General features: G+C 43.9%; 1 protein-coding gene across 2 annotated transcripts; it reads left to right on the forward strand.

Moving 5' to 3' along the window:
• The first annotated feature begins 52,426 nt into the window (after window positions 1-52,426).
• Window positions 52,427-121,599, forward strand: LOC106573924 (paralemmin-1). Of its 2 annotated transcripts, XM_014149386.2 has the most exons (9): window positions 52,427-52,855; window positions 83,088-83,133; window positions 89,264-89,344; window positions 103,683-103,804; window positions 104,968-105,076; window positions 110,303-110,324; window positions 110,454-110,531; window positions 110,977-111,054; window positions 118,573-121,599. In XM_014149386.2, the coding sequence occupies exons 1-9, from the start codon at window positions 52,851-52,853 to the stop codon at window positions 119,175-119,177; spliced, it is 1,146 nt and encodes a 381-aa protein (XP_014004861.1). In that variant the 5' UTR covers window positions 52,427-52,850; the 3' UTR covers window positions 119,178-121,599. The 2 variants fall into 2 exon arrangements, with proteins under 2 accessions (XP_014004861.1, XP_014004862.1); XM_014149387.2 differs by lacking the exon at window positions 110,977-111,054.
• The last annotated feature ends 297 nt before the right edge of the window (window positions 121,600-121,896 follow it).

Genomic DNA, 121,896 nt, shown 5'->3' on the forward strand with positions numbered 1-121,896 from the left:
CTGTCCTATTGTTGCTCTGATCAGTGTTCTGCCCTACTGTTGCTCTGCTCAGTGTTCTGCCCTACTGTTGCTCTGATCAGTGTTCTGCTCAGTGTTCTGTCCTACTGTTGCTCTGCTCAGTGTTCTGTCCTACTGTTGCTCTGGTCAGTGTTCTGCCCTACTGTTGCTCTGATCAGTGTTCTGTCCTACAGTTGCTCTGCTCAGTGTTCTGTCCTAGTGTTGCTCTGATCAGTGTTCTGCCCTACTGTTGCTCTGATCAGTGTTCTGTCCTACTGTTGCTCTGATCAGTGTTCTCTTCTACTGTTGCTCTGATCAGTGTTCTGCCCTACTGTTGCTCTGATCAGTGTTCTGCCCTACTGTTGCTCTGCTCAGTGTTGTGTCATACTGTTGCTCTGCTCAGTGTTCTGCCCTGCTGTTGCGGTGATCAGTGTTCTGTTCTACTGTTGCTTTGATCAGTTTTCTGTCCTATTGTTGCTCTGATCAGTGTTCTGCCCTACTGTTGCTCCGATCAGTGTTCTGCCCTAAAGTTGCTCTGATCAGTGTTCTGTTCTACTGTTGCTCTGATCAGTGTTCTGCCCTACCTTTGCTCTGATCAGTGTTCTTCCCTACTGTTGCTCTGATCAGTGTTCTGTCCTACTGTTGCTCTGATCAATGTTCTGTTCTACTGTTGCTCTGCTCAGTGTTCTGTTCTACTGTTGCTCTGATCAGTGTTCTGCACTACTGTTGCTCTGATCAGTGTTCTGCCCTACTGTTGCTCTGCTCAGTGTTGTGTCATACTGTTGCTCTGCTCAGTGTTCTGCCCTGCTGTTGCGGTGATCAGTGTTCTGTTCTACTGTTACTTTGATCAGTTTTCTGTCCTACTGTTGCTCTGATCAGTGTTCTCCCCTACTGTTGCTCTGCTCAGTGTTCTGTTCTACTGTTGCTCTGCTCAGTGTTCTGTTCTACTGTTGCTCTGAACAGTGTTCTGCCCTATATTTGCTCTGATCAGTGTTCTGCCCTCCTATTGCTCTGCTCATTGGTATGTCGTACTGTTGCTCTGATCAGTGTTCTGTCCTACTGTTGCTCTGATCAGTGTTCTGTCATACTGTTGCTCTGCTCAGTGTTCTGCCCTGCTGTTGCGGTGATCAGTGTTCTCTTCTACAGTTGCTCTGCTCAGTGTTCTGTCCTACTGTTGCTCTGACCGGTGTTCTGTCCTACTGTTGCTCTGATCAGTGTTCTGTCCGACTGTTGCTCTGCTCATTGTTCTGTCCTACTGTTGCTCTGGTCAGTGTTCTGCCCTACTGTTGCTCTGATCATTGTTCTCTCCAACTGTTGCTCTGCTCAGTGTTCTGCCCTACTGTTGCTCTGTTCAGTGTTCTGCCCAACTGTTGCTCTGTTCATTGTTCTGTTCAACTGTTGCTCTGATCAGTGTTCTGCCCTACCTTTGCTCTGATCAGTGTTCTGCCCTACTGTTGCTCTGATCAGTGTTCTGTCCTACTGTTGCTCTGATCAGTGTTCTGTTCTACTGTTGCTCTGCTCAGTGTTCTGTTCTACTGTTGCTCTGATCAGTGTTCTGCCCTACTGTTGCTCTGATCAGTGTTCTGCCCTACTGTTGCTCTGCTCAGTGTTGTGTCATACTGTTGCTCTGCTCAGTGTTCTGCGCTGCTGTTGCGGTGATCAGTGTTCTGTTCTACTGTTACTTTGATCAGTTTTCTGTCCTACTGTTGCTCTGATCAGTGTTCTGCCCTACTGTTGCTCCGATCAGTGTTCTGCCCTACTGTTGCTCTGCTCAGTGTTCTGTTCTACTGTTGCTCTGCTCAGTGTTCTGTTCTACTGTTGCTCTGAACAGTGTTCTGCCCTATTGTTGCTCTGATCAGTGTTCTGCCCTCCTATTGCTCTGCTCATTGGTATGTCCTACTGTTGCTCTGATCAGTGTTCTGTCCTACTGTTGCTCTGATCAGTGTTCTGTCATACTGTTGCTCTGCTCAGTGTTCTGCCCTGCTGTTGCGGTGATCAGTGTTCTCTTCTACAGTTGCTCTGCTCAGTGTTCTGTCCTACTGTTGCTCTGATCGGTGTTCTGTCCTACTGTTGCTCTGATCAGTGTTCTGTCCGACTGTTGCTCTGCTCAGTGTTCTGTCCTACTGTTGCTCTGCTCAGTTTTCTGTTCTACTGTTGCTCTACTCAGTGTTCTGTTCTACTGTTGCTCTGCACTGTGTACTGTCCTACTGTTGCTCTGATCAGTGTTCTGTCCTGCTGTTGCTCTGATCAGTGTTCTGTCCTACTGTTGCTCTGATCAGTGGTCTGCCCTACTGTTGCTCTGCTCATTGTTCTGTCCTACTGTAGCTTGGATCAGTGTTCTGTCCTACTGTTGCTCTGATCAGTGTTTTGCCCTTCTGTTGCTCTGATCAGTGTTCTGCCCTACTGATGCTCTGCTCATTGTTCTGTCCAACTGTTGCTCTGATCAGTGATCTGACCTACTGTTGCTCTGTTCAGTGTTCTGCCCAACTGTTGCTCTGTTCATTGTTCTGTTCAACTGTTGCTCTGGTCAGTGTTCTGCCCTACTGTTGCTCTGATCATTGTTCTCTCCAACTGTTGCTCTGCTCAGTGTTCTGCCCTACTGTTGCTCTGTTCAGTGTTCTGCCCAACTGTTGCTCTGTTCATTGTTCTGTTCAACTGTTGCTCTGATCAGTGTTCTGCCCTACCTTTGCTCTGATCAGTGTTCTGCCCTACTGTTGCTCTGATCAGTGTTCTGTCCTACTGTTGCTCTGATCAGTGTTCTGTTCTACTGTTGCTCTGCTCAGTGTTCTGTTCTACTGTTGCTCTGATCAGTGTTCTGCCCTACTGTTGCTCTGATCAGTGTTCTGCCCTACTGTTGCTCTGCTCAGTGTTGTGTCATACTGTTGCTCTGCTCAGTGTTCTGCGCTGCTGTTGCGGTGATCAGTGTTCTGTTCTACTGTTACTTTGATCAGTTTTCTGTCCTACTGTTGCTCTGATCAGTGTTCTGCCCTACTGTTGCTCCGATCAGTGTTCTGCCCTACTGTTGCTCTGCTCAGTGTTCTGTTCTACTGTTGCTCTGCTCAGTGTTCTGTTCTACTGTTGCTCTGAACAGTGTTCTGCCCTATTGTTGCTCTGATCAGTGTTCTGCCCTCCTATTGCTCTGCTCATTGGTATGTCCTACTGTTGCTCTGATCAGTGTTCTGTCCTACTGTTGCTCTGATCAGTGTTCTGTCATACTGTTGCTCTGCTCAGTGTTCTGCCCTGCTGTTGCGGTGATCAGTGTTCTCTTCTACAGTTGCTCTGCTCAGTGTTCTGTCCTACTGTTGCTCTGATCGGTGTTCTGTCCTACTGTTGCTCTGATCAGTGTTCTGTCCGACTGTTGCTCTGCTCAGTGTTCTGTCCTACTGTTGCTCTGCTCAGTTTTCTGTTCTACTGTTGCTCTACTCAGTGTTCTGTTCTACTGTTGCTCTGCACTGTGTACTGTCCTACTGTTGCTCTGATCAGTGTTCTGTCCTGCTGTTGCTCTGATCAGTGTTCTGTCCTACTGTTGCTCTGATCAGTGGTCTGCCCTACTGTTGCTCTGCTCATTGTTCTGTCCTACTGTAGCTTGGATCAGTGTTCTGTCCTACTGTTGCTCTGATCAGTGTTTTGCCCTTCTGTTGCTCTGATCAGTGTTCTGCCCTACTGATGCTCTGCTCATTGTTCTGTCCAACTGTTGCTCTGATCAGTGATCTGACCTACTGTTGCTCTGATCAGTGTTCTGCCCTACTGTTGCTCTGATCAGTGTTCTGCCCTACTGTTGCTCTGCTCATTGTTCTGTCCAACTGTTGCTCTGCTCAGTGTTCTTCCCTACTGTTGCTCTGTTCAGTGTTCTGCCCAACTGTTGCTCTGCTCATTGTTCTGTTCAACTGTTGCTCTGCTCAGTGTTCAGCCCTACTGTTGCTCTGCTCAGTGTTATGTCCTACTGTTGCTCTGCTCAGTGTTCTGCCATACTGTTGCTCTGCTCATTGTTCTGTCCTACTGTAGCTTTTATCAGTGTTCTGTCCTACTGTTGCTCTGATCAGTGTTCTGCCCTTCTGTTGCTCTGATCAGTGTTCTGCCCTACTGTTGCTCTGATCAGTGTTCTGCCCAACTGTTGCTCTGATAAGTGTTGTGTCATACTGTTGCTCTGCTCAGTGTTCTGCCCTGATGTTGCGGTGATCAGTGTTCTGTTCTACTGTTGCTTTGATCAGTGTTCTGTCCTACTGTTGCTCTGCTCAGTGTTCTGTTTTACTGTTGCTCTGCTCAGTGTTCTGTTCTACTGTTGCTCTGAACATTGTTCTGCCGTATTGTTGCTCTGATCAGTGTTCTGCCCTCCTGTTGCTCTGATCAGTGTTCTGCCCTACTGTTGCTCTGTTCAGTGTTCTGCCCAACTGTTGCTCTGCTCATTGTTCTGTCCAAATGTTGCTCTGATCAGTGTTCTGCCCTACTGTTGCTCTGATCAGTGTTCTGCAATACTTTTGCTCTGATCAGTGTTCTGTTCTACTGTTGTTCTGCTCAGTGTTCTGCAATACTGTTGCTCTGATCAGTGTTCTGCCCAACTGTTCCTCTGATCAGTGTTCTGTTCTAATGTTACTCTGATCAGTGTTCTGCCCTACTGTTGTTCTGCTCAGTGTTCTGTCCTACTGTTGCTCTGATCGGTGTTCTGCCCTACTGTTGCTCTGATCAGTGTTCTGTCCAACTGTTGCTCTGCTCAGTGTTCTGCCCTACTGTTGCTCTGCTCATTGTTCTGTCCTACTGTTGCTCTGATCAGTGTTCTGCCCTTCATTTGCTCTGATCAGTGTTCTGCCCTACTGTTGCTCTGATCAGTGTTCTGCCCTACTGTTGATTTGATCAGTTTTCTGCCCTACTGTTGCTCTGCTCAGTGTTCTGCCCTACTGTTGCTCTGCTCAGTGTTCTGCTCAGTGTTCTGTCCTACTGTTGCTCTGCTCAGTGTTCTGTCCTACTGTTGCTCTGGTCAGTGTTCTGCCCTACTGTTGCTTTGATCAGTGTTCTGTCCTACTGTTGCTCTGCTCAGTGTTCTGCCCTAATGTTGCTCTGCTCAGTGTTGTGTCATACTGTTGCTCTGCTCAGTGTTCTGCCCTGCTGTTGCGGTGATCAGTGTTCTCTTCTACTGTTGCTCTGCTCAGTGTTCTGTCCTACTGTTGCTCTGGTCAGTGTTCTGCCCTACTGTTGCTCTGATCATTGTTCTGTCCAACTGTTGCTCTGCTCAGTGTTCTGCCCTACTGTTGCTCTGTTCAGTGTTCTGCCCAACTGTTGCTCTGCTCATTGTTCTGTCCAACTGTTGCTCTGCTCAGTGTTCTGCCCTACTGTTGCTCTGTTCAGTGTTCTGCCCAACTGTTGCTCTGCTCAGTGTTCTGTTTTACTGTTGCTCTGCTCAGTGTTCTGTTCTACTGTTGCTCTGAACATTGTTCTGCCCTATTGTTGCTCTGATCAGTGTTCTGTTCGAATGTTGCTCTGAACATTGTTCTGCCCTATTGTTGCTCTGATCAGTGTTCTGCCCTCCTGTTGCTCTGCTGATTGGTATGTCCTACTGTTGCTCTGATCAGTGTTCTGCCCTACTGTTGCTCTGTTCAGTGTTCTGCCCAACTGTTGCTCTGCTCATTGTTCTGTCCAAATGTTGCTCTGATCAGTGTTCTGCCCTGCTGTTGCGGTGATCAGTGTTCTGTTCTACTGTTGCTTTGATCAGTTTTCTGTCCTATTGTTGCTCTGATCAGTGTTCTGCCATACTGTTGCTCCGATCATTGTTCTGCCCTACTGTTGCTCTGATCAGTGTTCTGTTCTACTGTTGCTCTGCTCAGTGTTCTGTTCTACTGTTGCTCTGAACAGTGTTCTGCCCTATTGTTGCTCTGATCAGTGTTCTGCCCTCCTGTTGCTCTGCTCATTGGTCTGTCCTAATGTTGCTCTGATCAGTGTTCTGTCCTACTGTTGCTCTGATCAGTGTTCTGTCCTACTGTTGCTCTGATCAGTGTTGTGTCATACTGTTGCTCTGCTCAGTGTTCTGCCCTGATGTTGCGGTGATCAGTGTTCTCTTCTACTGTTGCTCTGCTCATTGTTCTGTCCTACTGTTGCTCTGGTCAGTGTTCTGCCCTACTGTTGCTCTGATCATTGTTCTGTCCAACTGTTGCTCTGCTCAGTGTTCTGCCCTACTGTTGCTCTGTTCAGTGTTCTGCCCAACTGTTGCTCTGTTCATTGTTCTGTTCAACTGTTGCTCTGATCAGTGTTCTGCCCTACCTTTGCTCTGATCAGTGTTCTGCCCTACTGTTGCTCTGATCAGTGTTCTGTCCTACTGTTGCTCTGATCAGTGTTCTGTTCTACTGTTGCTCTGCTCAGTGTTCTGTTCTACTGTTGCTCTGATCAGTGTTCTGCCCTACTGTTGCTCTGATCAGTGTTCTGCCCTACTGTTGCTCTGCTCAGTGTTGTGTCATACTGTTGCTCTGCTCAGTGTTCTGCCCTGCTGTTGCGGTGATCAGTGTTCTGTTCTACTGTTACTTTGATCAGTTTTCTGTCCTACTGTTGCTCTGATCAGTGTTCTGCCCTACTGTTGCTCCGATCAGTGTTCTGCCCTACTGTTGCTCTGCTCAGTGTTCTGTTCTACTGTTGCTCTGCTCAGTGTTCTGTTCTACTGTTGCTCTGAACAGTGTTCTGCCCTATTGTTGCTCTGATCAGTGTTCTGCCCTCCTATTGCTCTGCTCATTGGTATGTCCTACTGTTGCTCTGATCAGTGTTCTGTCCTACTGTTGCTCTGATCAGTGTTCTGTCATACTGTTGCTCTGCTCAGTGTTCTGCCCTGCTGTTGCGGTGATCAGTGTTCTCTTCTACAGTTGCTCTGCTCAGTGTTCTGTCCTACTGTTGCTCTGGTCAGTGTTCTGCCCTACTGTTGCTCTGATCAGTGTTCTGTCCGACTGTTGCTCTGATCAGTGTTCTGTCCTACTGTTGCTCTGCTCAGTTTTCTGTTCTACTGTTGCTCTACTCAGTGTTCTGTTCTACTGTTGCACTGCTCTGTGTTCTGTCCTACTGTTGCTCTGATCAGTGTTCTGTCCTGCTGTTGCTCTGATCAGTGTTCTGTCCTACTGTTGCTCTGATCAGTGTTGTGTCATACTGTTCCTCTGCTCAGTGTTCTGCCCTGCTGTTGCGGTGATCAGTGTTCTCTTCTACTGTTGCTCTGATCAGTGTTCTGTCCTACTGTTGCTCTGCTCAGTGTTCTGTCCTACTGTTGCTCTGGTCAGTGTTCTGCCCTACTGTTGCTCTGATCAGTGTTCTGTCCTACTGTTGCTTTGATCAGTGTTCTGTCCTACTGTTGTTCTGCTCAGTTTTCTGTCCAAATGTTGCTCTGATCAGTGTTCTACCCTACTGTTTCTCTGATCAGTGATCTGTCCTACTGTTGCTGTGCTCAGTGTTCTGTCCTACTGTTGCTCTGATCAGTGTTCTGTCCTACTGTTGCTCTGCTCAGTGTTCTGTCCTACTGTTGCTCTGGTCAGTGTTCTGCCCTACTGTTGCTCTGATCAGTGTTCTGTTCTACTGTTGTTCTGCTCAGTGTTCTGTACTACTGTTGCTTGGAACAGTGTTCTGTCCTACTGTTGCTCTGATCAGTGATCTCCCCTGCTGTTGCTCTGCTCAGTGTTCTGTCCTACTGTTGCTCTGATCGGTGTTCTGCCCTACTGTTGCTCTGATCAGTGTTCTGTCCAACTGTTGCTCTGCTCAGTTGTCTGCCCTACTGTTGCTCTGCTCATTGTTCTGTCCTACTGTAGCTTGGATCAGTGTTCTGTCCTACTGTTGCTCTGATCAGTGTTTTGCCCTTCTGTTGCTCTGATCAGTGTTCTGCCCTACTGTTGCTCTGCTCATTGTTCTGTCCAACTGTTGCTCTGCTCAGTGTTCTGCCCTACTGTTGCTCTGTTCAGTGTTCTGCCCAACTGTTGCTCTGCTCATTGTTCTGTTCAACTGTTGCTCTGATCAGTGTTCTGCCCTACCTTTGCTCTGATCAGTGTTCTGCCCTACTGTTGCTCTGCTCAGTGTTCAGCCCTACTGTTGCTCTGCTCAGTGTTCTGTCCTACTGTTGCTCTGCTCAGTGTTCTGCCATACTGTTGCTCTGCTCATTGTTCTGTCCTACTGTAGCTTTGATCAGTGTTCTGTCCTACTGTTGCTCTGATCAGTGTTCTGCCTTTCTGTTGCTCTGATCAGTGTTCTGTCCTACTGTTGCTCTGATCAGTGTTCTGTCCTACTGTTGCTCTGATCAGTGTTCTGCCCTACTGTTGCTCTGATCAGTGTCCTGTCCTACTGTTGCTCTGATCAGTGTTCTGCCCTACTGTTGCTCTGATCAGTGTTCTGCCCTACTGTTGCTCTGCTCAGTGTTGTGTCATACTGTTGCTCTGCTCAGTGTTCTGCCCTGATGTTGCGGTGATCAGTGTTCTGCTCTACTGTTGCTTTGATCAGTTTTCTGTCCTACTGTTGCTCTGATCAGTGTTCTGCCCTACTATTGCCCCTATCAGTGTTCTGCCCTACTGTTGCTCTGCTCAGTGTTCTGTTTTACTGTTGCTCTGCTCAGTGTTCTGTTCTACTGTTGCTCTGAACATTGTTCTGCCCTATTGTTGCTCTCATCAGTGTTCTGCCCTCCTATTGCTCTGCTCATTGGTATGTCCTACTGTTTCTCTGATCAGTGTTCTGCCCTACTGTTGCTCTGTTCAGTGTTCTGCCCAACTGTTGCTCTGCTCATTGTTCTGTCCAAATGTTGCTCTGATCAGTGTTCTGCCCTACTGTTGCTCTGATCAGTGTTCTGTCCTACTGTTGCTCTGATCAGTGTTCTGCCCTACTGTTGCTCTGATCAGTGTTCTGTTCTACTGTTGCTATGATCGGTGTTCTGTTCTAATGTTGCTCTGATCAGTGTTCTGCAATACTGTTGCTCTGATCAGTGTTCTGCCCAACTGTTCCTCTGATCAGTGTTCTGTTCTAATGTTACTCTGATCAGTGTTCTGCACTACTGTTGCTCTGATCAGTATTCTGTTCTACTGTTGTTCTGCTCAGTGTTCTGTACTACTGTTGCTTGGTTCAGTGTTCTGTCATACTGTTGCTCTGCTCAGTGTTCTGTCCTACTGTTGCTCTGATCAGTGTTCTGCCCTACTGTTGCTCTGATCAGTGTTCTGTCCAACTGTTGCTCTGCTCAGTGTTCTGCCCTACTGTTGCTCTGCTCATTGTTCTGTCCTACTGTTGCTCTGATCAGTGTTCTGCCCTTCATTTGCTCTGATCAGTGTTCTGCCCTACTGTTGCTCTGATCAGTGTTCTGCCCTACTGTTGATTTGATCAGTTTTCTGCCCTACTGTTGCTCTGCTCAGTGTTCTGCCCTACTGTTGCTCTGCTCAGTGTTCTGCTCAGTGTTCTGTCCTACTGTTGCTCTGATCAGTGTTCTGCCCTACTGTTGCTCTGCTCAGTGTTCTGTCCTACTGTTGCTCTGGTCAGTGTTCTGCCCTACTGTTGCTTTGATCAGTGTTCTGTCCTACTGTTGCTCTGCTCAGTGTTCTGTCCTACTGTTGCTCTGATCAGTGTTCTGCCCTACTGTTGCTCTGCTCAGTGTTGTGTCATACTGTTGCTCTGATCAGTGTTCTGCCCTGCTGTTGCGGTGATCAGTGTTCTGTTCTACTGTTGCTCTGCTCAGTGTTCTGTCCTACTGTTGCTCTGGTCAGTGTTCTGCCCTACTGTTGCTCTGATCATTGTTCTGTCCAACTGTTGCTCTGCTCAGTGTTCTGCCCTACTGTTTCTCTGTTCAGTGTTCTGCCCAACTGTTGCTCTGCTCATTGTTCTGTCCAACTGTTGCTCTGCTCAGTGTTCTGCCCTACTTTTGCTCTGTTCAGTGTTCTGCCCAACTGTTGCTCTGCTCAGTGTTCTGTTTTACTGTTGCTCTGCTCAGTGTTCTGTTCTACTGTTGCTCTGAACATTGTTCTGCCCTATTGTTGCTCTGATCAGTGTTCTGCCCTCCTGTTGCTCTGCTCATTGGTATGTCCTACTGTTGCTCTGATCAGTGTTCTGCCCTACTGTTGCTCTGTTCAGTGTTCTGCCCAACTGTTGCTCTGCTCATTGTTCTGTCCAAATGTTGCTCTGATCAGTGTTCTGCCATACTGTTGCTCTGATCAGTGTTCTGTTCTACTGTTGCGCTGATCAGTGTTCTGTTCTACTGTTGCTCTGCTCAGTGTTCTGTCCTACTGTTGCGCTGATCAGTGTTCTGTTCTACTGTTGCTCTGATCGGTGTTCTGTTCTAATGTTGCTCTGATCAGTGTTCTGCAATACTGTTGCTCTGATCAGTGTTCTGCCCAACTGTTCCTCTGATCAGTGTTCTGTTCTAATGTTACTCTGATCAGTGTTCTGCCATACTGTTGCTCTGATCAGTGTTCTGTTCTACTGTTGTTCTGCTCAGTGTTCTGTACTACTGTTGCTTGGTTCAGTGTTCTGTCCTACTGTTGCTCTGCTCAGTGTTCTGTCCTACTGTTGCTCTGATCGGTGTTCTGCCCTACTGTTGCTCTGATCAGTGTTCTGCCCTACTGTTGCTCTGCTCATTGTTCTGTCCTACTGTTGCTCTGATCAGTGTTCTGCCCTTCATTTGCTCTGATCAGTGTTCTGCCCTACTGTTGCTCTGATCAGTGTTCTGCCCTACTGTTGATCTGATCAGTTTTCTGCCCTACTGTTGCTCTGCTCAGTGTTCTGCCCTACTGTTGCTCTGCTCAGTGTTCTGCTCAGTGTTCTGTCCTACTGTTGCTCTGCTCAGTGTTCTGTCCTACTGTTGCTCTGGTCAGTGTTCTGCCCTACTGTTGCTTTGATCAGTGTTCTGTCCTACTGTTGCTCTGCTCAGTGTTCTGTCCTACTGTTGCTCTGATCAGTGTTCTGCCCTACTGTTGCTCTGCTCAGTGTTGTGTCATACTGTTGCTCTGCTCAGTGTTCTGCCCTGCTGTTGCGGTGATCAGTGTTCTCTTCTACTGTTGCTCTGCTCAGTGTTCTGTCCTACTGTTGCTCTGGTCAGTGTTCTGCCCTACTGTTGCTCTGATCATTGTTCTGTCCAACTGTTGCTCTGCTCATTGTTCTGTCCAACTGTTGCTCGAATCAGTGTTCTGCCCTACTGTTGCTCTGTTCAGTGTTCTGCCCAACTGTTGCTCTGCTCATTGTTCTGTTCAACTGTTGCTCTGATCAGTGTTCTGCCCTACCTTTGCTCTGATCAGTGTTCTGCCCTACTTTTGCTCTGCTCAGTGTTCTGCCCTACTGTTGCTCTGCTCAGTGTTCTGTCCTACTGTTGCTCTGCTCAGTGTTCTGCCGTACTGTTGCTCTGCTCATTGTTCTGTCCTACTGTAGCTTGGATCAGTGTTCTGTCTTACTGTTGCTCTGATCAGTGTTCTGCCCTACTGTTGCTCTGATCAGTGTTCTGTCCTACTGTTGCTCTGATCAGTGTTCTGTTCTACTGTTGCTCTGCTCAGTGTTCTGTTCTACTGTTGCTCTGATCAGTGTTCTGCCCTACTGTTGCTCTGATCAGTGTTCTGTCCAACTGTTGCTCTGCTCAGTGTTCTGCCCTAGTGTTGCTCTGATCATTGTTCTGTCCAACTGTTGCTCTGCTCAGTGTTCTGCCCTACTGTTGCTCTGTTCAGTGTTCTGCCCAACTGTTGCTCTGCTCATTGTTCTGTTCAACTGTTCCTCTGATCAGTGTTCTGCCATACCTTTGCTCTGATCAGTGTTCTGCCCTACTGTTGCTCTGCTCAGTGTTCTGCCCTACTGTTGCTCTGCTCAGTGTTCTGTCCTACTGTTGCTCTGCTCAGTGTTCTGCCGTACTGTTGCTCTGCTCATTGTTCTGTCCTACTGTAGCTTGGATCAGTGTTCTGTCTTACTGTTGCTCTGATCAGTGTTCTGCCCTACTGTGGCTCTGATCAGTGTTCTGTCCTACTGTTGCTCTGATCAGTGTTCTGTTCTACTGTTGCTCTGCTCAGTGTTCTGTTCTACTGTTGCTCTGATCAGCGTTCTGCCCTACTGTTGCTCTGATCAGTGTTCTGCCCTACTGTTGCTCTGCTCAGTGTTGTGTCATACTGTTGCTCTGCTCAGTGTTCTGCCCTGCTGTTGCGGTGATCAGTGTTCTGTTCTACTGTTACTTTGATCAGTTTTCTGTCCTCCTGTTGCTCTGATCAGTGTTCTGACCTACTGGTGCTCCGATCAGTGTTCTGTCCTACTGTTGCTCTGCTCAGTGTTCTGTTCTACTGTTGCTCTGCTCAGTGTTCTGTCCTACTGTTGCTCTGCTCAGTGTTCTACCATACTGTTGCTCTGCTCATTGTTCTGTCCTACTGTAGCTTGGATCAGTGTTCTGTCCTACTGTTGCTCTGATCAGTGTTCTGCCCTTCTGTTGCTCTGATCAGTGTTCTGCCATACTGTTGCTCTGATCAGTGTTCTGTCCTACTGTTGCTCTGCTCAGTGTTCTGTCCTACTGTTGCTCTAGTCAGTGTTCTGCCCTACTGTTGCTCTGATCAGTGTTCTGTCCTACTGTTGCTCTGCTCAGTGTTCTGTCCTACTGTTGATCTGATCAGTGTTCTGCCCTTCTGTTGCTCTGATCAGTGTTCTGTCCTACTGTTGCTCTGATCAGTGTTCTGTTCTACTGTTGCTCTACTCAGTGTTCTGTTCTACTGTTGCTCTGCTCTGTATTCTGTCCTACTGTTGCTCTGATCAGTGTTCTGTCCTGCTGTTGTTCTGATCAGTGTTCTGTCCTACTGTTTCTCTGCTCATTGTTCTGTCCTACTGTAGCTTGGATCAGTGTTCTGTCCTACTGTTGCTCTGATCAGTGTTCTGCCCTTCTGTTGCTCTGATCAGTGTTCTGCCCTACTGTTGCTCTGATCAGTGTTCTGCCCTACTGTTGATCTGATCAGTGTTCTGCCCTACTGTTGCTCTGCTCAGTGTTCTGCCCTACTGTTGCTCTGCTCAGTGTTCTGCTCAGTGTTCTGTCCTACTGTTGCTCTGCTCAGTGTTCTGTCCTACTGTTGCTCTGGTCAGTGTTCTGCCCTACTGTTGCTCTAATCAGTGTTCTGTCCTACTGTTGCTCTGCTCAGTGTTCTGTCCTAGTGTTGCTCTGATCAGTGTTCTGCCCTACTGTTGCTCTGATCAGTGTTCTGTCCTACTGTTGCTCTGATCAGTGTTCTGTTCTACAGTTGCTCTGCTCAGTGTTCTGTTCTACTGTTGCTCTGATCAGTGTTCTGCCCTACTGTTGCTCTGATCAGTGTTCTGCCCTACTGTTGCTCTGCTCAGTGTTGTGTCATACTGTTGCTCTGCTCAGTGTTCTGCCCTGCTGTTGCGGTGATCAGTGTTCTGTTCTACTGTTGCTTTGATCTGTTTTCTGTCCTACTGTTGCTCTGATCAGTGTTCTGCCCTACTGTTGCTCCGATCAGTGTTCTGCCCTACTGTTGCTCTGATCAGTGTTCTGTTCTACTGTTGCTCTGCTCAGTGTTCTGTTCTACTGTTGCTCTGAACAGTGTTCTGCCCTATTGTTGCTCTGATCCGTGTTCTGTCCTACTGTTGCTCTGATCAGTGTTGTGTCCTACTGTTACTCTGATCAGTGTTGTGTCATACTGTTGCTCTGCTCAGTGTTCTGCCCTGCTGTTGCGGTGATCAGTGTTCTCTTCTACTGTTGCTCTGCTCAGTGTTCTGCCCTACTGTTGCTCTGATCATTGTTCTGTCCAACTGTTGCTCTGCTCAGTGTTCTTCCCTACTGTTGCTCTGTTCAGTGTTCTGCCCAACTGTTGCTCTGCTCATTGTTCTGTTCAACTGTTGCTCTGATCAGTGTTCTGCCATACCTTTGCTCTGATCAGTGTTCTGCCCTACTGTTGCTCTGCTCAGTGTTCTGTTCTACTGTTGCTCTGCTCAGTGTTCTGTCCTACTGTTGCTCTGCTCAGTGTTCTACCATACTGTTGCTCTGCTCATTGTTCTGTCCTACTGTAGCTTGGATCAGTGTTCTGTCCTACTGTTGCTCTGATCAGTGTTCTGCCCTTCTGTTGCTCTGATCAGTGTTCTGCCATACTGTTGCTCTGATCAGTGTTCTGTCCTACCGTTGCTCTGCTCAGTGTTCTGTCCTACTGTTGCTCTAGTCAGTGTTCTGCCCTACTGTTGCTCTGATCAGTGTTCTGTCCTACTGTTACTCTGCTCAGTGTTCTGTCCTACTGTTGCTCTGATCAGTGTTCTGCCCTTCTGTTGCTCTGATCAGTGTTCTGTCCTACTGTTGCTCTGATCAGTGTTCTGTTCTACTGTTGCTCTACTCAGTGTTCTGTTCTACTGTTGCTCTGCTCTGTATTCTGTCCTACTGTTGCTCTGATCAGTGTTCTGTCCTGCTTTTGCTCTGATCAGTGTTCTGTCCTACTGTTGCTCTGATCAGTGTTGTGTCATACTGTTGCTCTGCTCAGTGTTCTGCCCTGCTGTTGCGGTGATCAGTGTTCTGTCCTACTGTTTTTCTGCTCAGTTTTCTCTCCAAATGTTGCTCTGATCAGTGTTCTGCCCTACTGTTTCTCTAATCAGTGTTCTATCCTACTGTTCCTCTGATCAGTGTTCTGTTCTAATGTTACTCTGATCAGTGTTCTGTCCTACTGTTGCTCTAATCAGTGTTCTGTTCTACTGTTGCTCTGATCAGTGTTCTGGCCAACTGTTCCTCTGCTCAGTGTTTGTTCCTACTGTTGCTCTGGTCAGTGTTCTGCCCTACTGTTAATCTGATCAGTGTTCTGTTCTATTGTTGTTCTGCTCAGTGTTCTGTACTACTGTTGCTTGGTTCAGTGTTCTGTCCTACTGTTTCTCTGCTCATTGTTCTGTCCTACTGTAGCTTGGATCAGTGTTCTGTCCTACTGTTGCTCTGATCAGTGTTCTGCCCTTCTGTTGCTCTGATCAGTGTTCTGCCCTACTGTTGCTCTGATCAGTGTTCTGCCCTACTGTTGATCTGATCAGTGTTCTGCCCTACTGTTGCTCTGCTCAGTGTTCTGCCCTACTGTTGCTCTGCTCAGTGTTCTGCTCAGTGTTCTGTCCTACTGTTGCTCTGCTCAGTGTTCTGTCCTACTGTTGCTCTGGTCAGTGTTCTGCCCTACTGTTGCTCTGATCAGTGTTCTGTCCTACTGTTGCTCTGATCAGTGTTCTGTTCTACAGTTGCTCTGCTCAGTGTTCTGTTCTACTGTTGCTCTGATCAGTGTTCTGCCCTACAGTTGCTCTGATCAGTGTTCTGCCCTACTGTTGCTCTGCTCAGTGTTGTGTCATACTGTTGCTCTGCTCAGTGTTCTGCCCTGCTGTTGCGGTGATCAGTGTTCTGTTCTACTGTTGCTTTGATCTGTTTTCTGTCCTACTGTTGCTCTGATCAGTGTTCTGCCCTACTGTTGCTCCGATCAGTGTTCTGCCCTACTGTTGCTCTGATCAGTGTTCTGTTCTACTGTTGCTCTGCTCAGTGTTCTTTTCTACTGTTGCTCTGAACAGTGTTCTGCCCTATTGTTGCTCTGATCCGTGTTCTGTCCTACTGTTGCTCTGATCAGTGTTGTGTCCTACTGTTGCTCTGATCAGTGTTGTGTCATACTGTTGCTCTGCTCAGTGTTCTGCCCTGCTGTTGCGGTGATCAGTGTTCTCTTCTACTGTTGCTCTGCTCAGTGTTCTGTCCTACTGTTGCTCTGGTCAGTGTTCTGCCCTACTGTTGCTCTGATCATTGTTCTGTCCAACTGTTGCTCTGCTCAGTGTTCTGCCCTACTGTTGCTCTGTTCAGTGTTCTGCCCAACTGTTGCTCTGCTCATTGTTCTGTTCAACTGTTGCTCTGATCAGTGTTCTGCCCTACCTTTGCTCTGATCAGTGTTCTGCCCTACTGTTGCTCTGCTCAGTGTTCTGCCCTACTGTTGCTCTGCTCAGTGTTCTGTCCTACTGTTGCTCTGCTCAGTGTTCTGCCGTACTGTTGCTCTGCTCATTGTTCTGTCCTACTGTAGCTTGGATCAGTGTTCTGTCTTACTGTTGCTCTGATCAGTGTTCTGCCCTACTGTGGCTCTGATCAGTGTTCTGTCCTACTGTTGCTCTGATCAGTGTTCTGTTCTACTGTTGCTCTGCTCAGTGTTCTGTTCTACTGTTGCACTGATCAGTGTTCTGCCCTACTGTTGCTCTGATCAGTGTTCTGCCCTACTGTTGCTCTGCTCAGTGTTGTGTCATACTGTTGCTCTGCTCAGTGTTCTGCCCTGCTGTTGCGGTGATCAGTGTTCTGTTCTACTGTTACTTTGATCAGTTTTCTGTCCTACTGTTGCTCTGATCAGTGTTCTGCCCTACTGTTGCTCTGCTCAGTGTTCTGTCCTACTGTTGCTCTGCTCAGTGTTCTACCATACTGTTGCCCTACTCAGTGTTCTGTTCTACTGTTGCTCTGCTCAGTGTTCTGTCCTACTGTTGCTCTGCTCAGTGTTCTACCATACTGTTGCTCTGCTCAGTGTTCTACCATACTGTTGCTCTGCTCAGTGTTCTGTCCTACTGTTGCTCTGCTCAGTGTTCTACCATACTGTTGCTCTGCTCATTGTTCTGTCCTACTGTAGCTTGGATCAGTGTTCTGTCCTACTGTTGCTCTGATCAGTGTTCTGCCCTTCTGTTGCTCTGATCAGTGTTCTGCCATACTGTTGCTCTGATCAGTGTTCTGTCCTACTGTTGCTCTGCTCAGTGTTCTGTCCTACTGTTGCTCTAGTCAGTGTTCTGCCCTACTGTTGCTCTGATCAGTGTTCTGTCCTACTGTTGCTCTGCTCAGTGTTCTGTCCTACTGTTGCTCTGATCAGTGTTCTGCCCTTCTGTTGCTCTGATCAGTGTTCTGTCCTACTGTTGCTCTGATCAGTGTTCTGTTCTACTGTTGCTCTACTCAGTGTTCTGTTCTACTGTTGCTCTGCTCTGTGTTCTGTCCTACTGTTGCTCTGATCAGTGTTCTGTCCTGCTGTTGCTCTGATCAGTGTTCTGTCCTACTGTTGCTCTGATCAGTGTTGTGTCATACTGTTGCTCTGCTCAGTGTTCTGCCCTGCTGTTGCGGTGATCAGTGTTCTGTTCTACTGTTGCTCTGATCAGTGTTCTGTCCTACTGTTGCTCTGTTCAGTGTTCTGTCCTACTGTTGCTCTGGTCAGTGTTCTGCCCTACTGTTGCTCTGATCAGTGTTCTGCCCTTCTGTTGCTCTGATCAGTGTTCTGCCATACTGTTGCTCTGATCAGTGTTCTGTCCTACTGTTGCTCTGCTCAGTGTTCTGTCCTACTGTTGCTCTAGTCAGTGTTCTGCCCTACTGTTGCTCTGATCAGTGTTCTGTCCTACTGTTGCTCTGCTCAGTGTTCTGTCCTACTGTTGCTCTGATCAGTGTTCTGCCCTTCTGTTGCTCTGATCAGTGTTCTGTCCTACTGTTGCTCTGATCAGTGTTCTGTTCTACTGTTGCTCTACTCAGTGTTCTGTTCTACTGTTGCTCTGCTCTGTGTTCTGTCCTACTGTTGCTCTGATCAGTGTTCTGTCCTGCTGTTGCTCTGATCAGTGTTCTGTCCTACTGTTGCTCTGATCAGTGTTGTGTCATACTGTTGCTCTGCTCAGTGTTCTGCCCTGCTGTTGCGGTGATCAGTGTTCTGTTCTACTGTTGCTCTGATCAGTGTTCTGTCCTACTGTTGCTCTGTTCAGTGTTCTGTCCTACTGTTGCTCTGGTCAGTGTTCTGCCCTACTGTTGCTCTGATCAGTGTTCTGTCCTACTGTTGCTTTGATCAGTGTTCTGTCCTACTGTTGTTCTGCTCAGTTTTCTCTCCAAACGTTGCTCTGATCAGTGTTCTGCCCTACTGTTTCTCTGATCAGTGTTCTATCCTACTGTTCCTCTGATCAGTGTTCTGTTCTAATGTTAAACTGATCAGTGTTCTGTCCTACTGTTGCTCTGATCAGTGTTCTGTTCTACTGTTGCTCTGATCAGTGTTCTGGCCAACTGTTCCTCTGCTCAGTGTTTGTTCCTACTGTTGCTCTGGTCAGTGTTCTGTCCTACTGTTAATCTGATCAGTGTTCTGTTCTATTGTTGTTCTGCTCAGTGTTCTGTACTACTGTTGCTTGGTTCAGTGTTCTGTCCTACTGTTTCTCTGCTCATTGTTCTGTCCTACTGTTGCTCTGATCAGTGTTCTGTCCTACTGTTGCTCTGCTCAGTGTTCTGTCCTAGTGTTGCTCTGATCAGTGTTCTGCCCTACTGTTGCTCTGATCAGTGTTCTGTCCTACTGTTGCTCTGATCAGTGTTCTGTCCTACTGTTGCTCTGATCAGTGTTCTGTTCTACTGTTGCTCTGCTCAGTGTTCTGTTCTACTGTTGCACTGATCAGTGTTCTGCCCTACTGTTGCTCTGATCAGTGTTCTGCCCTACTGTTGCTCTGCTCAGTGTTGTGTCATACTGTTGCTCTGCTCAGTGTTCTGCCCTGCTGTTGCGGTGATCAGTGTTCTGTTCTACTGTTACTTTGATCAGTTTTCTGTCCTACTGTTGCTCTGATCAGTGTTCTGCCCTACTGTTGCTCTGCTCAGTGTTCTGTCCTACTGTTGCTCTGCTCAGTGTTCTACCATACTGTTGCCCTACTTAGTGTTCTGTTCTACTATTGCTCTGCTCAGTGTTCTGTCCTACTGTTGCTCTGCTCAGTGTTCTACCATACTGTTGCTCTGCTCAGTGTTCTACCATACTGTTGCTCTGCTCAGTGTTCTGTCCTACTGTTGCTCTGCTCAGTGTTCTACCATACTGTTGCTCTGCTCATTGTTCTGTCCTACTGTAGCTTGGATCAGTGTTCTGTCCTACTGTTGCTCTGATCAGTGTTCTGCCCTTCTGTTGCTCTGATCAGTGTTCTGCCATACTGTTGCTCTGATCAGTGTTCTGTCCTACTGTTGCTCTGCTCAGTGTTCTGTCCTACTGTTGCTCTAGTCAGTGTTCTGCCCTACTGTTGCTCTGATCAGTGTTCTGTCCTACTGTTGCTCTGCTCAGTGTTCTGTCCTACTGTTGCTCTGATCAGTGTTCTGCCCTTCTGTTGCTCTGATCAGTGTTCTGTCCTACTGTTGCTCTGATCAGTGTTCTGTTCTACTGTTGCTCTACTCAGTGTTCTGTTCTACTGTTGCTCTGCTCTGTGTTCTGTCCTACTGTTGCTCTGATCAGTGTTCTGTCCTGCTGTTGCTCTGATCAGTGTTCTGTCCTACTGTTGCTCTGATCAGTGTTGTGTCATACTGTTGCTCTGCTCAGTGTTCTGCCCTGCTGTTGCGGTGATCAGTGTTCTGTTCTACTGTTGCTCTGATCAGTGTTCTGTCCTACTGTTGCTCTGTTCAGTGTTCTGTCCTACTGTTGCTCTGGTCAGTGTTCTGCCCTACTGTTGCTCTGATCAGTGTTCTGTCCTACTGTTGCTTTGATCAGTGTTCTGTCCTACTTTTGTTCTGCTCAGTTTTCTCTCCAAATGTTGCTCTGATCAGTGTTCTGCCCTACTGTTTCTCTGATCAGTGTTCTATCCTACTGTTCCTCTGATCAGTGTTCTGTTCTAATGTTAAACTGATCAGTGTTCTGTCCTACTGTTGCTCTGATCAGTGTTCTGTTCTACTGTTGCTCTGATCAGTGTTTTGGCCAACTGTTCCTCTGCTCAGTGTTTGTTCCTACTGTTGCTCTGGTCAGTGTTCTGCCCTACTGTTAATCTGATCAGTGTTCTGTTCTATTGTTGTTCTGCTCAGTGTTCTGTACTACTGTTGCTTGGTTCAGTGTTCTGTCCTACTGTTTCTCTGCTCATTGTTCTGTCCTACTGTAGCTTGGATCAGTGTTCTGTCCTACTGTTGCTCTGATCAGTGTTCTGCCCTTCTGTTGCTCTGATCAGTGTTCTGCCCTACTGTTGCTCTGATCAGTGTTCTGCCCTACTGTTGATCTGATCAGTGTTCTGCCCTACTGTTGCTCTGCTCAGTGTTCTGCCCTACTGTTGCTCTGCTCAGTGTTCTGCTCAGTGTTCTGTCCTACTGTTGCTCTGCTCAGTGTTCTGTTCTACTGTTGCTCTGATCAGTGTTCTGCCCTACTGTTGCTCTGATCAGTGTTCTGTCCTACTGTTGCTCTGCTCAGTGTTCTGTCCTAGTGTTGCTCTGATCAGTGTTCTGCCCTACTGTTGCTCTGATCAGTGTTCTGTCCTACTGTTGCTCTGATCAGTGTTCTGTTCTACAGTTGCTCTGCTCAGTGTTCTGTTCTACTGTTGCTCTGATCAGTGTTCTGTCCTACTGTTGCTCTGATCAGTGTTCTGCCCTACAGTTGCTCTGATCAGTGTTCTGCCCTACTGTTGCTCTGCTCAGTGTTGTGTCATACTGTTGCTCTGCTCAGTGTTCTGCCCTGCTGTTGCGGTGATCAGTGTTCTGTTCTACTGTTGCTTTGATCTGTTTTCTGTCCTACTGTTGCTCTGATCAGTGTTCTGCCCTACTGTTGCTCCGATCAGTGTTCTGCCCTACTGTTGCTCTGATCAGTGTTCTGTTCTACTGTTGCTCTGCTCAGTGTTCTGTTCTACTGTTGCTCTGAACAGTGTTCTGCCCTATTGTTGCTCTGATCCGTGTTCTGTCCTACTGTTGCTCTGATCAGTGTTGTGTCCTACTGTTGCTCTGATCAGTGTTGTGTCATACTGTTGCTCTGCTCAGTGTTCTGCCCTGCTGTTGCGGTGATCAGTGTTCTCTTCTACTGTTGCTCTGCTCAGTGTTCTGTCCTACTGTTGCTCTGGTCAGTGTTCTGCCCTACTGTTGCCCTGATCATTGTTCTGTCCAACTGTTGCTCTGCTCAGTGTTCTGCCCTACTGTTGCTCTGTTCAGTGTTCTGCCCAACTGTTGCTCTGCTCATTGTTCTGTTCAACTGTTGCTCTGATCAGTGTTCTGCCCTACCTTTGCTCTGATCAGTGTTCTGCCCTACTGTTGCTCTGCTCAGTGTTCTGCCCTACTGTTGCTCTGCTCAGTGTTCTGTCCTACTGTTGCTCTGCTCATTGTTCTGTCCTACTGTAGCTTGGATCAGTGTTCTGTCTTACTGTTGCTCTGATCAGTGTTCTGCCCTACTGTGGCTCTGATCAGTGTTCTGTCCTACTGTTGCTCTGATCAGTGTTCTGTTCTACTGTTGCTCTGCTCAGTGTTCTGTTCTACTGTTGCACTGATCAGTGTTCTGCCCTACTGTTGCTCTGATCAGTGTTCTGCCCTACTGTTGCTCTGCTCAGTGTTGTGTCATACTGTTGCTCTGCTCAGTGTTCTGCCCTGCTGTTGCGGTGATCAGTGTTCTGTTCTACTGTTACTTTGATCAGTTTTCTGTCCTACTGTTGCTCTGATCAGTGTTCTGCCCTACTGTTGCTCTGCTCAGTGTTATGTCCTACTGTTGCTCTGCTCAGTGTTCTACCATACTGTTGCTCTGCTCATTGTTCTGTCCTACTGTAGCTTGGATCAGTGTTCTGTCCTACTGTTCCTCTGATCAGTGTTCTGCCCTTCTGTTGCTCTGGTCAGTGTTCTGCCCTACTGTTGCTCTGATCAGTGTTCTGTCCTACTGTTGCTCTGCTCAGTGTTCTGTCCTACTGTTGCTCTGATCAGTGTTCTGCCCTTCTGTTGCTCTGATCAGTGTTCTGTCCTACTGTTGTTCTGATCAGTGTTCTGTTCTACTGTTGCTCTGCTCTGTGTTCTGTCCTACTGTTGCTCTGATCAGTGTTCTGTCCTGCTGTTGCTCTGATCAGTGTTCTGTCCTACTGTTGCTCTGATCAGTGTTGTGTCATACTGTTGCTCTGCTCAGTGTTCTGCCCTGCTGTTGCGGTGATCAGTGTTCTCTTCTACTGTTGCTCTGATCAGTGTTCTGTCCTACTGTTGCTCTGCTCAGTGTTCTGTCCTACTGTTGCTCTGGTCAGTGTTCTGCCCTACTGTTGCTCTGATCAGTGTTCTGTCCTACTGTTGCTTTGATCAGTGTTCTGTCCTACTGTTGTTCTGCTCAGTTTTCTGTCCAAATGTTGCTCTGATCAGTGTTCTGCCCTACTGTTTCTCTGATCAGTGTTCTATCCTACTGTTGCTCTGATCAGTGTTCTGTTCTACTGTTGCTCTGATCAGTTTTCTGTTCTACTGTTGTTCTGATCAGTGTTCTGTACTACTGTTGCTTGGATCAGTGTTCTGTTCAATTGTTGCTCTGATCAGTGTTCTGCCCTACCTTTGCTCTGATCAGTGTTCTGCCCTACTGTTGCTCTGCTCAGTGTTCTGTCCTACTGTTGCTCTGATCAGTGTTCTGTTCTACTGTTGCTCTGCTCAGTGTTCTGTTCTACTGTTGCACTGATCAGTGTTCTGCCCTACTGTTGCTCTGATCAGTGTTCTGCCCTACTGTTGCTCTGCTCAGTGTTGTGTCATACTGTTGCTCTGCTCAGTGTTCTGCCCTGCTGTTGCGGTGATTAGTGTTCTGTTCTACTGTTACTTTGATCAGTTTTCTGTCCTACTGTTGCTCTGATCAGTGTTCTGCCCTACTGTTGCTCTGCTCAGTGTTCTGTCCTACTGTTGCTCTGCTCAGTGTTCTACCATACTGTTGCTCTGCTCATTGTTCTGTCCTACTGTAGCTTGGATCAGTGTTCTGTCCTACTGTTTCTCTGATCAGTGTTCTGCCCTTCTGTTGCTCTGGTCAGTGTTCTGCCCTACTGTTGCTCTGATCAGTGTTCTGTCCTACTGGTGATCTGCTCAGTGTTCTGTCCTACTGTTGCTCTGATCAGTGTTCTGCCCTTCTGTTGCTCTGATCAGTGTTCTGTCCTACTGTTGTTCTGATCAGTGTTCTGTTCTACTGTTGCTCTACTCAGTGTTCTGTTCTACTGTTGCTCTGCTCTGTGTTCTGTCCTACTGTTGCTCTGATCAGTGTTCTGTCCTGCTGTTGCTCTGATCAGTGTTCTGTCCTACTGTTGCTCTGATCAGTGTTGTGTCATACTGTTGCTCTGCTCAGTGTTCTGCCCTGCTGTTGCGGTGATCAGTGTTCTCTTCTACTGTTGCTCTGATCAGTGTTCTGTCCTACTGTTGCTCTGCTCAGTGTTCTGTCCTACTGTTGCTCTGGTCAGTGTTCTGCCCTACTGTTGCTCTGATCAGTGTTCTGTCCTACTGTTGCTTTGATCAGTGTTCTGTCCTACTGTTGTACTGCTCAGTTTTCTGTCCAAATGTTGCTCTGATCAGTGTTCTGCCCTACTGTTTCTCTGATCAGTGTTCTATCCTACTGTTGCTCTGATCAGTGTTCTGTTCTACTGTTGCTCTGATCAGTCTTCTGCCCAACTTTTCCTCTGCTCAGTGTTTGTTCCTACTGTTGCTCTGGTCAGTGTTCTGCCCTACTGTTGCTCTGATCAGTTTTCTGTTCTACTGTTGTTCTGATCAGTGTTCTGTACTACTGTTGCTTGGATCAGTGTTCTGTTCAACTGTTGCTCTGATCAGTGTTCTGCCCTACCTTTGCTCTGATCAGTGTTCTGCCCTACTGTTGCTCTGCTCAGTGTTCTGTCCTACTGTTGCTCTGCTCAGTGTTCTACCATACTGTTGCTCTGCTCATTGTTCTGTCCTACTGTAGCTTGGATCAGTGTTCTGTCCTACTGTTGCTCTGATCAGTGTTCTGCCCTTCTGTTGCTCTGATCAGTGTTCTGCCCTACTGTTGCTCTGATCAGTGTTCTGTCCTACTGTTGCTCTGCTCAGTGTTCTGTCCTACTGTTGCTCTGGTCAGTGTTCTGCCCTACTGTTGCTCTGATCAGTGTTCTGTCCTACTGTTGCTCTGATCAGTGTTCTGTTCTACTGTTGCTCTGATCAGTTTTCTGTTCTACTGTTGTTCTGATCAGTGTTCTGTACTACTGTTGCTTGGATCAGTGTTCTGTTCAACTGTTGCTCTGATCAGTGTTCTGCCCTACCTTTGCTCTGATCAGTGTTCTGCCCTACTGTTGCTCTGCTCAGTGTTCTGTCCTACTGTTGCTCTGATCAGTGTTCTGTTCTACTGTTGCTCTGCTCAGTGTTCTGTTCTACTGTTGCACTGATCAGTGTTCTGCCCTACTGTTGCTCTGATCAGTGTTCTGCCCTACTGTTGCTCTGCTCAGTGTTGTGTCATACTGTTGCTCTGCTCAGTGTTCTGCCCTGCTGTTGCGGTGATCAGTGTTCTGTTCTACTGTTACTTTGATCAGTTTTCTGTCCTACTGTTGCTCTGATCAGTGTTCTGCCCTACTGTTGCTCTGCTCAGTGTTCTGTCCTACTGTTGCTCTGCTCAGTGTTCTACCATACTGTTGCTCTGCTCATTGTTCTGTCCTACTGTAGCTTGGATCAGTGTTCTGTCCTACTGTTTCTCTGATCAGTGTTCTGCCCTTCTGTTGCTCTGGTCAGTGTTCTGCCCTACTGTTGCTCTGATCAGTGTTCTGTCCTACTGTTGCTCTGCTCAGTGTTCTGTCCTACTGTTGCTCTGATCAGTGTTCTGCCCTTCTGTTGCTCTGATCAGTGGTCTGTCCTACTGTTGTTCTGATCAGTGTTCTGTTCTACTGTTGCTCTACTCAGTGTTCTGTTCTACTGTTGCTCTGCTCTGTGTTCTGTCCTACTGTTGCTCTGGTCAGTGTTCTGTCCTGCTGTTGCTCTGATCAGTGTTCTGTCCTACTGTTGCTCTGATCAGTGTTGTGTCATACTGTTGCTCTGCTCAGTGTTCTGCCCTGCTGTTGCGGTGATCAGTGTTCTCTTCTACTGTTGCTCTGATCAGTGTTCTGTCCTACTGTTGCTCTGCTCAGTGTTCTGTCCTACTGTTGCTCTGGTCAGTGTTCTGCCCTACTGTTGCTCTGATCAGTGTTCTGTCCTACTGTTGCTTTGATCAGTGTTCTGTCCTACTGTTGTACTGCTCAGTTTTCTGTCCAAATGTTGCTCTGATCAGTGTTCTGCCCTACTGTTTCTCTGATCAGTGTTCTATCCTACTGTTGCTCTGATCAGTGTTCTGTTCTACTGTTGCTCTGATCAGTCTTCTGCCCAACTTTTCCTCTGCTCAGTGTTTGTTCCTACTGTTGCTCTGGTCAGTGTTCTGCCCTACTGTTGCTCTGATCAGTTTTCTGTTCTACTGTTGTTCTGATCAGTGTTCTGTACTACTGTTGCTTGGATCAGTGTTCTGTTCAACTGTTGCTCTGATCAGTGTTCTGCCCTACCTTTGCTCTGATCAGTGTTCTGCCCTACTGTTGCTCTGCTCAGTGTTCTGTCCTACTGTTGCTCTGCTCAGTGTTCTACCATACTGTTGCTCTGCTCATTGTTCTGTCCTACTGTAGCTTGGATCAGTGTTCTGTCCTACTGTTGCTCTGATCAGTGTTCTGCCCTTCTGTTGCTCTGATCAGTGTTCTGCCCTACTGTTGCTCTGATCAGTGTTCTGTCCTACTGTTGCTCTGCTCAGTGTTCTGTCCTACTGTTGCTCTGGTCAGTGTTCTGCCCTACTGTTGCTCTGATCAGTGTTCTGTCCTACTGTTGCTCTGCTCAGTGTTCTGTCCTACTGTTGCTCTTATCAGTGTTCTGCCCTACTGTTGCTCTGATCAGTGTTCTGTCCTACTGTTGCTCTGATCAGTGTTCTGTTCTACTGTTGCTCTGCTCAGTGTTCTGTTCTACTGTTGCTCTGATCAGTGTTCTGCCCTACTGTTGCTCTGATCAGTGTTCTGCCCTTCTGTTGCTCTGCTCAGTGTTGTGTCATACTGTTGCTCTGCTCAGTGTTCTGCCCTGCTGTTGCGGTGATCAGTGTTCTGGTCTACTGTTGCTTTGATCAGTTTTCTGTCCTACTGTTGCTCTGATCAGTTTTCTGTCCTACTGTTGCTCTGATCAGTGCTCTGCCCTACTGTTGCCCCTATCAGTGTTCTGCCCTACTGTTGCTCTGCTCAGTGTTCTGCCCTGCTGTTGCGGTGATCAGTGTTCTCTTCTACAGTTGCTCTGCTCAGTGTTCTGTCCTACTGTTGCTCTGGTCAGTGTTCTGCCCTACTGTTGCTCTGATCAGTGTTCTGTCCTACTGTTGCTCTGATCAGTGTTCTGTTCTACTGTTGCTCTACTCAGTGTTCTGCCCTACTGTTGCTCTGCTCAGTGTTCTGCCCTACTGTTGCTCTGCTCAGTGTTCTGTCCTACTGTTGCTCTGCTCAGTGTTCTACCATACTGTTGCTCTGCTCATTGTTCTGTCCTACTGTAGCTTGGATCAGTGTTCTGTCCTACTGTTGCTCTGATCAGTGTTCTGCCCTTCTGTTGCTCTGATCAGTGTTCTGCCCTACTGTTGCTCTGATCAGTGTTCTGTCCTACTGTTGCTCTGCTCAGTGTTCTGTCCTACTGTTGCTCTGGTCAGTGTTCTGCCCTACTGTTGCTCTGATCAGTGTTCTGTCCTACTGTTGCTCTGCTCATTGTTCTGTCCTACTGTTGCTCTGATCAGTGTTCTGCCCTACTGTTGCTCTGATCAGTGTTCTGTTCTACTGTTGCTCTGCTCAGTGTTCTGTTCTACTGTTGCTCTGATCAGTGTTCTGCCCTAATGTTGCTCTGATCAGAGTTCTGCCCTACTGTTGCTCTGCTCAGTGTTGTGTCATACTGTGGCTCTGCTCAGTGTTCTGCCCTGCTGTTGCGGTGATCAGTGTTCTGTTCTACTGTGGCTTTGATCAGTTTTCTGTCCTACTGTTGCTCTGATCAGTGCTCTGCCCTACTGTTGCCCCTATCAGTGTTCTGCCCTACTGTTGCTCTGCTCAGTGTTCTGCCCTGCTGTTGCGGTGATCAGTGTTCTCTTCTACAGTTGCTCTGCTCAGTGTTCTGTCCTACTGTTGCTCTGGTCAGTGTTCTGCCCTACTGTTGCTCTGATCAGTGTTCTGCCCTACTGTTGCTCTGATCAGTGTTCTGTCCTACTGTTGCTCTGCTCAGTGTTCTGTCCTACTGTTGCTCTGATCAGTGTTCTGCCCTACTGTTGCTCTGATCAGTGTTCTGTCCTACTGTTGCTCTGATCAGTGTTCTGTTCTACTGTTGCTCTGCTCAGTGTTCTGTTCTACTGTTGCTCTGATCAGTGTTCTGCCCTACTGTTGCTCTGATCAGTGTTCTGCCCTACTGTTGCTCTGCTCAGTGTTGTGTCATACTGTTGCTCTGCTCAGTGTTCTGCCATGCTGTTGCGGTGATCAGTGTTCTGTCCTGCTGTGGCTTTGATCAGTTTTCTGTCCTACTGTTGCTCTGATCAGTGCTCTGCCCTACTGTTGCCCCTATCAGTGTTCTGCCCTACTGTTGCTCTGCTCAGTGTTCTGCTCTGCTGTTGCGGTGATCAGTGTTCTCTTCTACAGTTGCTCTGCTCAGTGTTCTGTCCTACTGTTGCTCTGGTCAGTGTTCTGCCCTACTGTTGCTCTGATCAGTGTTCTGTCCTACTGTTGCTCTGATCAGTCTTCTGTCCTACTGTTGCTCTGCTCAGTTTTCTGTCCTACTGTTGCTCTGCTCAGTTTTCTGTTCTACTGTTGCTCTTCTCAGTGTTCTGTTCTACTGTTGCTCTGCTCAGTGTTCTGTCCTACTGTTGCTCTGATCAGTGTTCTGTCCTGCTGTTGCTCTGATCAGTGTTCTGTCCTACTGTTGCTCTGATCAGTGTTCTGTCCTACTGTTGCTCTGATCAGTGTTCTGCCCTACTGTTGCTCTGCTCAGTGTTCTGTTCTACTGTTGCTCTGATCAGTGTTCTGCCCTACTGTTGCTCTGATCAGTGTTCTGCCCTACTGTTGCTCTACTCAGTGTTGTGTCATACTGTTGCTCTGCTCAGTGTTCTGCCCTGCTGTTGCGGTGATCAGTGTTCTGTTCTACTGTGGCTTTGATCAGTTTTCTGTCCTACTGTTGCTCTGATCAGTGCTCTGCCCTACTGTTGCCCCTATCAGTGTTCTGCCTTACTGTTGCTCTGCTCAGTGTTCTGCCCTGCTGTTGCGGTGATCAGTGTTCTCTTCTACAGTTGCTCTGCTCAGTGTTCTGTCCTACTGTTGCTCTGGTCAGTGTTCTGCCCTACTGTTGCTCTGATCAGTGTTCTGTCCTACTGTTGCTCTGATCAGTCTTCTGTCCTACTGTTGCTCTGCTCAGTTTTCTGTTCTACTGTTGCTCTACTCAGTGTTCTGTTCTACTGTTGCTCTGCTCAGTGTTCTGTCCTACTGTTGCTCTGATCAGTGTTCTGTGCTGCTGTTGCTCTGATCAGTGTTCTGTCCTACTGTTGCTCTGATCAGTGTTGTGTCATACTGTTGCTCAGCTCAGTGTTCTGCCCTGCTGTTGCGGTGATCAGTGTTCTCTTCTACTGTTGCTCTGATCAGTGTTCTGTCCTACTGTTGCTCTGCTCAGTGTTCTGTCCTACTGTTGCTCTGGTCAGTGTTCTGCCCTACTGTTGCTCTGATCAGTTTTCTGTCCAAATGTTGCTCTGATCAGTGTTCTGTCCTACTGTTTCTCTGATCAGTGTTCTGTCCTACTGTTGCTCTGATCAGTGTTCTGTTCTACTGTTGCTCTGATCAGTGTTCTGTCCTACTGTTGCTCTGATCAGTGATCTGCCCAACTGTTGCTCTGATGAATGTTGTGTCATACTGTTGCTCTGCTCAGTGTTCTGCCATGCTGTTGCGATGATCAGTTTTCTCTTCTACTGTTGCTCTGATCAGTGGTCTGTCCTACTGTTGCTCTGATCAGTGTTCTGTACTACATTTACTCTGATCAGTGTTCTGTCCTACTGTTGCTCTGATCAGTGTTCTGCCCTTCTGTTGCTCTGATCAGTGATCAGTTCTACTGTAGCTCTGATCATTGTTCTTTTCGACTGTTGCTCTGATCAGTGTTCTGTCCTACTGTTGCTGTGCTCTGTGTTCTGCCCTACTGTTGCTCTGATCAGTGTTCTGTTCTACTGTTGCTCTGCTCAGTGTTCTGTTCTACTGTTGCTCTGATCAGTGTTCTGCCCTACTGTTGCTCTGATCAGTGTTCTGCCCTACTGTTGCTCTGCTCAGTGTTGTGTCATACTGTTGCTCTGCTCAGTGTTCTGCCCTGCTGTTGCGGTGATCAGTGTTCTGTTCTACTGTGGCTTTGATCAGTTTTCTGTCCTACTGTTGCTCTGATCAGTGCTCTGCCCTACTGTTGCCCCTATCAGTGTTCTGCCTTACTGTTGCTCTGCTCAGTGTTCTGCCCTGCTGTTGCGGTGATCAGTGTTCTCTTCTACAGTTGCTCTGCTCAGTGTTCTGTCCTACTGTTGCTCTGGTCAGTGTTCTGCCCTACTGTTGCTCTGATCAGTGTTCTGTCCTACTGTTGCTCTGATCAGTCTTCTGTCCTACTGTTGCTCTGCTCAGTTTTCTGTTCTACTGTTGCTCTACTCAGTGTTCTGTTCTACTGTTGCTCTGCTCAGTGTTCTGTCCTACTGTTGCTCTGATCAGTGTTCTGTGCTGCTGTTGCTCTGATCAGTGTTCTGTCCTACTGTTGCTCTGATCAGTGTTGTGTCATACTGTTGCTCAGCTCAGTGTTCTGCCCTGCTGTTGCGGTGATCAGTGTTCTCTTCTACTGTTGCTCTGATCAGTGTTCTGTCCTACTGTTGCTCTGCTCAGTGTTCTGTCCTACTGTTGCTCTGGTCAGTGTTCTGCCCTACTGTTGCTCTGATCAGTGTTCTGTCCTACTGTTGCTCTGATCAGTGTTCTGTCCTACTGTTGTTCTGCTCAGTTTTCTGTCCAAATGTTGCTCTGATCAGTGTTCTGCCCTACTGTGTCTCTGATCAGTGTTCTGTCCTACTGTTGCTCTGATCAGTGTTCTGTTCTACTGTTGCTCTGATCAGTGTTCTGTCCTACTGTTGCTCTGATCAGTGATCTGCCCAACTGTTGCTCTGATGAATGTTGTGTCATACTGTTGCTCTGCTCAGTGTTCTACCCTGCTGTTGCGATGATCAGTGTTCTCTTCTACTGTTGCTCTGATCAGTGGTCTGTCCTACTGTTGATCTGATCAGTGTTCTGTACTACATTTACTCTGATCAGTGTTCTGTCCTACTGTTGCTCTGATCAGTGTTCTGCCCTTCTGTTGCTCTGATCAGTGTTCTGTTCTACTGTAGCTCTGATCATTGTTCTGTTCGACTGTTGCTCTTATCAGTGTTCTGTCCTACTGTTGCTCTGATCAGTGTTCTGTTCTACTGTTGCTCTGATCAGTGTTCTGTCCTACTGTTGCTCTGATCAGTGATCTGCCCAACTGTTGCTCTGATGAATGTTGTGTCATACTGTTGCTCTGCTCAGTGTTCTGCCCTGCTGTTGCGATGATCAGTGTTCTCTTCTACTGTTGCTCTGATCAGTGGTCTGTCCTACTGTTGCTCTGATCAGTGTTCTGTACTACATTTACTCTGATCAGTGTTCTGTCCTACTGTTGCTCTGATCAGTGTTCTGCCCTTCTGTTGCTCTGATCATTGTTCTGTTCGACTGTTGCTCTGATCAGTGTTCTGTCCTACTGTTGCTGTGCTCTGTGTTCTGCCCTACTGTTGCTCTGATCAGTGTTCTGCCCTTCTGTTGCTCTGATCAGTGTTCTGTACTACTGTTGCTCTGCTCAGTGTTCTGTCCTACTGTTTCTCTGACCAGTGTTGTTCCCTGCTGTTGCTCTGATCATTGTTCTGTCCTACTGTTTCTCTGACCAGCGTTCTGCCCTACTGTTGCTCTTCTCATTGTTCTGTCCAACTGTTGCTCTAATCAGTGTTCTGCCCTACTGTTGCTCTGATCAGTGTTCTGCCCTACTGTTGCTCTGCTCATTGTTCTGTCCTACTGTTGCTCTGCTCATTGTTCTGTCCAACTGTTGCTCTGCTCAGTGTTCTGCCCTACTGTTGCTCTGTTCAGTGTCCTGCCCAACTGTTGCTCTGCTCATTGTTCTGTCCTACTGTTGCTCTGATCAGTGTTGTGTCATACTGTTGCTCAGCTCAGTGTTCTGCCCTGCTGTTGCGGTGATCAGTGTTCTCTTCTACTGTTGCTCTGATCAGTGTTCTGTCCTACTGTTGCTCTGCTCAGTGTTCTGTCCTACTGTTGCTCTGGTCAGTGTTCTGCCCTACTGTTGCTCTGATCAGTGTTCTGTCCTACTGTTGCTCTGATCAGTGTTCTGTCCTACTGTTGTTCTGCTCAGTTTTCTGTCCAAATGTTGCTCTGATCAGTGTTCTGCCCTACTGTTTCTCTGATCAGTGTTCTGTCCTACTGTTGCTCTGATCAGTGTTCTGTTCTACTGTTGCTCTGATCAGTGTTTTGTCCTACTGTTGCTCTGATCAGTGATCTGCCCAACTGTTGCTCTGATGAATGTTGTGTCATACTGTTGCTCTGCTCAGTGTTCTGCCCTGCTGTTGCGATGATCAGTGTTCTCTTCTACTGTTGCTCTGATCAGTGGTCTGTCCTACTGTTGCTCTGATCAGTGTTCTGTACTACATTTACTCTGATCAGTGTTCTGTCCTACTGTTGCTCTGATCAGTGTTCTGCCCTTCTGTTGCTCTGATCAGTGATCTGTTCTACTGTAGCTCTGATCATTGTTCTGTTCGACTGTTGCTCTGATCAGTGTTCTGTCCTACTGTTGCTGTGCTCTGTGTTCTGCCCTACTGTTGCTCTGATCAGTGTTCTGTTCTACTGTTGCTCTGCTCAGTGTTCTGTTCTACTGTTGCTCTGATCAGTGTTCTGCCCTACTGTTGCTCTGATCAGTGTTCTGCCCTACTGTTGCTCTGCTCAGTGTTGTGTCATACTGTTGCTCTGCTCAGTGTTCTGCCCTGCTGTTGCGGTGATCAGTGTTCTGTTGTACTGTGGCTTTGATCAGTTTTCTGTCCTACTGTTGCTCTGATCAGTGCTCTGCCCTACTGTTTCCCCTATCAGTGTTCTGCCTTACTGTTGCTCTGCTCAGTGTTCTGTCCTGCTGTTGCGGTGATCAGTGTTCTCTTCTACAGTTGCTCTGCTCAGTGTTCTGTCCTACTGTTGCTCTGGTCAGTGTTCTGCCCTACTGTTGCTCTGATCAGTGTTCTGTCCTACTGTTGCTCTGATCAGTCTTCTGTCCTACTGTTGCTCTGATCAGTGTTCTGTGCTGCTGTTGCTCTGATCAGTGTTCTGTCCTACTGTTGCTCTGATCAGTGTTGTGTCATACTGTTGCTCAGCTCAGTGTTCTGCCCTGCTGTTGCGGTGATCAGTGTTCTCTTCTACTGTTGCTCTGATCAGTGTTCTGTCCTACTGTTGCTCTGCTCAGTGTTCTATCCTACTGTTGCTCTGGTCAGTGTTCTGCCCTACTGTTGCTCTGATCAGTGTTCTGTCCTACTGTTGCTCTGATCAGTGTTCTGTCCTACTGTTGTTCTGCTCAGTTTTCTGTCCAAATGTTGCTCTGATCAGTGTTCTGCCCTACTGTTTCTCTGATCAGTGTTCTGTCCTACTGTTGCTCTGATCAGTGTTCTGTTCTACTGTTGCTCTGATGAGTGTTCTGTCCTACTGTTGCTCTGATCAGTGATCTGCCCAACTGTTGCTCTGATGAATGTTGTGTCATACTGTTGCTCTGCTCAGTGTTCTGCCCTGCTGTTGCGATGATCAGTGTTCTCTTCTACTGTTGCTCTGATCAGTGGTCTGTCCTACTGTTGCTCTGATCAGTGTTCTGTACTACATTTACTCTGATCAGTGTTCTGTCCTACTGTTGCTCTGATCAGTTTTCTGCCCTTCTGTTGCTCTGATCAGTGTTCTGTTCTACTGTAGCTCTGATCATTGTTCTGTTCGACTGTTGCTCTGATCAGTGTTCTGTCCTACTGTTGCTGTGCTCTGTGTTCTGCCCTACTGTTGCTCTGATCAGTGTTCTGCCATTCTGTTGCTCTGATCAGTGTTCTGTACTACTGTTGCTCTGCTCAGTGTTCTGTCCTACTGTTTATCTGACCAGTGTTCTTCCCTGCTGTTGCTCTGATCAGTGTTCTGTCCTACTGTTTCTCTGACCAGCGTTCTGCCCTACTTTTGCTCTTCTCATTGTTCTGTCCAACTGTTGCTCTAATCAGTGTTCTGCCCTACTGTTGCTCTGATCAGTGTTCTGCCCTACTGTTGCTCTGCTCATTGTTCTGTCCAACTGTTGCTCTGCTCAGTGTTCTGCCCTACTGTTGCTCTGTTCAGTGTTCTGCCCAACTGTTGCTCTGCTCAGTGTTCTGTTCGAATGTTGCTCTGCTCAGTGTTCTGTCCTACTGTTGCGCTGATCAGTGTTCTGTTCTACTGTTGCTCTGATCAGTGTTCTGCCCTACTGTTGCTCTGATCAGTGTTCTGTCCTACTGTTGCTCTGCTCAGTGTTCTGTTCTACTGTTGCTCTGATCAGTGTTCTGCCCTACTGTTGCTCTGATCAGTGTTCTGTCCTACTGTTGCTCTGATCAGTGATCTGCCCTACTGTTGCTCTGCTCAGTGTTCTGTCCAACTTTTGTTCTGCTCAGTGTTCTGCCATACTGTTGCTCTGATCAGTGTTCTGTCCTACTGTTGCTCTGATCAGTGTTCTGTCCAACTGTTGCTCTGATCAGTGTTCTGCCCTACTGTTGCTCTGATCAGTGTTCGGCCCTACTGTTGCTCTGCTCAGTGTTGTGCCCTACTGTTGCTCTGCTCAGTGTTCTGTCCTACTGTTGCTTGGATCAGTGTTATGTCCTACTGTTGCTCTGATCAGTGTTCTGCCCTTCTGTTGCTCTGATCAGTGTTCTGCCCTACTGTTGCTCTAGTCATTGTTCTGTCCAACTGTTGCTCTGCTCAGTGTTCTGCCCTACTGTTGCTCTGTTCAGGGTTCTGCCCAACTGTAGCTCTGCTCATTGTTCTGTCCTACTGTTGCTCTGATCAGTGTTCTGCCCTACTGTTGCTCTGATCAGTGTTCTGTTCGAATGTTTCTCTGATCAGAGTTCTGTCCTACTGTTGCTGTGCTCAGTGTTATGCCCTACTTTTGCTCTGATCAGTGTTCTGTTCGAATGTTGCTCTGATCAGAGTTCTGTCCTACTGTTGCTCTGATCAGTGTTCTGTTCGAATGTAGCTCTGCTCATTGTTCTGTCCTACTGTTGCTCTGATCAGTGTTCTGCCCTACTGTTGCTCTGATCAGTGTTCTGTTCGAATGTTGCTTTGATCAGAGTTCTGTCCTACTGTTGCTGTGCTCAGTGTTATGCCCTACTTTTGCTCTGCTCAGTGTTCTGTCCTATTGTTGCTGTGATCAATGTTCTCTCCTACTCTTGCTCTGATCAGTGTTCTGTTCTACTGTTGCTCTGATCAGTGTTCTGTCTACTGTTGCTCTGATCAGTGTTCTGCCCTACTTTTGCTCTGCTCAGTGTTCTGTCCTACTGTTGCTTGGATCAGTGTTATGTCCTACTGTTGCTCTGATCAGTGTTCTGCCCTTCTGTTGCTCTGATCAGTGTTCTGCCCTACTGTTGCTCTGCTCATTGTTCTGTCCAACTGTTGCTCTGATCAGTGTTCTGCCCTACTGTTGCTCTGATCAGTGTTCTGCCCTACTGTTCCTCTGCTCATTGTTCTATCCAACTGTTGCTCTGATCAGTGTTCTGCCCTACTGTTAGTCTGATCAGTGTTCTGCCCTACTGTTGCTCTAGTCATTGTTCTGTCCAACTGTTGCTCTGCTCAGTGTTCTGCCCTACTGTTGCTCTGTTCAGTGTTCTGCCCAACTGTAGCTCTGCTCATTGTTCTGTCCTACTGTTGCTCTGATCAGTGTTCTGCCCTACTGTTGCTCTGATCAGTGTTCTGTTCGAATGTTGCTCTGATCAGAGTTCTGTCCTACTGTTGCTGTGCTCAGTGTTATGCCCTACTTTTGCTCTGATCAGTGTTCTGTTCGAATGTTGCTCTGATCAGAGTTCTGTCCTACTGTTGCTCTGATCAGTGTTATGCCCTACTTTTGCTCTGCTCAGTGTTCTGTCCTACTGTTGCTGTGCTCAGTGTTCTGTCCTACTGTTGCTCTGATCAGTGTTCTGTTCTACTGTTGCTTTGATCAGTGTTCTGCGCTACTGTTGCTCTGCTCAGTATTCTGCCCTACTGTTGCGGGGATCAGTGTTCTGTTCTACTGTTGCTCTGATCAGTGTTCTGTCCTACTGTTGCTCTGATCAGTGTTCTGTCCTACTGTTGCTCTGATCAGTGTTCTGTTCTACTGTTACTCTGATCAGTGTTCTGCCCTACTGTTGCTGTGCTCAGTGTTCTGCCCTACTGTTGCTCTGCTCAGTGTTCTGTCCAACTGTTGCTCTGCTCAGTGTTCTGTCCAACTGTTGCTCTGATCAGTGTTCTGCCCTACTGTTGCTCTGATCAGTGTTCTGCCCAACTGTTGCTCTGATCAGTGTTGTGTCATACTGTTGCTCTGATCAGTGTTCTGCCCAACTGTTGCTCTGATCAGTGTTGTGTCATACTGTTGCTCTGATCAGTGTTCTGCCCTGCTGTTGCGGTGATCAGTGTTCTCTTCTACTGTTGCTCTGATCAGTGTTCTGTCCTACTGTTGCTCTGACCAGTGTTCTGTCCAACTGTTGCTCTGATCAGTGTTCTGCCCTACTGTTGCTCTGATCAGTGTTCTGCCCAACTGTTGCTCTGATCAGTGTTGTGTCATACTGTTGCTCTGATCAGTGTTCTGCCCAACTGTTGCTCTGATCAGTGTTGTGTCATACTGTTGCTCTGATCAGTGTTCTGCCCTGCTGTTGCGGTGATCAGTGTTCTCTTCTACTGTTGCTCTGATCAGTGTTCTGTCCTACTGTTGCTCTGACCAGTGTTCTGTCCTACTGTTGCTCTGATCAGTGTTCTGTCTACTGTTACTCTGATCACTGTTCTGCCCTACATTTTCTCTGATCAGTGTTCTGCCCTTCTGTTGCTCTGATCAGTGTTCTGCCCTACTGTTGCTCTAGTCATTGTTCTGTCCAACTGTTGCTCTGCTCAGTGTTCTGCCCTACTGTTGCTCTGTTCAGGGTTCTGCCCAACTGTAGCTCTGCTCATTGTTCTGTCCTACTGTTGCTCTGATCAGTGTTCTGCCCTACTGTTGCTCTGATCAGTGTTCTGTTCGAATGTTTCTCTGATCAGAGTTCTGTCCTACTGTTGCTGTGCTCAGTGTTATGCCCTACTTTTGCTCTGATCAGTGTTCTGTTCGAATGTTGCTCTGATCAGAGTTCTGTCCTACTGTTGCTCTGATCAGTGTTCTGTTCGAATGTAGCTCTGCTCATTGTTCTGTCCTACTGTTGCTCTGATCAGTGTTCTGCCCTACTGTTGCTCTGATCAGTGTTCTGTTCGAATGTTGCTCTGATCAGAGTTCTGTCCTACTGTTGCTGTGCTCAGTGTTATGCCCTACTTTTGCTCTGCTCAGTGTTCTGTCCTATTGTTGCTGTGATCAATGTTCTCTCCTACTCTTGCTCTGATCAGTGTTCTGTTCTACTGTTGCTCTGATCAGTGTTCTGTCTACTGTTGCTCTGATCAGTGTTCTGCCCTACTTTTGCTCTGCTCAGTGTTCTGTCCTACTGTTGCTTGGATCAGTGTTATGTCCTACTGTTGCTCTGATCAGTGTTCTGCCCTTCTGTTGCTCTGATCAGTGTTCTGCCCTACTGTTGCTCTGCTCATTGTTCTGTCCAACTGTTGCTCTGATCAGTGTTCTGCCCTACTGTTGCTCTGATCAGTGTTCTGCCCTACTGTTCCTCTGCTCATTGTTCTGTCCAACTGTTGCTCTGATCAGTGTTCTGCCCTACTGTTGCTCTGATCAGTGTTCTGCCCTACTGTTGCTCTAGTCATTGTTCTGTCCAACTGTTGCTCTGCTCAGTGTTCTGCCCTACTGTTGCTCTGTTCAGTGTTCTGCCCAACTGTAGCTCTGCTCATTGTTCTGTCCTACTGTTGCTCTGATCAGTGTTCTGCCCTACTGTTGCTCTGATCAGTGTTCTGTTCGAATGTTGCTCTGATCAGAGTTCTGTCCTACTGTTGCTGTGCTCAGTGTTATGCCCTACTTTTGCTCTGATCAGTGTTCTGTTCGAATGTTGCTCTGATCAGAGTTCTGTCCTACTGTTGCTCTGATCAGTGTTATGCCCTACTTTTGCTCTGCTCAGTGTTCTGTCCTACTGTTGCTGTGCTCAGTGTTCTGTCCTACTGTTGCTCTGATCAGTGTTCTGTTCTACTGTTGCTTTGATCAGTGTTCTGCCCTACTGTTGCTCTGCTCAGTATTCTGCCCTACTGTTGCGGGGATCAGTGTTCTGTTCTACTGTTGCTCTGATCAGTGTTCTGTCCTACTGTTGCTCTGATCAGTGTTCTGTCCTACTGTTGCTCTGATCAGTGTTCTGTTCTACTGTTACTCTGATCAGTGTTCTGCCCTACTGTTGCTGTGCTCAGTGTTCTGCCCTACTGTTGCTCTGCTCAGTGTTCTGTCCAACTGTTGCTCTGCTCAGTGTTCTGTCCAACTGTTGCTCTGATCAGTGTTCTGCCCTACTGTTGCTCTGATCAGTGTTCTGCCCAACTGTTGCTCTGATCAGTGTTGTGTCATACTGTTGCTCTGATCAGTGTTCTGCCCAACTGTTGCTCTGATCAGTGTTGTGTCATACTGTTGCTCTGATCAGTGTTCTGCCCTGCTGTTGCGGTGATCAGTGTTCTCTTCTACTGTTGCTCTGATCAGTGTTCTGTCCTACTGTTGCTCTGACCAGTGTTCTGTCCTACTGTTGCTCTGATCAGTGTTCTGTCTACTGTTACTCTGATCACTGTTCTGCCCTACATTTTCTCTGCTCAGTGTTCTGTTCTACATTTGCTCTGATCAGTGTTCTGCGCTACTGTTGCTCTGATCAGTGTTCTGTCCAACTGTTGCTCTGATCAGTGTTCTGTCTACTGTTGCTCTGATCACTGTTCTGCCCTACTGTCACGTCCTGACCAGTTTAGAGGATTATTTGTTATTGTAGTTTGGTCAGGACGTGGCAGAGGTTATTAGATTCTGTATTCCGGGGTTTTGGGTTTCTTTTCTATGTTTGTGTTTCTATGGGTTTTCTATCTGTTCTCTTTCTATGTTAGTTAATTGGGGTATGGACTCTCAATTGAAGGCAGGTGTTTTCTAGTTGCCTTTGATTGGGAGTCCTATATATTAGGGTGTGTTTGGTCTTGTTGTTTGTGGGTAGTTGTTTTAGCACTGCTGTACGAGTGTAGCCTGCTATACTGTTCGTGTCGGTCATTGTTTTCTTGTTTTGTTCGTGGTGTTCACATTATAATAAATTATGATGAGCACACAATCCGCTGCATATTGGTCCACTTTTTCCGACAGCGATTTCAACATATCTTCTGACGAAGAGGAACGTGACACCTACTGTTGCTCTGCTCAGTGTTCTGTTCTACATTTGCACTGATCAGTGTTCTGTTCTACATTTGCTCTGATCAGTGTTCTGTTCTACATTTGCTCTGATCAGTATTAGGCCCTACTGTTGCTCTGATCAGTGTTGTGCCCAACTGTTGCTCTGATCACTGTTCTGTCATACTGTTGCTCTGCTCAGTGTTCTGTTCTACATTTGCTCTGATCAGTGTTCTGTCCTACTGTTGCTCTGCTCAGTGTTCCGCCCTACTGTTGCTCTGCTCAGTGTTCTGCCCTACTGTTGCTCTTCCCTACTGTTGCTCTGTTCAGTGTTCTGCCCTGCTGTTGCTCTGATCAGTGTTCTGCCCTGCTGTTGCTTTGATCAGTGTTCTGCCCTACTGTTGCTCTGATCAGTGTTCTGGTCATTTGTGCTGCAATAGGCTTTTCTCCCTCTGGTCCTTTCCTTTCGTTTCCCCCACCAATCCCCATCTCCCTGTCTCTGCACCAAGCGAGATAACATGTGGCCGTCTGTACGAGTGTGTGTGTGTGTGTGTGTGTGTGTGTGTGTGCGTGAATGCATGTGAGTGTGTGTGTGAGAGAAAGAGAGGGCCCTTAGGACTGCTTGCATGTCTGCCTGTGTCTGTGTGTCATTGCAGCCTACATAAGGCATCTGTGTGCTTGCAAGTCAGTGGTCAGTATGTGTGTCTGCCCCCAATGGTTCAATACAATGTGGTGGTCATGACTATCCCTCAGATCTAGTGCCACTAGGTAGAATTCAATACAAATGGCTATATTTACATTTACATTTTAGTCATTTAGCAGACACTCTTATCCAGAGCGACTTACAGTAGTGAATGCATACATTTCATAATTTTTTTTCTCCGTACTGGACCCCGTGGGAATCAAACCCACAACCCTGGCATTGCAAACACCATGCTCTACCAACTGAGCCACACGGGACATGTGACACCAAAGAGCATTTGTTTTCATTAATTGCAACAAAAAACAACATTCTTTGTAAATGTGTCTATATACAGAGCATTCGGAAAGTATTCAGACACCTTGACTTTTTCCACATTTTGTTACGTTACAGCCTTATTCTAAAATGGTGGCAGCATCATGCTGTAGGGATGTTTTCAGCGGCAGGTACTGGGAGACTAGTCAGGATCGAGAGGCAGCTGCACGGAGCAAAGTACAGAGAGATCCTTGATGAAAACCTGCTCCAGAGCGCTCAGGACCTCAGACTGGGGCGAAGGTTCACCTTCCAATAGGACAATGACCAGAGCTCGGACTTGAACCTGATCAAACATCTATGGAGAGACCTGAAAATAGCCGTGCAGCGACGCTCCCCATCCAACCAGACAGAGCTTGAGAGGATCTGCAAAGCATGGGAGAAACTCCCCAAATACAGGTGTGCAAAACTTGTAGCGTCATACCCAAGAAGACATGAGGCTGTAATCACTGCCAAAGGTGCTTCAACAAGGTACTGAGTAAAGGGTCTGAATACTTATGTAAATGTGATATTTCAGTTATTTATTTTTTATACATTTGCACAAATTCTAAAAACCTGTTTTTGCTTTGTCATTAGGGGTTATTGTAGGTAGATTGAACTATTTAATCCATTGTAGAATACGGCTGTAACATAACAAAATGTGGAAAAAGTAAAGGGGTCTGAATACTTTCTGAATGCATTGTACATAACATGTGAATAGTGGAATGCAGTATGTGTAAGTGAGAATTTAAATGAATCTTAAAAGCTATTTACCTTGCTTATATTAAGCACAACGAGTGTATCAGAGCTCAGGATAAGACCCAGATGCAGACAGCTAGAGTTACAGATGTTTATTGACTCAAACAGGAGGCAGGCAAAAGACAGGTCAAAGGCAGGTAGAGGTCCGTAAACGGGTCAGAGTCAGGCAGGTACAGAACGACAGGCAGGCTCAGGGCAGGCAGAATGGTCAGAACCAGGGAACTAGGAAACAGAACTTGGGAAAGCAGGGAGATTGGAAAACACGCTGGTAAGACCTGACAAGACAAGACGAATTGGCAACAGACAAACAGAGATCACAGGTATAAATACACTGGGGATAATGAGGAAGATGGGCAACACCTGGAGGTGGGTGGAGACAAGCACAAAGACAGGTGAAACAGATCAGGGTGTGACAGAATGCCTTACTCAACCTTACGGTAAAGATTCAATGGCTGTAGGGATTATTGTAAGGATTCAGTGGCTGTAGGGATTATTGTAAGGATTCAGTGGCTGTAGGGATTATTGTAAGGATTCAATGGCTGTAGGGATTATTGTAAGGATTCAATAGCTGTAGGGATTATTGTAAGGATTCAGTGGCTGTAGGGATTATTGTAAGGATTCAGTGGCTGTAGGGATTATGGTAAGGATTCAATGGCTGTAGGGATTATTGTAAGGATTCAATGGCTGTAGGGATTATTGTAAGGATTCAATGGCTGTAGGGATTATTGTAAGGATTCAATGGCTGTAGCGATTATTGTAAGGATTCAATGGCTGTGGGGAATATTGTAAGGATTCAATTGTTGCTGGGTGACAGGGAAAATAAACTGATACGAAACTTTTACCTTGCCCTGCTTACAAAGATACCCACTCAGCAAAATGGTCAGGGCCTGGTTATCCAAAAGCATTTTAAGGCTAAATTCATCTTTAGAACCATTGAGCTCAATGATTGAGCTCAATGGTTCTAACGCTGAGCGCAACGGTTCTAACATTGAGCTCAATGGTTCTAATGATGTTGTGGTCAGCACTTGTGTCAATTTTTCCCTGATGAATTCTCCCCATCTTAAACCTCTCCTTCCCACATACTATTTTCCTACTCTCTAAGTCAGATAAGAGGACAAGAGCTATCTGTCTGATACCTCATGTGGTAGAACCCAGTTTGACACGGCAGACTTCCCAACTTCCTCTCTCTTGTTTATTTAAATGTTAATGTAGGTTATTCATCCTTCTTTTAATCAGCTGAGTTCCAACATATAAAGTAACATCCAATACAATAGAATAGAATGTCATGGAAGCCGTGCAAGCCCTACCTTCTGTGTTGAAAATTGTTTCATATTGCATCTTGCAGTGGACTTGTGGTGCCCGTTGATGCTCAACCCATCAAATAGCAATTACCGATAGTTATTGATTGCACTGGGCAACAATGAAATCCCTCATTGATTCCCATGTGCAACAATAGAATCCCTTCCTTGCCCAAAAACCTTTCCATTGATCAGAGCAAATGGAGACGTGTCGAGTTACCACGGCAACTGCCACGCCGACTCGGGTGCTGCGCTCAAGCTGTTGGAGAATCTGTGTGTCGGGAAGATTGGTGGGGGGGGGAGTTGGAGCCCAATAGACAGCCCAACAGACGAACAGCCCACGAGGAGCTTCACCCCCCAGCACTGCTCCTGCATTGATATGAGGGATACATTCACCCAGCTGGAGATCGATTCAACACATTCCAGACAGAACAGGCCCTAACAGACCGACACAACAACACCCCTTCAACCATCCCCGGAGAGCTGAAGAAGGAGAGAGATGTGTCTGCACTCTGGACTGTGGTGACAAAACTCTAACAGGAGGGAGAGGAAAAACAGCCCAGCTGGAGAAGGAGGGGAGAGTGCTGAAGGAGGACGCATGGGCCCTCAGATCCTCAAAAGTATGTACAGCTGAGCCATTGAGAGCATCTTGACTGACTGCATCACTGCTTGGTATGGCAATAGCACAGGCCTCGATCGCATGGCGATACAGAGGGTGGTGTGGACAGCCCGGTACATCACTGGGGCCTAGCTCCCTGCCACACAGGACCTCTATATCAGACGGTGTGAAAGGAAGGCCTGGAAAATTGTTAAAGGCTCCAGCCACCCAAGCCATAGATTGTTCTCTCTCCTTCCACATGGTAAGCAGTACCAGTGAATCAAGTCTGACTCCAACAGGCTCCTGAACAGCTTCCATCCCTAAACCATAAGACTGCTAAATAGCTAACAAAATGGGTTGGCCCTTGTATTTTATTTTTGCACTGTTTTTATGCACACTCACAGGGCCCTACACACTCATGCACACTGACGTTCCCAGCCAGGTCACCCATGATACAAGTCAGTATTCGATGTCCATCCATGTCTGAGGCCGTTGGGAGATGATGTGGAAACCGGCCACTAGAGGCAACAGTGAGCGCTGTTACCTTCAAGTAGGTTTTGGCTTTGCTAGGGTGTTGTGGACAGGGATATCAAAGGTTGCAAATTCAATCCAGTGATAGAAAGTTGTTTTTGAGATTTTTGTTTTAACCCTATCCCAAACTTTAACCCTTCCCTTAACCATTCGGAGTTAATGCCTAACCTTAAGATTTCTGAGTTAATGTCTAAACTTAACCCTAACCTTAAACATTTGGAGTTGTCTAAACTTACCGTAAACACTTTGAAATGTGACATTTGCAACAACTTTGAAATTTTACCTTTGAGAAACATGGATGAACATCTAATTCTGATGGGAAACTGTGAGAAGCATGGGTGAACATCTAATTCTGATGGGAAACTGTGAGAAACATGGGTGAACTTCTAATTCTGATGGGAAACTGTGAGAAACATGGGTGAACATCTAATTCTGATGGGAAACTGTGAGAAACATGGGTGAACTTCTAATTCTGATGGGAAACTGTAAGAAGCATGGGTGAACTTCTAATTCTGACGGGAGACTGTGAGAAACATGGGTGAACTTCTAATTCTGACGGGAGACTGTGAGAAACATGGATGAACGTCTAATCAAATGTTATTTTTCACATGCGCCAAACACAACAGGCCCTTACAGTGAAAGGTGTTTAGTCCCAGGGTCCCTAGCTTAGTGAGTTTTGAGGGCACTATGGTGGTGAACGCTGAGCTGTAGTCAATGAATAGCATTCTCAGATAGGTGTTCCGTTTGTCCAGGTGGGAAAGGGCAGTGTTGAGTGCAATAGAGATTGCATCATCTGTGGATCTGTTAGGGCGGTATGCAAATTGGAGTGAGTCTAGGGTTTCTGGAATAATGGTGTTGTGAGCCATGACCAGCATTTCAAAGCACTTCATGGCTACAGATGTAAGTGCTATGTGTCGGTAGTCATTTAGGCAGGTTAACTTAGTGTTCTTGGGCATAGGGACTATGGTGGTCTGCTTGAAACATGTTGGTATTACAGACTCAGTCTGGGGACAGGTTGAAAATGTCAGTAAAGACACTTGCCAGTTGGAGTACACGTCCTGGTAATCCGTCTGGCCCTGCGGCCTTGTGAATGTTGACCTGTTTAAAGGTCTTACTAACATTGGCTACGGAGGGCGTGATCACACAGTCGTCTGGAACAGCAGATGCACTCATGCATGTTTCAGTGTTACTTGCCTCAAAGCGAGCATAGAAGTAATTTTATCTCGTCTGGTATGCTCGTTTCACTGGGCAGCTAGCGGCTGTGCTTCCCGTTGCCATGAGAAAAGGGCAACTAGTGGAGAACAAACAAAACTGTAAATACCTCCAATATGTACCTGTTTATTTATGTTCCCCTACTATTTGTACTACAATTATTTGCACATTGCTAAAAAACTGTACATAGCTGATAATATAACACTTGAAATGTCTTTATATTTTTTAAACCTTTGTTAGTGCAATGTTTACTGTTAATTTCGAATAGTTTTTTGTTGATGTTATTTTGTGTCTTCTCACTTTTGTTAATTGTTTATTTCACTTGCTTTGGCAAAGTAAACACGTGTTTCCCATGCCAATAAAGCCCTATTGAATTGAGAAAGAGAGGGGGGGAGGGGGGAGCATTAGCCATCGTACTAGTCATCGCATAGAGACTCGATTCCCCTCTCAAGAATGCAACAATTGTCTGGGGGAAATTAACTTTAAGCTATCCTATAGGGGACTATTGTCTGGGTTCTCTGATATAGAGTGGACTAACATAACTATTCTGGTGGACACTGTTGGGTTAGATCTGTTTTAGTGTTTTAAGGAGAAATAATGACACATTAGCTATGCTCATCAAACCCCAGGAGATTACTTGTTATCTATCGCAAGACAATCTGATGCATCTGGACTAGTAGTTTATATGTTCTGAATCTGATGCAACTACGCTTGACACTAAATTATCAGCTCTTGTATTTTGCAGCCAACACAACACAGTGAACAGCCCATTGTGTTTGTTTGGTGTCTGATTCTCTGTATGGGCTGGCCCCAGCCAGCAGCCAGCCAGCCAGCAGCCAGCCAGCCAGCCAGCCAGCAGCCAGCCAGTCACCACAGCACGTAAAGCCGCTTTTTGTCCTATCCTTTGATGGGATCATTGGTGGTGGTGGGGATGGATGCAGCATGCAGCAGGCAGTAGACAGGGCTAACCTCACAGCAAAGAGCTGCATTACAGCAACAGATAAGGTTACTGGGGGAATGGAATCCATATGATTGTTGATAGATATTTAGAAAGACTTAACCAAAGGAACACTGCAGACTGAATAACAATGGCTATTAGTGCTTTACAACAGTGCTGGGTAAAAATGATCAGATTTTTATATAGTAAGGCTTTGGATGGTCTTTGAAGTCTTTTACCAATAACTCTCTGACATAATCCTTCAATTTGACACATTTTGAAATGTTTCCCTCCAAAGCAAGTGCATTCTCCTATTTGTGCGTCATGCTTGGGTAAAAATCATTTCAAGTCTGTCTGTGCACGTCTGCGCAGATGTTTCCATGGGAGTTGGGCTCTTACGCCAACTACAGGCAAAATGGTTTGATCAATATATTCACTGTGTATCCATTTTTTTTATTTAACCTTTATTTAACTAGGCAAGTCAGTTAAGAACAAATTATTATTTTACAATGACGGCCTACCCCGGCCAAACCCTCCCCTAACCCGGACGACGCTGGGCCAATTGTGCGCCGCCCAATAGGCCAACCCTACTCCTGAAAAGCTACAGTATGCAGGCTTTTGTTCCATCCCTTCAGTAACACACCTGATTCAGCAAATCAAGGTCCTAACGAGCAGCTAATTACAAGAAGTGGGTGTTTTAGAGTTGGGGTGGAACAAAAATGTGCACACCATACAACTCTGCAGGAGACCCTGTTTAAGATTGTGCTACAAATCTCCAGTAGGTGGCGATTTCCTCCACTAAATGGAGTGTCTTGGTTGATTGATGGTCACTGCAACACAGTATTGCATTAGAGCCACGAGGAGAATCCAACCCTGTGCCTTTAATATAAGAACCAGTGTAACCTCATTGTGTGTTATGATGCACATCATGTCTGAAAATAATGAAGCTGAGTTAAACAAGTATTTATTTTCCTTATTTCCAGGCCAATGAAATTAAGTGAATGATACAGGTCATAATTGAACTGGAGTAAATATATTTAATTGATTTAATTGTATCACAAGTAATTTTTTTGTTGAGTTTACACATATATATGTAAAACATGCAACCATTTCTCATTAGCTGACTTAAGAGAATTTACATGTTAAAGTCATATTAGTAATTAAACATTTACATCATATTACAACATTGATGAATCATTATTACACCAATAATTTGAGTTGCTTAATTCCGCCCCCTCCAAATATATTTATATTGATCGTTGAGAGAAACATGTAGTCCTACTTAAGTGACAGTTTAACAGTTTTTGAGTGAACTATCAGTTAACAGTGGGCCAATGAACAAAATATTAAAATACCGTTTTTGAGTGCACTATCCCTTTCCACATGTAGGCCTATGACCTAAGTGACCTATTTATGCTACTGGACACACATAGTATGGTGGAGTCCAGTTATCAACTGAGGCCAAAAGTGGGCGCTGGCATAAGAGAGCAATGGTCATATTAAAGCAGCAATCAGAAGTTGAAACAATAACAAAGTGTCTTCCCTGCCCCAGTTTCAGTAAAAAGCTGAGGGACGGGGCAGGACAAATAAAACCACTCAAATTCAAAGACAGAGCTATGGATAATGCAAGGACTGACTATCCACGATATCAATATGATAGTTTTAACCATGTTTTGAGGCTATATAGTGTTTGTTTACATTTACTTTATTTACAAGCTTATATTTTGGGTTCTGATGGGGCATGACAGTTGTTATATTCTTCAAGAATCAATGGGTACAAAGCATGACATCTAAAGTCCAAAAATGGATGTAGCAACTGCAGATTGCCCCTTTAAGAGACTTTAGTTTCAATAATATATAATTGCAATGAAAGTAGTTGAAAGCCATCACACAAACCACTTAAACCCTTGCACCTGGCAGATCACCAGTGGTCCATGGAAGTTGATGGAACAACGTTTGGGAACCTCTTGTCTGGAGGTAACACTGTCTTTGTACAAAGTGCCATCTGTTTTACCCCAGCAACAATTTGACTGTATTTATGGTTCCCCATGATTGTAAGCTTAGAGAGAGAAAAAAATGCCAATGTCACAGTTGTCGAAAGGATCGGACCAAAGTGCAGCGTGGTTGTAGTTCCACATTTTATTAAATCCGTGAAACTTTTGCAATACACAAAATAACTGAATTAACAAAAAACAACAAACCGTGACGCAGAGAGAAACAAACACTACTCAAAAGATATAATCACCCAAAAACCCAGGAAGAAAAACCCCTACTTAAATATGATCTCCAATCAGAGGTAACGAGGACCGGCTGAGAATCAACCCAAAAAACAACATGGAAATAGAAAAACTAGAACTTAAACATAGAATAGAAAAACACAAAACAACCCCTGTCACGCCCTGACCTACTCTACTATAGAAAATGACATCTTACTAGGGTCAGGACGTGACATCTTACTAGGGCCCTGACGACACAGTGCGCATCACCGCATAACACGGTGCTTGCCCCGTTACTTGCTCCCCACGGTAAGCACAGGGAGTTGGCTCATGTCTCCACCCTGACTCTGCCAAACTCCCCGTGTGCCCCCCCCAAAAAAATGTTTTGGGGATGCCTCTCGGGCTTCCATCGTTGGGCTAGTTCCTCATAGCATCGCCGTTCCGCTTGCGCCGTTTCCACCTGCTTCCATGGCAGGGTCTTGTCCCCTGCCATTACCTCCCAGGTCCAGGACATCCTCCATTCTCTTTTCTCCCGAGCCCAGGATCCCTGCTCCTCCTGGGCATGCTGCTTGGTCCTTTTGTGGTGGGTGATTCTGTCACGGTTGTCGAAAGGATCGGACCAAAGTGCAGCGTGGTTGTAGTTCCACATTTGATTAAATCGGTGAAACTTTTGCAATACACAAAATAACAGAATTTACAAAAAACAACAAACCGTGACTCAGAGAAACAAACACTACTCAAAAGATATAATCACCCAAAAACCCAGGAAGAAAAACCCCTACTTAAATATGATCTCCAATCAGAGGTAACGAGGACCAGCTGCCTCAAATTGGAGATCAACCCAAAAAACAACAACATAGAAATAGAAAAACTAGAATTTAAACATAGAAAACATAGAAAAACACAAAACACCCCCTGTCACGCCCTGACCTACTCTACTATAGAAAATGACATCTTACTAGGGTCAGGACGTGACAGTCAATGTCCTCTGAAGCAACTCATTTGCAAGTATGGATATGATAATCTGTTAACAGTGCAGATTGACTAAGGCCACATGGTAATTTAGTTCTGGCTTAACACGGCAGGTAGTCTAGTGGTTAGAGCATTGGACTAGTAACCGAAAGGTTGCAAGATCGAATCCCCAAGCTGACAAGGTAAAAATCTGTCGTTCTGCCCCTGAACAAGGCAGTTAACTGTCACAACATGTCTGTTAGGGACAGACGTTCCGCTAGCGGAACGCCTCACCAATATCCAATGGTAGAGCGTGGCGCGAAATACAAATACCTTAAAAATGCTATAACTTCAATTTCTGAAACATATAACTATTTTACACCATTTTAAAGACAAGACTCTCGTTAATCTAACCACATTGTCCGATTTTAAAAAGGCTTTACAACGAAAGCAAAACATTAGATTATGTCAGGAGAGTACCCTGCCAAAAATAAATCACACAGCCATTTTCAAAGCAAGCATATATGTCACAAAAACCAAAACCACAGCTAAATGCAGCACTAACCTTTGATGATCTTCTTCATATGACACTCCTAGGACATTATGTTATACAATACATGCATGTTTTGTTCAATCAAGTTCATATTTATATCAAAAACCAGCTTTTCACATTAGCATGTGACGTTCAGAACTAGCATACCCACCGCAAACCTCCGGTGAATTTACAAAATTACTCATGATTAACGTTCACAAAACACATAATTATTTTAAGAATTATAGATAAAGAACTCCTTTATGCAATCGCGGTGTCAGATTTTAAAATAGCTTTTCGGCGAAAGCACATTTTGCAATATTCTGAGTACATAGCCTGGCCATCACCGCTAGCTAATTTGACACCCACCAAGTTTGGCCCTCACCAAACTCCGATTTACTATAAGAAAAATTGGATTACCTTTGCTGTTCTTCGTCAGAATGCACTCCCAGGACTTCTACTTCAACAACAAATGTTGTTTTGGTTCCAAATAATCCATAGTTATATTCAAATACCTCCGTTTTGTTCGTGCGTTCAGGACACTATCCGAAGGGTGACGCGCGAGCGCATTTCGTGACAAAATATTTCAAAATATTCCATTACCGTACTTCGAAGCATGTCAAATGCTATTTAAAATCAATTTTTATGCAATTTATCTCGTAAAAAAGCGATAATATTCCGACCGGGAATCTCCTTTTCGGCAAACAGAGGAAAAATCAGAAAGACGGGGGCAGCCAGGGCACGCGCCTAAGCCCACAGTCCCTTGATCGGCCACTTGAGAAAGGCGATAATGTGTTTCAGCCTGGGGCTGGGATGACGACATTCAGGTTTTTCCCGGGCTCTGAGCGCCCATGGAAGACGTAGGAAGTGTCACGTTAGAGCAGAGATCCTTTGTAAAAGATAGAGATGGCAAAGAAGTTCAAGAAATGGTCAGACAGGCCACTTCCTGTAAAGGAATCTCTCAGGTTTTGACCTGCCATTTGAGTTCTGTTATACTCACAGACACCATTCAAACAGTTTTAGAAACTTTGGAGTGTTTCCTATCCAAAGCCAATAATTATATGCATATTCTAGTTACTGGGCAGGAGTAGTAACCAGATTAAATCGGGTACGTTTTTTATCCAGCCGTGAAAATACTGCCCCCTAGCCATAACAGGTTAATCAGATGACACTCCTAGGACATTATGTTATACAATACATGCATGTTTTGTTCAATCAAGTTCATATTTATATTAAAAAAACAGCTTTTTACATTAGCATGTGATGTTCAGAACTTGTATACCCACCGAAAACTTCCGGTGAATTTATTAAATTACTCACGATAAACGTTTACAAAAAACATAACAATTATTTTAAGAATTATAGATACAGAACTCCTTTATGCAATCGCGGTGTCAGACTTTAAAATAGCTTTTTGGCGAAAGCACATTTTGCAATATTCTGAGTAGATAGCTCGGCCATCACAGGCTAGCTAATTTGACACCCACCAAGTTTGGTGCTCACCAAACTCAGATTTGCTATAAGAAAAATTGGATTACCTTTGCTGTTCTGCGTCAGAATGCACTCCCAGGACTTCTACTTCAACAACAAATGTTGTTTTGGTTCGAAATAATCCATAGTTATACCCAAATAGCTCCGTTTTGTTCGTGCCTTCATGTCAGTATCCAAAGGGTGACGCGCGGGCGCATTTCGTGACAAAAAAATTCAAAATATTCCATTACCGTACTTCGAAGCATGTCAAACGCTGTTTAAAATCAATTTTTATGCTATTTTTCTCATAAAATAGCGATAATATTCCAACCGGGTGACGTTATATTCATTCATAGACTGAAAGAAAAACATGGAGTCGTCTCGTGCATGCGCACTCTACTGTCATTGTTCCCTGCCTGACCACTCACAAAAACTCCTGCTTTTTTTCGCCCAGAGACTGCAGAGACGTCATTCCGCTTTCTGGCGCCTTCTGAGAGCCAATGGAAGCCTTAGAAAATGTCACGTTACAGTAGAGATGCTGTATTGTTGATAGAGATGCCCTAGAAGGACAACAAATTGTCAGACAGGGCACTTCCTGTATGGAATCTTCTCAGGTTTTGGCCTGCCATATGAGTTCTGTTATACTCACAGACACCATTCAAACAGTTTTAGAAACTTTAGAGTGTTTTTTCTCCAAATCCACTAAGTATATGCATATTATAGTTTCTGGGCAAGAGTAGTAACCAGATTAAATCGGGTACGTTTTTTATCCGGCCATGAAAATACTGCCCCCTATCCCTAACAGGTGTTAACCCATTGTTCCTAGGCCGTCATTGAAAATAAGAATTTGTTCTTAACTGACTTGCCTAGTTATATAAAGGTTAAAAATATATATATAATGCACTATAAAATCAAACTTTATTTTTAAGTACATTTCACACTATGAGACAAAGTAAAAAAATGAATAGCTCTCTCAATGATGGTACAATTCCTTACTTTGATGATAGGGCCTAGACAACTTTAAATGCTGTAGTGTAGACTAACAGGTGAGTAGTCTAGGATACAGTGCATTCAGAAGGTACTCAGACCCCTTCCCCTTTTCCACATTTAGTTAATTTTAAGTTACAGCTTTATTCTAAAATGGATTAAATAAAACATATTCCTCATCAATCTACACAACAATAACCCATAATGACAAAGCGAAAACAGGTTTAGAATTTTTAGCAAATGTATAAAAAATAAATAAATAAATATATATATATATATACCTTATTTACATAAGTATTCAGACCCTTTGCTATGATACTCGAAATTGAGCTCAGGTGCATCCTGTTTACATTGATCATCCTTGAGATGTTTCTACAACTTCATTGGTGTCCACCTGTGGTAAATTCAATTGATTGGACATGATTTGGAAAGACACACACCTGTCTATATAAGTTCCCACAGTTGACAGTGCATGTCAGAGCAAAAACCAAGCCATGAAGTTGAAGGAATTGTCCGTAGAGATCCAAGACAGGATTGTGTCGAGGCACAGATTTAGGGAAGGGTACCAAAAATATTCTGCAGCATTGAAGGTCCCCAAGAACACAGTGGCCTCCAACATTCTTAAATGGAAGAGGTTTGGAACCACCAAGTCTCTTCTTAGAGCTGGCCTTCCGGCCAAACTGAGCAATAGGGCGAGAAGGGCCTTGGTCAGGAAGGTGACCAAGAACCAGATGGTCACTCTGAAAGAGCTCCAGAGTTCCTCTGTAGAGTTGGGAGAACCTTCCAGTAGGACAACCATATCTGCAGCACTCCACCAATCAGGCCTTTATGGTAGAGTGGCAGACGGTAGCCACTCCTCAGTAAACGGAACATGACAGCCCGCTTTGAATTTGTCTTAAGGCACCTAAAGGAATCTCAGACCATGAGAAACAAGATTCTCTGGTCTGTTGAAACCAAGATTGAACTCTTTGGCCTGAATGCTAAGCATCACGTCTGGAGGAAACCTGGCACCATCCCTATGGTGAAGCATGGTGGTGGCATCATCATGCTGTGGGGATGTTTTTCAGTGGCAGGGACTGGGAGACTAGTCAAGATCGAGGAAAAGATGAACGGAGCAAAGTACAGAGAGATCCTTGATGAAAACCTGCTGCAGAGCGCTCAGGACCTCCGACTGGGGTGAAGGTTCGCCTTCCAACATCACAACAACCCTAAGCACACAGCCAAGACAACGCCCCCGGACTTGAACCCAATCGAACATCTCTGGAGAGACCTGAAAATACCTGTGCAGCGAAGCTCCCCATACAACCTGACAGAGCTTGAGAGGATCTACAGAGAAGAATGGGAGAAATTCCCCAAATACAGGTGTGTCAAGCTTGTAGCATCATACCCAAGAAGACTCTAGGCTGTAATCGCTGCCAAGAGTGCTTCAACAAAGTACTGAGTAAAGGGTCTAAATACTTATGTAGATGTGACATTTCTAAAAACCTGTTTTTGATTTGTCATTATGGGGTGTTGTAGATTGATGAGGGAAAAAACTATTTAATCAATTTTAGAATAAGGCCATACCGTAACAAAATGAGGAAAAAGTCAAGGGGTCTAAACATTTCCGAATGCGCTGTACATCATAGGTAGCCTATGTTTAACATTTTTCATGTTTAACAGTTTTCATCTCCTAAATAATAAATGAATTGATGTGCGAGAATTATAGTCGAGCTATATCGATTCTATGCCTACACAGTATTTTCTTATTTTCTATCCATGTGGGGGCGTATCTCCTCACCTCAGTCGAGTGCGCTGCGAACAAACGATTCAACATTGCGGCGTATGAGCTCAAATGCGGAACAAAAGACATCCTCATTAAACAGGGAATGGTGCGAGAAGCGTTGTGAATGTATAGAAGTTATTTTGAACGCATTAGCAAAGGCGAATAAATATTTGGGCCATTGGTTTAAAGGGTTGTGTCTTGTGTGTTGCCAAATCTGCGGGACGCGCGTTGCTCCCCATCAAAGCCAACTACAGGGGAGGGACATAGCCGATTTCTCGACTTCAACGCTCTGACTGAAGGGGAGGGGGTCCGTAGACCGAAATTGATGGTAGTGGGCTACTGAGAAAGACTAGCTACTCCTGTTGATAATAAAGGCAAAATACACCTTTCAGTCGAATACAGCTGAGTTGGTGAAACGGGCCGGTGGTGAAACATGGAGTAAGTAGCCTTTTGACTTTAACTGCATGCATTGCATAGGCTATTTTACGCACTCACGCACAGATAATTTCGGGCGTGCTCAATTTGAACGCTTTTCACCCTTTTTGCCGCACCTGCAAAAGGAGGACAACTATGTACTGTAGCTAATTGCACTGTCGTCCTTTTTGCGGAGTCCATTGTGGGATTTATTTTTTGGAAACAGTGAAGAAAGGATGGTATTGGTCTGTGTGAATAGTTTGATTATAAATTCGAACATCAATAGGTAGACAAAATATAATAGAATGGTATTCACAATGACTGTTTTTATTTGTCGGCTTTTTAAAATAGCCTCCCTGTGTGCCTGTGCTTTGAAAGACATTGGACCTGTATCTCGGCTAGGGCGAAGCCGCATGGTCAATCGGGTCTATGTAAGGTATATCATCTAGCAACAGCTGGGGAGTCAAGGGAAATACAACATTTGCCCTAAATAAACACTCTCGGTAATATGTCCCAATGTGTAACTACCGTGGATTTGAATGGGCAACCAACAATACTGTGGGTAATTGTCTATCGATTTAGGCTCTTAGTGATGTTTGTATTTTTCGGGGATCAATATCGGGAATGTGTAATGCATGTTCCTGAATAATAACGCGCTGTATATGGGGTTCCTGAATGTCATAGTGCTACGGTGTGCATGTCGCGCTTTATGGAAATAGCAGGGAGCGCTAGACTACGGTACCAGAGGGCCGTGCCTGCTCTAATTGTGTGAGCGGTGGGCGTGCATGTGTAGGAGCTAGGGCAAGCGTTCATTTTCTCCCGGGTGGGCGTGCATGTGTAGGAGCTAGGGCAAGCGTTAATTTTCTCCGGTGTTGACAGGAATGGGCTGTTCCAATATGGCTGAGTGACCTGATGCGTTTGCTTTAGTGTAGGCTACTTAGACAGATGTTCTAGGAAACATGACTGGTGTTTTATCCCTGTCATTATGGCTGACTACTTATCAGTGACATACAAAAGATAAAGGGATACATGAAAGTACAATAGGATCCCATGGCCATGAGAATGTTACATTGTTGCAGGCCTAGGAAGCCACAAATATTACAATGTTACAATTACTTTGTTTGAATGGTGCACATTTGCCATAGACTACATTGCTTCAATCTGACTCCAGCTAGGAAAAACCCTTCGTTTAACCTGACATACCGCAACATTCTCAAGAACACTAGTTTATATGCTACCAATTTTGAACATCAAATATGTGATGATTAAACACAATAGGTACATAGTCATATTGATAGATATTGTGTCTTCCTCCCAAGAGGTTTAGGTTCAGTGTTCAGAATAGTGACGGTGCCAGCAGTACACAGTAGGGTACAGGTGTGTTATTTGAAGTTGAAATAATGCAGTAGGCTCCGATGAGAGAGGTTTTGAGTAAAGCTGTGTTATAAGAGAATATAGTTCAACACACACATACCAGACAGAGGGCATGTTTGATATCCATAAGACTTTGATGGAGCCATTGACTTGACGAACAGCTGTGGAAAACACGTAGCAAGAAAATGTTGAATGCATTTGAGTATACTTTTTTTGTCTTTTAATTACTTATTTCCAATTATTCGACATCTGGTCAATATTTTGTTTACCAGACCATTGATAGACTCTCAAATCTGAACACCACAAATCCTTCTTAATTTCCCTCCCAAGTTGGCTGCTGACATAGACAGAGACATAGAGATACAGAGTGGTATTCTGGCCATTTCTCAGACAGTCTTCCCACTGCTAATGGCCATTCGACATGGGCTGGACCTATCACCATCGGGATTCCATGGAGCAACTGTTTGGAGAGCAGAGGCCGAGATAGTCCTCTCATTTCATCCAGCTTCTGCCTCAGCCTTCAGCCTCTCCCTCTCTCACATAACAGTCATTAAGTCTGATCTGCTCCCTGCCATCTCTCTTACTACTCCTTCTTCATCCTCCCCTTCCTCTATTCTCTGCATGGGTCCTCCTTCACATTTTCTCAACAACCATTGGGTTTATTTCAATCTTAATTACATATGATTAGATACAGTATTATACAAGAAATATTCCAGCAGTCTTGAAAGAAGGACAATAGAAGTTATCTCATCCCAGTCAGCCCACGAGGGTGATTCTCAAGCCAGCCAGTGGTGTCCCAGTCCCCCTCTGTCATCCGTCGTCACAGTGACACACATTCAACGTAGCCTTTGGGGCAGACCAGACCTCATGCAGTGGAGGGGAGTGTGGCACTTGTGGTGTGGGTCTTGTTGTTGAGGGTTAGCACACAGACACGTGCCACTGGTGGTGACCATGACACTTCAGGGCCATTTGAACTGACTTCAAAGAGTGGTATTTAGCCTTAATGTCTTCATAGATACAGTGGCAAGAAAAAGTATGTGAACCCTTTGGAATTACCTGGATTTCTGGATAAATTGATCATCGAATTTGATCTGATCTTCATCTAAGTCACAACAATAGACAAACACAGTGTGCTTAAACTAATAACACACAAATTATTATATTTGTCTTGTCTATATTGAATACATAATTTAAACATTCACAGTGTAGGTTGGGAACGGTATGTGAACCCCTAAGCTAATGACTTCTCCAAAAGCTAATTGGAGTCAGGAGTCAGCTAACCTGGAGTCCAATCAATGAGACGAGATTGGAGATGTTGGTTAGAGCTGCCCTGCCCTATAAAAAAACACTCACAAAATTTGAGTTTCCTATTCACAAGAAGCATTGCCTGATGTGAATCCTGCCTCAAACAAAAGAGATTTACATTTTAGTCATTTAGCAGACGCTCTTATCCAGAGCGACTTACAGTAGTGAATGCATACATTTCATACATTTTTTCCGTACTGGTCCCCCGTGGGAATCAAACCCACAACCCTGGTGTTGCAAACACCATGCTCTACCAACTGAGCCACACGGGACCTAAGATTAAGAATTTTTGACTTGCACAAAGCTGGTAAAGGGTTACAAAAGTATCTCTAAAAGCCTTGATGTTCATCAGTCCACGGTAAGAACGCAGAATGCTCAATGAGGTTAAGAAGAATCCTAGAGTGTCAGCTAAAGACTTACAGAAATCTCTGGAACATGCTAACATCTCTGTTGACGAGTCTACGTTACGTAAAACACTAATCAAGAATGGTGTTAATGGGAGGACACCACGGAAGAAGCCACCGCTGTCCAAAAAAACATTGCTGCACGTCTGAAGTTTGCAAAAGTGCACCTGGATGTTCCACAGCGCTACTGGCAAAATATTCTGTGGACAGATGAAACTACAGTTGAGTTGTTTGGAAGGAACACACAACACTATGTGTGGAGAAAAAAAGGCACAGCATACCATCATCAAAACCTCATCCCAACTGTAAAGTATGGTGGAGGGAGCATCATGGTTTGGGGCTGCTTTGCTGCCTCAGGGCATGGACAGCTTGCTATCATCGACGGAAAAATGAATTCCCAAGTTTAGCCTAACATTCTCCTACAAAATGTCTTTATCTGTCCGCCAATTGAAGCTCAACAGAAGTTGGGTGATGCAACAGGACAATGACCCAAAACACAGAAGGTAACAACAGAATGGCTTCAGAAGAAAATACGCCTTCTGGAGTGGCCCAGTCAGAGTCCTGACCTCAACCCGATTGAGATGCTTTGGCATGACCTCAAGAGAGCAGTTCACACCAGATATCCCAAGAATATTGCTGAACTGAAACAGTTTTGTAAAGAGGAATGGTCCAATATTCCTCCTGACCGTTGTGCAGGTCTGATCCGCAACTACAGAAAACGTTTGGTTGATGTTATTGCTGCCAAAGGAGGGTCAACCAGTTATTAAATCCAATGGTTCACATACTTTTTCCACCCTGCACTGTGAATGTTTACACGGTGTGTTCAATAAAGACATGAAAACATATAATTGTTTGTGTGTTATTAGTTTATGCAGACTGTGTTTGTCTATTGTTGTGACCTAGATGAAGGTCAGATGAAATTTTATGACCAATTTATGCAGAAATCGGGGTATTTCTAAAGGGTTCACATACTTTTTCTTGCCACTACATAGCTGATAGCATAGCTAATACATATATAGATGATAGATATATAGCTGTAATATATGCGTAGTAGCCTATACTAAAAAGCCTTTATTCTTTTCGTGTTGTGTTTTAACACATAGTGGTAAATATTTTTCAATGTACTGTGTAACTTGCCTGGCTACCCAAATTCCTTGCTCAAACCAAACGCTACGCCACGCCCACGGACGTCAGTTTCTTTTCCACAATGAGTCTGGATCTGAGTACCTTCCCAACGATTTCTAAAATGGTAACACATTCAAACAGTTCTGATTGGTCCTAGAAACTGATGGTTTGGGCCAGAGCCAGAACACACGTGGGCAAAGCAGTGTTTTAAATATTCATCATTGGCTTTGATACTCTGATTGGTTAGAGATGGTCCAATTGCTTATGAAAGTTTTGTACAACACCCCTTATTTTGATGTCACCACAAACGACTTCAACGATGGCAGTTTCAGACTGAAGTATGTAGTGAACAAAGAGCAGCGGAATAATTCAGTTTGAGTCATCAGGCAACTGTGCAACTGCCACTCTGTACTTCTGCTTTCACTGGTTTTACACGAGTAACAACTCCAAGGGTTCGGGAATCGGACAAGATCGAGGAGTATAGATTGATTTGGTGTTGCTGTTCCCAGCACAGCAACTAGTCATTTACATTTTTACATTTTAGCCATTTAGCAGACGCTCTTATCCAGAGCGACTTACAAATTGGTGCATTCACCTATAATATCCAGTGGAACAACCACTTTACAATAGTGCATCTAAATCTTTTAAGGGGGGGGGTTAGAAGGATTACCTTATCCTAACCCAGGTATTCCTTGAAGAGGTGGGGTTTCAGGTGTCTCCGGAAGGTGGTGATTGACTCCGCTGTCCTGGCGTCGTGAGGGAGCTTGTTCCACCATTGGGGTGCCAGAGCAGCGAACAGTTTTGACTGGGCTGAGCGGGAACTGTGCTTCCTCAGAGGTAGGGAGGCGAGCAGGCCAGAGGTGGATGAACGGAGTGCCCTTGTTTGGGTGTAGGGCCTGATCAGAGCCTGAAGGTACGGAGGTGCCGTTCCCCTAACAGCTCCGTAGGCAAGCACCATGGTCTTGTAGCGGATGCGAGCTTCGACTGGAAGCCAGTGGAGAGAGCGGAGGAGCGGGGTGGCGTGAGAGAACTTGGGAAGGTTGAACACCAGACGGGCTGCGGCGTTCTGGATGAGTTGTAGGGGTTTAATGGCACAGGCAGGGAGCCCAGCCAACAGCGAGTTGCAGTAATCCAGACGGGAGATGACAAGTGCCTGGATTAGGACCTGCGCCGCTTTCTGTGTGAGGCAGGGTCGTACTCTGCGAATGTTGTAGAGCATGAACCTACAGGATCGGGTCACCGCCTTGATGTTGGTGGAGAACGACAGGGTGTTGTCCAGGGTCACACCAAGGTTCTTAGCACTCTGGGAGGAGGACACAAGGGAGTTGTCAACCGTGATGGCGAGATCATGGAACGGGCAGTCCTTCCCCGGGAGGAAGAGCAGCTCCGTCTTGCCGAGGTTCAGCTTGAGGTGGTGATCCGTCATCCACACTGATATGTCTGCCAGACATGCAGAGATGCGATTCGCCACCTGGTTGTCAGAAGGGGGAAAGGAGAAGATTAATTGTGTGTCATCTGCATAGCAATGATATGAGAGACCATGTGAGGATATGACAGAGCCAAGTGACTTGGTGTATAGCGAGAATAGGAGTGGGCCAAGAACAGAGCCCTGGGGGACACCAGTGGTGAGAGCACGTGGTGCGGAGACAGATTCTCGCCACGCCACCTGGTAGGAGCGACCTGTCAGGTAGGACGCAATCCAAGCGTGCGCGGTGCCAGAGATGCCCAGCTCGGAGAGGGTGGAGAGGAGGATCTGATGGTTCACGGTATCAAAGGCAGCAGATAGGTCTAGAAGGATGAGAGCAGAGGAGAGAGAGTTAGCTTTAGCAGTGCGGAGAGCCTCCGTGACACAGAGAAGAGCAGTCTCAGTTGAATGCCCAGTCTTGAAACCTGACTGATTAGGATCAAGAAGGTCATTCTGAGAGTCCACCCGGATTCTTTTTTTCGCAGGGACGGTCTCCATAGAAACCATGGGCGGCATTCCTCTCTGAGCCGGACAGTTTTGTTAGAGTCCTTTTAATTAATAACAGCTTTACACAATTGCACAACAAAAATATATTAATCTCAGCGTGGTTCTTTATGTGGCTGACAGCTCTGGAGAAAGGTTTGGCCTCTAAAAACAGAGATGGGCTATGACTACAAACAAGGCTTTGATATATTTATATAATTTATATCTACACTCAATTATTCAACGAAAGTCCAGTTATTGGTCGTTTCTTGTTTGTCTCCACCATAAAGGCCATCATCCAGCTTTTAAAGGGGTGGCTCTGTTTTTCTCATGACTTAAAAAAGTTGAACCATCCCTTTAAGAGCTTTGATTTACTCTAGTTTACACGAACATTATACTCAATAACAGTATGACAATAACGGGATTTACTTTTACGTTTGGTGCATAAGCAAAAATATCTCCTAAGTTCAAGCCTTAGTCTGAAATATTTAATTGATCAATTTGACTTTGAGATCTTTGAGACCACACTTCATTCATGACTTCCAGCCCTGAGACAAGTGCTATGATCTTGAATTGTTTGAACAGTATTATATGAATAGTATCTTTCTCATTGTACTCTTGCACAGAGAACTGTGTTATCTGAGTGTTAAAGGACAAAAGAGGTGAATTAAGTGTCTTTTGCCTGGACACTAAAAACAGTTAGCCTAGTAGGACAGTCTGCCATGATCATTGACCTGTTATGAAGAAGCCCTTTTGTCACTCATACTTTCTGCTAATTCATGTCACAAGGTCATGCCATGTCCTACTTTGACCTTTGTTAGGATCAATCCTGAGTGTCCTCTGAGCGGTGCTTTGTGATTGGCTCATGATAGCCTTAGGGCCTCAATGGTTTTCCAATCAGCTGTTCGTTGATAACCAAACACAATTTATCCTCTCAAATCTGCTATTCTCCCACTCTCTCTCCCAGTCACAGCTACTTTGCCCCAGGGTATAGTGGACTTTCAGTGCACCACCACTGTGTGTCATAACTTAATTGGATAATATTTACAGCGCAGGACTTCTATTGGTACTTGTGCAGGCAAGGTCACATTGCTTCTTAGCGGCTCATACCCCCCTGAATGATGACTAGATAGTGGGCCATGCCCCCTGTAAGGCCTCAGCACTGGACTTAAGTGGTAGATATATAGTTTCTATTTGTTTTCTCATTGCACGGTCAACTGAGCAGACTGAAAATGGCCATGTAATGACCTTTGTGTAATGACCTTTGTGTAATGGTTTCTATTGAGAAGTAGAGGAGTCAGGCGCAGGACACAGGAATAAGTGTAAACAAAACGTGTTTACTCAAAATTATCAATAAACTTCTCACAGAAAATAACATGGTTTAAAAAAAACCCCACCAACAACCACAAAACAGGAAACAGTCACAGACAAGACAAACAAGAAAAGCAGAGGGTTAAAGAATGAACATAATTAGGGAAATCAAAAACAGGTGTACACAAAGACAAAACCAAATGAACAGTGAAACATCGATCGGTGGTAACTAGTAAGCCGGTGACGTCGACCGCCGAACGCCGCCCGAACAAGGAGAGGGGCCGACTTCGGCGGGAGTCGTGACACTTTGTCATCTCGTTTTAACCACCATTTAATTAAATCCTTACGAAATGTTGGGACAGACTCCTGAGTGGGTTTAGCATAAGATGAAGACAATGATACAGATACAATGGTAGAAGTGATTTAAAGGACAATTCACGTGTAGCCCTGGTTGTTTAGTAAAATATGGGAACTGAAGTCAGCTTGCATTCCTCCTAAATAAGACATTCTCTGAGGGGCAAGAAGCAGCAAAGCTGTCATATTACTGTTCCTCTGGGTTACTAAGGATGAGCAATATTAATGAAAAGAGATGTTTGTCTTAAGAAGTTGGCCGTTACTACCGTGGCCATGGGAATGGTTCCCACGGGGGACCAGTACGAAAAGGTATGCACTCACTACTGTATGTCGCTCTGGATAAGAGCGTCTGCTAAATGACAAAAATGTAATGTAATGTAATGGAATGTACAAAGCACAATGATGCACAATAGCCTTAGTTAGTTTAATCCATGTTTTAAGGAATGAAAAGGAAATACATGATTGTGTTATTTGTGCAAAATGTCCATGTAGATTCAGTCAATTTTGTATATCTACAGTATTACAGTATCTTACTGTGAAGTCATTGTTTGTTAAGAGTTTATTGCCTAATTAATATGTTTACTCAAAGACACTTTGTGTCAATTCCCAAATCATATGAATGTCATATAGTTATCTTTTCATTGTTTTGCCAAATTATTATAGACTACAATATACCTAGTTAATTTGCAAAATATATAATGTTTCTTCTAGATTTGTGCTCTTATTGTTGCTATATCTGTCAATTTAGTATCTACTGTATCATACATGTTAGAATATTACATTTTTGTTATATTTATACTGAAAAAATATAAACGCAGCATGCAACAATTTTAAAGATTTTACTGAGTTACAGTTCAGATGAGAAAATCGGTCAATTTTTGCATATGGAACATTTCTGGGATCTTTTATTTCAGACCATGAAACATGGGATGATGCGTTTATATTTTTGGTCAGTATAAATTTACATTTTAGTAATTTAGCAGACGCTCCTTTACAGAGCGACTTACAGGAGCAATATTCATTCACATGACATTCATATGCATTGTCATACTCAGAGGGCTCTTTCCGACAATACAGTGGTGGTTTTCTTTGTGTTTTTCACTCATGTATGTGACTTGTATTTTAGACTGTAATGGCTCACAGTGTGTCACCCCATCCTGTTGTCCAAACAGGATGAGACCAAGTAAACCAGCATGTTAACACAGATTCATCCATCGCCAAAGTTTGAGATTAGACAACAATCCAACACACACTGTTCCTGAACAATAAACAGTTGTAACTATTTCTAGACAAAAGTATTCGAGAGCATTTTTGAAATGGCTACAATTTCATTTTGAAGTACACAATAGTAAAAGGTCAAATATCGTGACAACCAGAACTGATTTGGGAGTGTAGCGCTTTCAACGCCTTCCTTTCATTTTACAAAATGAACCCTTTAATCTGCTCACAGCCAGGATGCAAATTCATCCATCAGCAAAAGCTTTGGGATATTTTCCTCTGTCTTCTTCCCACCTTGGTCTTCATGGCTAAATTGATAATCCCTGAGCCCTGAACTTGTCAGTGGTGACATTTCCTCATGGTTTTATTGGGCGGGGATTATTTATCTGTGTGGACTTTATCAGGGTACACCACATTAGCCTATTGAGGGTTTGAGTTGGAGCCTCTATTGTCCAGTGGAGATGGTGGTCGGGGCTAGGGAAAGAAGGCAGGCCACCCTGGGGTAGGATTGCAAAATTCAGGAAACTTTCCCCTAATTCCCTGTTTTTTTCAGAAAACCTTTCCCCATATTCCCAGTTTTTTTTTCTCCAGAAATCACAGCTGAATGATTCCTAGTTTAAGGATTCCTTCCCTGTTTATTCACTTCTGATTTTGGGAATCCTCCAATTGGGATTCATGAAAACCCTTGGAACTTTTTAAGGAATTTTGCAACCCTAGCCTAGGGTACAGAGTGTACTGACAGTAGCAGCCACAACACCGAGACACACCTTCCCCATGAGGCTTATTAGTTAATGGCGTTACATCACCGTCTGTCTCCATTTCTCTTCTTTCATTGTTGTTGTTCGTAGATGTTGATGTTGGCACCGTAACGGCTTACCTGAGGTGGGACCAAATCATTGTTATTCGAGTCACAAGCAAGTCTCAAGTCACAAGGTCTGAGTCTCAAGTCGAGACCCAAGTAGAAAAGGTCAAGTCCAAGTCGCACATTCTAAGAGCAAGTCATGTCGAGTCATGTTTTTTCAAGTCATGTCAAATAAAAAAATTATCTATACATGCAGAAACATGTTAAACTACAACAAATGTTGTCTATTTATTGAGGCTACCAGACAGCCATTTTCATGATTTTGTCAACAACACATTTTGAATATGTAATATTCTAACAACAAAATCCAAATTGGCATGGTCAAGGTAATGGTTAACCATATTACCAATAGATTAACTGTGATTTTGTAGAACCAGATAAGTTGCCGTAAAGTCAAAAGGACACTAAAAGTAGATATTTTACCAACCTAAATAAAGACTAGATTTATGAGTATTCAGTGCAAGTACCCGACCATATTCTCAGCAGGGCAATACCATTTGTTGAGATTAGTAGTGGTGTTTAACTCCGTGATCCTCCCTTCTGTTGCTGCTTGTAGAGGGTGTTGGAGGAAGTGCCACAGTGTTGTGTTTGGGGATAGAAAAAACCCTAAGTTCTTATTTTTTACTGGCTCAGTGTCGTTCTGCATGATGTGACCCCACCCAGCCTGTCACTGTGTCTATGTCCCGCATGTCTCCCTTCATGTGACGAGGGACAGGATATGCCCGTTGGCCTCGATCACATTACACTGCAGACTAGAGCGAATCAGGGCGAATCAGGCTATCTAGAGCTTCCCTTTGCCGACTCTGCAGAATATTTCCTGTCATTGCGAGGGACAGTGGTGTTGGTCATGAAGCCTTAAAGCTTCTCTTTGTCGCCCGCCCGCATGTTTTGTTTTGTTTTTTTGGGCGTGACAGCAAGACATACTCAGCCCTGCTTTCAAAACAGAATGCCTGACCAGTGAAGTGTATGGCCTTGAATTGAAGACCTTACAGTGGAAACAGAAGGAGAGTGAAATAGGCTGGTCCAGCTAGACATACTCTCTGCCTGGGAGGAAAAACATCTGTTTCAGCTCATTTGTGTGTTTGATTTCTTTGGAAATACAGAATAGATGCCATAGATTCCTTATTCTCAATGAGCTGTTTTTTATCAGGAAGGATACAGAGAAATGGCAAAGAAATCAGCGTAAAATGTGTATTATTACATTGCTAGTGATCGTAGGTGCCTCTGCACTAACACTGCATTTATTTAAAAAGTAAGCTCATCATCCTGTCATATTTGACCAAGTATCTTGCTGAAGAAACTGTTCGGTTTATGCTTTGGTTTCCGAATTGTTATTATGAACCACTCAGAATAGCACCAAGCCCTCTAGAAATCCCCAGAAATCCCCAGACATCAACAAAGCGGAACACATCTCTTAGTATTTGAAGTGACGCTGCACCTGTGCTCACTAATTTCCCCATTTCCCTTGAACTTTTTACCTGCCTAATCTAATCAAGCTGAGTGGACATATTTCACATTCTTTTTTTTGTTTCCCACACACAGAACTGTGTCATTGTCCTTGCTCTCACTGACACCAGAATACAGAGTACATATCCTTCTTAGTACGAAATCACTGATTCCGAGGGGAAACTTGAATTCTTGAAAAGCCTGCAGTGTTCCCAAGGAGTAGGATTCCGGTATGTGGAATGGATCCAGGGATGCCAAACTGGTCTAAGCATGAACAATAATGATACAACAATAATATACAGGCAGCACTACTGTTAGCACCTCCAACTGAAATATGACTAAGATCCAATACCACATAGAATTTCACAATTTACTGTAAGTGGAAACACAGTAGTTTAAAAACATCCATGGAATATACAGAGATATACGTATCTGAACAATATACTGCACTCTGAGAAAAACATTTTCTATGTAGAACCATACAGGGCTCTTTGGTTTGTCCTCATAGGGGAACCCTTTTTGGTGCTGTGTAAAACCCTTTGCGGAGGGTTCTATCTAGGACCATCTATGTAGGGTTTTTCAAATAATCCCCTGTATATGGTTCTGCCTAAAACCCTCTATGAAGGGTTCTACTGAGAACCCTTTTATCTTTAGAGGGTTCTTCCTGGTTCCACCAGCCTTTATTTATGACAATACATGACATATATCATAAGGCCTTTCTTTGAGGCTCTAGTTATACCCTAACACAGTGGTCAAATCAAGCTTAGTTTATACAGCACATTTCAGACATGGTTTATATGAAAAAATGAATAAAAAACAATGAAAATAAAAGCGGAAATATTTACTACACAACAAACATAAGATAAACAACTAAAGAAGGACACAAACTGAATGACTAAAAAGCACCCTAAGGAAAAGCAAAGCTAAAAGATGTGTTTTAAGATCTCTTACATATGTCCTACGTTTCAGGCCTCCTCAGGTTCTCTGGCAGGCTATTCCAGAGGCTGGGGGCATAATAACTAAAGGCTGCCTCTCCATGCCTCTTGGTCCTAGACTTTGGGATAGTTAAAAGGCCAGTGCCAGAGGACCTGAATTACCTACTGGGTACATAACTTAAAAACACGTCTGACATGTATTGGGGTGCACAATCATGGACTGATTTAAAAACCAATAGAAGAATCTCAAAATGAATTCTAAAACTCACAGGCTGCCAGTGCAGAGACCTTAAAACAGGTGTAATGTGTGCTCTCAGTCTTGTCTTTAGTAAGTACCCGTGCTGCAACATTCTGTATGTTTTGCAGTTGACCAATGGCTTCCTTGAGTAGACCAGACAGGAGCGCTTTACAGTTGTCAAGCCTGCTTATAATAAAAGCATAGAGAAGTCTCTCTGCATAAGCAGAGAGAGAAACAGGCACACTTCAGTAATTTTTTTTTTTTTTACCTTTATTTAACTAGGCAAGTTAGTTAAGAACAAATTCTTATTTTCAATGGCAGCCTAAGAACAGTGGGTTAACTGCCTTGTTCAGGGGCAGAATTACAGGTTTTTACCTTGTCAGCTCAGGGATTTGATCTTGCAACCTTTTGGTTACTAATCCAACACTCTAACCACCTGCCACCCAATGCCAGCAATGTTCCTCAGGTGGTAAAAAGCTATTTTGGTCACATTCAACATTTTGTTCAGAATCTAAAATAACACTTAGGTTTTTTACCTGGTGTGTTATCTTTATTGCCTGTGAATTAAATTGTGCAGCTAGATTCTCTCTCTGTGCTTTGGCTCTAACAATAAGTACCTCAGTCTTTAGCTGGAGGAAGTTGTGACCCATCCACGATTTAAATCACTAATACAGTCGAATAATTTATCCATGGAGCTAAAAACCTCAGTGACACAGAAATATAAAGCTGTGTATCGGCTGCGTAGCAGTACAACTCAGTGCTGTGTTTTCTGATAATGCTGCAAGGGGTAACATACTGTATATAAACTGATCAGTACCGGACCCAAAATCGAACCTTGTGGAACGCCACGTGATATGTATTTTCTCTGAATTATGTTCACCAAGGGTGACAAAAAACCTGTGACTGCTTAAATAGGTCCTTAACCAATTTAGAACTGGACCAGAGAGGCCAACCCACCTCTCCAGTCTGTCCAGAAGGACATCATGGTCAAAGGTATCGAATGCAGCACTTCAATCTAAGAGTACAAGGACAGAGAGCTGTTTGGCATCTGTGTTGTCTCTAAGATCATTTACTACGTTAACTAAGGCTGTCTCTGTGCTGAGGTGGGCACGAACACGAGATTGGAATTGGCACTATTTAGATGTTTGAAAACCAATTTCTACACAATTTTGCTTAAGAATGGAAGGTTTGAGATTGGCTGAAAATTGCTAAGAGCTGAAGCATCTAGATTACTTTTCACCATAGCAGTTTAAATGCAGTAGGGGAAGTGCCTGTGAACAGGGAGTGATTAACAATAGCTTGCACTTCTTCATATATGCAATTAAAAACTGTTTTGAAGAAGGTGATGGGGATAGGATTGAGTAGGCAAGTAGAAGGCTTAAGTTGTGATATCACTTTCCTGAGCATGTCTGTGTCAACCAGTGAAAATAAATCCAAATTGCCTTTGCGTGGAAGGCTAGAGCACATATCATCAAACTTCCCTTCATATCATGCGCCGAATACAACCTTACAGTGAAATGCTTACTTTTGAGCCCCTAACCAACAATGCAGTTTTAAAAAATACAGATAAAAGTAACAAGTAATTAAAGAGCAGCAGTAAAATAACAATAGTGAGATTATATACAGGGGGGTACCGATACAGAGTCAATGTGCGGGGGCAACGGTTAGTTGAGGTAATATGTACATGTAGGTACAGTTATTAAAGTGACTATGCATAGATGATAACAACAGAGAATAGCAGTGGTGTAAAAGTGTGGGGGGGGGAGCCGTGCGATAGCAGAGAGAACACTCTATGACTAGGGTGGCTGGAGTCTTGACAATTTTTAGGGTCCTCCTCTGACACTACTTGGAATAGAGGTCCTGGATGGCAGGAAGCTTGGCCCCTTGCGGTCGGAGGCCGAGCAGTTGCCATACCAGGCAGTGATGCAACCAGTCAAGATGCTCTCTGGTGCAGCTGTAGAACCTTTTGAGGATCTGAGGAACCTCCTGAGGGGGAATAGGTTTTGTCGTGCCCTCAACACGAATGTCTTGGTGTGTTTGAACCATGTTAGTTTCTTGGTGATGTGAACACCAAGGAACTTGAAGCTCTCAACCTGCTCCACTGCAGCCCCATCGATGAGAATGGGGGTGTGCTCAGTCTTCTTTTTCCTGTAGTCCACAGTCATCTCCTTTGTCTTGATCACGTTGAGGGAGAGGTTGTTGTCCTGGCACCACACGGCCAGGTCTCTGACCTCCTCCATAAAGGCTGTCTCGCCGTTGTCGGTGATCAGGCCTACCACTGTTGTGTCATCATCAAACTTAATGATGGTGTTGGAGTCGTACCTGGCCGTGCAGTCATGAATGAACAGGTAGTACAAGAGGGGACTCAGCACGCACCCCTGAGGGGCCCCTGTGTTGAGGATCAGTGTGGCGGATGTGTTGTTACCTACCCTTACCACCTGGGGACGGCCCGTCAGGAAGTCCAGGATCCAGTTGCAGAGGAAGGTGTTTAGTCCCAGGGTCCTTAGCTCATTGATGTGCTTTGAGGGCACTATGGTGTTGAACGCTGAGCTGTAATCAATGAATAGCATTCTCGCATTGTTGTTCCTTTTGTCCAAGTGGGAAAGGGCAGTGTGGAGTGCAATAGAGATTGCATCATCTGTTGATCTGTTGGGGCGGTATGCAAATTGGAGTGGGTCTAGGGTTTCTGGGATAATGATGTAGATGTGAGCCATGATCAGCCTTTGAAAGCACTTCATGGCTATAGACATGAGTGCTACGAGTCGGTAGTCATTTAGGCAGGTTAACTTAGTGTTCTTGGGCACAGGAACCATGGTGGTCTGCTTAAAACAGGTTGGTATTACAGACTCGGACAGGGAGAGGTTTAAAATGTCAGTAAAGACACTTGCCAGTTGTTCAGCGCATGCTCGGATTACACGTCCTGGTAATCCATCTGGCACTGGGGCCTTGTGAATGTTGACCTTTTTAAAGGTCTTACTCACATCGGCTGTGGAGAGCGTGATCACACAGTCTTCCGGAACAGCTGGTGCTGTCATACATGTTTCAGTGTTATTTGCCTCGAAGCGAGCATAGAAGTAGTTTAGCTCGTCTGGTAGGCTCGTGTCACTGGGCAGCTCTCAGCTGTGCTTCCCGTTGTAGTCTGTAATTGTTTGCAAGCCCTGCCACATCCAACGAGCGTCAGAGCCGGTGTAATATGATTAAATCTTAGTCCTGTGTTGGCACTTTGCCTGTTTCATGGTTCGTCAGAGGGCTTAGCGTGATTTCTTATAAGCTTCCGGGTTAGAGTCCCGTTCCTTGAAAGCGGCAGCTCTAGCCATTAGCTCAGAGCGGATGTTGCCTGTAATCCATGGCTTCTGGTTGGGGTATGTACGTACAGCCACTGTGGGGACGATGTTATCGATGCACTTATTGATGAAGCCAATGACTGATGTGGTGTACCTCAACTAACACATTGACTCTGTACCGGTACCCCCCTATATAGTCTCGCTATTGTTATTTTACTGCTGCTCTTTAATTACTTGTTACTTTTATTTCTTATTCTTAGCTGTATTTTTTTAACTGCATTGTTGGTTAGGGGCTCATAAGTAACATTTCACTTCAAGCTCTACACCTGTTGTATTCGGCCCATGTGACTAATAAAATTTGATTTGATTTGTACTCCTCAATGCATCGGAATCCCGGGAACATATTCCAGTCTGTGCTAGCAAAACAGTCCTGTAGCTTAGCATCTGCTTCATCTGACCACTTTTTTATTGATCTAGTCACTGGTGCTTCCTGCTTTAATTTTTGCTTGTAAGTAGGAATCAGGGGGATAGAATTATGGTCAGATTTGCCAAATGGAGGGCGAGGGAGAGCTTTGTATGTGTCTCCGTGTGTGGAGTAAAGGTGATCCAGAGTTTTTGTCCCTCTGGTGGCACATTTAACATGCTGATAGAAATTTGGCAAAACAGATTTAAGTTTCCCTGCATTAAATTCCCCGGCTACTAGGAGCGCCGCCTCTAGTTGAGCGTTTTCTTGTTTGCTTATGGCGGAATACAGATAATTCAATGCTGTCTTAGTTCCAGCCTCTCACTGTGGTGGTATGTAAATAGCTGCAAAAATACAGATGAAAACTCTCTAGGTAGATAGTGTGGTCTACAACTTATCATGAGATACTCTACCTCAGGCGAGCAATAGCTCAAAACTTCCTTAGATATTGTGCACCAGCTGTTATTTACAAAAATACATAGTCCCCCGCCACTTGTCTTACCAGACGCCGCTGTTCTATCCTGCCGATACAGCGTATAACCAGCCAGCTGTATGTTGATAATGTCGTCGTTCAGCCACGACTCCTTGAAGCATAAGCAGTTTTGAATGTCCCGTTGGTAGTTTTATCTTCCATGTAGGTCATCTATTTAATTCTCCAGAGATTGCACGTTTGCTAGCAGAATGGAAGGAAGTGGGGGTTTATTCGATCACGTCCGAATTATCAGAAGGCAGCCCCCATTTCCTCCGCCTCCTCTTCACGCAAATCACGGGGATCTGGGCCTGTTCCCGAGAAAGCAGTATATCATTTGCGTCGGGCTCCAGGAGGGAGTTAATGTCATGGACAATGGCTCCTGGGTGACAGAGGACCTTGGTCAGTCAACAGATCGTAGGCAAGCCAAAATCTCACAGTATCGAGCTGCCCACAATGATGGTGGTCATGATGGAATCTGATGGGGAAGCGATCTGCTGAACTATGGCGGCCAGGATCCGTGCTGACTCCCGGGGCTGGTAGATCCGTCTCAAGCGGGGAAAAGCTGTTTGATAGCTGGATCAGATCTTCTTGGATAGATGAAGGGTGGCCAGACTGCCTCCCCGATCTCTTACGCCTTGCGAGTGTCCAGTCTCCCATGGGGCCGCGGAGTTGAGCTTAATATCTGTCCGTTGGATTGGGACAGATCAACCCTGCCCAACTCACCGACAGCTTTGCTATCAGGCATTTAAAACTAAGATTCGGTTTGCCTGGGTTACAGCAAAGTCGGTGTACTTATAAAAGCTGGTTGTTCTTTTCTCGCAGCCGAGCTAACAGCCGAAAGATCTCTTCCCTAAGCTGCTTGATGGTGTTAAATTTAGGGCAGACAAATCCCTGTCCATTTTCCAGTTCCACCTTATCTTCATCTTGTGTGGAAATCGTCTCACACCTGAAGTATTTGTGCCCAACCCGTGGATAAAAACACTGGTAGGTTAGCACTGCTAGCGTTAGCCTGCTCCATTTTCATGATGTCTAGCAGCTAGCTGCTACTTAACAGGAACACAAACTTGCTGTCCCAGACGTAAAGGCTGACCGCATTGCAGACTGCGCAGCAATACAAACTTTAGCTATGATTAAAAATGATTTCATGAAAACAATTTCATATAAACAACAAACTGAGTGTAGACTATCTCCTGGTGTTAGGAATCTCCTGGTTTACAGGCCACATCAGGCCTGCAAATCACATTATGCTGGCTGGCAAAGTGATGTGTAATTCCTATTGATCGGAATCCAAACAGCGTTAGGATATGCGTGGAATTGTTAATCCCCCGCATCCTGCATTCAGAATGACTGCCAGTGTAGGGAAGATTAAATAGTGACACTACCTCAACCATCTAAACTTGAACAACCATCTAAGTTACGGGTGCAATAAATCCAAAAGATTGGATTCATTTAGAAAACTGTATTATGTAATTTATTTTTGTGTAGCATAAAATCTATTAACCAATTACTGTAAATGCAAAAACACATATTACAGTAAACAAAACATTCTGAAATTATCACTCAAATAGAGCATGCTGGGAAATATTATATATGGTTCTATGTAGAACCCTTCTTGCCTTCCAAATAATTATTCTTGCCTCCCAAAGAATCATCAAAGAACCCTTTCTTCCAAAAATGGAACCAAAATAGAACCAAATGTGTTGATACTTGAAGTTTGAACATTCCCACAGCATTTTACCACAACCATTTTGCTTGGCCTCATATTGATACATTCATCATCCTATCTCTAATGACAAAAAGCTTCAAGGGCTAATATTGGGCAACATAACAATTCACACATTAATGAAACATTTCTATGGGATTTAAAAAAAAATGGAAACGAGGCAATGCCTGTGGAACAGGAACAAGCTTCTCTTTGAGGGCTGACCAAAACCCGAACCCCTCTGTCGTTGTTGGCACTTCATGAAAATGTGCATGTGACAGTGAGAAAATTAGCGTGTGATCTTTTTAGAGTTTTTAGAGAATTCAGAGCTGCAGCTGGGAAGGAACTAAAAAAGAATCCAGTCTAAATGGTTGATTTTTCACATTAATAATGCAAGGTTATGTAATCGATTCACCACTACACTTTGACCCACTCGCCCTCTGAAGGTTTCTACTCAGATGAATTAGTTCATCTCCTGATGTACTGTAGCCACTCCAACAGCCATCAAACCTAGCCTGTACAGATTGGTGGGTAGCCTCTACTTATTGGTAGATAGCCTTTACTTATTGGTGGGTAGCCTCTACTTATTGGTAGATAGCCTTTACTTATTGGTGGGTAGGCTCTACTTATTGGTAGATAGCCTTTACTTATTGGTAGATAGCCTTTACTTATTGGTAGATAGCCTTTACTTATTGGTGGGTAGCCTTTACTTATTGGTGGGTAGCCTTTACTTATTGGTGGGTAGCCTTTACTTATTGGTGGGTAGCCTTTACTTATTGGTGGATAGCCTTTACTTATTGGTAGATAGCCTCTACTTATTGGTAGATAGTCTCTACTTATTGGTAGATAGCCTCTACTTATTGGTAGATAGCCTCTACTTATCGGCGGATAGGCCATACATATCGGTAGATTGGCCATACATATTGGTAGATTGGCCATACATATTGGTAGATAGTCCATTTTCCTCAGACAATACAGCCATCTACATGATGCAGCTCTGCTGAACTCTGCATACTCAGGCCTAGCAGTCGAGACCACACAGAGCAATAGCATTAGTCTAGCGTAGCATCTAAGATGAGCCACATGTGATATGCTAATAGCATTTTGTCCCAGAGACATAGCATCGACGCGAACACCTATGTGTTTTGCATATATCACAGAATTTTCAAAGGGAGCATCCCATTTTCAACCTCTCCGTGTCCAAGTCTGTAATCCCCACGTTTCAAGCTGACTACCATCATTCCTGTTCCCAAAAACTGTAATGATGATTTGAAAAAAGTAACTTGAAAAACATGAGTTCTACTTAGTTTTTTTGCCTGGGCTGTACACAGTACATCAGTCACTCATTCACAATTTGACAAGCACTTGATAATGTCTAGAATTTTACGGCAGCATCCCTTTTATGTGGCCATAATACACCCTAAAAAAATCCATGCCTTTTGCCGCTAGTGGCTGTTGTGCCCTTGGCCCAGAGTGCTGCACGTTCCAAATCACCTCTCACTCACATGCCTCTCCATCACGTGATGGGGTCTTTCTCACAGGCTTCAAGTGAAGACAGGCACATCCGGGATGCAACTGCGCGTGTCCTTATCCAATTCCGATGTGCATATTGAAGATATTGGAAGAACTGTCCACATGTACTTTTTGTCACCCAACAAGATGAGTAGGCCTAACAAACAGTAAAAGCTCGAGCCTATGTCAATCTACTGTCCCCCATAGTGCAAAGGTTGACCTATTCTATTCCAAACATAGTCTGGGACAGTTGTGGGATGCGATAGATCCCAAATTAATACAACTACTAGCATCTAAAGAAAATACTTTTTACCCAATGTGGCTGACGCAACAGATCAAAAATGTTGGCTTAAAATATTGATAAACTATTAAGGCTATTTCTTCACGTTATAAGTGCAGCAATGCATACATGGTAGTAGGCTATAAGTGCAAATATTCCATTAGCGGGGAAAAACATGATCAAAAGTGACAGCAAATGCAATTATGCATGTAATGCTTTTATTATAAATGTGCATTTTTATGGTGAAAATGATCTTCCCCAAACTTGAAACTGTGCGACTATGATTTGAAAAGTTGAAAAAAAGGCATTATTTCTTATGCTGGGCATCATTCATAAGTGATAGGCTAATATTGTCACCCATCAGACTATTCTTGATTTAGTAAAATAATATATGAGTGAAATTTGTTTTGATTTAGAATGGACCATTATCATGCACCTGCATCGAAACAGGGGCAGGGTGAAAAAATATTTTTCATGCCAGCCAGGCAGTGGTGGAAAAAGTAGTCAAAAGTCATACTTGAGTAGAAGTAAATATACCTTAATAGAAAATGACTCAAGTAAAAGTCTCACAGTAAAACACCCACTGAGTAAAAGTCTAAAAGTATTTGGTTTGAAATATACTTAAGTATCACAAGTAAATGGAATTGCTAAAATGTACTTAAGTATCAAAAGTAAAATTATTAATAATTTCAAATTCCTTATATTATGCAAACCAGACAGGACAATGTTCTTGTTTTTTTTTTACATTCATGGATTGCCAGGGGTACACTACAACACTCTGACATTATTTTACAAACAAAGCATGTGCTTAGTGAGTCTTCCAGATATTATTTATTTATTTATTTCACCTTTATTTAACCAAGTAGGCCAGTTGAGAACAAGTTCTCATTGACAACTGCGACCTGGCCAAGATAAAGCAAAGCAGTGCGACAAAAAAACAACAACACAGAGCTACACATAAACAAACGTACAGTCAATAATACAATATAATTTTTTTTATAAAAAAATAAGAGTTAGTAGGGATGACCAGGGATATTCTCTTGATAAGTTGTGTGAATTGGACCATTTTCCTGTCAAAAAAGTACTTTTGGGTGTCAGGGAAAATGTAAATTATTTTCTTTAGGAATGTAGTAAAGTAAAAGTTAAAATTGTAATAGTAAAGTAAAAGTTGTAATAGTAAAGTACAGATACCCCAAAAATCTACTTAAGTAAAACTACTTCAATGTAGTACTTAACTACTTTTCACCACTGCAGCCATGTAGGCTATACTCCCTTTGTAAATAAGCAATGTGCTTAATATTAGGAAAGTTGAGAAATAAATATAGTAGGCCTAGCCTAAGTAAAGCTGATGTGATCCTACTCTTTTTAGTAGAGGCCATCACTCTGTTTTCTTGCGCAATTGCATAGCCTATAGAAATGTTGATCCTCCTCTTTAGTAGAGGCCATCACTCTGTTTTGTTGCGCAATTGCATAGCCTATAGAAATGTTGATCCTCCTCTTTAGTAGAGGCCGTCACTCTGTTTTCTTGTGCAATTGCGTAGCCTATAGAAATGTTGCGCATGATTATTGATTATTGATTAGACTTATTACTACCACTACACTGCTGTTCATTGATTATTGATTGCCATTACCATTAGTATCTATCTATTCATCCTGCTACTGGTCACTATTACTCATGTTTACATGTATACAGTATATTACCATTAGTATCTATCTATTCATCCTGCTACAGGTCACTATTACTCCTGTTTACATGTATACAGTATATTACCATTAGTATCTATCTATTCATCCTGCTACAGGTCACTATTACTCCTGTTTACATGTATATTTTACCATTAGTATATTACCATAAGTATTTATATATTCCTGTTACCAGTCACTTTTCAGCCCTGTTTACATGTGTATATATTACCATCTAGTATTGTACCATAATTATTTCTATATTCCTGCTACCAGTCACTTTTTAGCATTTCAGCCCTGTTTACATGTATATCCATCCGCCTACACTGACACTCTTGCACTCACCCACACCTCACACTTACATAGACACTCTCACCACCACGCAGGCACCCACCCACCACTTATGCTGCTGCTATGCTGTTTACTATTGTTATTATTATTAATGCTGTTACCAGTCACTTTCTCCTAATGCCTGCCTACATATTTACATCTACCTCAATACTCCAGTATCCCTGCACATTGTAAATGTGTTACTGGCTCTGACCCTGTATATATCTTCCTCTCTTATTTCTCTGGGTTAAAAAAATAAATGAGTTAGAATATTTTGATATTGAATACTACACTGTTGGCTAGGGCTTGCATGTTAAGCATTCCACTGTACTTGTGCATGTGACAAATAAAACTTGAAACAATAAAACATTTTGTCCTCTTTTTTTGCCTGGTACACATGGTCCTTGGCTGAGTTCTGCTGGCTCGCCTTGTTAAAATAAAAGGCCCTCATTGTAAATTATAACCTCCCGCTCTACACTTTTTCCGCTTACCCCCTCAGCTTCTCATACCACTCTCCACTGTAAGCCAAGCAGCCAAGCATATTTCACTTAGGAGCCCCGAAAAACGCATGATATTTTTACAGTATATGGGGGGGCGACATGTTGGGGTAGCGGTGGTGTTGGGTCGGTGGAGAAGGACCATAGTGGAGGCCAGGCATTCCTGCGTTCCCTCATGGCATGTTGTACATCTCATCTTTCAAACAGGGCTATCAGAGGGGGGAAGGGCACTCCTGACCAACACACCCCCAGTCTGGGACTGGATGGAATGGTGCTGATGGGGATGCTGGTGGTGCTGGTGTCTGGGTGGGATGCACCCACCTTAACAAGTTATCATCCACTGGTTTGGTGTCATATTTTGGTATTGGAAGTCTGGCAGTTTTTCGGGGGGCTTTGGCAACCTCCCTGTGGAGAAAGTGAGGGGAAACATTGGCAGTCTAGCACCTTGAGTTCTCTCTCTCTCTCTCTCTTTCTTTCTCTCTCTCTCTCTTCTCTCTCTCTCTCCACTGATCCCCTGCAGTCTCCTCCAGGAATTCATTCCTCAATTTTCAACCTCCCCCCCCAAAAAAAATGTTGAAGAAATATTTTGTTGAGCCTCAACTTGTCTCTTTCCCTATTTCATGCTCAACTTGTCTAACTGTTATTTAGCTTATTATCAAATTACAGAGTCAGCCATCTTGGCTAGCACACTAGACCCAGAGTGGCGACGCATTACTGTGGTTGTCGATAGTGCTTTTGGATAAGGAGTATTGAGTATATTTTTGTAATTTGGCAGACACTCTTATCCAAAGCGACTTTGTTGCTCCCAGCCTATAGACAGAAGCTAAAACAGGAAGCTCCCGCCCTCAGGTCTGTTCAACGCTGGTCCGACCAATCGGATTCCACGCTTCAAGATTGCTTCGATCACGTGGACTGGGATATGTTCCGCATTGCTGCGAACAACAACATTGACGAATACGTTGACTCGGTGTGCGAGTTCATTAACAAGTGCATCAGTGATGTCTTACCAACAGCGTCTATTAAAACATTCCCCAACCAGAAACCGTGGATTGATGGCAGCATTCGCGCAAAACTGAACGCGCGAACCACTGCTTTTAATCAGGGCAAAGTGACCGGAAACATGACCGAATATAAACAGTGTAGCTATTCCCTCCGCAAGGCAATCAAACAAGCTAAGCGTCAGTACAGAGACAAAGTGGAGTCGCAATTCAATGGCTCAGACACGAGAGGTCTGTGGCAGGGTCGACAGTCAATCACGGACTACAAAAGAAAAATCAGCCCCGTCGCGGATAACGATGCCTTGCTCCCAGACAGACTAAACGTTTTTGCTCGCTTTGAGGACAATACAGTGCCACTAACACGGCCCGCTACCAAAAACTGCGGGCTCTCCTTCACTGCAGCCAACGTGAGTAAAACATTTAAACATGTTAACCCTCGCAAGGTTGCAGGCCCAGACGGCATCCCCGGCCGTGTCCTCAGAGCATGCGCAGACCAGCTGGCTGGTGTGTTTACAGACATATTCAATCAATCCTTATCCCAGTCTGCTGTCCCCACATGCTTCAAGAGGGCCACCATTGTTCCTGTTCCCAAGAAAGCTAAGGTAACTGAGCTAAATGACTACCGCCCTGTAGCACTCACTTCCGTCATCATGAAGTGCTTTGAGAGACTAGTCAAGGACCATATCACCTCCACTCTACCTGACACCCTAGACCCACTCCAATTTGCTTACCGACCCAATAGGTCCACAGACGACGCAATCGCCATCACACTGCACACTGCCCTAACCCATCTGGACAAGAGGAATACCTATGTAAGAATGCTGTTCATCGATTACAGCTCAGCATTTAACACCATAGTACCCTCCAAACTCGTCATTAAGCTCGAGACCCTGGGTCTTGACCCCGCCCTGTGCAACTGGGTGCTGGACTTCCTGACGGGCCGCCCCCAGGTGGTGAGGGTAGGTAACAACATCTCCACCCTGCTGATCCTCAACACTGGGTCCCCACAAGGGTGCATTCTCAGCCCTCTTCTATACTCCCTGTTCACCCACGACTGCGTGGCCATGCACGCATCCAACTCAATCATCAAGTTTGCAGACGACACTACAGTGGTAGGCTTGATTACCAACAACGACGAGACGGCCTACAGGGAAGAGGTGAGGGCACTCGGAGTGTGGTGTCCGGAAAATAACCTCGCACTCAATGTCAACAAAACAAAAGAGATGATCGTGGACTTCAGGAAACAGCAGGGGGAGCAGCCCCCTATCCACATCGACGGGACAGTAGTGGAGAGGGTGGAGACTTTTAAGTTTCTCGGCGTACACATCACGGACAAACTGAAATGGTCCACCGACACAGACAGCGTGGTGAAGAAGGCGCAGCAGTGCCTCTTCAACCTCAGAAGGCTGAAGAAATTCGGCTTGTCACCAAAAACACTCACAAACTTTTACAGATGCACAATCGAGAGCATCCTGTCGGGCTGTATCACCGCCTGGTACGGCAGCTGCTCCGCCCATAACCGGAAGGCTCTCCAGAGGGTGGTGAGGTCTGCACAACGCATCACCGGGTGCAAACTACCTGCCCTCCAGGACACCTACACCACCCGATGTCACAGGAAGGCCAAAAAGATCATCAAGGACAGCAACCACCCGAGCCACTGCCTGTTCACCCCGCTAACATCCAGAAGGCAAAGTCAGTACAGGTGCATCAAAGCTGGAACCGAGAGACTGAAAAACAGCTTCTATCTCAAGGCCATCAGACTGTTAAACAGCCATCACTAACATTGAGTGGATGCTGCCAACATACTGACTCAACTCAAGCCACTTTAATAATGGGAAAATTGATGTAATCAATTTATCACTTGCCACTTTATATTATTTATATTAGATAATGTTTACATAACCTACATTATTCATCTCATATGTATATACTGTACGCCATACCATCTACTGCATCTTGCCATCTTGATGTAATTAGATGTATCACTAGCCACTTTAAACAATGCCACTTCATATAATGTTTTCATAACCTACATTACTCATCTCATATGTGTATACTGTACTCTATACCATCTACTGCATCTTGCCATCCTGATGTAATGTATCACTAGCCACCAACCTGTTAGGGCTAGGGGGCAGTATTTGCACGGCTGGATAAAAAAAATTTACCCGATTTAATCTGGTTACTAATCCTACCCAGTAACTAGAATATGCATATACTTATTATATATGGATAGAAAACACTCTAAAGTTTCTAAAACTGTTTGAATGGTGTCTGTGAGTATAACAGAACTCATTTGGCAGGCAAAACCCTGAGACATTTTCTGACAGGAAGTGGATACCTGATGTGTTGTATTACCTTTAAACCTATCCCATTGAAAAACACAGGGGCTGAGGAATATTTTGGCACTTCCTATTGCTTCCACTAGATGTCACCAGCCTTTACAAAGTGTTTTGAGTCTTCTGGAGGGAGATCTGACCGAACAAGAGCCATGGAACGATGATGGCCCATTAGACACCTGGCGCGCGAGTTCATGTTGGGTACCCTCATTCCAATACGTTATAAAAGAGTATGCATTCGTCCACCTTGAATATTATTCATGTTCTGGTTAAAAAAGGCCCTAATGATTTATGCTATACAACGTTTGACATGTTTGAACGAACATAAATATATTTTTTCCCCTCGTTCATGACGAGAAGTCCGGCTGGCTTAGATCATGTGCTAACAAGACGGAGATTTTTGGACATAAATGATGAGCTTTTTTGAACAAAACTACATTCGTTATGGACCTGTGATACCTGGAAGTGACATCTGATGAAGAGAATCAAAGGTAATGGATTATTTACATAGTATTTTCGATTTTAGATCTCCCCAACATGACGTCTAGTCTGTATCGCAACGCGTATTTTTCTGGGCGCAGTGCTCAGATTATTGCAAAGTGTGATTTCCCAGTAAGGTTATTTTTAAATCTGGCAAGTTGATTGCGTTCAAGAGATGTAAATCTATAATTCTTTAAATGACAATATAATATTTTACCAATGTTTTCTAATTTTAATTATTTAATTTGTGGTGTTGACTTGACTGCCGGTTATTGGAGGGAAACGATTTCCTCAACATCAATGCCATAGTAAAACGCTGTTTTTGGATATAAATATGAACTTGATAGAACTAAAAATGCATGCATTGTCTAACATAATGTCCTAGGAGTGTCATCTGATGGAGATTGTAAAAGGTTAGTGCATCATTTTAGCTGGTTTTATGGTTTTGGTGACCCTGTCTTTGAATTGACAAAACATTACACACAACTCTTGTAAATGTACTGTCCTAACATACTCTAAATTTATGCTTTCGCCGTAAAACCTTTTTGAAATCGTAAAACGTGGTTAGATTAAGGAGATGTTTATCTTTCAAAGGGTGTAAAATAGTTGTATGTTTGGAAAATTTGAATTTTGACATTTATTTGGATTCAAATTTGCCGCTCTTGAAATGCACCTGCTGTTGATGGAGTGCACCACGGGGGGGACGCTAGCGTCCCACCTATCCCATAGAGGAATGCTGTTTTATATGTTTTCATACTCTACAATATTCATCTCATATGTATATACTGTACTCCATACCATCTATTACATCTTGCCTATGCCGTTCAGGCCATCACTCATTTATATATTTTTATGTACATATTCGTATTCATTCCTTTACACTTGTGTGTACAAGGTATTTGTGGAATTGGTAGATTACTTGTTAGATATTACTGCATAGTCAGAACAAGAAGCACAAGCATTTCGCTACACTTGCATTAACGCCTGCTAACCATGTGTATGTGAGAAATAAATTTGATTTGATTATAGGAACAATTAGGATTAAGTGCCTTGTTCAAGGGCACATCGACATATTTTCACCTCGTCAGCTCAGGGATTCAAACCAGCGACTTTTCAGTTACTTATCTAACTCTCTTAACCGCTAGGCTACCTGCCCTTCGGAGTAGTGCACTCACTTGACTAAGCTACTGGCCATTTGCTGCTTGAGGCCTGATTGTCCTTTTTATGTGCTTTTTCTGGGGTTGAAAGGTCAAGGAGAGGCTGTCCTTCTGGCATTCTTACTCTGACCTATCAGAGATGAGAACAGGAGCCTAGAGATGAGGGTCGCTGCACAATAGACATGGAAGATCAATAATCTTCTGCAACATGGAGGAGCAAAATTAATCCAGGGCCAAACTCTAACTTGTCAGAGAGAGGACCAATCCTGAATACTTCTGATAACATGGCCCTGCTGTGATTTCCACAATGTATGGTTCAGTTAAACAGTTCTGGACTAAGGATAGACTTAGCTACAACTCATTTGAGTTTGGTTACAAATATAATGCATATAAAGGTTAAAATGTGTGTAATAACATACACCGCAAACAGGACAACAGTTGTAAGTAATTTGTATCTACAGTACGAGGTAAATATGGTACATAGGTTTTATAGGGTACTTCATGTAAAGTGTGAACATATGGGATTCACTGTGTGTTAATGTGTATGAATGTGTGAAAATGTGGCATAACATTTTTGTGGATAGACCGCATCATGGCCAGATGCCTTGTGGGGACCAATTCTGGAATCAATTAGCCTGACATATGATGGAGAATTATTATCAATTATACAGCATATTGTTGCCCGACATCATTCTTTCTGTTTGGTAAAATAAATGGGATTTCCTCGTGTGGTGACTGATGACTGTTCAAGGGCATCCTTATTTCCCCACAAAGATCTCAACATGAGAAAGAATGAGGTGGCTGTCAGCATGGATAATTCTATCTATTTGATGAATCAATTTTTCCTTGAAGGTCCTGAGAGAGTGGTAGTAAGTTTGATGGTTTTCTTAAATCAAATAACTTGTGTGGGTAGTGATAAGTTGTGCTGTTGCCAAAGAATCAGCGTTTGTGTGGTTGTCATTTTTTGGCTTCATTCCACATATTGAGTTCTATATACAAGGTGTTACTTTCTTTACTATTGTATTTATTTCTTAATCAGGAGTCAGTGACGTGAACAAATTATAGGGTCCTAATGTAGCTCTAGTCCATACACCATACACACATGAATATTAACCATACACACATGAATATTAACCATTCACATATTACTATTAACCATACACATATGACTACATGAATATTAACCATACACATATGACTACATGAATATTAACTATACACATATGACTATTAACCATACACATATGACTACATGAATATTAACCATACACATATGAATATCAACCATACACATATGACTATTAACCATTCACATATGACTACATGAATATTAACCATACACATATGAATATTAACCATACACACATGACTACATGACTATTAACCATACACATATGACTATTAACCATTCACATATGAATATTAACCATACACATATGACTATTAACCATTCACATATGAATATTAACCATACACATGTCTATTAAACAAACAAAAATTACTATTAATCATACACTTAGGACTATAAACCATACACATATGACTGAGTGTATCTATGAAATGTGTGTAGGAAAGCTAAGCAGCCATGGGACTGATCTGCAAATGTTCTGAATTCCTCAGGTATGAAAGTTCTGAATTCCTCAGGTATGAATGTTATGAATTCCTCAGGTATGAATGTTCTGAATTCCCCATGTGTGAAAGTTATGAATTCCTCAGGTATAAATGTTCTGAATTCCTCAGGTATGAAAGCATAGATGCATACATGTGTTTGCTCTCTAGTAAAATGCTTGACCGGCGGGAATGGGATTTTACATCTATCAATGAGACTGGAGGATGAAATCCAGATCTCTCTCTCTCACTCACTCTCTCTCTCTTTGGTGTATGTGTCTCTGTGTGTGAAGGAGAGAATTTTCTAAAATCCTAAATACCTAGGCCCTATCATTTCTGTAGTGTGTGTATCATGATTTGCTTGTTCTTTTGATTTATGAAGTGTTACTGACTGGCATTAATTTGACTCAGTGCTTTGGCAACATGGGGCTACTCCTGTGCATTTGTAATCAAAGGAGAGGGCGTGAGATGCTTGTTAATGTCTGTTTGTGAAATTAATTTAATAGTTTGTAATTAAGGTAACCATGGGTGGAAGAAACTTAACTTGGCCTTACCCATACTTCTCAACATCAACATGTTTCAGATGCAAAGAGACCCATAGTATCTAAGAACACAAACCTATTAGACTGGTTGTGTCTTCAGAATGTTGTCTTCACGGCCAATTGTTTTGTGGGTTTCTCGTTAACCGTGTTAAACATCATCCCTCTCTCTCCATCTCTCTTTCCCCCTTCCTCTACCCACCATTTTCTTCTTTCTACCACCCTTCCATCACTCCCCTCTCTCCCCCTCTCCCTACCTCTGTTTCTCCCTCCCCTTCTCCCTCTCTCTCTTCCCTCTCTTTCTCTCTCCCTAACTGTCTTTCTCTCTCCCTACCCTTCTCCCTCTCTTTCTCTCTTTCTCTCTCTCTCAATTGTCTCTCTCTTTCTGGCAGGATGTCTGAGGGGCTGTCACAGCAGGAGAGAATCCAGGCTATAGCGGTAAGTGATGAGATCATCATCCCACATGTGTTACACTGTTACACTCTCACCCTCAAAACACTTTCTATACAGTACAATCTACACAGATTGACATACTCCTACATTACTGAGCAGGGAAACGATTGCAGCACCTAATATGCTTGTATACAGTAGTAGATGGACTGGTTTGGGTTTGATGGATTTTTATTGGAGATTTCCTCATCCACGTTTCATTTCCGAGGGTGTTCCATGAGCGCATTCATCTTTTGCGGCTTTAATCATTCATTCTTACCAACTGGGAAGGATAATTAAAACCTTTCATTCCTAAGCCCGTGTCTTTCAGCCCCAAACTCGCTCTCTCCTCTCCTCCATCTTGCTCTCCTTCTAACAATCTTTCGCTATGTCTTTATCTGCCCTACACACACACACACACACACACACACACACACACACACACACACACACTCAATTATCTTTAAAGATTCTGCCTTATTCTATCTCTGCCTGGATGAGGAGAGGGGTACTCACCTGTCTCTATCTCTACCTCCATCTCTACCTCCATCTCTACCTCCATCTCTCGCTCCCCCTTCCTCTACCCACCCTTTTCCCTCCCCCTCTCCCTACCTCTCTTTCTCCCTCCATCTCTCTCTTTCTGTCTACTTCTCTCATTCTTTCAATTTAATTCATACCCTTTTTAATAATGAGCAAAACCTACAGACAGACCCAGTGCTGCAGACTGCACAGTTTAAATAGGCACTGTAAATAAAAATGCTAACAAACACTCACTTCCAATACAGCCTCGTGCCAAAACTCTCAACTCCCCTCCCCTCTCTTTCTATCAGCCCTATGTCTTCCATAACGATAGTAAAATAATTTAGCTTATTCTGCCCACAGGGTAATTGAACCCACTACCATAGTGTTATAAACTCTGCACTCTAACCAACTGAGCCAGCCATCTTTAACCTTTTATTTAACTAGGCAAGTCAGTTAAGATCAAATTCTTATTTACAATGACAGCCTACCCTGGGCCAATTGTGCACCACCCCATGGGACTCCCAATCACAGTTGGATGTGATGCAGCCTGGATTTGAACCAGGGACTGCAGTAATGCCTCTAGCACTGAGATGCAGTGTCTTAGACCGCTGCACCACTCGGGAGCCACTCTTCACTGTAGTACTATGGCTGACCCTGTAAAACAACACATACATTTCACTGCACCTATCCAGTGTATGTGACAATAAAACATATACGGTGCATTCGGAAAGTATTCAGACCCCTAGACTTGTTCTACATTTTGTTACATTACAGCCTTACTCTAAAATTGATTAAATTGTTTATTTTTCCTCATCAATCTACACACAATACCCCATAATGACAAATCAAAAACTGATTTTTAGAAATGTATGCAAATGTATAAAATAAAAAAAACATAAGTATTCAGACCCTTTACTCAGTACTTTGTTGAAGCACCTTTGGCAGTGATTACAGCCTTGAGTCTTCTTTGGTATGACGCTACAAACTTGGCACACCTGTATTTGGGGAGTTTCTCCCATTCTTCTCTGCAGATCCTTTCAAGCTCTGTCAGGTTGGATGGGGAGCGTTGCTGCACAGTTATTTTCAGGTCTCCCCAGAGATTTTTGATCGGGTTCAAATCCGGGCTCTGGCTGGGCCACTCAAGGACATTCAGAGATTTGTCCCCAAGCTACTCCTGCGTTGTTCTTGGCTTTGTGCTTAGGGCCGTTGTCCTGTTGGCAGATGAATCTTTGCCCAAGTCTGAAGTGATGAGTGCTTTGGTGTAGGTTTTCATCAAGGATCTCTCTGTACTTTGCGTCGTTCATCTTTCCCTCGATCCTGACTAGTCTCCCAGTCTCTGCCGCTGAAAAATCATGGGCATTAATATGAAGTTGGTCCCCCCTTTACTGCTATTACAGCCTCCACTATTCTGGAATGGCTTTCCACTAGATGTTGGAACATTGCTACAGGGACTTGCTTCCATTCAGCCACAAGAGCATCGGTGAGGTTGGGCACTGATGTTGGGCGATTAGGCCTGGCTCGCAGTCGGCATTCCAATTCATCCCAAAGGTGTTCGATGGAGTTGAGGTCAGGGCTCTATGCAGGCCAGTCAAGTTCTTCTACACCGGTATCAACCAACCGTTTTTCTGTATGGACCTCGCTTTGTGCACGGGGCATGCTGAAACAGGAAAGGGCCTTCCCGAAACTGTTGCCACAAAGTTGGAAGCACAGAATCGTCTACGTTGTAGCGTTAAGATTCAGCACTCGGCGGTCCCATTCTGTGAGCTTGTGTGGCCTATCACTTCGTGGCTGAGCCGTTGTTGCTCCTAGACATTTCCACTTTACAGTAACGGCAGAAATTTGACCAACTGACTTGTTGGAAAGATGGCATCCATCATAAGATGGCTTCCTATGACGGTGCCACGTTGAAAGTCACTAAGCTCTTTAGTAAGGCCATTATACTGCAAATGTTTACTATGGAAATTGCATGGCTGTGTGCTCGAGTTTATACACTTGTTAGCAACGAGTGTGGCTGAAGTAGCCGAATCCCCCAGAGACATTCAAAACGGGCCAAAATAGATTTGAAAGGTACAGAGTAGCTTCAGGCTTAAACTTGAAAAATGTGGCATTTCAAGTTAATACACTGATTTACTCTATGGGTGATGAAGCCGAGGATATATTAAATCCTTCACCTTTGGCTGAGGAAGAGAAACATAACTACAGTGCCATTAAGACTGTTTTGAAATGCATTTCCTATGGCTAGGTTTAGAGAGCTAGGTTTAATGTGGGCAAACAGGAGCAGGGTGAAACCGCTTTATCACAGCTTTTCACAAGCTTGCGGAACATTATCATTTTGGCTCACTCAGGGAAGAACTGATCTGAGATCGGATTGTAGCGTGAATAAGAAATATCTCACTTTCTGAAAAGTTACAGTTGGATTCCTAGCTTACCTTGTCAAAAGCTATGCAGTGGCAGCTCTATGCAGAATGAAGAGAGGGAGGAAATACATGCATTTTCATACTGTGCTAAAAAAAACTGAGGGGAACAGAGACAGAGACAGATGTGGAGAAAACAATCACAGACAGGGCCAGTTTATCCAACACAGAGCAAAGATGGATAGAACGAGGTGTTGGCTATCACATTGGCATGTGAAAGGCTCAGCCAATAACTTATTACCTTACCCCCCAGTGTCCCCCCACCCCCAATGTTCCCCTACTCCCAATGCCCCCCACCTCCCCAGTGTTCCCCCACTCTCCAGTGTCCCCCCACCCCCAATAGGCTGATAGTTTCAACCATATTGCTCACACCTATCCAATTATTCTCTGATCAACAATTGCCTGGGTTTAGGGGCAAGTGGATTGTCTTTGATTGGGGTTTAGTTGGCAGGCTTGTGAATTGTATTTCTATGGCTTGGCACTGGCTTGGCGCTGGCTTGGAGCTGGCTTGGAGCTGGCTTGGAGCTGGCTTGGAGCTGGCTTGGAGCTGGCTTGGAGCTGGCTTGGAGCTGGCTTGGAGCTGGCTTGTCTGGAGACAGAGCAGAGAGGAAGTCATGGAGAGTATGGCCAGATCTTTTAAACATAATACCCTGCCACCAGTTGCGATTGGTGCTGTTTAAATTTAAGGAAGATACATTGTTTTATGAAAACGGCCTTATTTCTATTACAGCATGTTGAATGACTGTCATTCATATTCCATTCACTCAGTTCAATGTAACATCGATAGGTTTAGGCTACTACATGATACTCACATTTTCCCTGTACCCATCATGAGGTTGTTACAACCAAGCCTATGAATTAAAGTTCCTCTGTCCAGTGTCTGTGTTATTTTGCCCATCTTAATCTTTTCTTTTTATTGGCCAGTCTGACACATTGCTTTTTCTTTGCAACTCTGCCTAGAAGGCCAGCATCCCGGAGTCGCCTCTTCACTGTTGACGTTGAGACTGGTGTTTGTGGGTACTATTTAATGAAGCTGCAAGTTGAAGACTTGTGAGGCATCTGTTTCTCAAACTAGACACTCTAATGTACTTGTCCTCTTGCTCAGTTGTGCACCGGGGCCTCCCACTCCTCTTTCTATTCTGGTTAGGGCCAGTTTGCGCTGTTCTGTGAAGGGAGTAGTACACAGCGTTGTACTAGATCTTCAGTTTCTTGGCAATTTCTCGCATGGAATAGCCTTCATTTCTCAGAACAAGAATAGAGTGATGAGTTTCAGGAGAAAGTTCTTTGTTTCTGGCTATTTTGAGCCTGTAATCGAACCCATAAATGCTGATGCTCCAGATACTCAACTAGTCTAAAGAAAGCCAGTTTTATTGCTTCTTTAATCAGAACAACAGTTTTCAGCTGTGCTAACATAATTGCAAAATGGTTTTCTAATGATCAATTAGCCTTTTAAAATGATAAACTTGGATTAGCTAACACAACGTGCCATTGGAACACAGGAGTGATGGTTGCTGATAATGGGCCTCTGTACGCCTATGTAGATATTACATAAAAAATCTGCCGTTTCCAGCTACAATAGTCATTTACAACATTAACAATGTCTGCACTGTATTTCTGATCAATTTGATGTTATTTTAATGGACAAAAACAAGACAAGGACATTCCTAAGTGACCCCAAACTTTTGAACGGGAGTGAATTTAGTATAGTTTTATACAAAAAGCCTAACTTTTTAAAATGTTTCACTGTTTTTATTTTATTAAATTCACTGAGTAGGATGGTCCTCCCCTTCCTCCTCCTCGGAGCCTCCTTTGCCTGGCACAATGAGAAATGCACGGCTCATTGTGTGCATGTGTATGTGTGTGTTGTTGTGGGGGAAGAACATTTTGGAAGTGGGCTGCTCATTTGATTGTTACATGGATCCGGCCGCTGATCCAGCCCCTTGTACCGCGCTTGAACAGCCTGGGATATAAGTGCAAGTTGGCGAACTGATATTTGTCAGTCTCGGCCACGTACATAGGCTTACGGTATGTGGCCTTCAGATGGCACACCTGTCTCAGACTACGGCAAAGTAACTGGCAAGGTACTGCTCTGTTTCAGCCGTTAAGGGCAGCCTAGCTGTGTGGACAAGGTGCTTTTTGTATCCTTAAGTGTCCTTGTATCGCAGAACCTTTAAATGTTTGAATCCGTCTTGATGTTATATGATTGGTGGATTCAAATAAAGTATTTAAAATGTGTGTGTGTGTTTGCGTGCATCTGTTCATGTGTGTGTTTGGGAGGTTGAATATAAGGACTTGAAAAAGTCCAAGTCATCTTGGGGCATAAGAGAGTCACGCCATGTGTTCCTATAGCCTCAAGTAAAACATTTCTATCCAGCAAACCTTCTGTATACTCAACATAGAGCACATATTGATTTAGATTAGTCACCTTATCCAGCACTGTATGAAGTTCAGCCTAGAATGCCCTTTCAAACAACTATTTCATGTCAAAATACCAAGCCTGAAGGAGGGACACTGTGACACAACACATGCCAAAGTATGTAATTGTTGAACAGGACAGCTCTTTAGGAGGAGAGTGTCTATGGTTTCCTCTGTACTTGCTAGAGTGGAATGGCCTAGTAAATCATCTCTGTAGTTGGCCACTACAGCCACAGGGTCTGTGTCAGGACTGTAGCTCTTCTAACAGTGTGGACCTTTCATTTCTCTATTACTATGACCTGTGGTAGATTGTATTTACTGAGGAGATTGAATGGACAGTCTGGACAGTAGCCTCTCTGTAAATACACACGAGAATAAAAAGTATTCTTGTATATTTCTGTACATACTCGAATATGGTTAGTACTGGTGTTTAGTAGATGAAAGTTTGAGTTTTTAAGTTTTTATTCCAGCTGAGGAGTCCAAGACACAAACAAATGAGGCCAAATATCAGTTGCACTGGGCATTTAGTGCCATAATGGACCATTCACTGATTACTCACTGTTATGTCACTGTTTACTAGAAAACGGAGACGATCCTAGTGTTGCTGGCACTATGCCCCAATCCACTGAGCAACAGGAACCTACAGGGGTAGAACAGGTTGCCAATGTTTCTTAGGGTGATCATATCATCTCTACTCTGCCCATGCTTCCTCTTTACCTTGACTGTCTTTCCTCAAACTGACCGTCTTCTACCCTGATAATGACAGTGTTTTCCCTATGCAACAACAGGAGAAGAGGAAGAGGCAGACAGAGATCGAGAACAAGAAGAGGCAGCTGGAAGATGACAGGAGACAGCTTTCACATCTCAAGGTAAGAAGGGGGACCGGGGACATGATTGGACACTGGGGGAAGGGAGGCACTGAGGGGTGGGGGACACTGGGGGGTGGGGGGACACTGAGGGGGACTGGGGAGACACTGAGTGGTGGGGGGACAAGGGGGAACTGGGGGTTGGGGGAAAGCTGGTATGTCATTCTCTGGTACGCTACGCTCTGGTACGTCATGCTTTGGTACGCTACGCTCTGGTACGTCATGCTCTTGTATGCTACGCTCTTGTACGCTACGCTCTTGTACGTCATTCTCTGGTACGTCATGCTCTGGTACGCTACGCTCTGGTACGCTACGCTCTGGTACGTCATGCTCTGGTACATCATGCTCTGGTACGTCATGCTCTGGTACGTCATGCTCTGGTACGTCATGCTCTGGTACGTCATGCTCTGGTACGTCATGCTCTGGTACGTCATGCTCTGGTACGTCATGCTCTGGTACGTCAAGCTCTGGTACGTCAAGCTCTGGTACGTCATGCTCTGGTACGTCATGCTCTGGTACGCTACGCTCTGGTACGTCATGCTCTGGTACGTCATGCTCTGGTACGTCATGCTCTGGTACGTCATGCTCTGGTACGTCATGCTCTGGTACGCTACGCTCTGGTACGTCATGCTCTGGTACATCATGCTTTGGGACGTCATGCTCTGGTACGTTACGCTCTGGTATGTCATGCTCTGATACGTCATGCTCTGGTATGTCACGCTCTGGTACGTCATGCTTTGGGACGTCATGCTCTGGTACGTCATGCTCTGATACGTCATGCTCATGTACTTCATGCTCTGGTACGTCATGCTCTGCTACGTCACGCTCTGGTAAGGCTATTCAGACATTTTAATGAGGTCTGGGTTTTTAATGAACTTGAGGTCCAATAGCTGAAATTGCATTGAGTGTGATGGTTTCCTACGCCCTTTCTTTTTAATATGTTGTTTATTTATGAGTGCTGTGTTGATGCATCAGATTTTAGTGTGGTCGTTAACCGTGCCAGTAGGGCCTGGCAGGAACTGGGCATCAAGTCCTAAAAGTCTAGAGGGGTAGAGGGGAGTCCCTATAGAATAGGCATAGCAGGAGAGCACTCTGAGATCTTGAAGGACTTGGCTGGGGCTGCTAGAATTGAACTTGTGCGCTGGGCATCAGTAAAGGGTGTATGTGTGTGTGCACGCGTGTGTGTGTGTTTGCATAAGCGTACGTGTGCATGTGTGTGTGTGCGTGTGTGTGCGTGTGTGCATGCATATGTGCGCGTGTGTTTGTTTGTGTGTGTGTGTGTGTGTGTGTGTGTGTGTGTGTGTGTGTGTGTGAGAATGTGTGTATTCAAGGGTCCTGAAGGCACATGGCTGGACAGAGGAAGCTCTATGCTCAGACAGCGGAAGAAGAATAAAAATACCAAACAGTTTGGCTAAAAGGACATCCTGTTTTGGGGCAGGAAAAAGACACACTTCCCCTGCTAAATATGCACCGCATTGTCTTGTCCTGCTTTACTTTCAGCTACTTTAGCTGCATTGTTGTATATTGGAAATTTGGTTTGGTGTCGTCGCTTTTGCTTGCATTGCTTTTTGCTTTTATTCAGTTTCTTATACTGCAGTTTGTGGCCTCTGAAACATTTAAACATACACTTTCATCGCTTTACAATTACCATTCACTTCAGTTATAATTCACTTTTTGAAACAAGAGTAAACCCTTTTAGTAGATTGACTTGAACCAATCTCCATATTGGATTCTACTACTGTTCTATTTTCTTCTGTTTGTTTGTCCAATGGATGGATTGAGCATGAATGGATAGTAAGCAGGACTCCACATATGATGCATCCCTAATGGCAAGCAATTCCCTAAATAGTGCACTACTTTTAACCAGGGCCCATTTTGGGAATAGCGTGTCATTTGGGCCGCATACATAGTCATTAGTGAGGCAGCTAATACAGCTATCCCAACGCAAGCAGAGAGGAGCCAGCCGGCCAGCCAGAGAGAGATAAGATCCAAAAACTGGATTCAGTAGCCGTTTCCATGGAGATCAACTGCCCAGTCAGCAGGCACACAACAGAGAGAGAGAGAGAATATACATAGATAGAAACAGAGATAAATATACAAACTGTTTATTTATTTTACCTTTCATACTTCAACTATTTGCACATTGTTACAACACTGTACATAGCCAATAATATAAAATTTTAAATGTCTATATTCTTTTAACATTTTGTTAAAAGTGTAATGTTTACTGTGCAATGTAAATATGTTTCCCATGCTAATAAACCCTTTAAATTGAAATTGAATTGAGAGAAAGAGAGGGGATATAAAGAGAGAGAGAGAGAGAGAGAGATGCAGGAAGCTGAATGTTGAGTGAATACAGACCAGTATGGCTGACCAATAGCAGTGTGTTGCCTGTGCAGTTGGCTAGGTGACCTGTATCATTCTACACCCCTACCTTTGACAAACCCAGTCAAATAATTTGACAGCACACACTAACCCCGCCCATGATAACATCTTTGAATCCTCATTGGTCCTCTCGATCAATGTGAAATAAAATAATTATTATAATAACATATGCCATTTAGCAGATGCTTTTATCATGCTTTCACACATTTTACATGCTCTACCAACTGAGCTACAGAGGCCCATTGCCTAACAGTCAGTGTAGAAATAGAACCACTGATTACATTAATACAAGTATTGGAATATAAAAACTACACAAACATACAAATCGGACACATCCAAAGACAATTGCTAAATAGTGATGACTTGTGTGTATGGTGTAATGTTTGGTCCCCTCTCTTGAGAGCATGTTCCTGACCGTGTGTTAGAATGTTGTTGTAGCCAGGCTCTGCTGGTTCCCTTGTTAAGAAAGGTCAGTCGCTGATTAAAGGAAGGGACTGGTCCCCGGAAACCACTCAAGGACACTAATAGTCAGGGGAGTGGGCCACCAAATGGCAATGACACGTCAGGATAAACACACACACACACACACACACACACACACACACACACACTCTCTGTCCAAATAGAGGGCTAAGAACTCCGTTCTTTATCAATCTGTACTCTGAAAAGACATGATTCATTTGTCATTCTGTGGTCAATGAAATGGATGAAGAAGCGATTGTTCAAATCCAAATCAAATGTTATTGGTCACATACACGTGTTTAGCAGATGTTATTGCGGGTGTAGCAAAATGCTTGTGCTTCTAGCTTCGACAGTGCAGTAATATCTAACAAGTAATATCTAACAGTTTCACAACATATACCCAAAATACACGTAAATCTAAGTAAGGAATGGATTAAGAATACAGTGGGGAAAAAAGTATATGATCCCCTGCTGATTTTGTACGTTTGCCCACTTACAAAGAAATGATCAGTCTATAATTTTAATAGTAGGTTTATTTGAACAGTGAGAGACAGAATAACAACAAAAAAATCCAGAAAAACACATGTCAAAAATGTTATAAATTGATTTGCATTTTAATGAGGGAAATAAGTATTTGACCCCTCTGCAAAACATGACTTAGTACTTGGTGGCAAAACCCTTGTTGGCAATCACAGAGGTCAGACGTTTTTTTGTAGTTGGCCACCAGGTTTGCACACATCTCAGGAGGGATTTTGTCCCACTCCTCTTTGCAGATCTTCTCCAAGTCATTAAGGTTTCGAGGCTGACGTTTGGCAACTCGAACCTTCAGCTCCCTCCACAGATTTCCTATGGGATTAAGGTCTGGAGACTGGCTAGGCCACTCCAGGACCTTAATGTGCTTCTTCTTGAGCTACTCCTTTGTTGCCTTGGCCGTGTGTTTTGGGTCATTGTCATGCTGGAATACCCATCCACGACCCATTTTCAATGCCCTGGCTGAGGGAAGGAGGTACTCACCCAAGATTTGACGGTACATGGCCCCGTCAAATGATGCGGTGAAGTTGTCCTGTCCCCTTTGCAGAAAAACACCCCCAAAGCATAATGTTTCCCCCTCCATGTTTGACGGTGGAGATGGTGTTCTTGGGGTCATAGGCAGCATTCCTCCTCCTCCAAACACGGCGAGTTGAGTTGTTGCCAAAGAGCTCCATTTTGGTCTCATCTGACCACAACACTTTCACCAGTTGTCCTCTGAATCGTTTAGATGTTCATTGGCAAACTTCAGACGGGCATGTATATGTATTCTTCAGCTGGGGGACCTTGCGGGCGCTGCAGGATTTCAGTCGTTCACGGCGTAGTGTGTTACCAATTGTTTTCTTGGTGACTATGGTCCCAGCTGCCTTGAGATCATTGACAAGATCCTCCCGTGCAGTTCTGGGCTGATTCCTCACTGTTGTCATGATCATTGCAACTCCACAAGGTGAGATCTTGCATGGAGCCCCAGGCCGAGGGAGATTGACAGTTCTTTTGTGTTTCTTCCATTTGCGAATAATCGCACCAAATGTTGTCACCTTCTCACCAAGCTGCTTGGCGATGGTCTTGTAGCCCATTCCAGCCTTGTGTAGGTCTACAATCTTGTCCCTGACATCCTTGGAGAGCTCTTTGGTCTTGGCCACGGTGGAGAGTTTGGAATCTGCTTGATTGATTGGTTCTGTGGACAGGTGTCTTTTATACAGGTAACAAACTGAGATTAGGAGCACTCCCTTTAAGTGTGCTCCTAATCTCAGCTCGTTACCTGTATAAAAGACACCTGGGAGCCAGAAATCTTTCTGAATGAGAGGGGGTCAAATACTTATTTCCATCATTAAAATGAAAATCAATTTATAACATTTTTGACATTCGTTTTTCCCGATATTTTTGTTGTTATTCTGTCTCTCACTGTTCAAATAAACCTAACATTAAAATTATAGACTGATCATTTCTTTGTCAGTGGGCAAACATACAAAATCAGCAGGGGATCAAATACTTTTTTCCCCCACTGTATATACATATATGTCAGAGCAGCATTGGACTAAGATACAGTGGCTTAGTATAGAATACAGTATATACATATGAGATGGGTGATGCACTATTTACACACAATTAAAGGGACTAAGATACCGTAGAATAGTATAGAGTACAGTTTCTACATATGAGATGAGTAATGCAAGATAGAGACATTATTAAAGTGGCTCGTGTTTCATTTCCTTAAAGGGGCCAGTGATTCCTAATCTATGTCTATAGTCAGCAGCCTCTGATGTGCTGGAGATGGCTGTTTAACAGTCAGTGGTGTAGTATAGAATACAATACAGTATATACTTATGAAATGGGGGATGCAATATTTTAACACAATTTAAAAGTGACTAAGATACTGTAGAATAGTGTGGAGTGCAGTTTATACATATGAGATGAGTAATGTTAGATACGGAACATTATTAAAGTGGCTCGTGATCCGTTTGTAAAATGGGCCAGTGATTCCTAATCTGTGTCTATAGGCAGCCGCTTCTGATGTCCTAGTGATGGCTGTTTAGCAGTCTGATGGCCTTGAGATAGAAGCTGTTTTTCAGTCTCTCGGTCCCAGCTTTGATGCACCTGTACTGACCTCGCCTTCTGGATGATGTGGGGTGAACAGGCAGTGGCAAACACAACAGGCATTAAGCATGTTAGAGTAAAACACATATTTATGTTAAGTGACCAGTGTGTTTGCATTCTGTTTTTTTCAGTCTCACAGTAGACATTGTTTTATTTCTGTTTATTTTTGATTAGTGCAGGGATGTGTACAGTATAGACTATTGGTCGTGAGGATGGACAACAGGGCTGCGAAAGGTCAATGCTCTCCCAACTCAATCAGTCCATGAAACGGACTGAAATTCAACTCAATTTGCATTGGCCCATTATTGTCGATAAAGATACTTTCGATTTCTTAATTGAATTTCAATCCATTTTCTCAGTTGAGTAATACAAATAGAAATGGCCCCTGTTGGACACAGGAAGTATGGTAGCAAAACAGGAAAGGATGTCCCTTTGGGACTCACAGTACCACAAAATGCAGCTTGTTTCTTATAGTTATAGTTTTCTGTCAATTTCAGTTCAGTTCAACTCCTGCTTATTTCCCAATAGTCCATTTGGAAATATGACAAGGATATTGAGAAGCTATTACAGTGTCTTGCACATAACTTTGATCTTCTGATCATGTTTGATTTGTAGAAAAAAGTATAATGTGAAGCTAACTGTGCCCCTGATCTGATCTTTTACAAATTAATGAAACAATATTTTCACTGACCATCCCAGTTGGAGTGTAAGTGTATGTGTACCGTATCTGTGCGTGTCAGTATGCACGTGTGTGTGTGTGTCTATGAGTATGCACACATCTACTGTATGTGTGTTGCTTGTTTAAGGGGCATCCTGCTCCGCTGGAACAATGGCTCAAACACAGGTCACACGTGCAGGATCGGCTGTGGCTGTCCTCTTGCATCCGCCAGGGCGATGGTGTGTGTGTGTGCGTGCGTGGAAGGGTGTGAACAAGCGATGATGTCACCCAATCATAGAGCTCACCAGGGGAGGGGCAGGGAGAGAGGGATGAGAGAGAGAAAGAAGAGGAAGGACAAGAAGAGAGCGTATAGACATTAGAGAGGTGGAGTAGAGAGGATTGTGACAGCAGATTTTCTCTCCTTGTGTCATCAAAGAGAGGTGGCAGGGATATAGAAACTGATCATGACAGGAGTTCTCTTTACACATAAATACCTAATGGTTGGTACGCACCAAGACTAGAAAAGGAAATGTATTATGTTGTGTATTCCTTATCCAGATTCCATTGAGAGAGAGAGAGAGAGAGAGAGAGAGAGAGAGAGAGAGAGAGAGAGAGAGGAGAGAGAGAGAGAGGAGAGAGAGAGGAGAGAGAGAGAGAGAGAGAGAGAGAGAGAGAGAGAGAGAGAGAGAGAGAGAGAGAGAGAGAGAGAGAGAGAGAGAGAGAGAGAGAGAGAGAGAGAGAGAGAGAGAGAGAGAGAGAGAGAGAGAGAGAGAGAGAGAGAGAGAGAGAGAGAGAGAGAGAGAGAGAGAGAGAGAGAGAGAATCTTCAAAGATGTGGCCTGCTGAACACTGTGAGGTCACTAGAGTAGCATGCAGGAAACCCTTCACTTTACTGGATGGCAGCCAAACAACACACTTTGATTTTATTAGCCGAAGCACATGATCTGCCTTTGAGGATGACCTGGCTACTACCAATTGAGACAATGCTCTGTTTTTCTTAGTTTCTGATCTGAAATGTTCTTATGAAGGATTATTAGAGCATATGCAGACAGTAGAGTGGATGGGGCTTTTTTTTAAATCATACGGTAACATTGTGAGCTTCATTATTCAATTAAGGGATCTACAACCCTCAGTCTTCATCAGGATTAAATATATCTTTGTTATTGTGTTGTGTAGTCTATAGCTAATCTATGGCATGGCCCTATTTTTATATTGAACCTTTATTGTGACCGGGAGTAATGCTCAGACCAAGGTCTCTTTTACAGATGAGCCATGCTCTAGGGTTTATCGGTGACAAATGGCCTACACTCTTCAGGCCTTTTGGTTGAGGTAGCTATTATGATATTAGTTAAAGGCCCAATGCAGCCGGTTTTATCTCAATATCAAATCATTTCTGGGTAACAATTAAGAAATCTTACTGAGAGGTTTGGGACTCTCTTTCTTATTGGTCTAATTATGTCACTAGGCAGGCCTGGTAATGTCACCAGGCAGGACAAAACTCCATCCCATCAAAACAGGCAGAAATGTCAGGCGGTCTTTTCAAACAGCTCTTACACTAAAAGGGCATTATCATCATTTTCACAATTTCACAGTATTAGTCCAACCACATATTGTGGAAATATATATAAAACACAGGACAATCAAATGTTTTACTGCACTGGGCCTTTAATAAGAATATGCTAAATAAGCAATATAGAAAATATAATATATTATGTTATGTTATCTGTCTGTTATATTCACGTTAGCATTGTTTCAAAGGCCTTGGTATCCAGTATGCACACACCAACAGGGATATGCCACATGATTTTGAGGGCGGCTATGCCTCCATGTGAGCCTTGGGTGTAGTAGGCTACTGTACACTCTTAGAAAAAAGGGTTCAAAAAGAGTTCAAAAAGAGTTCTTCAGCTGTCCCCCATACAAAATGATTGTCACATACACCGGAGAGGTGCAGTAAAATGCGCTGTTATATAGGGTCAGTCATAGTAGTACGGTGCCCCTTGTACAAATTAGGGTTAAGTGCCTTGCATCAAATCAAATTGTATTTGTCACATGCACCGAATACAACAGGTGTAGACCTTACAGTGAAATGTTTACTTACAAGCCCTTAACCAACAATGCAGTTTTAAGAAAATACCTAAAAAATACCTAAAAAAGTAATAGATGAGAATAACAAATGATTAAAGAGCAGCAGTAAATAACAATAGCGGGGCTATATACAGGGGGTACCGGTACAGAGTCAATGTCAATGTGCGGGGCCCCGGTGTTGAGGTAATTGAGGTTATATGTACATGTAGGTAGAGTTATTAAAGTGACTATGCATAGATAATAACAGAGAGTAGCAGCAGCATTACGGCGGGGGGGGGGGGGGCAATGCAAATAGTCTGGGTAACCATTTGATTAGCTGTTCAGGAGTCTTATGGCTTGGGGGTAGAAGCTGTTTAGAAGCCTCTTGGACCTCTGACACCGCCTGGTATAGAGGTCCTGGATGGCAGGAAGCTTGGTCCCGGTTATGTACTGGGCCATACGCGCTACACTCTGTAGTGCCTTGCGGTCAGAGGCCGAGCAGTTGCCATACCAGGCAGTGATGGAACCCGTCAGGATGCTCTCGATGGTGCAGCTGTAAACCCTTTTGAGGATCTGAGGACCCTTGCCAAATCTTATCAATTTCCTAAGGGGGAATAGGTTTTGTCCTGCCCTCAACACGACTGTCTTGGTGTGCTTGGACCATGTTAGTTCGTTGGTGATGTGGACGCCAAGGAACTTGAAGCTCTCAACCTGCTCCACTACAGCCCCGTCTATGAGATTGGGGGCATGCTCGGTCCTCCTTTTTCTGTAGTCCACAATCATCTCCTTTGACTTGATCACGTTGAGGGAGAGGTTGTTGTCCTGGCACCACACGGTCAGGTCTCTGACCTCCTCCCTATAGGCTGTCTTATCGTTGTCGGTGATCAGGCCTACCACTGTTGTGTCATCAGCAAACTTAATGATGGTGTTGGAGTTGTACCTGGCCGTGTGGTCATGAGTGAGGGGCCCCAGTGTTGAGGATCAGCGTAGCGGATGTGTTGTTAATTACCCTTACCACCTGGCCCATCAGGAAGCCCAGGATCCAGTTGCAGAGGGAGGTGTTCAGTCCCAGGGTCCTTAGCTTAGTGATGAGCTTCGTGGGCACTATGGTGTTGAACGCTGAGCTGTAGTCAATGAATAGCATTCTCACATAGGTGTTCCTTTTGTCCAGGTGTGAAAGGGCAGTGTGGAGTGCAATAGAAATTGCATCATCTGTGGATCTGTTGGTGCGGTATGCAAATTGGAGTGGGTCTAGGGTTTCTGGGATAATGGTGTTGATGTGAGCTATGACCAGCCTTTCAAAGAATTTCATAGCTACAGACGTGAGTGCTACGGGTCGGTAGTCATTTAGGCAGGTTACCTTAGTGTTCTTGGGCACAGGGACTATGGTGGTCTGCTTGAAACATGTTGGTATTACGGATTCAGACAGGGAGAGTTTGAAAATGTCAAGTAGACATTTGCCTTTTTAGGTTACCACCACAGTGACTAAGCCGTTTGTTTTAAAGTTGCAAAAATGAACCTTTTCTCTGTATCAAGACACTCGCGTGTACCCGCCTCTCTACCATCCCACTTCCGACCCCTGACCGGGTCTCAAACCTGGGTCCAGCGGCTGTCAAACCAACACCGTAACCATTTCACCATAGTCTGTTACTTAAGGTCGCTCACTGTTAGGTTAAGGTTGCCACAATATTAATTATAGCACATGCTCTTATTAATTATGTCAGATTGATGATCTAAGGAAAGAGAACACGGAGATGAAAGGTACTGTAGACTCTATTCATGGCAAGGTGGAGGTGGTGCAAAGGGAGAACAAACAACTTAAAGAAACCTTGCTTGATGTACAGTGTCGATCAATGCGGGACAATCTAATATTTTCAGGGATACCGGAGAATGACAATAGCAGAGGCTGAGGACACAGTCCGAGACTTTATGTCAACTCAACTAAAACTGCCCACTGATGTTGTGCATAATGTCACTTTCTCCAGAGTCCATAGAATAGGTAAGGCCTCTGGAAATAGGCCACAGGCTATTACTGCATGTTTTGACAATTTTAAGCAAAAGGAAATGGCGAAGAGCATGGGCAGAGAACTCAGAAACACTGATTTTGGAATGAATGATCACTTCCCCACCGAGATCAATGAAAGGAGGAAAAAACTATATCCCATCATGAAGGAAAAGCGTTGCCTGAATCAACGAGTCTCCATGGTGATGGATAAACTTTCTATCAGCGGGCAACTGTATCGAGACTCTAGAGTAACTCCCTGGCTATTTTAATCCAATGTTCAAATCTGAGTTTGTGTGTTGTAGTGTATCATGACAACTTCAACTATAACAAATACATGCTCTATTGATCTTCACTTGATAAGGAAAGGGTTGCATATAGCTCAGATTAATGTATGTAGCCTTCCTAACAAAATACATTAGGTTTTTAACTTGGTCAACATAAATAATATTCATATTTTGGCTTTGACCGAAACGCATTTAGATGAATCTGTAAATGATGGGCAAATGAACATTCATGGATATAGTCTACTTAGAAGGGACAGGAATAGGAATGGTGGGGGTGTAGCACTGTACATTCAGAATCATATACCTTTTAAGAGGAGGGGTGACCTTAATGTAAGTCAAGTAGAGGCACTATGGACTCAAGTACATCTGCCTCACCAGGCAGCCATATTGGTAGGATGTGTGTATAAACCTCCTAGCTCTAAGGTGTCCTATCTGGATGACTTATGTACTGGGTTTGACCAGGCTACAGATAGTAACAGAGATGTATTTATCTTGGGTGAGCTTAATATAAATTGGAAGGATCATAATAATTCAAATATAACTAAATTGATGAGATATGCTGAGAACTGTGGTTTGAAACAAATGGTTAATGATACTACTAGATCATCAACTAAGTTGGGTCACCGTTCAGACACGTGCATTGATCTGATCTTCTGTAATAAAAGCCAGATCAATGCCAGTGGGCTGGACAGACCATAATATTGTGACCATAACCATGAACACCAAGGTTCCATACAAACCCCCAAGGATTGTGGTCAAGAGACATTTTAAAAGATTTAATCATGAGCTATTTCAAAATGATTTGGCTGCTGTACCCTGGGAGCTGATTTATCTAGAGGATGATTTAAATCACGCTACAGAATGTTTTATTTATTTGCTCACTGAGGTAATGGACCATCATGCCCAAGTAAGAAAGAGTACAGTTGGGGCTCGTCCATCTCCATGGATTGATGATGAACTCGGTGAGGCTTTTTCTTAAAGAAATATGGCAAAAGTCTTAGCAGCCAAATCTAAACTAGAAATGTATTAACAGAATTATAGAACACTACGCAATTATGCAGTTAAAAATGCTTTTATTGATTGTAAAAATGATTGTAAAACGTTATGGAATACAGTTAAGGGCTTAATTGGTACATTTATCTCATCATACCCATCTAGTGTGGAGGTTGACAGGAGAACAATAACAAAACCAGCTGATATTGCCAATCATTTTGCAGATTTTTTTACAAAGAAAATACATTTACTGAGCGCTAATGTAAACACCCATTCTTCCAAACAAGCTATTGTCCAATGGATTGGCGATCATATTATGAGAAACAAAACCTGCTTTTTTGGTCTACAAATGGTGTCAGTGGAGGAGGTGTTAAACCTATTGAAGTCATTACCCGATGGTAAATCTACAGGTTATGATCTTATGGACAATTCTTTACTTCGCAGAATGCAGCACCACTGAAATACATGTATAATTGGTCACTGGAAAAGGGGATGTTTGTAAAAGTATGGAAGCATGCTAAACCGTGTCCTATTCCGAAAGACAGCAAAGAACCCATTACTCCTGACGATAATCGACCAATTAGTCTACTCCCTTCACTTAGTAAAATATCGGAGGGTATTGTGAGCAGACAAATATGGGAGTACATTTAAAAGAAGGATTTGATTACAGCCAATCAGCATGCTTATCACAAAAACCATTCCACTACCACTGCATTGGTTGACATGACAGACCAGTGGCTCAATGCTATGGATAATGGCAGGTTTGTGGGTGTACTATTTTTAGATTTTAGTGCAGCATTTGATTTAGTGGATCATGAAATAATTTTGACAAAATTATTGCATTATGGTTTTAAGGAGGTAGCATTGAATTGTGTACAGTCATATCTAACTGATAGGAAACAGTCCACCTATATCAATGGTTCATTTTCTTCCCCTCATGCTTTAAACTGTGGAATACTGCAGGGCAGCTGCCTTGGGCCACTTCTTTCCTTAATATATACCAACGACTTTCCTTATGCCTTATCCTTATCTGAAACTCAAGCTACTATGTTTGCAGATGATACTACAAGTTATACAGCAAGTCAATCGGTTCAACAGGTACAGCAAGCTCCACAAGTAGATTTGGAAAATATCAGGGAGTGGGTTTGCCGGAACAAACTTGTTTAAACACCAAGAAAACCAACAAAACCTGGCAGGTCTGTTCCACCAGGAAAAGGCCAAAATATAATGGGATACAATTAAGTATGGGAGGAGGAAGTGGCAGAAATCAAACTACTGGGAGTGCAGCTAGACAACTGCTTAACAGTTATCTCAAATAACTAATCTATGTAAAAATATATATATATTAAAATTATCAGAAGGATAGCAAAATATTTACCAGGAAAGATTCTTAAGCAAATAACACAAGTATTAATTGGGAGTCAGGTGAACTACTGTTCTGTGGTCTGGGGAAATGCATCAGCAAGTAAAGTTAGGAGGTTGCAGATTGCACAGAACAAAGCAGCAAGGATTGTTTTAAGGTGGAGATATGGTTCTTCTGTTGCAGTCATGCTCAGTGCTCTTGGTTGGTCATCAATCAACAAGATAATTGAAAAAAACATGCTTCTTTTATTTCATAATATTCACCATTTAAAACAGCCAAACTCTATTCACAACGGTATTCAGTTGGTAAGAGACAGACATTCAGTAAATACTAGGAATAGATTGTCCACCATCTATGTGTTATCCAGATAGAAAAGAGAAATAGGCAAGAGAACATTTTGATTTAGAGCAATAAAGAAATGAAATAATTGAACTGAGCAAACCAGAAACATTTCAATATATAGATTTAAACAATACTTTAAAACCATTTAAATATAATACATAGGAAAGTTGTGCTGGACTATGGTAGATTAAGAATCAATCTATCTTTTTAGACTGTTAGAGTATTTATTTATCTGGTCAATATGTTAGTGTATTATGTATGTTTGAAACAGTGTGTTATATATGAAAATGTGATCATATTATAAATGTATATGAATGTTTAAGGACTCTTGGAAGAATAGTCCAAATGAGGACTAAAAGAGATCCTAATCAAATCAAATGACTTATTAATTATTGTCACATGCTCTTATGTAATCCTTTATAAAGACTTCAGAACAGGCAGAGGACATGCTCAAAATGTAATTTACATAACCATAGACCACTTAAACTCGTACAACACTTCCACTCGCGGCTGGCCAAAAATAACTAACTGAAAGCCATGCCCCCACTAATCTACACCTCCACCCTGGGAAACAGAAATGTACCTTCACCATACCCCTTTTTTTGAGAGTGTGTGATGATTGTACCTTTATATTCAAAATATTGGTTACAAAAATGTTCCGTTATATTCGGTTATGTACCCTAAAAGGTATCGACAGGTACATTGTGTGTTTTGATCTTTTTGTACCCGAGGGAAACAATACTGTACCCTAACCATACCCTTGTTTCTGTGAGTATATAGACTGATAAAGGGTCCGCTCTCCACAAAACAGTCCTAAAATGAAGCATTATAAGCTGAAAAATAAACAGTTGCTAATGTTATACCTAATGCACCTACACCTTATAGTTCATGAGCCAGAGATCAGGATATCTTTAAAAAAACATCTGGGGGGACAATAGTGTCTCATTGTATTATTTTGCAAGGTCTCTGTCCTCTAGAAAAGGCACTCTTGTCAATGTAATTTTGCTTATGGGGCCAGAAATGTTTGACACTCCTGACTTACAGTTTCCAATGTGTTATCTCTTTCACACATTTTACCACGAAACACAACATTTCAACAAAAAGTAATTTGATATCAGACAGTCTGTGATTGATGTTCCTATGTTCTTCTGTCCTGTCCAGCAAAAGTCCCTGAGGGAAAAATGGTTGCTAGACGGAGCTGCTGGGTCGGAGCAGGACGAGGCCAAGAAACAGTTGGCGGAGGACGAGGCCAAGCTCAAGGGGATGGAGGAGAACATCATTAGGTACGTCTACAACCTAGGAACTACCTTTATATGTTTCTGGATTCACTCTATATCTTTAGTTCACCAGTCTTTAACCAGGCAAAACCTGCTCTTAACGTGGTCAAATCCTAATATCCTGTTCTCTCTATTTAATTTTTCCATGCCGGCTCTCTGGCAATGTGGCGCTGCACATTTGCTATGGTTGAGACCCTTTTGCAACATTTCTTTGAAACATTTTAATAAGACATAAGTTGTACTCTTAGCTGGAAAGGAGTATAGGCCTATCAGATGCTGCAAAGCACTCAATACCAGTTAGACAAAACTAGCCAGACTTAAGAGAGTGGGTGGGGGGGGTAGGGGGAATGGTGGAGGCAGTAATGGGGGTGCTCACTGGTGGAGAGACGAACATAGACAACGTCTGGAACAGCACTCATCAATCTCTCCAGTACAAAAAGGAGACCCAGTAGCCAAGAGCCCCCCCTCCCCCTTTCCACTCGCACCCCCTCCCTCCTCCATCCAACCATTTTCTTTCTCACTCATAGCAAAACAGTGTCATCAATCTTCTTCTCTGGCAGTCCATTTCGCTGATTAAATTCCTCCTGGCTGCTGCAGCCCAGTCCTGGCAGAACGCTGGCGCTGGCTGGCTGTATTGGGGCTCAGACTGGGGCAACACTGGCACTAAACTGTCACAACTCCCAATGAGCAACGGCAGCTAACAATGGCCGCTGTCAATGTCGGCGCTAGGGAGAATACAGAATGGGATAATGCTAAGGAGAAGCTATTGTCCCTATCTCAAATAAGCGCTTAATTCTGTTAGATAGGCCGTAGCCAGGAAGGCCCCAGTGAGGTTGTTTTGGTATTTAACAATATGAGGGCATTTAAAGGGATAGTTCATGGGTATTTCTCTTTGGCTCTGAGCAATTCATTTTAGATAAAAATATCAGTGTATCACCTTCCCAGGGGATGAGCTCTGTAGTTGGGTGTGATGGGTTGTATCTTCTGACTCTATAAAGCCCTCATTGTGTGCATCGTTACCCAAAATAACAAACATTTTAGATAGACTAGACATAAATCCAAAACTGCTTTGAAATACTACATCTGGCTTGGAACACATTGTCAAACTGTTCGTGTGCATCACTGACCATGTCTGTGTGTGAATGATCACGTTTATCCCTTTTCTGCAGACTGGAGCAGGAACTGGAGGAGCTGGAGACAGGCGTGTCGGTGACATCCACCAAAGAGAGTCTGACAGATGCAGCCAAGGTGGAGGAAGCCAAGACTGCCGACAACAAAGTGAGCCCCCCCACCCCCCACCCCTGAGGGCAGCTGGACATCGCAAGTCCACCGGACACTGACACACTATTAGAGACACGAGTATTTGCCTAGGTGTGTGTGTGTGTGTGTGTGTGTGTGTGTGTGTGTGTGTGTGTGTGTGTGTGTGTGTGTGTGAGTGACTGAGTTGGGGGGCATGTTTGAAGTAGGGGGGTGGGAATCGAGGGAAGGGGGGGGGGGCCGGACTGCCAGAGCAAGCCTTGGGTCATAAATGAAAGCAAAAAGCTCTGTGTGTACAGTAACTGCCCTTGTGATGGACTGACAGTGACATGTCCACTTGAGCAAATGCCATCTCGATATTATGCCATCAGTAATATCATTAGTGACAGTCCGGATGGGCCCAGAGAGTCAGACACTGGGTCTGACAAGCAGTGTATGGGGAAGAGTTGTTGACGGGAGGGGGGCTCTTGCCCAAAGGGGAAGTTTATATTGACAGCACACAGTGGGCAGCTTTTAGCATGGGGGTTTCATAGCAACGGCTAGAAAAGATGCTCTGTCTCTTCTGTCTCCTTCTTGAACTCGTTGGCTCTTTCCTTCACGAATCAATATCCACTTCCTCAAACCATCCATGCTGGCACCGCTTTCCTCAAAGGGAAGGTTCTTATATAATGTGGCATCTCTTTCTACCTCAGTCGTTTTTCTTGCTTCCTTGTCGGACATTGTTTTTATGGCATACCTCAATGGAAAATACACTGCTCAAAAAAAGAAAGGGAACACTTAAACAACCCAATGTAACTCCAAGTCAATCACACTTCTGTGAAATCAAACTGTCCACTTAGGAAGCAACACTGATTGACAATAAATTTCACATGCTGTTGTGCAAATGGAATAGACAACAGGTGGAAATTATAGGCAATTAGCAAGACACCCCCAATAAAGGAGTGGTTCTGCAGGTGGGGACCACAGACCAGTTCTCAGTTCCTATGCTTCCTGGCTGATGTTTTGGTCACTTTTGAATGCTGGCGGTGCTTTCACTCTAGTGGTAGCATGAGACGGAGTCTACAACCCACACAAGTGGCTCAGGTAGTGCAGCTCATCCAGGATGGCACATCAATGCGAGCTGTGGCAAGAAGGTTTGCTGTGTCTGTCAGCGTAGGGTCCAGAGCATGGAGGCGCTACCAGGAGACAGGCCAGTACATGAGGAGACGTGGAGGAGGCCGTAGGAGGGCAACAACCCAGCAGCAGGACCGCTACCTCCGCCTTTGTCAAAGGAGGAGCTGGAGAAGCACTGCCAGAGCCCTGCAAAATGACCTCCAGCAGGCCACAAATGTGCATGTGTCTGCTCAAACGGTCAGAAACAAACTCCATGAGGGTGGTATGAGGGCCCTACGTCCACAGGTGGGGGTTGTGCTTACAGCCCAACACCGTGCAGGACGTTTGGCATTTGCCAGAGAACACCAAGATTGACAAATTCGCCACTGGCACCCTGTGCTCTTCACAGATGAAAGCAGGTTCACACTGAGCACGTGACAGACGTGACAGAGTCTGGAGATGCCGTGGAGAATGTTCTGCTGCCTGCAACATCCTCCAGCATGACCGGTTTGGCGGTGGGTCAGTCATGGTGTGGGGTGGCATTTCTTTGGGGGGCCGCACAGCCCTCCATGTGCTCGCCAGAGGTAGCCTGACTGCCATTAGGTACCGAGATGAGATCCTCAGACCCCTTGTGAGACCATATGCTGGTGCGGTTGGCCCTGGGTTCCTCCTAATGCAAGACAATGCTAGACCTCATGTGGCTGGAGTGTGTCAGCAGTTCCTGCAAGAGGAAGGCATTGATGCTATGGACTGGCCCGCCCGTTCCCCAGACCTGAATCCAATTGAGCACATCTGGGACATCATGTCTCGCTCCATCCACCAATGCCACGTTGCACCACAGACTGTCCAGGAGTTGGCGGATGCTTTAGTCCAGGTCTGGGAGGAGATCCCTCAGGAGACCATCCGCCACCTCATCAGGAGCATGCCCAGGTGTTGTAGGGAGGTCATACAGGCACGTGGAGGCCACACACACTACTGAGCCTCATTTTGACTTGTTTTAAGGACATTACATCAAAGTTGGATCAGCCTGTAGTGTGGTTTTCCGCTTTAATTTTGAGTGTGACTCCAAATCCAGACCTCCATGGGTTGATAAATTGGATTTCCATTGATTATTTTTGTGTGATTTTGTTGTCAGCACATTCAACTATGTAAAGAAAAAAGTATTTAATAAGATTTTTTATTTCATTCAGATCTAGGATGTGTTGTTTAAGTGTTCCCTTTATTTTTTTGAGCAGTATGTATTCCTTTCCTCAAACTAGGTTTTCAAAGAAATATGTTAAATATGTGACACAATGTTCATTCATTATGTAGCTATGGTTTTGAATAAGAGTGTCTCTTCAAGAAGCAAATCCAATACCTCAAAACTGTGGGGTGTCAGGAGAACTCAAGTGGCGCAGCGGTCACTGCATCCTAAGTGCTAGAGGTGTCACTACAGACCCTGGTTTGATTCCAGGCTGTATCACAACCAGCTGTGATTAGGAGTCCCATAGGGCGGTGCACAATTTGCCCAGTGTTTTCTGGGGTAGGCTGTCATTGTAAATAAGAATTTGTTCTTAACTTGCTCAAACATAATAACAAAATCTATATTGCTAAATTCATTGTTTTTGGAATTGCCAATTCTCCCTGACTGTCAAGCTTTTTTTTTTGTTAATAGTTCTCACAGATTATATGATAAAAAATATATTCTGTAGGTTCATTATCTTTTCACATACTGTATATCTGGTTTTAGTCATTTAAGTTTACACTGAAAGCTATCAGCTCAAAGTATCTAGACATTTCTAGACACATTATAGTTTTCTGGGTCAGGTGATGGTACCTTGCTAGAGCCGTCAGAGAAGCAAAGAGACATTTTTATACAAATTATTTCAGGGTTTTTTATGCCATTGAAATTCTTTCTGAAATTGAAATACATTTTCGGGATGGAAAAGCGCTAGTGAACTGAGCTCTAGAATTAAATGAATTGAGTCAAGTTTAGAGTAGAGGTGGAATCCCAAGCATATGTTTAGTGCAATTAAAACCTCTTCAGGATCGGTGTATCCCCTGCGGGACGGTTGAGCTTATGTAGGCTAATGCAATTAGCATGAGGTTGTAAGTAACAGGTAGCCTAGTGGACGGCAGGTAGCCTAGTGGACGGCAGGTAGCCTATAGCCTAGTGGACGGCAGGTAGCCTAGTGGACGGCAGGTAGCCTAGTGGACGGCAGGTAGCCTAGTGGACGGCAGGTAGCCTAGTGGACGGCAGGTAGCCTAGTGGACGGCAGGTAGCCTAGTGGTTGGAGTGTTGGACTAGTAACCAAAAGGTTGCAAGATGAAATCCCCAAGCTGACACAGATAAAAATCTGTCGTTCTACCCCTGAACAAGGCAGTTAACCCATTGTTCCTAGGCCATCATTGAAAATAAGAATTTGTTCTTAACTGACTTGCCTAGTTAAATAAATGTAAAATAAACAAGAACATTTCCCAGGACATAGACAGATCTGATATTGACTGAAATCTTAAATTCTTGTTAATCTAACTGCACTGTCCAATTTACAAAAACGATTACAGTGGAAGAATACCATGCTATTGTTTGAGGAGAGTGTATAGTTTTGAACATGAAAAGTTATTAATAAACAAATTAGGCACATCTGGGCGTTCTTGCTTAAAAATGTTGAACAGAAATGCAATGGTTCATTGGATCAGTCTAAAACTTTGCACATACACTGCTTCCATCTAGTGGCCAAAATCTAAATTGCATCTGGACTGGAATAATACATTATGGCCTTTCTCTTGCATTTCAAAGAGGATGGTACAAAAAAATACAAAATAATTGTTGTTTTTTTTCTTTGTATTTTCTTTTACCAGATCTAATGTGCTATATTCTCCTATATTCCTTTCACATTTCCACAAACTTCAATGTGTTTCCTTTCAAATGGTACCAAGAATATGCATATCCTTGCTTCAGGGCCTGAGCTACAGGCAGTTAGATTTGGGTATGTCATTTTAGGCGAAAATTGAAAAAAAGTGGCCGATCCTTAAGAGGTTTACCATTAGACCTTTACGTCAATCAAAGTATATTACCCTAAAATATGAATATTACTACAGTATGCATCCAATTTAAAAGTACTGCAATAAGAATACAATTATCAAAAGAGTGCATACCATAAGCCTTCAATGTAAGGTACATTTTCTTATCAAAGTCTGTAACATAGCATACACTGCAACTATGGCGATACAAGTATAGCCAGGAGATTGCAACGACAATGACTCAATAAACGGAGCAACTCAACTTCATGATATCCTATCTAGGGCGGAACCCGATTTCAATAACCCCCAGCGTTTAATTAGCGTCACCCTAGTGTCCAGAAACAATAGAAACGAAAGGCATACAGCTTCACACACATTACCTAATCTAATCAACACAACTCAATCGAAATAAATGTCCCGCTCCCGCTTTGAAATGAATACCGTCCAGCGAAACAGTTTAGTACCGCAACTCTGAAAAGAGAAATCCATAACGTATCCAATACAGTGTGTCATGTCAAAATGTACAGCTCTTTATGAGCTATTGAAATAATAAAAATGTGATAATTAAATTCATACAGTTACATTTATTTATGTCAACTCAAGTTGAATCAGCCTTCGCTCCTCTGAGGGCGCCAGTAACCCCGGGGCACCGGAGGAACGTCTCTGCCTGGATAAAGCTGCGGGCGTAGTTGTGCTTCACTCCTATGATGTGTAAACATATGGCCATCCATCCGGAGAATGCCATAAATTGTGATTGAATCATCATGCTGTGCCTTGGCACCAGAAAGTCACTGACACAAGGGTCACCCTCTCTCATTCTATACGCCCTACAACAGTTTACATGTTCACTAGCATATAAGCATGATTTGATACGGTATATTCTGTGTTTGATCATGTCTTTTCTTGGTTTGATCATGTCTTTTCTGGGTTTGATCATGTCTTTTCTGGGTTTGATCATTCGTTTTCTGGGTTTGATCATTCGTTTTCTGGGTTTGATCATTTGTTTTCTGGGTTTGATCATTCGTTTTCGGGGGTTTTATCATTTGTTTTCTGGGTTTGATCATGTCTTTTCTGGGTTTGATCATTTGTTTTCTGGGTTTGATGCTCTATGATGAATGGATTAAAATACTGTTTTCTCTCTCTCTCTCTCAGGCTCCTGCAGGCACTGTTCAAGGTAACACAACTCCATTCACATCTTATTCCTCACCTCTTTCTCCTCTTTTACAAGTCTGTTGTGTTTGTCTCTCTTTCTCCCTCCCTCTCTCGTTCTCACCCCACTTCCTTGTTCGGTGACCACTTATAGAGGCCAAGGAAGTGTGCAAAGGAAGCAACAGCCCTCGTCTGGACATGTCCGGAGGTGCATCAGATATAATGAGAACAGGTGAGTCTCGGTACCCTGTAGATCACATACTGAGACACACGTAGAGCGACATCTTAGCGAAATGCTTTGCCTCTAGATTCACTCTACATTATAATGTCATGCTAGCATATTAAGGTGATGTTATTCCTTTCAATGTAAAAAAATAAAATTGAGCAATATATTCCTGTTTCATTCAGGAATGTATTAACTGATTCGTAGTCAATTGAGACATTATTGACTGATTATATTAATCATATACTGTAAATTGCATCTGTGCAATCTTACATGCAATAGAGCCCATTTTTTCATAAATGGAAGACATCTCAATACGATTCCATTAGAGTCTTCTTTATCTGTCTTTGTCCCGAACCTGGGCACCTCTTCTGTGTTTGTCTCTTTCTCTCTCCCCCCTTTCCCTCTCTATCTCCATCTCTATTTCTCACCCCACTTCCTTGACTGCTTATAGAGGTCAAGGAAGTGCTCAAAGTGCACAACAGCCCTCATCTGGACATGTCCGGAGGTGCATCAGATATAATGAGAACAGGTGAGTCTCGGTATCCTGTAGATCACATACTGAGACACACTGTAGAGCGACATCTTAGAGAAATGCTGCTTTTTCACTCTCTTTTTCCTTTTTTTCCCAGTCTTGAACATACAGTACCAGTCAAAAGTTTGGACACACCTAGTCATGTAAGGGTGTTTCCTTATTTTTACTATTTTCTACATTGTAAAAAAAATTGTGAAGACATCAAAGCTATGAAATAACACATAGGGAATCATGTAGTAACCAAAAAAGTGTTAAAGAAATCTAAATATATTTTATATTTGAGATTCTTCAAAGTAGCCACCCTTTGCCTTGATCACAGCTTTGCACACTCTTGGCATTCTCTCAACCAGCTTCATGAGGAATGCTTTTCCAACAGTCTTGAAGGAGTTCCCACATATGCTGAGCACTTGTTGGCTGCTTTTCGGGTCCAACTCATCCCAAACCATCTCAATTGGGTTGAGGTCAAGTGATTGTGGAGGCCAAGTTATCTGATGCAGCACTCCATCACTCTCCTTCTTTTTCAAATAGCCCTTACACAGCCTGGAGGTGTGTTTTGGGTCATTGTCCCCCTAAACGCATTGCTGCAGAATGCTGTGGTACTGTAGCCATGCTGGTTAAGTGTGCTTTGAATTCTAAATAAATCACAGACAGTGGCACAAGAATAGCACCCCCACACCATCACACCTCCTCCTCCATGCTTCATGGTGTGAACCACACATGCGGAGATCATCCGTTCACCTACACTGCGTCTCGCAAAGACAGCGGTTGGAACCAGAAATCTTAGATTTGGACTCATTGGTGTCCTTTAGTAGTGGTTTCTTTGCAGCAATACGACCATGAAGGCCTGAATCACGCTGTCTCCTCTGAACAGTTGATGTTGAGATGTGTCTGTTACTAGAACTCTGTGAAGCATTTATTTGGGCTGCAATCTGAGGTGCAGTTAACTCTAATGAACTTATCCTCTGCAGCAGAGGTAACTCTGGGTCTTCCTTCCCTGTGCCGGTCCTCGTGGGAGCCAGTTTCATCATAGCGCTTAATGGTTTTTGCGACTACGCTTGAAGAAACTTTTTTAAAGTTCTTGACATTTTCCTGATTGACTGACCTTTATGTCTTAAAGTAATGATGGACTGTCATTTCTCTTATTTGAGCTGTTCTTGCCATAATATGGACTTGGTCTTTTACCAAATAAGGCTATATTCTGTATACCACCCTACCTTGTCACAACACAACTGATTGGCTCAGACGCATTAAGAAGGAAAGAAATTCCACAAATTAACTTTTAACAAGGCACACCTATTAATTGAAATGCATTCCAGGTGACTAGCCTTCCCTGTAGCTCAGTTGGTAGAGCATGGTGTTTGCAACGCCAGGGTTGTGGGTTCAATTCCCACGGGGGGCCAGCACAGAAAACAATGTATGAAATTGTATGAAATGTATGCATTCACTACTGTAAATCGCTCTGGATAAGAACGTCTGCTAAATGACTAAAATGTAAATGTAAATGACTACTTCATGAAGCTGGTTGAGAGAATGCCAAGAGTGTGCAAAGCTGTCATCAAGGCAAAGGTTGGCTACTTTGAAGAATCTCAAATATACAAAAATGTTTGGTTACTACATGATTCTATATGTGTTATTTCATAGTTTTGATGTCTTCACTATTAATCTACAATGTAGAAAATAGTAAAAATAAAGAAAAACCCTTGACTGGTACCGTAGATGCCTCTTAACATAGATCTGAGTACAACATCTGATGTCAGCTTCATATAATTTAGTTTCATTCAGGATTTTTCTAATAAAAAACAGTGATTACCAAATAATCATTGACATTGATAGATATTACAGTGTTAGAGAATCTCACATTAACCCATAATCTAAATCTTAATTTTGCACAAAATGGCATTGGCACCCAACTGGATTGGGCACATAACAATTCAACAATCTATCATTTTTACATTTTTAGTAATTTAGCTGACGCTCTTATCCAGAGCGACTTAGATGAGCAATTAGTGTTAAGTGCCTTGCAAAAGGGGACATCAACAGATTGTTCACCTAGTCAGTTCGGGGATTCAAACCAGCACCCTTTTGATTATTGGCCCAATGCTCTTAACCACTAGGCTACCTGCTACATCAATATGTAACTCCTCAGTGGATCTCATTATCAACACAACCAGTTTGAATGGCCAGGCAATAGCTCCTTAATTGTGCTCTCAGTAGTATCGCATTTAATCTAACACGTCATCAAATCGTCATTTTGATGACAGTTTCATTGAATGACAGCAAAATAGCTGAATGCTTGGCAATTTACCCTACTGTCATACACAACACCTCAGTATAGCTCAGGATATTGTAATCACAGTTACAAATGGCTGGGGACAGCTTCATCTCCTCTCTAGGGGGCTTTTCAGCAGTATCACACTGGGGTCCTTGGCCCTCCTTCCTCCTCCTCCTTCTCCTTACATGTGGGCCTCTGTCCCCCTTAATCAAACATTGACTTTCATCAGCCTCACAGTAGCCCTGAAAGGAGAGAGAGGGTTTCCACTGAAGGGCTATACTCCACAGTGAGGGAGTGACTAATGAGTTATTTTACTTCTTGAGCCCAGGTCCCCATACATCTCCCACCTAGAGAACCCTTTCTGAGCAGGGGGGTGGAATGGGGCTACTTATTGTTTGGTTTCATCAACACCTGCTGGGATTAAATGCAAATTGCCGACGCTTTCCTGGATTGGTTTGGTAACATTTTGGTGTAATACGGCCATCATATAACAGCTAAATAACTATAAACTAAGAAAGGAACATAGTATGATCACCATACCCTATACATACCCCACTCCCTGCAGGGTCTCACGGGGAGTTGGGATATACCCCACTCCGTGCAGGGTCTCATGGGGAGTTGGGATATACCCCACTCCCTGCAGGGTCTCACTGCAGGGTCTCACGGGGAGTTGGGATATACCCCACTCCCTGCAGGGTCTCACGGGGAGTTGGGATATACCCCATTCCCTGCAGGGTCTCACTGCAGGGTCTCACGGGGAGTTGGGATATACCCCACCTGAATGTACTGTAGTACCTGAATGTGCTGTAGTGCCTGAATGTGCTGTAGTGCCTGAATGTACTGTAGTACCTGAATGTACTGTAGTATCTGTATGTGCTGTAGTGCCTGAATGTACTGTAGTACCTGAATGTGCTGTAGTACCTGAATGTGCTGTAGTGCCTGAATGTACTGTAGTATCTGTATGTGCTGTAGTGCCTGAATGTGCTGTAGTACCTGAATGTACTGTAGTACCTGAATGTACTGTAGTACCTGAATGTACTGTAGTGCCTGAATGTACTGTAGTGCCTGAATGTACTGTAGTACCTGAATGTGCTGTAGTGCCTGAATGTACTGTAGTACCTGAATGTGCTGTAGTGCCTGCATGTGCTGTAGTGCCTGAATGTGCTGTATTGCCTGAATGTACTGTAGTACCTGAATGTACTCTAGTGCCTGAATTCACTATGTGAATTTGAATGTGTGGGTGGTAAGGTACATAGTCATGTGGGAGGAACTATTTTAATGACGGACCACTTGGGTATTTGATCACAGCTAAGTACTCATAGCTGAGTACTTAGGAAAAGACAAAATCAATGAGAATGCCATACAACATGTTGCATTCTCTGAAGTGATTTGGTATACTGTATTTCATGTCCTCTATTTGTTGTCACTCTCAGTCGTGTTTCTGTATTGTATTTTCCCCTAACATTTGTCTTCTGTCCTAATCTTCACAGTGATCAACTGTCTGTCTCTGTGTTTGTCTATCTGTTTGGGTGTGTGTATGAGTTTGTGTGAGTTTGTCTCTTTGCCTGCGTGTTGGTCTGTTCTTATTCATTCCTGTGGACATTCAATGTGATTTGTGACTAAAGGGGTTAAAACAAGTAGAGTAGTGCTTGTAAATAGATGGTATACTGAGTATTCAGTTCTCACAGTGGAGATACCCTATATGTAGTTATCATCAGACGATGCAATGTTGCCTAGGCAACGCAGCTCCGCCGTCGTCATGGCAGCGTTAGATTCACACACAGTGTGCACATCACATCAAATTATAGTGTTGCTTTCAAAAAAGCTAAAGTAGTTTCACAGTGTCAGCTGTGGCCTAATAGCATAACTATCCAAATGAATTTTGTACATGCTTTCTTTGAAGGAAAAAGGAAACCGCACACTGCTCTTGATAGTATCACTGATCTTTAATAAAGATACATACTATCAAGAGCAGTGTGCGGTTTCCTTTTTCCTTCATCTTGTTCAACTGTTACCATGCACCTGCAAAAAAGATTGCATGTTTTCTTTACAACCTGGTGTGCACGTAATTCAGCAAACATATGGCTCACCTTTTCCATCCAGTAGCTACCCCAGTCAAAGGAATATCATGAATTGTAGTTATGTTTACTTCATGTGTGTTGGTGTTACACGGGCATACTGATTGGTGGCTAGTGTTTATTTATTTATTTCATCTTTATTTAACCAGGTAGGCTAGTTGAGAACAAGTTCTCATTAGTGTAGACTGATTTAGTATGGCTTTTAGTGGAACATTGTAGCATTGTTGTGTAGAGTGGTTGTCTTTAAAAAAAAATAACAGTACAAACGATAGAGAGAAAGAGAGAGGCTATGTAGTGTGTAACATATAGATGTGTGTGTGTGTGTGTGTGTGTGTGTGTGTGTGTGTGTGTGTGTGTGTGTGTGTGTGTGTGTGTGTGTGTGTGTGTGTGTGTGGACAACTCTGCAGAGCCCTAACATCTCCTCTTGTTGACACCCAATGCACCCAGCGATGTACTCAGTAGAGATCACCGTTGAGAGGGACAATGTCACAGGCGAGACTAAGGTGTTGTCCACCAACACCCTACTGCCCATTAACCTCTCTGGGCAAGGGGTCAAGGTGTATGAGGATTACCAGAAAGGTGATTTCCCAACGTGATTTCAACAGCAAAAGGAGACACTCAGCTAAGACATGCACAGTGAATGCCTTTATGAGAAGTGTTAACAGCTATGACTCTATCACTAAATATTTTATGCGCAAGAACAAATTGATAACAGTAATATCACAACACGGTAAACGTTTTCTCTGAAGATTAAGATATTATCTTGGATAAGTCTACCTAAAATTATAGTTATTACAGACATTGCTTGTTTGATCGTAGCCAATTAAAGACATAGGCTACATCTTGTGGTTCAATAAACTTCATAATGTATTTTCACATTATATAAAAGCTTCTGTATACTCTGTCTCATATAATGATTGGCTTGAATCCACTCATTGACAGTAGATATTTTTTTACTTAATTTTACTTCTCGTGAAGAAAAAGAACTACATACAGATGTTGGATGTTAATTTGATCACCCTGTTGCAGGAGACCTTTCCAGCAATGCAGGAAATGTTTACATTTTTGTGTATTTCAGGCTTCTGAAGTTTGTCATTTCCACTTAGAAATTTAAGGCTTGATTTTCCCTTATGAAAATGTATTTACCCCTTCAAAAATGTATATTCATTACAATCCACATAATAATTTACATTTCCTGTTGATGCATTATTATTTTCCTGCTGTAGCAAACTGGCTCAAATTAAGATTCTACATCTGTAGTTAAGCATATTATGACAAAGTGTTGCAGGGTGACCAATAAATCCATCCCTACTTATAGATCTAGTTTTATGCCAATAACTCTGCTTCAATAGTTATATTTGTGAATGTGAACTTGGGCTATTATGTATTGGTTAAAAAAAAAGTCTATACATTCAAAACCCGTTTCAAATGGTCCTGTTGGTCTCCCTGTAGCTGTTTTGGTTCAGCTGTTGGTATTGGGCATGACCCTTCGCTACTCCCCCCCCCCCCCCAACACATCCCCACTGGTCGTCACACTTCTTTGGGAGTGCAGTGTCAGGTTTGGACCTCTAAAGCCAGTTTCCCAGACCCAGATTAAGCCTATTTGTGTACTAAAAAGCACTCTCAATGGAGATTCTCTATTGAGTATACTTGTAGTTCAGGAATAGGCTTCAATCTTGGTCTGGGAAACCAGCCCATAATGTTTTAGGTTGGTGATAGTGCCCTGAATGTCTGAAGAATGAACCCTCTGCTGCATAGCCACAAGTTAGTGTTGGTGTAAGGCGAGGCCAGACTGGCTCGTTGATTTTATCCATAGCTGTGATTTCCACTGCTTTCTCAATGGGAGTTGATGGTCAGCAGAGATGTCTATACAATTTCCATCCATTTTCACGGACCAAAAGTTCAGATGAGTTGAACATTTGATGGGCCGATGGATACATAACCATCCGTTTAGCCAATTAGAAAAGATGAGGCGTTTTAAGTCGAACACTCCACCCACGCACAGACCACAGACCAAAATGAATCTGTTTTAATTCGGTGTCCATTCTCCACGGATCAGTCTGGTCTCCTCCTGTATGCAGACTGCAGCTCTACTTTCTCTCCTAGTCATATCCATCCACCTCCTCCTGTATGGAGATTGTAGATCTACTCTCTCCTAGTCGTATCCAACCACCTCCTCCTGTATGGAGATTGTAGATCTACTCTCTCCCAGCCGTATCCATCCACCTCCTCCTGTATGGAGATTGTAGATCTACTCTCTCCTAGCCATATCCATCCACCTCCTCCTGTATGGAGATTGTAGATCTACTCTCTCCTAGTCGTATCCATCCACCTCCTCCTGTATGGAGATTGTAGATCTACTCTCTCCTAGCCATATCCATCCACCTCCTCCTGTATGGAGATTGTAGATCTACTCTCTCCTAGTCATATCCATCCACCTCCTCCTGTATGGAGATTGTAGATCTACTCTCTCCTAGTCGTATCCATCCACCTCCTCCTGTATGGAGATTGTAGATCTACTCTCTCCTAGTCGTATCCATCCACCTCCTCCTGTATGGAGATTGTAGATCTACTCTCTCCTAGTCGTATACATCCACCTCCTCCTGTATGGAGATTGTAGATCTACTCTCTCCTAGTCGTATCCATCCACCTCCCCCTGTATGGAGATTGTAGATCTACTCTCTCCTAGTCGTATCCATCCACTTCATATTATTGATTCTGCCTCCCAGACACAGACAACAAGCACTGGGCTCATGATGCAGCAGCTGTGGCATTGGCTTTGTTTCCCCCTGCACTCTTTCAGCTGCTCTCCTCCTCTCCTCTCCTCCTCGTCTGCTTTTCTCCCTCCCCTGTTTCTCTGTGATTTAACTGTTACTGCCATTACTGGTCAGCTTCAGTGCACTTCACTGTCCTGTGGTGGAGGTTTGTGGGGAAAAGGTATAGCCTTAAATAGTCTCCCTCTCTTTGTTTTGCAATGATCTAACATGACTGACATGGCTTTGGTCAGTCCAGTCATATCAGATCAGTGATGATTGCTTCACGGAAGGATGCATTTAAAAACAAATCGAACAGGGTCTAGTTCTCCAAGCTCTCATGAGTCTCTTCTGTTAGTGACACGTCTGTCGCTCTCCTTTCCCTCTCTCCATCTCTCTCTCTCTCTCGCAGTGGTACACGAGGTGAACGGGGAGAACGGGGTCCACCAGCTCAGCGCCAACGAGGTGGACGAGCTCATCCACAAAGCTGATGAGTCCATGATGAGTGACGCCATCACCGCCGGTGCCACCTTCACCGCCCCTGTCTTCCCCACCAATGCTGACTTGGCTGCCGAGCAGCAGACGACACCCAAGAAGGAGATCACAGGCATGGAGGCCAAGGCAGGTGGAGCTAGTCCCCAGCCAGGTGGAGGCGAGATGGAGGCCAGCGCCGAGAACCCCGTCACTATGGTGTTCATGGGCTACCAGAGTGTGGAGGACGAGACGGAGACCAACAAGGTGCTGGGCCTGGAGGGTACCGTCAAGGCCCAGCTGGTGGTCATCGAGGACGGTGAGGGCAAGAATGTGATGGTGGGGCACACCCCAGCCACCGTGACCGTCACCGAGGGAGGCGCCAAGGAAGAGCAGTCGCCCCCACCCAACGGCAGCGCCGCTGACCCCGCCAAGACCCCCCAGGAGACATCTTCCGCAAAGGAGAAAGGGGGTGAGCCAGAGGGGGGTGCCACTGAGCTCAACAACAAGGAGAAGCAGCCTTGCAAGTGCTGCACCATCATGTGAGCAACTGTTGTGTGGCTGAATTCTCCCCGGAACTTGACTTTTCAAGGAGAAATGACAAACCAACAACAACCATAACGTCATGAAAACCAACAAACCCCTCCCCCCGCCCTGAAAAAAAAAGGCGTACATGTTCTTTATCTTCTGATAGCCGGCTGTTGTTTCCCGACTTCGTTTGAAGTATTTCATTATCATCTCATCATCTCCTTTCCTTCTTTTGACCTTTTTTTATTATTTCAGGTTTGGTTGTGCCAAAGGGGAGCAATCCCTGCCTTCTCACACTTTGAGATTTCTGAGGGAGAGAGGAGATAGAAAAGGAAGGGTAGAAGAGAGAAAGAAAGAGGAAGGGGTTCGTTTACTCACCCAGCATTGTTTTAAATGACATCTCTTATTCACCACCATGAATTGTGTAATCTTAACTTTCTGTATGAAGGACAGATATATCTCTCTATATATCTATATATATACATTGTTTATTTTAAAGATATATTTATTTGACTTTTTATTTTTTGAAAATGGCCTCTGGAAAGTGTTTTTGACAGAAGCATGGTATTCATAGTTTTTTTTCTGTCCTGTGCTAGTGCATTTTAGATAAAAACGGGGACATGATTTTCTCAACACTTGGAATATTTATGTAAGTGAATTCTCTTGGATTTTGATTTCCAGAAAAAAAATGAAAAGTTACTTTGGAATGCTGAGACAGACACAATACTGATATATGGGTTGTCTGAGACAGACACAACACTGATATACGGGATGTCTGAGACAGACACAACACTGATATACGGGATGTCTGTGACAGACACAACACTGATATATGGGATGTCTGAGACAGACACAACACTGATATACGGGATGTCTGTGACAGACACAACACTGATATATGGGATGTCTGAGACAGACACAACACTGATATTTAGAAGTGACATGCAATGAGACATCAGTGATATTGATGACATCGAAGTACTGTGTGTGTGTGTGTGTATGAGCATGCATGAGTGTGTGTGTGTGTTGGATTAAAATGACCTCATTAGTCCTTATATCATCCTACACTACATTAGCCACAATCCCCATCACCTATTTTCTTTCTGGAAGAAAAAACTATCCCTGATTTCCCTGCAACCAAATCAACTACACTAGTTCGACAACACTAGTAATGAATTGAATAACATGTGTGAAGGTCATTCATACCGAAGCTTGAGACTGATGAAATGAATGCCCCTCTGTAAGGCTTGATGTTTGTGTGAGTCACCCCCACTTAACTACATTACCCAGAATACCACTGCCCCTTTAATATAAATAATGTTGCTTACAGCTGCCTTTGTGATAACACTAACTACTTTTCATTAACTCATTGACATAATCCTGGTTCCTGATGTTATGACCTAGCAACTAACAGCTGGGTTTTGAAATAATAGTCGGCGTGGACAGGCCCTTCCAATGTCCCGAAGATTTTCGGCTGGATATTAACTACTGTGGAATTGGTGCATAGAGCAAAATCTGTTGTTTTAAACGGCAGCGCATATCCTACCAAACTGTGTTGCAAATACTGCAAGAATTTGCTCCATTCAGACATTGAGGATGAGTGCCATGTGGATGGGGGTCGGGGGTCATATATTTCCCTCAGAGTCTGTGTGGGAGGAGATTCATTATAAGAGTACTTGGTTTCCTGTTTTCCTGTTTGAACTCTACTGTCAGGCCTTGGTTTTGTCATTTGTCAACGAAACCAAAGAAAACAGTTCAAGTAGGCCTACTTTTCATTGTGTATCTATCACAGGAGGTTGGTGGCACCTTAGTTGGAGAGGACGGGCTTGTGGTAATGCCTGGAGCGGAATCAGTGGAATGGTATCAAATACACCACACACGTGGTTTCCATGTGTTTGATATGATTCCATTTGCTCCGTTCCAGACATTATTATGAGCCGTCCTCCCCTCTGCAACCTCACTGGTATCTATCTATCAACATGTGAGGCAAAAAGCAGGGAATTTCAACGTCAACATTCCAAGAAGTTTTCAGAATCCTTTCCTACGCTCCTCTGAGTGGTCAATTTTGCTCCAAATTTGGTGTTGCAATTATTTGTCAATTTTTTTTTCTTTTCAGAGAACAATAGATGTTTTTGCAGTGTGGCTACATTTGAACAGCTGTGTTTTACTTTCCCTTGGCTTGTGTGTGTTTCTTAGCTGCAGCTATAGCATTCTTTACATCTTACTTATTTCTGCCATTTTGGAGCCAAATTTCCAGCTGAGCTGAGGGTCATGTTATCATTGTCCAGTGTATTTTTCCCAGTGGTGAGTTGAGTCGGTTGAGTTGGATTAGGTAAACTAGGAGAGATCTTTTCAACCAACTCACTGACACGCTCATATGTAACCCTGGTCCATGTATTATTATTTGCATCCGAAATAAAACAAACATTTTGTTTTCAAAGATGGTCTGCATTATCTTGAAGTGAGTCCAAGAAGTGAGCTCTCTTTAGCCAGAGGTTGGCCAGCTTTGCATAATGTTTGCCTATTCCTCTTTTAATATTGTTCCATGTGTATTTATACCTTCCCATTGATATTTATAGAGCTCTATATGTTATTTAAAGGGTTAATGTCTTTGTGAGGGTTCAAATGAAGAACATGATGGAGAATAGATAAAAAATAACCAGGTCTGATAAGCCTTGTCAACATGATGCTGGAGAATCCATTGCACTGCAGAAAGAAACCAAATGGAACATCTATG

This window comes from Salmo salar, chromosome ssa16, assembly GCF_905237065.1.
Source record: "Salmo salar chromosome ssa16, Ssal_v3.1, whole genome shotgun sequence".
In the NCBI taxonomy this organism is placed as follows: Eukaryota; Metazoa; Chordata; class Actinopteri; order Salmoniformes; family Salmonidae; genus Salmo; species Salmo salar.

Excerpts from the sequence above, each read along its gene's own strand:
- LOC106573924 (XM_014149386.2), top strand. Across the intron at positions 110,532-110,976 it reads ATCAGATATAATGAGAACAG|AGGTCAAGGAAGTGCTCAAA; the intron begins GTGAGTCTCGGT and ends GACTGCTTATAG. Across the intron at positions 111,055-118,572 it reads ATCAGATATAATGAGAACAG|TGGTACACGAGGTGAACGGG; the intron begins GTGAGTCTCGGT and ends TCTCTCTCGCAG.